This window comes from Cervus elaphus, chromosome 18, assembly GCF_910594005.1.
Source record: "Cervus elaphus chromosome 18, mCerEla1.1, whole genome shotgun sequence".
NCBI lineage: Eukaryota > Metazoa > Chordata > Mammalia > Artiodactyla > Cervidae > Cervus > Cervus elaphus.
In genome coordinates, this window is record NC_057832.1 from 100,022,926 (window position 1) to 100,137,455 (window position 114,530).

Below are 114,530 nucleotides of genomic sequence, written 5' to 3' on the forward strand. Positions count from 1 at the left end.
CCACAGTTCAAAAGCATCAATTCTTTTGCACTCAGCTTTCTTTATAGTCCAACTCTCACATCCATTCATGACTTCTGGAAAAACCATAGCCTTGAGTAGACAGACCTTTGTTGGCAAAGTAATGTCTCTGCTTTTTAATATGCTGTCTAGGTTGGTCATAACTTTCCTTCCAAGGAGTAAGCGTCTTTTAATTTCATGGCTGCAGTTACCATCTACAGTGATTTTGGAGCCCAAGAAAATAAAGTCAGCCACTGTTTCCATTGTTTCTCCATCTGTTTGCCATGAAGTGATGGGACCGGATGCCATGATCTTAGTTTTCTGAATGTTGAGCTTTAAGCCAACTTTTTCACTCTCCTCTTTCACTTTCATCAAGAGTCTCCTTAGTTCTTCTTCACTTTCTGCCATAAGGGTGGTGTCATCTGTATATCTGAGTTTACTGATATTTCTCCTGGCAATCTTGATTCCAGCTTGTGCTTCCTCCAGCCCAGAGTTTCTCATGATGTACTCTGCCTATAAGTTAAGTAAGCAGGGTGACAATATACAGCCTTGACGTACTCCTTTTCCTATTTGGAACCAGTCTGTTGTTCCATGTCCAGTTCTAACTGTTGCTTCCTGACCTGCATACAGGTTTCTCAAGAGGCAGATCAGGTGGTCTGGTATTCCCATCTCTTTCAGAATTTTCTACAGTTTATCGTGATCCACACAGTCAAAGGCTTTGGCATAGTCAATAAGGCAGAAATAGATGTTTTTCTGGAACTCTCTTGCTTTTTCTATGATCTAGCAGATGTTGGCAATTTGATCTCTGGTTCCTCTGCCTTTTCTAAATCCAGTTTGAACATCTGGAAGTTCATGGTTCACATATTGCTGAAGCCTGGCTTTGAGAATTTTAAGCATTATTTTACTAGCATGTGAGATGAGTGCAATTGTGCAGTAGTTTGAGCATTCTTTGGAATTGCCTTTCTTTGGGATTGGAATGAAAACTGACTTTTTCCAGTCCTGTGGCCACTGCTGAGTTTTCCAAATTTGCTGACGTATTGAGTGCAGCACTTTCACAGCATCATCTTTTAAGATTTAAAATAGCTCAACTGGAATTCCACCACCTCCACTAGCTTTATTGGTAGTGATGCTTCCTAAGGCCCACTTGACTTGGCATTCCAGGATGTCTGGCTCTAGGTGAGTGATCACACCATCATGATTATCTGGGTCGTGAAGACCCAAGGTGTGTCTGACTCTTTGTAACCCCATGAACTGTAGCCTGCCAGGCTCCTCTGTCCATGAAATTCTCCAGGTAAGAATACTGGAGTGGGTAGCTGTTTCTTTCTTCATGGGATTCTCCCAACCCAGGGATCAAACCCAGGACTCCCGCATTGCAGGTGGATTCTTTACCATCTGAGCCACCTGGGAAGCCCATTCCTACATAAGACCAACTTTATATACTCAATCTAATACTCCTTTCCAAGGGCAGCCTGCATCCAGAGATTAACCAAGACAGATGTTTAAAAAGCCTAACCTCTTCCTAACTCTGGACAATGCTGAAGGGCCATTAGCTTTAGAGTTGCCCATAGAGGCCCTTGGGGCCTCCGTTAAGACTGCATCCCAGTCCTGCCTCTCCCCCTGCCATCCTGCTTCCTCCCACTCCTTTCCATAATGTTGTTCCCATGTGCCCTCCCCAAAAACTTGCATCATGCTAATCACCCTATCAGGGTCAGCTTATCCATTTTTTTGTCCCTGTGAAGCTAACAACTCTGCTGATAGCTCCAGATGACACACTGTCTTTGCTGTGGGTTTTTTGGGTGGTGAGAATATACAAAAAATGTATGTGGATAAGCCTATTCTGCTATGTAGGACCTCTCCTCTTAAGAATACGTCACACATACTATGTTTGCTCATATCATTCTTTCACGAAGTAGAAAAATGCACCAAACAGCAGAATTTATATTTTTAGTGAAAATTTAGTTTCTATAAAACATGATACATAATAGGCTTTTAAGTGGGCACACATTTATCAAACATTTTGATGTCTTATGTTGTTGTTCAATTACTAAGACCGACTCTTTTTGACGTTTTGTCTGATTCTTTGAGACCCCATGGACTGCAGCATGCCAGGCTTCTCTGTCTTTCTCCTCCTGCCCTCAGTCTTTCCCAATGAGTTGGCTCTTCAAATCAGGTGGCAATTTCTTATGTGCTACTTTTTATTGATATATAACTAAAATAAAAAGATTCCCCCTTTAATAAAGTGTACATGTCAGCAGTTTTTAGTGTATTCACGTGATTGTGCAACCATCATCATTATCTGATTCCAGAACATTTCATCACTCCAAAAAGAAACCCTATCCATCCCTATCCATACCCAACAGCAGTTACTTTCCATTCCTCCCTTCCCCCAGCCCTTGGCAATCACTGATGTTTTAGTCACTATGAGTTTGCCTGTTCCGGACTTTTCATACAAATGAAGTCATACAATATGTGGCTTTTTGTGTGCATGATGTTTTCAAGGTTCGTCTATGTTGTATCATGTATTAGTACTTCATTCTTCTTTATGGCTGAATAATATTGCATTGTAAGGATATGTCATATTTTGTTTTTATCTGTTGATAGACATTTGGGTTTGTTTACACTTTGGAGCTATTGAGAATAATGCTGCTATGAATATGTACAAGTTTTTGTGTAGATGTTTTCAGTTCTCTTAAATAGAAATCAAGGAGTGAAATTTTGGGGTCATATGTTTAACTCTGAAAAATATGAGTCGCAGTACCATTTTATAATCCCATTAGCAATGTATGAGTGTTCTAATTTCTCTGAATCCTCCCTGACATTTATTCTTGTCTGTCTTTCTGATTTTAGCTATCCTTGGGAATGTGGAGTGGTATCTCAGGTGGTTTTGATCTGCATTTCCCTTACAACTAGTGATGTTTAGCATCTTTTCACATTCTTATTGGCCATTTGTGTATCTCCTTTGGAGAAATGTCTATTCAAATCCTTTGCCCATTTTTAAAATTGGGTTTTCTTTTTGTTGTTGAGTTTTAAGAGTTCTTTATGTATTCTTGATATTAAACCGTTATTATGATTTGCAAATATCAACTATTTTCTCCTATTCTGTAGGTTGTCTCTTCACTTTTCTGATAATGTCCTTTGACGCATAAACATTTTTAAGTTTTGATGAAATCCTATTTAACTATTTTTTCTTTTGTTTCTCATGTTTTGCTGTCATATCCGAGAATGAAGATTCACCTCTGTTTTCTTCTAATAGTTTTATGGTTTTAGCACTCATATGTAGGTCATTGATCCACTGAGGATTAATTTTTGTATATGGTGTGAGTTAGGGGTCTAGCTTGATTCCTTTGCCTGTGGAAATCCAGTTATTGCAGCACCATTTGTTGAAGAGATTATTATTTCCCCTTTGAATGCACTTGACACTTGTCAAAAGTTCATTGCCCATAAATGCATGGTTCCCTACCTCTTTCTAACAAGGTATGTTGACTAGTGTTTTTATTTTTTATTTTATTTTATTTTTTTACTAGTGTTTTTAATCTCATTGTTACGTGGCAATTGTAGTTTGTTTTTATCCAAGGATGCCTAAGTCTAGGAGACTTTGGTAATGTTTCTCTTATATTAGAAGAATTAAACATGACTATATTTTTTCTTTGAAAGAAATTTTTCAGGTTAATCTGAAACTTCACAGTCTTAACTCCTCTCGCCTGTCCAAATCCCTTTGTCTTTATGTTGTGGAAATTATCCAAGGTTGAATTCAAGAGAAATTATTATCTAAAACGTTGCCAATGCTTAGAATCAATACCATCATTCTTTATTAACTTTTTATTCTTAAAGTAATATAGTCATATTTTAGAACATTCTGAAAGTAGAGATAAGAAGAAAAAATTCCATAATTTCACTCTCCAACATGATAATCATTAGAATTTTCCATCATTTCTCTCTTGCAAACATAGTATTGATTCCATTTAAGCTAGGGAGTCTGTGAACTTGGATGGTATACTGGGTTGAATAGTGTCCCCCCAAATTTTATGTCCACCTGTAACTTCTGAATGTGACCTTATTTGGAAATGGAATTTTTGCAGACGGACTTAGTAAAGATGATATCATACTAGATTTGGGTGTGCCCTCAATCCTATATGGCTGTCCTTATGGATGTCCTTATAAAAAGAGGGCAATTTGGACACAGAGATGCACAGAAAGAGCATCATGTGGTGATGAAGGCAGAGCCTAGAGTGGTGCAGCTGCAAGCCAAGGAATGCAAGGGATTGCCAGCAACCCCACCAGAATCTAGGAGAGAGGCTCAGAACAGATACTCCTCCAGAGCCTCCAGAAGGAACTGATCCTGTTGATAGCTTGATATCAGATTTCTAGCCTCCACTGCTTCAGTTTTTTGTTACTCTCCACCAGCCTCCCTTCCCGGCACTGCTTGGAAATGCTTGATCTTAGTTCTCCCTCTAGGGGTTGAACCTGTGCCCCATGCAGTGGAAGTGCGGAATCTTTACCACTGGACTGCCAGAGAAGTCCCAGGCTTCTAGCCTCCAGAACTGTGAGAAAAAATAAACTTCTGTGTTTTAAGTCCTCTAGTATGTGTTATTTTGTTATGGAGCCTATCAAATTAATATACCAAAAAAACTAATATAGATAGGGTAAAGATACCATTATTTTAAAACTCTTCTAACTGAAAGTTAGCATTTACATCAATTATGTTGTTGTTGTTGTTTTCCAGTCACTAAGTCAAATCTCACTCTTTGTGACCCCATGGACTGCAGCACACCAGGCTTTCCTATCCTTTACTGTCTCCCGAAGTTTGCTCAAACTCACATCCATTGAGTCGGTGATGCCATCCAACCATCTCATCCTCTGTCGTCCCCTTCTCCCCCTGCCTTCAATCTTCCCAGCATCAGGGTCTTTTCTAATGAGTCGGCTCTTCGCATCACCTGGCCAATGTGTTGGAGCTTCTTCAGCTTCAGCATCAGTCCTTCCAATGAATATTCAGGGTTGATTTCCTTAAGGATAGACTGGTTTGATTTCCTTGCAGACCAAGGGGCTCTCAAGAGTCTTTTCTAGCACTGCAGTTCGAAAGCATCAATTCTTCAGCGCTTAGCCCTCTTTATGGTCCAAGTCTCATATCTATATTTGACTACTGGAAAAATTATAGCTTTGACTATACTGACCTCTGTCAGCAAAGTGATGTCTTTGCTTTTTAATGTGCTGTCTAGGTTTGTCATAGCTTTTCTTCCAAGGAGGAAGCATCTTTTAATTTTGTGGCTGCAGTCACCACCCGCAGTAATTTTGGAGCTCAAAAAAGTAAAATCTGCCACCATTTCCACTTTTCCCCTATCTTTTTGCCATGAAGTGATCTGGTCCCATCTATCAATTATAAATGTAAGCAACAAACTACAGTGGTATTAACTGTACTGTGACTTTGTCACCAGTAGAAATCCAGATATTTTTGTATCCCATTACACTTACTGCAAACATCTTGAAGTATTGTTTATGCTCTATATTAAATTATAGTAGCTATTAGATTCCCATTTGACCTTGTTATTTAATGTGTTGATTGGGAGGTACATGAACTGCTATATCACAAATTTAATTCTTTTAATATTTTGATAGCTACATTTTAGTATAATTGGTTTCTTTGGTCAAAAATTTTGTTTTATGCATTAAAAATATTATTCTGAAAAAGTATCCACAGACATCACCAGATTGAAAGAGGTTCAAAACCCCTGATGTAAGTGAAATTTGCATGGAGAAACCAGAATATTGTCCTGTGAATAAGTCTTTCAGGGAAATGAAAGTCAGTGGGGCTTTTCAACCTACTGTGCAATGCAGTCAACAAGGGTGTTCCCAGATCCTTTGATACCTTGACAAGCTATATTTCTCATTTGGAGAAATTTCCCCTCCCAATCCCTAACTTTTTTTTTTTTTTTAAAGAAAAAGATTTTTCAGGCCCTGAAACTCTAACTTTGCTTGAATTTGTTTGGAATCCTTGGATTTCTTTAACACCTTCTTGTTTGTTTTTGCTGTGTTTGTAAACTTACATTCCAAAAGACAGTGTGCTAATTTGGGGCTTGAAGGCCTTGGCTGTTTTTTCTTCCACCAAAGGGGACAGAAGAATGGCTGCAGGTTTAAAAAAAGTAATGACCTGTTAAAGAATACAAATGTATCCAATGTATCCAAGACTTATTGTATAAAAAGAACAAAAGCCATGCAGAAGACATTCTGTAAGGTCCCATTTATGTAAGGAGCTAAAATAGAATAGATGCCAGGGTCCACATGTGCACATATGTCAATACATAGGAAAAAACCTGGAAGGCTAGACATTGAGCTGTTAACAGTCTTTTGGAGTAGGGAGTAGGATTGAGTGGAGGGTGAAGGGGAGAGTTTCATTTTTTTTTTTTAATGTCTTCAATTTATTGAAGATTATACAATAAGTTTATTTTCATTATTTTAAAAATTTAAGTTTAATTTAAAGACACAGTATAGTTATCCATATAGGTCTTGGGCAATGTAGCTATCTTAGGAGTATTTACAACTTCTTATATTTATTATCTTATTTTGCCTCTCTTCAGTTCAGTCGCTCAGTCATGTCCCACCTTTGCGACCCCATGGACTGCAGCACGCCAGGCCTCCCTGTCTATCAACAATGCCCAGAGCTTGCTCATACTCGTGTCCATCGAGTCGGTGATGCCATCCAACCATCTCATCTCTGTCGTCCACTTCTCCTCCCGCCTTCAATCTTTCCCAGCATCAGGGTCTTTTCCAAGGAGTCAGTACTTCACATCAGGTGGCCAAAGTATTGGAGTTTTCAGCTTAAGCATCAGTCCTTCCAATGAACATTCAGGACTGATTTCCTTTAGGATGGATTGATTGGATCTCCTTGCAGTCCAAGGGACTCTCAAGAGTCTTCTCCAACACCACAGTTCAAAAGCATCAATTCTTCAGTGCTCAGCTTTCTTTATAGTCCAACTCACATCTATACATGACTACTGAGAAAACCATAGCTTTGACTAGACAGACCTTCATTGGCAAAGTAATGTCTCTGCTTTTTAATATGCTGTCTAGATTTGTCATAGCTTTTCTTCCAAGGAGCAAGCGTCTTTTAACTTCATGGCTGCAGTCACCATCTGCAGTGATTTTGGAGGCCCTGAAAATAAAGTCTGTCACTGTTTCTATTGTTTCCCCATCTATTTGCCATGAAGTGATGGGACTGGATGCCATGAAATTCATTTTTTGAATATTGAGTTTTAAGCCAGCTTTTTCATTCTTCTCTTTCACTTTCATCAAGAGGCTCTTTAGTTCTTCACTTTCTGTGTATCTGAGGTTATTGATATTTCTCCTGGCAATCTTGATTCCAGCTTGTGCTTCATCCAACCCAGCGTTTCTCATGATGTACTCAGCATATAAGTTAAATAAGTAGGGTGACAATATACAGCCTTGACGTACTCCTTTCTTGATTTGGAACCAGTCTGTTTTTCCATGTCCAGTTCTAACTGTTGCTTCCTGACATGCATACAGATTTTTCAAGAGGCAGGTCAGATGATCTGGTATTTCCATTTCTTTGAAGAATTTTCCACAGTTTGTTGTGATCACATAGTTAAAGGCTTTGGCATAGTCAATAAAGCAGAAATAAATGTTTTCCTGGAACTCTCTTGCTTTTTCAATGATCCACCGGATGTTGGCAATTTGGTCTCTAGTTCCTCTGCCTTTTCTAAACCAGCTTGAACATCTGGAAGTTCACGGTTCACCTACTGCTTAAGCCTGGCTTGGAGAATTTTAAGCATTACTTTGATAGCATGTGAGATGCATGCAATTGTGCGGTAGTTTGAACATTCTTTGGCATTGCCTTTCTTTGGGATTGGAATGAAAACTGACCTTTTCCAGTCTTGTGGCCACTGCTGAGTTTTCCAAATTTGCTGGCATACTGAGTGCAGCACTTTCACAGCATCATCTTTCAGGATTTGAAATAGCTCAACTGGAATTCCATCACCTCCACTAGCTTTGTTCATAGTGATGCTTCCTAAGGCCCATTTGACTTCACATTCCAGGATGTCTGGCTCTAGGTGGGTGATCACACCATCGTGGTTATCTGGGTCATGAAGACCTTTTTTGTATAGTTCTTCTGTGTATTCTTGCCACCTCTTCTTAATATCTTCTACTTCTGTGAGGTCCATACCATTTCTGTCCTTTATTGTGCCCATCTTTGCATGAAATGTTCCCTTGGAACATTTATATCTCTAATTTTCTTGAAGAGATCTCTAGTCTTTCCCATTCTCTTGTTTTCCTCTATTTCTTTGCATTGATCACTGAGGAAGGCTTTCTTATGTCTCCTTGCTATTCTTTGGAACTCTGCATTCAAATGGGTGTATCTTTCCTTTACTCCTTTGCCTTTCATGTCTCTTCTTTTCACAACTATTTGTAAGGCATCTTCAGACAACCATTTGGCCTTTTTGCATTTCTTTTTCTTGGGGAAGGTCTGATCACTGCCTTCTGTATAATGTCATGAACCTCTGTCCATAGTTCCTCAGGCACTATCAGATGCAATCCCTTCAATCTATTTGTCACTTCCACTGTATAATCGTAAGGGATTTGATTTAGGTAATACCTGAATGGTCTAGTGGTTTTCCCTACTTTCTTCAATTTAAGTCTGAATTTCTCAATAAGGAGTTCATTATCTGAGCCACGTTCAGCTCCCAGTCTTGTTTTTGCTAACTGTATAGAGCTTCTCCATCTTTGGCTACAAAGAATATAATCAATCTGATTTCAGTATTAACCATGGTGATGGTTTCTGGTGATGACCATGTGTAGAGTCTTCTCTTGTGTTGTTGGAAGAGGGTGTTTGCTATGACCAGTACATTCTCTTGGCAAAACTCTGTTAGCCTTTACCCTGCTTAACTTTGTACTCCAAAGCCAATTGCCTATTAATCCCAGTGTCTCTTGATTTCCTACTTTTGCATTCCTCAATGATGAAAAAGACATCTTTTTTAGGTGTTAGTTCTAGGTCTTGTAAGTCTTCATAGAACCGTTCAACCTCAGCTTCTTCAGCATTACTGGTTGGGGCATAGACTTGGATTACTGGCATAGACTTGGATATTGAATAGCTTTCCTTGGAAATGAGCAGCGATCATTCTGTCGTTTTTGAGATTGCATCCAAGTACTGCATTTCGGACTCTATTGTTGGCTATGATGGCTACTCCATTTCTTCTAAGGGATTCTTGCCCACAGTAGTAGATATAATGGTTATCTGAGTTAAATTCATCCATTCCAGTCCATTTTAGTTCACTGATTCCTAAAATGTCAGTATTCACTCTTGCCATCTCCTGTTTGACCACATCCAATTTACCTTGTTTCATGGACCTAACATCCCAGGTTCCTATGCAATGTTGTTCCAGAAACTAAGATGGTGGAGTAAAAGGACGTGTGCTCATCTTCTCCTGTGAGAACTCCAAAATTCCAACTTCCTGCTGAACAACCATCAACAGGAGAATGTAGGATCCCACCAAAAAAAGATACCCCATGTTAAAGGGCAAACCCCAGCAAGATGGTAGGAGGGGCAAAATCATGTTCAGAATCAAAATTCATACTCTCCAGAGACACTCAGAGTGTTCAAACAAAACCTTGTGTGCACCAGGTCCCAGAGACCCCACAGAGACGGAGCCAGAACTGTGTTTGAGTGTCTCCTGTGGAGGTACAGATCAGCAGTAGCCTGCCTCAGGGCAGCAGCTCTGAGTGCAGGTGATCTGGACACTGCCTGTGACATAAGCCATCTTGGAGGAGGTCGTCATTAACCTCACCATAGAGCTGCTGAGCAGAGGACCCACAAACTGCAGAACAATTACACCAAAGAAATTCTCACACTGTTAAGAAGGTTCTAGGACCCACAACAGATTTCCCAAGCTGGGGATCTGGAAAAGGGATTGAGAACCCTTAGGGAATTTGACTTCGGCAGCCAGTGGGATTTGATTACAAAACTTACACAGGACTGCAGAAACAGACTCTTGGAGGGCACAGACAAAACCTTGTATGCACCAGGACCCAGGAGAAAGGAGCAGTGACTCCACAAGAGACTGACCCAGACTTGCCTGCAAGTGTCCAGGAGTCTCCGGTGGAGGCGTGGGTCGGTGGTGGCCTGCTGCAGGGTTGGAGGCACTGAGTGTGGCAGTGCATGCATGGGACCTTTTGAAGGAGGTTGCCGTAATCTTCATCACCTCCACCATAGTTTGGTCTCATGTCAAACAACAGTTTAGGAACACAGCCCTGTCTATCAACAGAAAATTGGATTAAACATTTACTGAGGATGGCCCCACCCATCAGAACAAGACCCAGTTTCGCCCCCAGTCAGTCTCTCCCATCAGAAAGTTTCCATAAGCCTCTTATCCTTATCCATCAGAGGGCAGACAGAATGAAAACCACAATCACAGAAAAAACTAATCGAACTGTTCACATGGACCACAGCCTTGTTTAACTCAATGAAACAATGAGCCATGCTGTGTAGGGCCACCTAAGATGAACGGGTCATGGTGGAGAGTTCTGAGAAAATGTGGTTCGCTGGAAAAGGGAATGGCAAACCATTTCAGTATTCTTGCCTTGAGAACCCCATGAACAGTATGAAAAGGCAAAAAGATATGACACTGAAAGATGAACTCCCCAGGTTGGTAGGTTCCCAATATGCTACTGGGGAAGAGTGGAGAAATAACTCCAGAAAGAATGAAGAGATGGAGCCAAAGCATAAACACCACCCAGTTGTGGATGTGGCTGGTAATGAAAGTAAATTCTGATGCTGTAAAGAACAATATTTGCCTTTCTTAGCTGGCCAACTAAAAAACATTTCTTAATCTACCTTGTGTAGTAAATATCTCACATTTGTTGTTTACTTTATGGTTTGCATCTATTTCTTGCAACTCTAGAAATAGTGTATTAATTAGGATTTTATTGACTTCAGGTAACAAACCTAATTTAACTTGAGAAAGAGAATTTGGTAGAACAGTATTTCTTAAAATTGAGTAATGTTCATTCCATGTTTTTTGTTCTTCTTGTTTCAAACAGAGAAAAAGTCCCCTCCTCAACTTGTTACCAAGTTATTTTTATCAGAATATTACTTAAACACATAAATTATTTAAAGTTCCTTATGCTTATAGTACTTGTAAAACATAAAATCAGAATAAACATGTAAATTAAATAACCATAAACTCAAAACAGTTCACATTAATGACATGACTCTGATGAATGATGTTGCTTTGCTGAACTACAATCACCAACATTGGAGAAAAGTAGAAAAATATGTCCCAGTGTAGGTTCTCTATTTAATTTGCTTGTGTAATTTAGTTTCACTGATATTAACACATGCAGAGTGCTTGTTTATACAAGCCTGTCACATCAAAAATACAAAATGATATTAATAATGTCAATGCTTTGTTTACTTGTTCAGGATCATCTGACTCAATACTTCAGAAATCTGTGCCAGACAGCATTCCTCTAAGGTCAATTTAATGAGATGTCAGTTCACATCTTCATAAAACTGTCTTGTTCCCTTGTAGTTGAGTTAATGTTTTTTAAATCTGCATTAAATGAGAATATAAGGCAATTATTCTGGAACTGGGAATAGGAAATAATATCTGGACTTCAAGTTCAATATTGCAGATGTTAGAAAAAAATGTCTAGTTTTAGCCCAGAACTTTCTATTAGGTTGTTGAAGGAAGTAAACACTCAAATGACTCATTTGCATAATTAACAATGATTGACTCTTATTCAGTTTTTTTTTTTTAATAATCTTATACTTTTTATTGGACTTGACTTGCTTTTGGGCTGTGATGTCCGATGGCCTTCATTTGTTAAGAGTGCACATTTACATGTTATATGTCAGCCCTTGTCCTCATTCAGTTCAGTTCAGTTCAGTCACTCAGTTGTGTCTGACTCTATGCGACCCCATGAACTGCAGCACACCAGGCTACCCTGTCCATCACCAGCTCCCAGAGTCCACCCAAACCCATGTCCATCGAGTCGGTGATGCAATCCAACCATCTCATCCTCTGTCGTCCCCTTCTCCTCCTGCCCTCAATCTTTCCCAGCATCAGGATCTTTTCAAATGAGTCAGCTCTTCACATCAGGGGGCCAAAGTATTGGAGTTTCAGCTTCAGCATCAGTCCTTCCAATGAACACCCAGGACTGATCTCCTTTAGGATGGACTGGTTGGATCTCCTTGCAGTCCAAGGGACTCTCAAGAGTCTTCTCCAACACCACAGTTCAAAAGCATCAATTCTTTGGCGTTCAGCTTTCTTTGTAGTCCAACTCTCACATCCACACATGACTACTGGAAAAACCATAGCCTTGACTAGATGGACCTTTGTTGACAAAGTAATGTCTCTGCTTTTTAATATGCTTTCTAGTTTGGTCATAAATTTCCTCCCAAGGAGTAAGCGTCTTTTAATTTCATGCCTGCAGTCACCATCTGCAATGATTTTGGAGGCCCCGAAAATTAAGTCTGTCACTGTTTTTATTGTTTCCCCATCTATTTGCCATGAAGTGATGGGACTGGATGCCATGAAATCCATTTTCTGAATGTTGAGCTTTAAGCCAGCTTTTTCACTCTCCTCTTTCACTTTCATCAAGAGGCTGTTTAGTTCTTCTTCACTTTCTGCCGTAAGGGTGGTGTCATCTGTGTATCTGAGGTTATTGATATTTCTCCTGGCAATCTTGATTCCAGCTTGTGCTTCATCCAGCCCAGCGTTTCTCATGATGTACTCTGCATATAAGTTAAATAAGCAGGGTGACAATATACAGCCTTGACGTACTCCTTTCCTGATTTGGAACCAGTCTGTTGGTCCATGTCCAGTTCTAACTGTTGCTTCCTGACATGCATACAGGTTTCTCAAGAGGCAGGTCAGCTGATCTGGTATTTCCATCTCTTGAAGAATTTTCCACAGTTTATTGTGATCACATAGTTTAATGCTTTGGCATAGTCAATAAAGCAGAAATAGATGTTTTTCTGGAACTCTCTTGCTTTTTCTATGATCCACCGGATGTTGGCAATTTTATCTCTGGTTCCTCTGCCTTTTCTAAAACCAGCTTGAACATCTGGAAGTTCACAGTTCACCTACTGCTTAAGCCTGGCTTGGAGAATTTTAAGCATTACTTTGATAGCATGTGAGATGCATGCAATTGTGCGGTAGTTTGAACATTCTTTGGCATTGCCTTTCTTTGGGATTGGAATGAAAACTGACCTTTTGCAGTCTTGTGGCCACTGCTGAGTTTTCCAAATTTGCTGGCATACTGAGTGCAGCACTTTCACAGCATCATCTTTCAGGATTTGAAATAGCTCAACTGGAATTCCATCACCTCCACTAGCTTTGTTCATAGTGATGCTTCCTAAGGCCCATTTGACTTCACATTCCAGGATGTCTGGCTCTAGGTGGGTGATCACACCATCGTGATTATCTGGGTCATGAAGACCTTTTTTGTATAGTTCTTCTGTGTATTCTTGCCACCTCTTCTTAATATCTTCTACTTCTGTGAGGTCCATACCATTTCTGTCCTTTATTGTGCCCATCTTTGCATGAAATGTTCCCTTGGTGTCTCTAATTTTCTTGAAGAGATCTCTAGTCTTTCCCATTCTCTTGTTTTCCTCTATTTCTTTGCATTGATCACTGAGGAAGGCTTTCTTATGTCTCCTTGCTATTCTTTGGAACCCTGCATTCAAATGGGTGTATCTTTCCTTTTCTCCTTTGCCTTTAGCTTCTCTTCTTTTCACAGCTATTTGTAAGGCCTCTTCAGACAACCATTTTGCCTTTTTGCATTTCTTTTTCTTGGGGATGGTCTTGATTCCTGTCTCCTGTACAATGTCACAAACCTCCATCCATAGTTCATCAGGCACTCTGTCTATCAGATCTAGTCCTTTGTCCTCATTAGCCTGCAACAATTAAAGTAAGATATTACTGCATTACATTGTGCTTCCCTGTTGGCTCAGATGGTAAAGAATCCATCTGCAATGCAGGAAACCTGGGTTTGATCCCTGGGTTGGAAAGATCCCCTGGAAGAGGGCATGCAACCAACTCCTGTATTCTTGCCTGGAGAATCCCCATGGACAGAGGAGCCTGGTGGGCTACAGTCAATGGGGTTGCACAGAGTTGGACACGACTGAGTGACTAAGCACAGCAGAGCATTACATTATGTCATTTTCCTGATGGCAAGTAAAAAACCTAATGTATTAAATAACGAAGTTTAATTCTGTTCAGCTTTCAGTTACAGAACACCACTACAAGAATACTGTCTTCATAATTCAAGGTTATAAGACCTTGAGGCTCAGCGTTAGAACACTATTGCATTTAAATCATAGCCTAAACAAGAATTCCGATCTTTACTTATGTTGCTCACAAACTTGCATAATGTGAGCTGATAGATCTTGGGGATATTTGGGAGTAGAGGTCTTTTCCCTGAGTCTGCTGCCTATAGGCAGATGCACCTGTGGGGGTGGACAGTCTCCAAGATAAATCCTCAACCCAATTCACTGGAGTGATCTTTGAAAACGTAAATCTGATCATGTCAACTCTCTGCTTAAAGACTTCAGTGGCTTCCCGCTCCATTAGGATTCAATCTAAGCTGCTGGATGAGGCTTACCTTTCCAATGTCATCTCAAGTAGAATTGTTTAACTCCTTCCCCAGTCCAGAAAGAAATCTTGGTTTTACCTTTGCAAAGCCCAGGGTAATTTTTCCAAACCTCAACAGCAAATTCAGGCTTTTACCCACAGAGCTACACAAAGAAACATAAGAGCTTTGAAATTCATTTTGTTTCCTTGTCTTGTTTTAACTGGGTGTAGGAGAGGGACAAAGAGTTGCCTTCACAATTTGCAGATTGATTTCTGAAACAGGGCTTCTGAGAACCTAAAACTTCGCTAAACATATTAGTTGCCACCTATAATGTTGATCAAATACTTGCCTGAGAATCATGAGAGGGGAGGGTAAGAGCTCTAGAGTCTACCTGTTCTTCCCCAACAAGCTCTTCAAACAAGAATACTTATACACAAGGTGTTTTCTTCGACCTCTCCGCACAGCATGTGGGATCTCAGTTCCTGCACCAGAGATCAAACCTGTGGCCTTTGCATTGACTGTGCAGAGTCTTAACCTCTGGACTACCAGGAAAGTCCCTTTGTTGTTCAGTTGCTCAGTCGTGTCTGACTCTTTGTGACCCCATGGACTGCAGCACGCCAGAATTCCCTGTCCTTCAGCATCTCCCAGAGCTTGCTCAAACTCATGTCCATTGAGTCAGGGATGCCATCCAACTATCTCATCCTCTGTCATCCCCTTCTCCTCCTGCCTTCAATCTTTCTCATCATCAGGGTCTTTTCAAATGAGTCAGCTCTTCACATCAGGTGGCCAAAGTATCGGAGCTTCAGCTTCAGCATCAGTCCTTCCAATGAATATTCAGGATTGATTTCCCTTAGGATTGACTGGTTGGATCTCCTTGCAGTCCAAGGGACTCTCAAGAGTTTTCTCCAACACCACAGTTCAAAAGCATCAATTCTTCGGTGCTCAGCCTTCCTTATGGTCCAACTCTCACATCCATACATGACTACTGGGAAAACCATAGCTTTGACTATATGGACCTTTGTTGGCAAAGTAATGTCTCTGCTTTTTAATATGCTGTCTAAGTTTGTCATAGTTTTTCTTCCAAGGAGCAAGGGAAGTCCCTCGACAAGGTGTTTTAAGATCTCCTGGGTCCTTTTCTTCTATTCATATTTTTATTCTTCTTTTTCCACTGTATTTCATGTAAGACATTCTGGTCATGAGTCATGAGTATGAAATGTACAGTGTGGGGAATAGTCAATCACTGTAATATCTTTGAATGGTGACATATCATAACTAGAATTATAGTTGTAGAAAAAAGAAGTTGGAGGAGGAGCCAAGATGGCAGAGGAATAGGACGGGGAGACCACTTTCTCCCCTACAAATTCATTGAAAGAACAATTGAACGCAGAGCAAACTTCACAAAACAACTTCTGATCGCTAGTTGAGGTCATCAGGCGCCCAGAAAAGCAGCCCATTGTCTTCGAAAGGAGGTAGGACAAAATATAAAAGATAAAAAGAGAGACAAAAGAGCTAGGGATGGAGATCCGTCCCGGGAAGGGAGTCTTAATAGAGGAAGTTTCCAAATACCAGGAAACCCTCGCACTGGCGGGTCTGGGGGAAGTTTTTAAATCTCAGAGGGCCACCTAACTGGGAGGGGAAAAAGAAATAAAACCCACAGATTACGTGCCTAAGAGCAACTCCCAGCAGAAAAGTACCCCAGACGCCCGCATCTGCCACCAGCAAATGGGTGCGGAACGGAGAGGAGCGGGCGGCATTGCTTAGGGTAAGGACTGGGCCTGAGTGCCCTGAGGACAATCAGAGGGAGCTTTTGTGAGTTACCAACTTAAACTGTGGGACAGCAAAAGAGAGAGAGAAAATTAACCGGCCCGAACACACTGCCGGCCGTTCACAGAACAAAGGGACTGAGCAAGTCCAGAGGAGCTAGACTGCTGCGGACCGGCCTAGCGCCGCTGGAGGCAGGAGGCAGGGGGGAGGGGAGAGGGGCAGGCTCGGCCCCAAGGACTGCATCCCCTACTGCACTGCAAACAGGCCTCCAGTTTCTAACCAAAGACCTCCTGAGATTCTGGATGGTTGACATCCGCCGGGAGGGTCGCGGCTAGTTACAGGGCGCACGCACCGACCGGCGACGGAGGGGACTGGGGCTGAGGACGCAGAGGGGAGAAGGCGCACCCACCCGACTGGCGCGGGCGGAAACTGAGACTGGGGCGGCGGAAGGGAGAAGGTGTACGGCACCCTGGGAGAGTGCACCCATCAAGCTCCTGGCTGCCTGAGCTGCTCGGGCCGGGGAAGGCACAAAACGCAGGCGCAGCCGAGTCCGCGCTTTTGTGGAACACCCGAGGGCTGGAACTGCGGGCAGCGCATGGCACGCTCCATATAGAGCAGCCAGGAGCCTGAGCAGCATAGACGGGGAAAGCAGCACCAGTCCCTCCCCGCAGCGCGACGAACTAGCGACCTGAACAAGAGATCACCTCTGCCCGCCTGTGTCAGGGCGGAAATTAGGCACTGAAGAGACCGGCAAACAGAAGCCAAATAAACAAAGGGAACTGCTTCAGAAGGGACCGGTGCAACAGATTAAAATCCCTGTAGAAAACACCGACTACACCGGAAGGGGCCTGTAGATATCGAGAAGTGTAAGCTGGAACGAGGAGCTATCTGAAACTGAGCCGAACCCACACTGACCGCAACAGCTCCAGAGAAATTCCTAGATATATTTTTACTTTTTTTTTTCTTTTTTCTCTTTTATTTTCTTTTAAAATTCCCTATTACTCCCCCATTACTCCTTAACTTTCATTTTCATAGATTTTTACGATTTTTTAATTAGGAAAAAAATTTTTTTTCTCTTGTTTTTTTTTTTCTTTTCTTTTTTTTCTTTTTCTCTTATTTCCTTTTAAAGTCCTCTATTACTCCTCTACTACTCCTTAATTTTCATTTTCATTTCACTATAACCTTGCAAAAAAAAAAGAAAAGAGAGAAGCCCTATTTTTAAACCAAACTTCATATATATTTCTAAAATTTTTTGTTTTTGTTTTTTAATATTGTATTTTTAAGAGTCTAACCTCTACTCTAGATTTTTAATCTTTGTTTTTCAGTATGTGATATAAATTTTAGACATTTAAGAATCCAATATTCAGTTCCCATTTTTATTCAGGAGTGTGTTGATTACTCTCTCCCAATTTTGACTCTCCGTTTTCTACCTCAGAACACCTCTATTTCCTCCTTTCCCCTTCTCTTCCCAATCCAATTCTGTGAATCTTTGTGGGTGTCTGGGCTACGGAGAACACTCTGGGAACAGACAACTGTGTAGATTTGTCTCTCTCCTATTGAGTCCCCCCTTTTCTCCTCCTGCTCATCTCTATCTCCCTCCTCCCTCTCCTCTTTTTCATGTAACTCTGTGAACCTCTCTGGGTGTCCCTCACAGGGGAGAATCTTTTCACCATTAACCTAGAAGTTTTATTATCAGTGCTGTATAGTTGGAGAAGTCTTGAGACTACTGGAAGAATAAAACTGAAATCCAGAGGCAGGAGACTTAAGCCCAAAACCTGAGAACACCAGAAAACTCCTGACTACACAGAACATTAAGTAATAAGAGACCATCCAAAAGCCTCCATACCTACACTGAAACCAACCACCACCCAAGAGCCAGTAAGTTTCAGAGCAAGACATACCACGCAAATTCTCTAGCAATGCAGAAACATAGCCCTTAGCATCAACATACAGACTGCCCAAAGTCAAACCTAACACATAGACCCATTTCAAAACATTACTGGGCACTCCATTGAACTCCAGAGAGAAGAAATCTAGTTCCACGCACCAGAACACTGATGCAAGCTTCCCTAACCAGGAAACCTTGACAAGCCAATCGTCCAACCCCACCCACTGGGTAAAACCTCCACAATAAAAAGGAACCACAGACCTCCAGAATACAGAAAACCCACTCCAGACACAGCAATCTAAACAAGATGAAAAGGCAGAGAAATACCCAACAGGTAAAGGAGCATGAAAAATGCCCACCAAGTCAAACAAAAGAGGAGGAGATAGGGAATCTACCTGAAAAAGAATTTAGAATAATGATAATAAAAATGATCCAAAATCTTGAAAACAAAATGTAGTTACAGATAAATAGCCTGGAGACAAAGATTGAGAAGATGCAAGAAATGTTTAATAAAGACCTAGAAGAAATAAAAAAGAGTCAATTAAAAATGAATAATGCAATAAATGAGATCAAAAACACTCTGGAGGGAACCAAGAGTAGAATAATGGAGACAGAAGATAGGATAAGTGAGGTAGAAGATAAAATAATGGAAATAAATGAAGCAGAGAGGAAAAAAGAAAAAAGGATCAAAAGAAATGAGGACAACCTCAGGGACCTCTGGGACGATGTGAAATGCCCCAACATTCGAATCATAGGAGTCCCAGAAGAAGAAGACATAAAGGCCATGACAAAATACTCGAGGAGATAATAGCTGAAAACTTCCCTAAAATGGGGAAGGAAATAGCCACCCAAGTCCAAGAAACCCAGAGAGTCCCAAACAGGATAAACCCAAGGCGAAACACCCCAAGACACATATTGATCAAATTAACAAAGATCAAACACAAAGAACAAATATTAAAAGCAGCAAGGGAGAAACAACAAATAACACACAAAGGGATTCCCATAAGGATAACAGCTGATCTATCAATTGAAACCCTCCAGGCCAGAAGGGAATGGCAGGACATACTTAAAGTAATGAAAGAGAATAACCTACAACCTAGATTACTGTACCCAGCAAGGATCTCATTCAGATATGAAGGAGAATTCAAAAACTTTACAGACAAGCAAAAGTTGAGAGAATTCAGCACCACCAAACCAGCTCTTCAACAAATGCTAAAGGATCTTCTCTAGACAGGAAACACAGAAAGGTTGTATAAACGTGAACCCAAAACAACAAAGTAAATGGCAACGGGACCACACCTATCAATAATTACCTTAAATGTAAATGGGTTGAATGCCCCAACCAAAAGACAAAGACTGGCTGACTGGATACAAAAACAAGACCCCTATATATGCTGTCTACAAGAGACCTACCTCAAAACAAGAGACACATACAGACTTAAAGTGAAGGGCTGGAAAAAAATATTTCACGCAAATGGAGACCAAAAGAAAGCAGGAGTCGCAATACTCATATCAGATAAAATGGACTTTCAAATAAAGGATGTGAAAAGAGACAAAGAAGGACACTACATAATGATCAAAGGATCAATCCAAGAAGAAGATATAACAATTATAAATATATATGCACCCAACATAGGAGCACCACAATATGTAAGGCAAACACTAACGAGTATGAAAGAGGAAATTAATAGTAACACAATAATAGTGGGAGACTTTAATACCCCACTCACAACTATGGATAGATCAACTAAACAGAAAATTAACAAGGAAACACAAACTTTAAATGACACAATGGACCAGCTAGACCTAATTGATATCTATAGGACATTTCACCCCAAAACAATCAACTTCACGTTTTTCTCAAGTGCACATGGAACCTTCTCCAGAATAGATCACATCCTGGGCCATAAATCTAGTCTTGGAAAATTCAAAAAAATTGAAATCATTCCAGTCATCTTTTCTGACCACAGTGCAGTAAGATTAGATCTCAATTACAGGAAAAAAATTGTTAAAAATTCCAACACATGGAGGCTAAATAACACACTTTTGAATAACCAACAAATCATAGAAGAAATCAAAAAAGAAATCAAAATATGCATAGAAATGAATGAAAATGAAAACACAACAACCCAAAACCTATGGGACACTGTAAAACAGTGCTAAGGGGAAGGTTCATAGCATTACAGGCTTACCTCAAGAAACAAGAAAAAAGTCAAATAAATAACCTAACTCTACACCTAAAGCAATTAGAGAAGGAAGAAATGAAGAACCCCAGGGTTAGTAGAAGGAAAGAAATCTTAAAAATTAAGGCAGAAATAAATGCAAAAGAAACTAAAGAGACCATAGTAAAAATCAACAAAGCTAAAAGCTGGTTTTTTGAAAAAATAAACAAAATTGACAAACCATTAGCAAGACTCATTAAGAAACAAAGAGAGAAGAACCAAATTAACAAAATTAGAAATGAAAATGGAGAGATCACAACAGACAACACTGAAATACAAAGGATCATAAGAGACTACTACCAGCAGCTCTATGCCGATAAAATGGACAACTTGGAAGAATTGGACAAATTCTTAGAAAAGTATAACTTTCCAAAACTGAACCAGGAATAAATAAAAGATCTTAACAGACCCATCACAAGCAAGGAAACTGAAACTGTAATCAGAAATCTTCCAGCAAACAAAAGCCCAGGACCAGATGGCTTCACAGCTGAATTCTACCAAAAATTTAGAGAAGAGCTAACACCTATCTTACTCAAACTCTTCCAGAAAATTGCAGAAGAAGCTAAACTTCCAAATTCATTCTATGAGGCCAACATCACCCTAATTCCAAAACCAGACAAAGATGCCACAAAAAAAGAAAACTACAGGCCAATATCACTGATGAACATAGATGCAAAAATCCTTAACAAAATTCTAGCAAACAGAATCCAACAACATATTAAAAAAATCATACACCATGACCAAGTGGGCTTTATCCAAGGAATGCAAGGATTCTTTAATATCCACAAATCAATCAATGTAATACACCACATTAACAAATTGAAAGATAAAAACCATATGATTATCTCAATAGATGAAGAAAAAGCCTCTGACAAAATTCAACACCCATTTATGATTAAAAACTCTCCAGAAAGCAGGAATAGAAGGAACATACCATAACATAATAAAAGCTATATATGACAAACCCACAGCAAGCATTACCCTCAATGGTGAAAAATTGAAAGCCTTTCCTCTGAAATAAGGAACAAGACAAGGGTGCCCACTCTCACCACTGCTATTCAACATAGTGTTGGAAGTTTTGGCCACAGCAATCAGAGCAGAAAAAGAAGTAAAAGGAATCCAGATAGGAAAAGAAGGGAAACTCTTGCTGTTTGCAGATGACATGATCCTCTACATAGAAAACCCTAAAGACTCTACCAGAAAATTACTAGAGCTAATCAACGAATATAGTAAAGTTGCAGGATATAAAATTAACACACAGAAATCCCTTGCATTCCTATACACTAACAATGAGAACACAGAAAGAGAAATTAAGGAAACAATACCATTCACCATTGCAACAAAAAGAATAAAATACTTAGGAGTATATCTACCTAAAGAAACAAAAGACTTATACATAGAAAACTATAAAACACTGATGAAAGAAATCAAAGAGGACACAAACAGATGGAGAAACATACCGTGTTCATGGATTGGAAGAATCAATATTGTCAAAATGGCTATACTACCCAAAGCAATCTATGGATTCAATGCAATCCCTATCAAGCTACCAACGGTATTTTTCACAGAACTAGAACAAATAATTTCACAATTTGTATGGAAATACAAAAAACCTCGAATAGGCAAAGCAATCTTGAGAAAGAAGAATGGAACTGGAGGAATCAACCTGCCTGACTTCAGACTCTACTACAAAGCCACAGTCATCAAGACAGTATGGTACTGGCACAAAGACAGAAATATAAATCAATGGAACAGAATAGCAAGCCCAGAGATAAATCCATGAACCTATGGACACCTTATCTTTGACAAAGGAGGCAAGGATATACAATGGAAAAAAGACAACCTTTTTAACAAGTGGTGCTGGGAAAACTGGTCAACCACTTGTAAAAGAATGAAACTAGAACACTTTCTAACACCATACACAAAAATAAACTCAAAATGGATTAAAGATCTAAATGTAAGACCAGAAACTATAAAACTCTTAGAGGAGAACATAGGCAAAACACTCTCTGACATGAATCACAGCAGGATCCTCTATGACCCACCTCCCAGAATATTGGACATAAAAGCAAAAATAAACAAATGGGACCTAATGAAATTTAAAAGCTTTTGCACAACAAAGGAAACTATAAGCAAGGTGAAAAGACAGCCCTCAGATTGGGAGAAAATAATAGCAAATGAAGCAACAGACAAAGGATTAATCTCAAAAATATACAAGCAACTCCTGAAGCTCATTTCCAGAAAAATAAATGACCCAATCAAAAAATGGGCCAAAGAACTAAACAGACATTTCTCCAAAGAAGACATACAGATGGCTAACAAACACATGAGAAGATGCTCAACATCACTCATTATCAGAGAAATGCAAATCAAAACCACAATGAGGTACCATTACATGCCAGTCAGGATGGCTGCTATCCAAAAATCTATAAGCAATAAATACTGGAGAGGGTGTGGAGAAAAGGGAACCCTCTTACACTGTTGGTGGGAATGCAAACTAGTACAGCCACTATGGAGAACAGTGTGGAGATTTCTTAACAAACTGGAAATAGAACTGCCATATGACCCAGCAATACCACTTCTGGGCATACACACCGAGGAAACCAGATCTGAAAGAGACATGTGCACCCCAATCACAGCACTGTTTACAATAGCCAGGACATGGAAGCAACCTAGATGCCCATCAGCAGACGAATGAATAAGGAAGCTGTGGTACATATACACCATGGAATATTACTCAGCCATCAAAAAGAATTCATTTGAATCAGTTCTAATGAGATGGATGAAACTGGAGCCCATTATACAGAGTGAAGTAAGCCAGAAAGATAAAGAACATTACAGCATACTAACACATATATATGGAATTTAGAAAGAAGGTAATGATAACCCTGTATGCAAAACAGAAAAAGAGACACAGATGTACAGAACAGACTTTTGGATTCTGTGGGAGAGGGCGAGGGTGGGATGTTTTGGGGGAACAGTATCAAAACATGTATATGATCTATGGTGGGGCAGATCACCAGCCCAGGTTGGATGCATGGGACAGGTGCTCGGGCCTGGTGCACTGGGAAGACCCACGGGAATTGGGTGGAGAGGGAGGTGGGAGGGGGGATCGGGATCGGGAATACATGTAACTCCATGGCTGATTCGTGTCAGTGTATGGCAAAACCCACTGGAATGTTGTGGGGTGATTAGCCTCCAACTAGTGAAGATAAATGGAAAAAATAAATAAATTAATTAAAATAAATAAGTTAATTAATTTAAAAAAAAAAGAAGTTACTGGTCATAACCCACTAAACTAATTTCATGACTTAATGTCTCAATACCATAGTGATAATACACAAAAGTACCTAGTTCACAAAAGTGGCCAACAAATGGAAACCCTCTTCTTTCTTTCCCTTGGGCAGTCTTGGCTATAATTTGTACTTTGTGTTTCTATGACATCTGTATATGTATGATGTATGTGTGTGTAATCCTTGTATGTGTGCGTGCATGCTCTGTCACTCAGTTGTGTCTGACCCATCGTGACCCCATGGACTGTAGCCTGCCAGGCTTCTCTGTCCATGGAATTTCCCAGGCAAGAATACTGAAGTGGGTTGCCATTTCCTACTCCAGCTTGTATGTGTTAATGCTTATAATTTTTCATAATTAAGTAAACTAAGACTCATTACTTTGGGCTTCTTAGTATCAATGCCCCATTTGAGCCCAGGTGGCACAGTGGTAAAGAATCCACCTGCCACTGCAGGAGATGCAGGTTTGATCCTTGGGTCTGGAAGGTCCCCTGGAGGAGGAAATGGCAATCCACTCCAGTATTCTTGCCTGGGAAATCCCATGGACAGAGGAGCCTGGCGGGCTACAGTTCGTGGGGCCGCAAAAGAGTCGGACATGACCGAGCACACAGTGCATAGTACAGACAGGTGGTTAGTCACCTGTGACTACTCACCAAAGAATTTATATGATCCTGGGTTATAGTTCATCTATGATGATAACCAACAATCCAAGAAGTAAACATTTTTAAAGGATTGCTGTACCTTGATTGTTAACATGGTAATATGACTTTACATTCAGGTGAAACATTATACTTTTCCATGTACTTTCACATATGCTATTTCATTGATTTCTCACAATAACACTAAGATATTGCTAAAACAGAAGATATTACTCTTATTGGGCATGTAATAAAACTGGGGTTCAAAGGATTGCATTTGTTTCCTCAACTCTGGCTGTAGATTAGTATAGTTCTGGGAACTTTAAAAACACGGCCATTTACAAAGCAAAAATAGAGATACAGCTGTAGAGAACAAATTTATGGATAACAAGGGAGGAGACGGTAGGATGAATTAGGAGGTTGGGACTGACACACATACACAGTTGATACTATGTATAAAATAGATAACTAATAGATAACTAACTATGCAGTCTCCCTACTGCATAGCACAGGGAGACCTACTTGGGAAGAAAATACAAAAAAGAGGAGTTATATGTATATGTATAGCTGATTCACTTTGCTGTACGGTAGAAACTAACACAACATTGTAAGGGAACTATATTCCAATAAAAAATAAAATAAGTAACCAAAATAAAATGAAATTAAAAAAAATATGGCCAATGTTTGTGCTACAGAGATTCTGATCTAATTGGTCTGAATGGAACCTGAATATCAGTATTTTCCAAAATGGTCTAAGGTTAGTCCAAAATGCAGTCAGTGTTGACAGTCACTGGGTTTCCCAGTGCAGTGTTGAGTTTAAAACATCAATATGATACATAAAACTAGATTTCATATATAGTAAGTACTTGATACTACTTACCCAGTCCTTTGCTTCCTCACTATATCAAATGTTGTAGTTACAGAATCTCTGCTGGAAAATAATTCTGGAAATTCGTTTGAATCATTGAATGTATTTAACATTTATAAAACAAAATTTCTTGGAAAGTATTCTCAATGTAGATTTCTTGCTAATTCCAACTGACTTGTTTTCTGATATAGAATCTGTTGCGAGTTCTACCTGCATATTATGATCATGGGCAATCCTCAGGTGAGCAGAGATGGTCCTGCTGCCTGAAGTCATAGTGATGTAATGATGTTGTTGTTTTTTGCCTGAGTCATGTCTGACTCTTTGCGACCCCATGGACTACAGCATGCCAGACTTCCCTGTCCTTCACCATCTCCTGGAGTTTGCTCATACTCATGTTCATTGAGTCCTTGATGTCATCCAACCATTTCATCCTCTGTCCCCACCTTCTCTTCCTGCCCACAGTCTTTGCCAGCATCAGGGTTGTTTTTTTTTTTTAATGAGTTGGCTTTTTGCATCAGGTGGATAAAATGTGGGAGCTTCAGCTTTAGCATCAGTCCTTCTGATAAACATTCATGGTTGATTTCCTTTAGGATTGACTGGTTTGATCTTGCATACTGATAGTCCAACCTTAAATATTTTACTACACATGTCTAAAAAATAAAGGAATTTTCTTACAGCATCTTGATATCATTATCACACCTACCAAATGTAACAATTAATACCCTAATATCCCAATGCAAAAAGGCCAAATGGTTGTCTGAGGAGGCCTTACAAATAGCTATGAAAAGAAGAGAAGCAAAAGGCAAAGGAGAAAAGGAAAGATACACCCATTTGAATGCAGAGTTCCAAAGAATAGCAAGGAGAGATAAGAAAGCCTTCCTCAGTGATCAATGCAAAGAAACAGAGGAAAACAAGAGAATGGGAAAGACTAGAGATCTCTTCAAGAAAATTAGAGACACCAAGGGAACATTTCGTGCAAAGATGGGCACAATAAAGGACAGAAATGGTATGGACCTCACAGAAGCAGAAGATATTAAGAAGAGGTGGCAAGAATACACAGAAGAACTATACAAAAAAGATCTTCATGACCCAGATAACCACGATGGTGTGATCACCCACCTAGAGCCAGACATCCTGGAATGTGAAGTCAGGTGGGCCTTAGGAAGCATCACTACGAACAAAGCTAGTGGAGGTGATGGAATTCCAGTTGAGCTATTTCAAATCCTGAAAGATGATGCTGTGAAAGTGCTGCACTCAATATGCCAGCAAGTTTGGAAAACTCAGCAGTGGCCACAGAACTGGAAAAGGTCAGTTTTCATTCCAATCTCAAAGAAAGGCAAATGCCAAAGAATGTTCAAACTATCGCACAATTGCACTCATCTCACATGCTATCAAAGTAATGCTTAAAATTCTCCAAGCCAGGCTTCAACAGTAGGTGAACCGTGAACTTCCAGATGTTCAAGCTGGTTTTAGAAAAGGCAGAGGAACCAGAGATCAAATTGCCAACATCAGTTGGATCATTGAAAAAGCAAGAGAGTTCCGGAGAAACATCTACTTCGGCTTTACTGACTATGCCAAAGCCTTTAACTGTGTGGATCACAACAAACTGTGAAAAATTCTTCGAGAGATAGAGATACCAGACCACCTGATCTGCCTCTTGAGAAATCTGTACACAGGTCAGGAAGCAACAGTTAGAACTGGACATGGAACAACAGACTGGTTCCAAATCAGGAAAGGAGTACGTCAAGGCTGTATATTGTCACCCTACTTATTTAACTTATATGCAGAGTACATCATGAGAAATGCTGGGCTGGAGGAAGCACAAGCTGGTATCAAGATTGCCAGAAGAAATATCAGTAACCTCAGATATGCAGATGCTGCTGCTGCTAAGTTGCTTCAGTTGTGTCCAACTCTGTGCGACCCCATAGATGGCAGCTCACCAGGCTCCCCCGTCCCTGTGATTCTCCAGGCAAGAGCACTGGAGTGGGTTGCCCTTTCTCCAATGCATGAAAGTGAAAAGTGAAATGAAGTGGCTCAGTCTTGTCGGACTCTTAACAACCCCATGGACTGCAGCCCACCAGGCTCCTCCATCCATGGGATTTTGCAAGCAAGAGTACTGGAGTGGGGTACCATTGCCCTCTCCAGGCTCTAAATGAGGGGTCTGCTAATCTTTTAAGAGTCAGTCTCAAGGACAAAAATACCTTCTGCAGACTGAGTCTAAGTGTAAGCAGTGGGGAGGCAGTTTGCTTCTCTTTCACAGGCTGCTACTCAATTGGGGGGAAAAAACAGCTTTAAGGAGGAACTCAATTACATCCCCAACAGTTGTTCAGGGAAAGCTGGATTGCCTGCCCTTGCTCACTTCTAGTACTGTCTGGCAACCGGAGGTGAAAAATGGCCATGTCATTAGTTCTTTAAGATGTGTCCTAAAGAATACCTACTCTAAAATATACTTCTTAAGTAATGGATTTATCGTTTCCATCAACTTAGAAAAGGCTGCATATGCTATTTGCCTCTGGAAATTCACAACAAACCCTTTCTAGTAAAGCTCTGAAAAGTTCCACAATAAACAGTTCTTCATTTTAAAATCAAGCGAACAAAAAGTATATTACATGTGTATGGTACTAGAAAGGATCAACTAGAATAGAGCTTCTTGGAAACAAGAACTGTGTCTTAATTCACCTTTCCGACCTTGGCCCTTAGCACAGTACCTGATACATGGCAATGTTCACATTTTTTTTTTGGAAAAACTGGAAAAGCCTGGAGCCTGGAAATATGGCAAATGCTTTTAATTAGGTCTTGCCTAGCTAAAGTAAAAAGTATTAAGAAAATGCAAGTGTAAAAGTAAAATGTACAGCCACAAAACAACAGTTTCCATGAGGACAGATAAATAAAATAGAGCCAATAATTTCATGGCACCCTTTCCTTAGGCACTAAGGGGGAAAGCCGGAAACAAAATACACCGCACAGGGCTTATGAGAGCACTGTGCTCCACACAGACTCGATAAACATTAGCTGACGTTTCCCAGCAGTGTCCATAACTTATTTATCTAGCCACTTAGGTTCCCAATGCCTCAATTTCTCTGTCTATAAAATAACCACATATTTACTGTAAAATAAAACAGCAATCCATACTCACTGAGGAGTTAGGATGCATATGACACCACCCTTATGGCAGAAAGCGAAGAAAAACTAAAGAGCCTCTTGATGAAAGTAAAAGAGGAGAGTGAAAAAGTTGGCTTAAAACTCAATATTCAGAAAACTAAAATCATGGCATCTGGTCCCATCACTTCAAGGCAAATAGATAGGGAAACAATGGAAACAGTGAGAGACTTTATTTTTGGGGGCTCCAAAATCACTGCAGATGGTTACTGCAGCCATGAAATTAAAAGACACTTGATCCTTGGAAGAAAAGCTATGACAAACCTAGACAGCATATTAAAAAGCAGAGATATTACTTTGCCAACAAAGGTCTGTCTAGTCAAAGCTATGGTTTTCTCGGTAGTCATGTATATGGATGTGAGAGTTGGACTATAAAGAAAGCTAACCACTGAAGAACTGATGCTTTTGAACTGTAGTGCTGGAGTAGACTCTTGAGAGTCCCTTGGACTGCAAGGAGATCAAACCAGTCCATCCTAAAGGAAATCAGTCCGGAATATTCATTCGAAGAACTGATGCTGAAGCTGAAACTCCAATACTTTGGTCACTTGATGGGAAGAACTGACTCATTTGAAAAGACCCTGATGCTGGGAAAGATTGAAGGTGGGAGGAGAAGGGGATGACAGAGGATGAGATGGTTGGATGGCATCACTGACTCAATGGATGTCAGTTTGAGTAAACTCCAGGAGCTGGTGATGGAGGCCTGGTGTGCTGCAGTCCATGGGGCCGCAAAGGGTCATACACAACTGTATTGAACTGAGCCTCTAATAATCTTTCCAAATTCTAATTTTTCTAGCTGTCTCCCCACCAATTTTTTAAGGTTGATTTGTTCAAGAGGACCACATACATTTTGGTGTAAATTTCCTTTAATCTGGAATTGTTCTTTGAAGAACTATTTTTTTTAAACCATGTCACAAAGAAAAATTCAAATATATCAAAAAACAAGAGAGAATGGTGGGACGAACTCCAAGTACCCATCACCTAGCAACACTAAGCATCAACTCAAGGACATTCTTGTTTAATCTTCATTTGCATCCTCTTTTCCATGCCCCACTTCCTGGGTTATTTTGAAGCAAATCCTAGATATCATAGCACTTTACCTGTACATATTTCAGTCTGCTTCTACAAAAGTTGAGTTCTTAAAAAAAAGAAAAACTACAGTTACTAAAAAAAAAATTAACGATGATTCCTGAGTATAATCAAATGTCCAAGCATATTTTCCTATTAAAAATAGTTGGCTTATTCTAATAAAAATGCAAATGAGGCTCAAACACTGCATTTGGTTGATATGTCTCTTTGTTGTTGTTGTTTAATTGCTAAGCTGTGTCTGACTCTTTTACGACTCCATGGACTGTAGCCTGGCAGTCTCCCCTGTCCATGGGATATTTCCCAGGCAAGAATACTGGAGTGGGTTGGTGTGCCCTCCTCCAGGGGATCTTCGTAACCAGGGTCCAACTGAGGTCTCCTGGATCACAGTCAGATTCTTTACCGTCTGAGTCACCAGGTAGTTAGAGTTAAAACTTTTGATTTTATTCAGTTTTTTTTTTTTTTTTTGGTACAAATACTCACCAATATAATGTCTTGTTTCTTTTTATTATATTAGCAGCCATTAATTATCATTGCGTAGGACTATTATGTCACAAGGGGTTACCATCCTCTCATTTTTTTAATGTTGTTTTTCATGACATTGACTTATGGACAAGATCAGTCTAGATATTATGGAGATTGTCTCCTTGGATTTATTAGATCATTTCACATGTCATTTAACTTGTTACTTTGACCCTTGAAAGTTCCTATAAGCTGGATAGTAGCACTTAAAGTTTGAAAGTTTAGTCACTCAGTCGTGTCCAACTCTTTGCGACCCCATGGACCCCATAGACTACCAGGCTCCTCTGTCCACAGGATTTTCCAGGCAAGAGCACTGGAGTGGGTTGTCATTTCCTTCTCCAGAGGATCTTCCCGACCCAGGGATCGAACCTGGGTCTCCCACATTGTAGGCAGATGCCTTACCATCTGAGCCACCAGGGAAGACCCTTCATTAATTCAAGTTAATGTTTTTGGCATGATTACTTCCTAACTGATATTGTGTACTTCATAGTACATCACTTGAGCAGGTACATGTTATTTTCGTGCACTTATTTTGAAGGCCCCTCTCCAAATCATGTCTATATTCATCAGTGTATCCACATTCTACATTAAAAAATTAACCCGAACCATTTTAAAAGACTTTAAAAATAATTTCATAATTTTAAATTTAGTTCAGAATAAAATTTTCATTTTGTTACTGGAATTTTAAATTGATTATTTATGTAACTATATGAGATGGTTTTCAGTTGATTGGTTAATATCATCTTATTTTTTGAAGATTCTTTTTTTCCTTTTTATTATGAAGAATTTTAATATATATAAAGATGGGCCAGCTCCCCATCCACGTCTCCCTTCTTGGATTATTAAAACTTTTTTTAATGAGATACAATTCATGTACCAGAAAACTCACTCTTTTCAAGTGTACAGTTCAGTGGTTTTTAATATATTCACAAAGTTGTGCAGCCAATACCAGTCAGTGATTTTTAATATATTACAGAGTTATACAACAATCACAAATCTCTTTTTAGTCTATAGATTTTTTTTCTCCAAATCTCTTTTTCTTTCTTTCTTTTAAAAATTTTATGTATTTAATTTTTGGCTGCACTGGGTCTTTGCTGCTATGCGAGAGCTACTCTCTAGTTGTGGTGCAAGGACAGGCTCTAGGGTGCCAGGCTTCAGCAGTTGCAGGGTGTGGGTTTGGTAGGGCAGTTGGGCTTAGTTGCCCAGAGACATGTGGAATTTAACAGAGTAGGGACTGAACCAGGTCGCGTGCATTGGCAGGCAGATTCTTAACCACGGATTACCAGGGAAATCTCCAAGTCTTTTTCCTTCGTAATTTTTGTGGAAGAAATTTGCTTTTTTATCCTGTAGAATATTCATAGTCTAGCTTTTGATTTTTGCATCTCTATAGTATTTTTTAAATGTTTCTCTGGCCTCCATATTTCTTATAAATTGGTAGTTAGACATAGATGTCTGATGGGATTCCGGTTCAATTTTTTTTCTACAAGAGTACAGTCATGTTTCCATTCTAGAGGCATATGTCTCAACTTTTTGTGATAATGTAGTTGATGCTCAATGACTTGATCTCTCAATTCATTAGAGGTTACAAAATGGTGATTATCACTCATCACTTATCACTCATCATTTATTACTTGGAATACTCCTCTATAAAAAGAAATTTTTCTTCGTCTACTATTTGGTTACTCAATGGTACGGATTCTTTATAAATATTAACATTTTATTAATTTTAATATTTTAGAGCCATAGACTACCCCCCGACCCCACCCCCACCCGCCAGATGTCAAACATTTTCCTAAGTAGTGCTTTCTAATGCTTCATGGGAAAAATTATCTGCCCACAGGGCCTGAAAATAACAAAAGGAGGCGGCGACAGTGAAACTCCAAACATGCCCCAAGAGGATACACATCCTCAGCTCCAGCAGATTTTCTTTTTTCTCCGCATCACATAAGGTTTTCCTGTACGAAGCATCATGCAAAAAAAAAAAAAAAAGTCACCTGATCTAAAAATCTTGAAAAGTTTTGTTTCTCTTCAGGAATTAATATGGTTTTCTCTTACCATTCATAAACATCAGTGAACAATCTACTTTCCTACTTTGCACTGTGCCCAGTTAAGTTCAAAGCCAAATTTTCCATTTAATTTTGGAACAGTAGAGTTCCTGATCTCTGCATCTACATTTTTCTTTGATCTTCATCCTCTGTACCTGTTCCTGTCTTCCGGCTGGTTCGAATTTTCTACTAGCAAAAAGGAGTTTGACTGAACAAAAACATTTACAGTGCCGTCAGTCATCTACGAAAGAACCTTTTTCTTGGCACTCTAATTCTCGACTGGATGTTATTTAAGGAATCTAACGTAATAAGCTTGAAATGGTTTCTCATTGGGATCTCAATTTGTATTTCTACAGTTATTGGTGAGCTCGAACATCTTCCCACATTTGATAACCAGGTTTAAAATTGTTCGTTTGCGTGGGACGTGGCTTATATTAAATTAGGGAGGAATTCGCCAGTGGACTGAAAGGACAAATGAAATCTCATTGTTACATTTAAGCTTTGACTCTGTCTCTGTTTTTTTTCCCCCGTCCGAGACAGCTCTTTGCAGAACACTGTATTGCCTCAAAATATGTGTACTGTGTCAGCGTCCTGTTTCTGCTTTCAGTGTTTATGGGGGAAGAGTTCCTGAATCCTGAACACGCCTGGATTCCCGGCTATCGTCGGGACTCTTTCTGCAGGCGTGGCCTCTCTCACTCGGCCTTCGATTGGCCCGCCTGACCCTTCAGGAGTCACCGCGCCGCGGGTTTGCTTAGCGCGGTGGATGCGAGTGATGAGTGACTGCTTCTGCCTTTCTCCACCCCCCCCCAACTTCTTTCTTTTTTTTTTTTTTTCTTAAGCCATAGCTATGGTTACCACGTCTCTCCCCGCCTCCCTCCACTTACCAAGAAGACGACTGGCCATTGGCTATCTGTCACCAAGTTACTCAGTCATTGGCCGCTGGTGAGACTGGGCGCTCCCCCTTCCCCGGTCTCCCGGGTCTCTTGAGGAGCCCAGGAAGGAGGCTCCGCTAGTGCCGCCGGGCCACGGGCTGCCGCGACCAGGCTGCGGCAGTCGTTAGCCGGTCATGTCGGCCGCCCAGGGCTGGGACAGGAACCGCCGGAGGGGAGGAGGCGCAGCCGGCGGTGGCGGCGGAGGTAGCGGGGCCGGCGGGGGCAGTGGGGGCAACGGGGGTCGGGGGACTGGTCAGCTCAACCGCTTCGTGCAACTCTCCGGGCGGCCGCACCTGCCAGGTGAGTGGTGGAGCACGGTCCTGACAGCTCGCAGGCGGGGTGGGAAGGTGACTGCTCCCTTTTCTTTTCTCCCTGCCTTTCTTTTCCTTGGGAGGAGCAAAGGCAGGCCCCACGCACAGCAGAACGATGGGGGGCTTAGAGAAAAGGAAAGGTGTCTTTGAGGTCAGGGAGGGAACAGGAGCCCGGCGGAAAAAAAAAAAGTATTTTTGATCTGTTGAAAGCTCTGTGCTGAAAGTTGTTGTGTTTTCTTTTCAAAGGAGAGGCCGTCGTCTCATTGACATTCCCAAATGTTTCGCTTACTCGGTTCCCAGTCTCGTCCTCTTCCGCAGTTTGATCTTGTAAAAGAAAGACATTGTCGCCTAGCTGTGGGAAATTATTTTTAAAGAGAGAAAGAGGGAAGAGCATTCCAAGGAGTGATTTTTGTAAAAACCACCTCAAGTGTGTAAGAGTTAGGCATTCTGAAACAAGAAAGGAGGAAGAAGGGGGTGGGTGGGAGGTGGGTAGGAAACAGAACCAAGAGAATTAGGGAAAACTAGTTGAATTATTAATATTTTGGAATATACATAGAATGGATAGCGTGTATGGATTTTAACGGGAAAAAATGAAGATCAAGAATATCGTTAGTGACAAAATTATGCTGTCTACCATATGAAATCCCATGGACTGAGGAGCCTGGCAGGCTACAGTCCAGGGGGTCCCGAAAGAGCCGGACCCTACTTAGCGACTAAACACACACACCCCATATGAAAACAGCTTATTGAAAACTGGAAAATGTACCCAGTGTGATTATTTAACGTTTTTGTCTAAATTTACTATCCCTGTGTTCCGATGCCTTGTAAGACAAATCAAATCGATGTGTGTGTGCAAAAAATTTTAAAGAGCTACATTTGTAGGTGAATATTCAGTATAGAGAATGAAAGTGTACTGCCCAGAATGTCAAATATTGTGTTGAGCAAGCTTATTTTTACCATGAAGAGAACTATCAAAAATGTGTGTTAATCATTCACCATGTTTTTTGTGAATAAGATTGACGTTGATTTTATCAGTGATTTTATATTTGTTTAGCTGATGAGTTTTGAGAATGAGGGTGTTTGAAATGTGTTTACTACCATGCCTTGTACTAAGTAGTAAAAAAAATTATTTGATTAATTTGAAGAGAAAGGGAATTTTGCATATTAAGTGCGACACTTTCTTATGTTTGTGATAAGGTTATTGATTTATGCTAGAAATGCACATTAATCCGTTTATATGCACCATTAAAATTAACTGTGAAGCAGTTTTACTCAAATATATAATACACCAGGAATTGGGTTTGAGATGATCGTATCAGTCTGGGTATTCTAAAATTGCTAAATATGTACTCTTTAACGTCAAAAAGGAAAAAGGAGAAATCTTTTTTACCCCAAAGTAATAGCAAAAACTTTCATTTTTGTGTATTGACAGGTTAGCAGATAAAGCTCTTACCAAAGACTGCAACTAGTTTGTCCTCTATGACTGCAATCTTAAATCTTTGAGCTTAGATTAATTATACCATAGTCTTCATATTGGCATTCCCAGGCTCTAAGAAACTGGTTGGTGCACTTCCTGACTGCCACCACTTGATGGCAGTGGAAGCCTTGGTTTCTGAAAAGGGGCTTCGGTGTGGAGCTATTTCTGCATTCTCTGCACACAAGACCAGTAACAGCCATTTGTCCAGAGGTAAAGATAAACGTGTTTAAACTGTGAAAATTCATGCAATGGGGCCATCAGCTCTTTTTTCTGCTTTCTTTCCCCCTTGAGTGGCATTTCATTCTTTCTTCCCCAAGTAGAAAGCCTCAGTCTTCTCTTGACTCTCAGAATTGGAAACATCTGATATTTCAATATATACTTTGAAATTCTTTCACACCAATTCTTTTTTTTTTTTTCCCCAAGCATTTCATTTTAAGCCTTGCCTCTCCCCTTGATTGAAAGGTTTTATTTTGAGACATTCGACAAGATTTTAAGTGAAAGGGGTAGAAATATCTAGGGTTTTTTATGGCTGACCCTGAAGATTCAAAAATAATAATAATAATACATCTTTGTAGGTAACTTTCTCCCACCTTTGATTTCTAATCCCATTTAACATTTTTCCTCCTGCTCTACCAAGATTTTCAGGTACCAAGCAGTGAGCAACCCTTCTTACTTTTTTGCATAGCTACCTTCTACCCAGGGAGCTCCGGTGGCTCAGAGGTAAAGAATCTACCTGCCAATGCAGGAAATGCGGGTTCAATCCCTGGGTCAGGAAGATCCCCCAGGAGGAAATAGCAACCCACTCCAGTGTTCTTGCCTGAAAAATGCCATGGACAAAGGAACTTGGCGGGCTCCAATTCCATAGGGTCAAAGAATCATACTCGACTGAGCATGCACACAATACACCCTCCTCCAGCCACCAGTGAACCAAAAACAAAACTATCTGGTCTTGGGGTGTTCTCTCTTTCACCAATAGCATCTTTATCCCTGCAGTTATGCAAGCCTGAAACTTGGGCGTCCTCCTTAACGGTTTCCTCTTCCTTGCATTTCTGTTGTAATCAGTGACCAAGTCCCATTTATTTTATTTGTGCCAGACGATGCAGCCGTCATCCCTGCCTTAGGTCTCCTACACTAGCTTTCTAAGCAGTCTTCCTGCTTGTACTCTTGCCCTCCAGTTTGTATAGCACACTCATCTTCTGCATGCACAAATTTGTTTTCATCTCAGCTTACAACCCCTTACTTGCTTTTCATTGCTCTTAAAATAAGGCAAAAATCCTCAACATGGCCTAAAAGCCACTGAGTGGTCTGGCCCCTCTCTAGCTCTCCAGATAACCCTACATCATGTTGTCTTGTTCTTTGATCTTTTCCCACCTCTTTAGATCATGCTCCCTTCTGCCACAGGACAGTTGTACTTGCTATTCCGTCATCTAGCAACCCTGTTAATCCTCATTCTGTTCTCTCTCTCTTTTTTTAAGCTTCTCTCCCATTGGATCTCAGCTTGATCACATTGTTTTTTCAGAGAAGTCATCTCTGACCTTTTATTTGTTCTCTTTATACACACTAGTAGCCGCATGTGTTTCCATTTGTATGTAATTCTTTGATATGCATGATTTGCTACTCTTTACATATATTTACACACACAAGACATCAAATATATACATATATTAATATACAGACACACATGTATTTTTAAATTCTAAATTAATACATTGGCATTATGTGTAAACAATTAAATTCTTGTGAAAGTGATTGATCAGTGTGGTTCAGTTGCCTTTTGCCCCATTGACTCTGGACAAATGGATACAATCAGTTTCTTGAACATAAAGATAGTGGACTAGACTTTGCATCCGTGGTGGCAGCACAAATAATGTTTTGTGAAACCTTGTTTGAGCAGTTTCTCACCTTTTTTCTGTCTCCTAAAATACAGTAGTGATTATGCATTTGCCCCATAGGCCAAGAAATTCATAGCTTCTTAGACCTGGGTTTCTCCCCACTCATAATCTGTCCGTGCGCAGCAGAGAACAGGGACAGTGCTCTCGCAGCCGTAGAGCTCGGGCATGGAGCTCATGGGGACAGTGGAGCCCATGTTATCATTGTGCCTTAAGTGTGTAAATTTGAGTGAATGCCATGTGTTATCTAGGGAAACAGCTAAACAATGTTGCTAACATGGGGACTGGAAAACTGACAAAGAAAAAGGAGGAAAAACATAACAATTGGTAAAGCTGTGTAAAAATAATACTGAAAATATTAACTGAGAATTTTTCTTGTGATATATGTTTATGATATAAGGTACAAATGGTAAAAGGCAACTTTTCCTTCTTCCTTTGACCCGTAATTGGCTTCTTTCCCTTGAAGCAACTGATTTCGTGTGTATCTTTTCCAGAAAAGTGTATGTGTGTGTTGGAGGGGAGAAAAATGGTAGCATTTCTTTGTTTGGATGGGCATTTAAAAGGTTTACAGTCTTACTAATACAAAGGATAATACAGTTAATATTTTTGTATGTATATAATTTTGCACATTAGTGACTCTGTCTTTAGAATAAACTCCTAGAAGTACAATTGCTGGGTCAAAGGATATGTGCTATTTAAATTTTGATAGGTATTGTCAGTTGCCTTTCATAGAGGTTGTGCCAGATTGTGTTCATTGATGTTGGAGCTCTGGCTTCCCATAGCTTTGGTAACAGAGTGGGTTATTAAACTTTTTTTACATTGCCAATTTAAAAGGTATATTTTTCTTCATCTTTTCAATAGCTATAAAAAACATACAGCCATATTTGTTTCCTTTATTTATAACATCTGCTTATATTTCCTATTCACCTGGTTATATTTTTTATTTCTCTGTTGGAATGTTTAATATTGTTTGTAGGAGCTGTTTTACAGAAATTAGTTCTTTGTCTCAGTTTTGTGTTGCAGGTACTTGTCACAGTTTCATTTAGCTTTTGACTTTGTTTACAATATATTTTTTCAGCAGAAATTAAAATATTTGTATAGTTTAATTATTAATCTTTTTTTTATTTTAGGTTTTTTTGATCATAAGAAAGGGCTTTCCTATTTCAATCTTATTGATATTGCTAATTAAAATTAAAATTCTTGTGTTTTTTTTCTTGGTAATTTTATAATTTATTTTTAAGTTAAATGCACTTATTGATACAAAATTTAGTTAGGTAAAGTATTTAGGGAGGATTTAACTTCACTTTTCTTCTAGGTGGCTACCCAGTTATCACAGTATTGAAGTATTGCCTATTGGTGTGCTTAGTTTTTATATATAATTTGGTATTTTTACTAGACTTTTATTCTGTTCATTGATCAGATTACCTATTTATACCTAGTAATATCATTCTTTGATTATAATCCTCTTTCATTCTACTTCTTGGAGTTTTCCTGGATACTCTTTGTTTGTTCTGTAAAACTTAGAATTAGTTTATTGAACTCCCTCCCCCCATCTTTTGGTATTTTTATTGATACTGCATTATATTTGAAGATTGATTTAGAGATCATTGACTTCTTTTTAAGGTTCAGTCTCCTGTTCAGGAAGAGGGTGTACATTCATTTCTTGTTTTTCAATTTTTTTTTGTATCCCTCGACAGCAATTTAGTTTTTTTCATGTAGACCTTTTATCATTTCTTTTATATGTATTCCTGGTATTTTACCTTTTTTTGTTGCTATTGTAAATGGGGCTTCTATTGCTGTTATATCTTTTATCTTGCTCTTTGAACATGGTAATGCTATTCATTTCTGAGAATTAATTTTGTACTTGGCCACCTTTGGAATCTCAGTACTATCTGTTATGGTTTCCCAGTTGTTTTTCTAAGGTTTTGCAGTTAAATAATATCATTGGGCTTCCCAGGTGGCTCAGTGGTAAAGAATCCACCTGCCAATGCAGGAGACTAGGAGGCGCGGGTTAGATCGCTAGGTTGGGAAGATCCCCGGGAAGAGGAAATGGCAACCCACTCCAGTATTCTTGCCTGGAAAATTCCATGGGCAGAGAAACTTGGTGGGCTACTGTCCACCGGGTCACACAGAGTCAGACATGACTGAGTGACTGCACACAATATCGTTAGCAAATAAAGATAACTTTATCTTCTCTTTTCCGGTTTTTATACTTATTTCTTTTTTTTTGGCAAATCAGTTTAGTTAGTACTTTCCAAAAATATTAAACAGTATAATAGTAGTGGATTTTTGTCTTATTCCTGACTTAAATGTGAGTTTTTTAGTGCTTTCCTATTAATATTAGGCCTGACTTTAAGTTAAAGTGTACATACTATGTTAGTCAGCTCTTACCATTTTATAAAGATTTTTTAAAATATGGAAGTTAAAATTTAAGCCTCTGTGGGGAATTATGTGATTTTTTTTTCCTTTGTTTACTATTTTGGTGAGTTGTACGAATAGATTTACTCTCACTGGACCATCCTTGCTTTTCTAAATCAATTCACTTTGTTATTGTGTATTATTTTATATGTGCTCTTGGGTTCTATTTGCTAAACTTTATTTAGAAATTTTGCATCATTCCTCTTAAGCTAAATTGCTTTGTAGTTTTCTTTTATGTATTTTATCTTTGTTGGATTATGCCACTTTCATAAAAATAATTTCAAACTTTTATTTTTCTATGCTTTTTTCTCCTCTCTGGTTAAATGGCATTCGAGTTAAATGCTTGGTTGAATTGCCTGTGAGATTATTGGACCTTGAGTATTTTGGGAGGAGACTAGCTGTTTGACAGTTAACCTCTTTACTTCTATGATTAATTTGCTTATCATTTATATCTTTGTGAGGAAGCTTTGCCAATTTGTATTATCCTACAAAATAATCTGATTCACCCACGTTTTCAAAACTATTTGTGTAACATGAGCAAGGTACTCTTTTGTGATTAAAAAAAAATTTCCTGTGTCTGTGACTACACTGTCACTTTACTCATTATCACTTCTTATTTAGTATATGTGAGGCCTTGCCTTTTTGTTGTTGTTGTTTACAACCAGGTCTTGGATTTTTTAAAAAATTAGTTCTGTTATTTTCTTTTTTCTTATTTATATTTTTCTTTCACTGTTTTAAATCCTTCCTTTAGCGTTTGTTAGGTTTATTTTGTGGCTGTTTTCCTGTCTTCTTGTGTGGAATCCTTAATGTTCTTTTCATTCTTGTGTTTGTGTATGTTTGTATTCGTGCTTAGTTATATCTGACTGTTTGTAACCCCAGAGACTGTAGCCCACCAGGATTCTCTGTCCACAGAGAATCCAGGATTTCCCAGGCAAGAATACTGGAGTTGGTTGCCATTTCCTTCTCCAGGGGAATCTCCCCGACCCAGGGATTGAACCTGCATCTCCTGCATTGGCAAGCGGATTCTTTACCACTGCACCACCTGGGTGTTAAATTTTGAGTTTTCTTCTGAACAGTACTTGAGTTGTGTCTTGTAAGTTATAGGTTTCTTGTATTTATTTTCTGAATATTTTTGTAGTTCAATTTTTGACTTATTTTCTTTAGCACAGGAGTAGTTAATCCTTTTCAACTTTAACATATCCATTTATATGGCTTTAGTAGCGTTATTGAGATTTAATTCACATACTGTACAGTTCACTATTTAAAGTGTACAATTCAGTGATTTTTAGTATATTCAGGCTTGTGGAATTATTACCACAGTCAATTTTAGAATATTTTCATCCCCTCAAGAAGAAGCCCTATGTCCGTTAAGTTGTCCCTCCCTTATCTTCCTGCTCCTCTTCTCCCTCACCCTCTACCCTAGCTCTTAAGTAACCATAATCTGCTTGCTTTCTCTCTATATTTTCCTGCTACGGACTTCCTCCTGTGAATGGAATCATAGTCTTTTTGACTGCCATCTTTCACTTCCATACTATTTTTTAAGTTTATTAATTTGCTGCAGATATCAGTACTTCATTCCTTTTTCTGGCTAAATAATATTCCACTATATGGATAGACCACATTTTGTTTACCCATTAATGGATATATAGATTGTTTTTCACTTTTTGGCTGTTGTAAATAAACATTTGTGTATCGATCTCTGTGTGGACATATGTTTTCATTTCTTTTAGGTACGTGCCTAAGTAGGATTTCCCTGGTGGTGCAATGGTAAAGAACCTGCCTGCCAATAGAGGAGACATGAGACGAGGGTTCGATCCCTGTGTCAGGATGATCCCATGGAAAAGGAAATGTATCCTTGCCTGGGAAATCCCATAGAGAGAGGAGCCTGGCAGGCTACATCTATGAGGTCACAAAGAGCTGGACATGACTGAGCAACTTTACACACACATGTAAACACACACGTATCTAGGTATAGAATTGTTGGGTCAGTTAGTAACTATGCTTGACATTTAATCATTTCAGAAACTGTCAAACTGTTTTCCAAAGTGGGTGGAATTTTACATTCCTACCAGCAGCCTAAGAGGGTTCCAGTTTTTCCACATCCTTGCCAACTCTTGTTGTTATCTGATTTTTTGATTTCAGTCATCCTAGTGGGTATGAAGTAGCATCTCATTGTACTTTTTGACTTGCATTTCCCTCATGACTAATGATGTCAAGCATCTTTCCTTGTTTTTCTCTTTTCTTTCCTCCTTCTTTCTAGTTTTTTTTCTTTTAAGGTATGATTGACATTGTTCATCTTTTCATGTACTTGTTGGCTAATTGTATGTCTTCTTTGAAGAAATGGCTATTAGATCCTTTGCTCAATTTTTAATTGGATTATTTGTCTTTATTATTGAATGGTAAGAACTCTTTATACATTTTAGCTCTCTTTACATTTTTTTTTAATGTATTTCAAGTCCTTTGTCAAATATATGATTTGCAAATATTTTTCCCGTTCTGTGGTTGTCTTATCAGTTTCTTAATTGTGCCCTTTGAAGCATAAAAGTTTTAAATTTTGGTGAAGACTGGTTTATCTTACTGTTGTTATTTTATTTTTTTGCTTTTGTTTTGTTGTCTATCTAAGAATCTTTTACCAAATCCAGGATCATGAAGACCTGTGTTTTTTCTAAGAATTTTATAGTTTTGCTCTAATATTTATGCATGTGGTAAAGGTTATCTTAATTGACTGTCCTGTTGAAAAGACTGTGCTTTCCCCCATTGAATAGTCTTGGCATTCTTGTTGAAAACCAGTCAACCTTAAACATGTATAGGCTTATTTATGGGCTTTTAATTCTGTTCCATTAATCTATATGTCTGTCCATGTGCCAGTGCCATAGTGCCTCAGTTACTGTTGCTTTGGACATAGTTTTGAAATCAGAAAATGTGAATTCTCCTATTTTATTCTTTTTCAGGTTTGTTTTGGCTATTTTGTGTCCCTGCAATTCCATATAAATTTGACAAATTTGACAAATTTGTCAATTTGTAGGAAGAACTCAGCTGGGGTTCTTATGGGGATTGCCATCTGTACATCAGTGTGAAGATATCACCATCTTTTAACGTTGTCTTCTAATCCCTGCACATGGGATATTTTTCCATTTATTTGGATTTTCTTTAATTCTTTCAGCAATGCTGTATGGTTTCCAGAGTTTGTTTATGTTAATACCTCACTTGCCTTTCTCAAGCAAGAAATGCTTTACTATATTTTCAGCAGTGTTTGTACTCCTTTGTGTTAGTTACAATGAAGATTTCATTTCTGCATTGGTTTTATTTTTTTCCTTCCATTTCTTTTCTGTTCTCTGCCTGCTGATATTTTGTCTCTATTATCTTGTCTTCTTCAAGTTAGAATTACTTGTCTTTTCTGCCCCTGAGGCAGCTTTAATTTTGGTAAAGCTTATTGTCTTCCACTTCCTACCACCACTGTGAAAGGAATACAAACTCTCATAGTGGCATTATTTATAAAAGCCAGTATATGGAAACAGCTTAAGTGTCCATCAACAGATTAATAAATAAAGATGATGTGGTGTATATATACAGTGGAATACTACTCAGTCATAAAAAAGAATGAGATTTGGCCATTTGCAGTAACATGGGTGGACTTGGTAGGCACTTTGCTAGGTGAAATAAGTCAGAGAAAGACAAATGCTGTATGATATTACTTAAATGTGGAATATAAAAAACATAACAATCTAGTGAATAGAGCAAAAAAAAAGAAGCAAGCTCACAGATATAGAGAACAAGCTAGTAGTTACCTGTAGGGTAAAGGAGGGGGGAGGGGCAATATAGGGATAGGAGATTAAGAGGTACGAAATATTAGGTAGAAAATAAGCTGCAAGGATATATTATACAACCTATGGAATATAACAAATGTTTTATAATAACTAAATGAAATATCTTTAAAATTGTAGATCACTATATTGTACATCTGTAAAATATATAATACTGTATACCAGCTATACTTCAATTTTTAAAAAAGGAATACAGCTCATTAAAATTTGGAAAATATTAAAAACTTGAAACAAGAAGAAAATCATCTATAGTAATTCCATTTGATACTTGTGTCAGCATTTTGATATTTTGCTTTTTTAGTCCTTTATCAGTGAATTGTGTTATATTTAATATTGTATAAATCATTACATACTACTAGTGGCAGCTTGGGATTCTCTTAAACCTGTTCTGTATTTAAATGTTTTCTCTTATTTTACCAAGTAGACTCTGTTTCTCCTCAATTTATCATACGAATAACTGTTTAGATTTTTTTCTAGCTGATGCACTATTTTCTTTTTTCTTCACAGCCAAGGTTTTGGAAGAATAGACTCAATTGTTTAATTTCTTTTTTTCCTCTTCAGTCTATTGCACTTCTGCCTCCATTGTTCTACTCAAGTCTTCTTGGCTAAGGTAATAACTTCTTAACTGCCAAATTCATTAGATATCTCTTAGTCTTCATCCTACCCAGTTTCTCTAGATTTTGATTTCAACTAGCCCCTTTGCTAAAGCCTGGGAATATATAACTAGACACAATCTGTATTCCTAAAGAGCTCTTAGTTACCCTTTTTATTGCTTGAATTTCTCATTAGTTTTTCTTTATCTGGTGCTTAATACTGATATCCAAGAGTATATCTGTTTGTTTCCCACCTCATTCTTATATTTTCCTCTGGGTGATGTCATTAATATCCTGACAACATAGATCAGACCTCTTTTCCTGGCCTGTTTGCCAGTGGCTACTAGACAGTGCCACTCCAATGACTAATGAATGAGTGCCTTAAATTCAGCTTGTCTGAAAACAATTTCATTATCTTTCCTGCCAAACCTGTTCTTGCTCCAGTGTCCCTTATTCTGACTAATTTAATGGCTACCTCATCAATTTAGTGAATGAAGCCAGAAATCTGAGAATCACATTAGATTCCTTTCTTTTGCTCACCCCTTGTACAGTTGGTCACAAAGTCTTGCCAATTTTTCCTCTTTACTCTAATTTTTCTGACCTTTTCCACGACTACAGCCTCACCACTTATGTCTTTCATTTTATATTTCAGCTATAGAACTATTTGCAGTTAGTTGCTTTAAGTTCTTAGAAGAAGCTAGGTTGGGAGGGTAAGATTTTTTTAAGTTGCAGTTTCCTGCAGTACCACACTGTGTCATGATTCTACACATAACCATTTCTTTCTTAGTCTGCCATTTCCTAAATCCTTCCTAAGACCCACCCAAGTGTACGTTACACAGCTTTTTTTCTGTCCTCTCTTTTAATACAAATAGATTAATAATACTGGGTAGTTACTGTGTGTTTGCCTCTGTTCAGGGTGTTTTACAAATATTAATTCATTTAATCCTCATAACTTTGTGAGGTAATTAGCTTTCTCATCCCCTTCTGTGATGAAGAACTGAGGCTTACAGAGAAGCTGCAGAACTTGCACGAAGTGCATATAGCTAATAAATGTCAGAATTAGGATTCAGACCGTCTCTCAGACTTCAGAGTCCATGCTGTTGTGCCTCTTCTTTGTGCCATCACCTTCTTTTGTATATACAAAGGATCACAGTACTTATATTGAATTGCTTTGCAAGGATTTGTTTTCGAACTTACCTATGGGCTTTTTTTTTTTAATTGGAAGACAGTTGCTTTGCAATATTGTGTTAGCTTCTACCTTACAATGTGCATCAGCTGTTAGTAAACATACATATATCTCCTCCCTCCTGAGCCTCCTTGCCACCCCCTCCTCATCCCACCCCTCTACGTTGTCACAAAGCACCGGGGACTGAGCTCCCTATGTAACTATGGGCTTCTTAAACGGAAAAATAATGTCTTATTCTCTGTCACCTTCCACAGGACTAGAACACTGCCCCATTTATAGCTGACTTTTCATAAATATTTATTGAATGAATTAGTAATTGTCAATATCTATAGTTACTCAGGCAGAAGAGTTGAGTTTAGGTTATTTTACATTACATAAGGCTAAATAAACTTTTTAACCTAGGTATTTAGCACATACAGTTTTTGCATGGCTTTTCCAAGTACAGTTTTATGTCTGATCTTATCAGTGGTTGTTGTATCCTTCTGTCTTTTCCTCAATTCCACCCCTTCCTGCCTTTTCAGACTTTTCAGAATATTTACATTTTTATCACTTATCTGTTCAGACCCTTTCTTTTGATCAAGTCATCCCTTTAGCATTTGAGCTTGCTCAAGTTTTATCTTTCTGGTCTTCTAGCCTCTCCGAAATAGCTCAGTTGGGAGAGCGTTAGACTGAAGATCTTTCTGGTCTTCCCCTTTTCTTCAGAGCCAAGTTTGTGAAAATATTGACTAGAGTTGAGGTCTTCATTGCCACATCTCCTCTTTTCTTTGAAGTAGCTCTTGTTAAAGTCACAGGTGACTTATGTGTTGTCCAATCAAGTGATGTTTTTCAGTTTCCACCTTACCTGATCTCTCTTCATTTTGAAACATCCTTTTTCCTCTGCTTCTCTGGCATCAGCTCTGGTTTTCTTTTTGTGTCTGGCTTCTCATACTAAGTCTTGTTTGTTGATCCTTCTTCTACCAGGCCTTTAAGGAATTGGAGTTCTCAAGTCTTGGTCCCATGCCTCTGCCCTTCTTTTTTCAAATTATTTTAGGTATTTTTTTTTCCAAATCCACGGTTTTCATTTTTCAGTTATACATGAAGAAGTCAGGCCACTTTGTAATTCTTCCTAAATTGCTCTTGAGAGCCAAATACTTGCTTTCTTCATGTCTCCACTTACATGGCATTTACCCCTCAAGTTCAGCGTGTCTAAAACGGAATTTGTGACATTTCTTTATTCTAAGCGGGGGAACTATTGGACAGTTTTAAGCAGGGTAGTATGGGATGTGATTTACATTTTTTTGTTTCTGTGTGATTTACATTTTTTAAAGCTTCCTGTAACTGCCAGGTGGAGAATGGATTGTGGGAAATGGTAAAAGTGAAGCATAAAGGCTATTTAGAAAAATACTGCAATAGTCTCCTAAAAAGATGGTGGTGCCTTGGTGCAGGGTATAGTGGTATAAGTTGTGAGAATAATTAAGTATGAGATATATTTTGAAAATAGTATGAACAGGATTTATTGTGAGATATGAAGGAAAGAGAAAAATCAGGATGACTCCAAAGTTTTTGTCTTAAGCAACTGGATGGATGATGGTGTCATTAAATGTGACGGAGCAGACTGAGACAAGAAGGATTGTGGAAGTCAGTCAAGAGTTCTCTTTTGGCTGTGTTAAGCTTGACATGCCTATTTGACATCTAAGTAGAGGATATAAGGTAGACAATCCCCATATATAAATCAAATCAAGGGAGAGGTAGAGGCTCAGGATATAAATTTTGGAATTATTAGCTTGCAGATGGTACTTACAGTCACTGTGGAAAATTCTAAAAGAGATGGAAATACCAGACCACCTTACCTTTCTTCTGAGAAACCTGTACGCAGGTCAAGAAGCAACAGTTAGAACCGGACATGGAACAATGGGCTTGTTCAGAATTGGAACGTCAAGGCTGTATATTGTCACCCTGCTAATTTAACTTATTTGCAGAGTATATCATGCAAAATGCCAGGCTGGATGAAGCACAAGCTGGAATCAAGATTGCCAGGAGAAATATCAATAACCTCAGATATGCAAGTGATACTACTTCAGTGGCAGACAGTGAAGAGAAACTAAAGAGTCTCTTGATGAAGGTGAAACAGGAGAATAAAAAAGCTGGCTTAAAACTCAACATTCAAAAAATTAAGATCATGACATCTGGTCACATCACTTCATGGCAAATAGATGGGAAAACAATGGAAACAGTGACAGATTTTATTTACTTGGGCTCCAAAATCACTGGACAGTGACTGCAGCCTTGAAATTAAAGACGCTTGTTCCTTTGAAGAAAAGCTATGACAAACCTAGACAGTGCTAGAGACATCACTTTGCTAACAAAGATTTGTACACCCAAAGCGGTGGTTTTTCCAGTAGTCATATACAGATGTGAGAGCTGGACCGTAAAGAAGGCTGAGCACTAAAGAATTAGCTTTCAAATTGTGGTGCTGGATAAGACCCTTGAGAGTCCCTTGGACAGCAAGGAGATCAAACCAGTCATTCCTAAAGGAAATCAGTCCTGAATATCATTGGAAGGACTGATGCTGAAGCTCCAACACTTTGGCCTCGTGATGTGAAGAGCCGACTCGTTAGAAAAGACCCTGATGCTGGGAAAGATTGAAGGCAGGAGGAGAAGGGGGCAACAGAGGATGAGATGATTGGATGACATTACCTATTCAGTGGACATGAATTTGAGCAAACTCCGGGAGATAGTGAAGGATAGGGAAGCCTGGCATGCTGCAGTCCATGAGTCGCAGGGAGTCAGACATGAGTTAGCGACCAAACAACAACATGCGTTTTAAGGTTCAGTTTGTATATTGTCCTTGAGCTATTTTTAAGATTTTTTTTTTTTTAACAGTCTTTAGTGTTTTTGAACACCCAGGTCATTAGACTGTTACCAGTATCTATACTGGGCAAACTTGTAGAACACATAAAAAAGTTATGCTCACTTACATATGTAAATATGATTTCTTATTATTGAACTCAACCTTACCCGCCTGTCATTTTTTTTTTAATTATTTTTGTTTAAACTGAAAATCACTCTTTAAGCCTGATAAAATAGTATACAAGGGAGACCAAATCTCTCTTCTCTTTAGATCACTAATTCTCCAGTTTCTCCCCAGAGGTATCACATCTGTTAGTTTTTAGTGTATCTTTCCAGAATTAAAATTTGCATATGTATACATATAGGTATGGGATTTCCCTGATAGCTCAGTTGATAAAGAATCTGCCTGCAATCAGGAGACCCTGGTTCCATTCCTGGGTCGGGAAGATCCGCTGGGCAAGGGGTAGGCTCCCCACTGTAGTATTCTTGGGCTTCCCTTGTAGCTCAGCTGGTAAAGAATCCGCCTGCAATGTGGGAGACCTGGGTTCGATCCCTGGGTTGGGAAGATCCCCTGGAGAAGGGAAAGGCCACCCACTCCAGTATTCTGGCCTGGAGAATTCCGTGCAGTGTATAGTCCATGAGGTTGCAAAGAGTTGGACATAGCTGAGTGACTTTCACTTTCACTACACATATAGATATGTTATCTTTATTTTTGAACAAATTAGAGTAAATACATAAAGAATACATGGAGTATTCTTTCTGCACCTGTCTTTTTATTTTTACTAAAAATATATTGTTGGAATTGTTCTATATTAGCATATTTAGATTGATCTGATTCTTCTTCATGGCTGAAAGTATTGCATTGTATGGCTGTATAGTAATTTACCAGCTACACAGTTTTTAAAAAAAATGTTTATTGGAGTATAGTTGATTTTCGATGTTGTGTTAGTTTCAAAGTATACAGCAAAGTGCCAGCCACACAATTGATAGATATTTATATTTTTTCTGGTCTTTTACTCTTTAAAAAGATTGTGTAATGCATGGTGGTAAATATTGCTGACTTGCCTTCAGTATCTGTGTTTATTAAGTTTTCTTCAAGTTATAGAATTTTAAAACTCACATGATAGTTATCTCTTTACCTTACTCAACTTTCCCATCCAGCTAGTATTTAAGCCCTTTTGTTTTATCTGCATATAGTAACTATTATTAGCTAAGAATTTTTATAAACATTTACTCATAACCTAATGAGGAGTAGGTACTGTTATTGTTCCCTTTTCATAGAGAAAGAAACTAAGGCCCAGAGGGTAACACTGTTTCTAAGGCCATATAATTCACAAGGGACAGAACCCTTATGATTTGGATACAGGCAATGTGGTTCCAGTGTCCATGCTTTTAACTACTGTGCTGTCCTCATCTCTGTTGCCTGTCTTTCCCAGTAGTGCCATAATTCAGGCGTTCATTGCCTCAAATTTGACTTTATTAATACAGGTAAAGGCTTCCCCAGTGGCTCAGTGGTAAAGAATCTATCTGCCAAGCAGGAGACGCAGGTTCAGTCTATGTGTTGAGAAGATCTTCTGGAGAAGAAAATGGCAACCCACTCCAGTATTCTTGCCTGGGAAATATCATGGACAGAGGAGCCTGGTAGGCTACAGTCTCTGGGGTCACTAAAGAGTTGGACATGACTTAGCAACTAAGAAAACAAATAGACAAAACAAATACAGGTATTCCCCACTTTTCCAAGTTTACTTTACACCTCTTTTAAGAAAGTCCCGTGTTAGTGTCTCTTTTCACTAACTGAAAGAAATTGGAAGAGGATTGTCATTTTTATGATAAAGCAAAAAAATGGGTTCAACATTTGTTTTGCAGTGAGCTGGTACAGAGGCAGCACACACCCCAAGCAGCGTGAGTGGCCCTGCCAGGCTCCTTCCCTGGAAACTACACTCATCATCTCAGCATCAAGCCACCATAGCTTTGCACTGTGTCTGTGAGCATGTGGGCTTTATCAGGATTTATTTTGTACATCAGTTAGCACAAAGGTAATTGAGGTAATTGCTTCTTCACATACCACCATTTTGCTTAGGAAAGGTTTCATTGGGAACACGCTACTTTAGGATAACAGGGAAACCTGTAATGTCTTTGTCACTCTCAGTCTTCCTTTCCTATTTCATTCTATATACTGAAACAAGATTAATCTCCCCAAAGCATAACTATGATTATTGCTTCCCAGATAAAAATCCTTAGTAGCTTCCTGCTGCGTTTAGAATTCAGCTCAATTTCATGCTCTTCCTTTTTATATGTGCTATACTGTCAGTCAGTGTGCTCCAAGCTTTATCTAAGGTGTGATCATTGAGTTGTCTAAAGACTAGACAATGAAATTAGAAGTAATTAATCCAAAAAAAAAAAAAAAATGATGAGGTAAACAGTCATTGGAGTTGAATGGTGCTTTTTTAGAAAAGTTGTTTCCCTTTTTACTCAGTATCCCTTGCCATATGGTTTCATCAGCAAACTATCAACCCAGTTAATTTGAATCAGATGTGTAATTGATCAAACCAAAGCTTAGCTGCAAACATCTTGGTGTCACATAAAATAAATTCCTTCAAACACATGGAAGTTCACAGACTTGATGCAGAAATGTGAATTTTCTAATGTGAATTGAAAAGGACAAAGGAGAAGCCCCAGCAAGACGGTAGGAGGGGTGAAACTGTGTTTAGAACCAAACCCCATACCCACCAGAGACTTTCAGAGGGCTCTAACAAAACCTGGTGCACACAGGAGACCCCACAGAGACTGAGCCAGACCTGCCTGTGAGTGTTTGAGTGTCTCCTATGGAGGTGTGGGTCAACAGTGGCCTGCCACAGGGGCAGGGGCTCTGGGTGCAGCAGACCTGGGTGTGGCATAAGCCCTCTTGGATGAGGTTGCCATTAACCCCACCATGGAGCCGCCAGAACTTGCAGAGGACTGGGGAAACAGACTCTTGGAGGGCACAAACAGAACCTTGTGTGCACCAGGACCCAGGAGAAAGGAGTAGTGACCCCACAAGAGACTGACCCAGACTTTCCTGTAAGTGTCCAGGAGTCTCCAGTGGAGACGTGGATCTGTGGTGGCCTGCTGCAGCGTTGGAGGCCTGCTGCAGGGTTGAGTGCGGCAGTGCATGCATGGGACCTTTTGAAGGAGGTCACCATTATCTTCATTATCTCCATCATAGTTTGGTCTCAGGTCAAACAACATTTAGGGAACACAGCCCTGCCCATCAACAGAAAATTGGATTAAACATTTACTGAGAATGGACCCACCCATCAGAACAAGACCCACTTTCCCCCACAATCAGTCTCTTCTAACAGGAAGCTTCCATAAGCTTCTTATCCTTATCTATCAGAGGGCAGACAGAATGAAAACCACAATCACAGAAAACTAATCGAACTGTTCACATGGACCATGGCCTTGTCTAACTCAATGAAACAATGAGCCATGCTGTGTAGGGCCACCCAAGACAGACGGGTCACGGTGGAGAGTTCTGACAAAATGTGGTCCACTGAAGAAGGGAATGGCAAACCACTTCAGTATTCTTGCCTTGAGAACCCCATAAACAGTATGAAAAGGCAAAAAATATGACACTGAAAGATAAACTCCCCAGGTTGGTAGGTGCCCAATATGCTACTGGAGAAAAATGGAGAAATAACTCCAGAAAGAATGAAGAGACGGAGCTAAAGCAAAAACAACACCCAGTTGTGGACATGACTGGTGATGGAAGTAAAGTCTGACGCTGGAAAGAACAATATTGCATACAAACCTGGAATCAGGGTAAATTAGAAGTGGTCAAACAGGAGATGGCAAGAGTAAACATCGACATTTTAGGAATCAGTGAACTAAAATGGACTGGAATGGATGAATTTAACTCAGATGACCTTTATATCTACTATTGTGGGCAAGAATCCCTTAGAAGAAATGGAATAGCCCTCATAGTCAACAAAAGTCCAAAATGCAGTACTTGGGTGCAGTCTCAAAAATGACAGTGTGATCTCTGTTCATTTCCAAGGCAAACCATTCAATATCACAGTAATCCAAGTCTGTGCCCCAACCAGTAATGCTGAAGAAGCTGAAGTTGAACGGTTCTATGAAGACCTACAAGACCTTCTAGAACTAACACCCAAAAAAGATGTCGTTTTCATCATAGGGGACTGGAATGCAAAAGTAGGAAGTCAAGAGATACTGGGAATAACAGGCAAATTTGGCCTTGTAATACAAAATGAAGCAGGGCGAAGGCTAACGGAGTTTTGCCAAGAGAATGCACTGGTCCTAGCAGACACCCTCTTCCAACAACACAAGAAAAGACTCTACACATGGACATCACCAGATGGTCAATACCGAAATCAGATTGATTATGTTCTTTGCAGCCAAAGATGGAGAAGCTCTATACAGTCAGCAAAAACAAGACCGGGACCTGACTGTGGCTCAGATCATGAACTCCTTATTGCCAAATTCAGACTTAAATTGAAGAAAGTAGGGAAAACCATTAGACCATCCAGGTATGACCTAAATCAAATCCCTTATGATTATACAGTGCAAGTGACAGACTCAAGAGATTAGATCTGATAGACAGAGTGCCTGAAGAACTATGGACAGAGGTTAATGACATTGTACAGGAGGCAGTGACCAAGACCATCCCCAAGAAAAAGAAATGCAAAAAGGCAAAATGGTTGTCTGAGGAGGTCTTACAAATAGCTGTGAAAAGAAGAGAAGCTAAAGGCAAAGGAGAAAAGGAAAGATATACCAGAGTTCCAAAGAATAGCAAGGAGAGATAAGAAAGCCTTCCTCAGTGATCAATTCAAAGAAATAGAGGAAAACAATAGAATGGGAAAGACTAGAGATCTCTCCAAGAAAATTAGAGATACCAAGGGAACATTTCATGCAAAGGTGGGCACAATAAAGGACAGGAATGGTATGGACCTCACAGAAGTAGAAGATATTAAGAAGAGGTGGCAAGAATACACAGAAGAACTATACAAAAAAGATCTTCATGACCCAGATAACCATGATGGTGTGATCACCCACCTAGAGCCAGACATCCTGGAATGTGAAGTCAAGTGGGCCTTAGGAAGCATCACTACGAACAAAGCTAGTGGAGGTGATAGAATTCCAGTTGAGCTATTTCAAATCCTAAAAGAGGATGCTGTGAGAGTGCTGCACTCAATATGCCAGCAAATTTGGAAAACTCAGCAGTGGCCATAGGACTGGAAAAGATCAGTTTTCATTCCAATCCCAAAGAAAGGTAAATGCCAAAGAATGTTCAAACTACGTACAGCTGCACTCATCTCCCATGCTAGAAAAGTAATGCCCAAATTCTCCAAGCCAGGCTTCAACAGTATGTAAACCATGAACTTGCAGATGTTCAAGCTGGATTTAGAAAAGGCAGGGACACCAGAGATCAAATTGCTAACATCCATTGGATCATCGAAAAACCAAGAGGATTCCAGAAAAACACTACTTCTGCTTTATTGACTACTTCCAAAGCCTTTGACTGTGTGGATCACAACAAACTGTGGAAAATTCTTCAAGAGATGGGAATAACCAGACCCACCTTACTTGCCTCCTGAGAAATCTGTATGCAGATCAAGAAGCAACAGTTAGAACTGGACATGGAACAACAGACTGGTTCCAAATCGGGAAAGGAGTACGTCAAGGCTGTATATTGTCACCCTGCTTATTTAACTTATATGCAGAATACATCATGCGAAATACCGGGCTGGATGAAGCACAAGCTGGAATCAAGATTGCTGGGAGAATTATCAATAACCTCAGATATGCAGATGACACCACCCTTATGGCAGAAAGGGAAGAAGAACTAAAGAGCCTCTAATTCAAGTGAAAGAGAAGAGTGAAAAAGCTGGCTTAAAACTCAGCATTCAGAAAATGAAGATCATGGCATCCGGTCCCATCACGTCATAGCAAATAGTTGGGGAAACAATGGAAACAGTGACAGACTTACTTTTTTGGGCTCCAGAATCACTGCAGATTGTGAATGCAGCCATGAAATTAAAAGACACTTGCTCCTTGGAAGAACAGCTATGACCAACCTAGACAGCATATTAAAAAGCAGAGACATTACTTTGCTGTCTGTCTAGTCAAAGCTCTGGTTTTTTCCAGTAGTCATGTATGGATGTGAGAGTTGGACTATAAAGAAAGCTAAGCACTGATGAATTGATGCTTTTGAATTGTGTTGGAGAAGACTCTTGAGAGTCCCTTGAACTGCAAGTAGATCAAACCAGTCCATCCTAAAGGATATCAGTCCTGAATATTCATTGGAAGGACTGATGCTGAAGCTGAAACTCCAATACTTTGGCCACCTAATGCGAAGAACTAACTCTTTGGAGAAGACCCTGATGCTGGGGAAGACTGAAGGCAGGAGGAGAAGGGGATGACAGAGAATGAGATGGTTGGATGACATCACCAACTAACTCAGTGGACGTGAGTTTGAGCAAGCTCCAAGAATTGGTGATGGACAGGAAGCCTGGTGTGCTGCAGTCCATGGGGTCGCAAAGAGTTGGATACGACTGAGTGACTGAACTGAATGTGAATTGGGTACCTTAGAAAGAGGTAATGTCTTTAGCTTTAAATACTATGCATATACAAAGGAAAACAGTGAGGAAAGCATTCAGGGAGAAAAATAACTTCTCAAAGCTGTAACAAAATCTTTTCTATTCAGTTTTGATTTTAAGTCCAAAATTTATCTGTGCATTTTTAGAAAGAATACTTCAGCTCAAGTGTTCTTGTGAAGTGTTACTTTTTGTAATTTTTGTTTCTAAGTAAAGAATAGCTATTTCTGAATATAATGCTTCATGCAAATATTTTACTAGAAATCATGTGTACTTTGGCCATATTCATATCTGGCATTTTGTTTAGTTTTGCATTTAAGATATTGGCTCTCTGCTTATTACCTAACAGGATTATTATCAGTTTTTCAGGATAGTTTCTAAATATCAAATTTTAAGAGTTTTTTTAAAAAATCCAATATTAAAAATTAATTATTTAATGAATATTTTGTTGCTTTTGCCCAGATTTAGTCCACCACAAGCTCTCATTGCCATTGGGTGAGTCTAAATTTTTTCTTGGAAGACACTGCATTTACCAATAGAAAATGGTGACTTGAGAGAAAGCAAAGTTAATTCGTATAAAACAGTTGTGTCTTCACTTTCAAAACTCATCACTTTTCTAGTTTTAATCAAGGAACAATGAATAGCAAAAATATAAATGGCATTTCTGGATACAATTGTTTGACTGTTGGAATTTCTGGATTTCCTTCTCCTTAGGAGTGCCTCAGTTTCACTTGCAGAAATAGCATGGACTCTGTGTCTCTAAGGAGCTACCCATCTTCAGTGTTCCTTAAAGGAGGGAGGTTGCAAAATTTTAGATCAGCAGGCTTTGTCAAAATGTATTGATTTAAAAATCAGTTTTTCATATTTAGTCTCCTTACATCTATACTCATAGAGTACATAGTCTTTTTTTTTTTTTCTCTCTCTCTCAGGGATGTTTTTGGGGAAAGAAGTTATTCTCTGGAAATTCAAGTTACAGAGTACAAGAAATCCAGGAGCAAGTGAAGACCAAACAGTGTAGTCTAGCTCTTGGGTGAATTATTACTGTAAATTTTCATTTCAGTATAATTAGGATTCAGATATGTAGTTGTTAGCAAAGAAACTGATCACATTATTTTTTAGGGTTGTAGAAAAATATTCGCTATGCTTAATACGGATTCTTTTGCTATAGTTTACATTTCTAGACAGGCACACATCAACATGACATTGTAAATCAACTATACTTCAATAGAAAAAAAGGTCACATTGACACAGATAACTTATTTTTTTAATAGACTTATAAATTTATTAATTTATTTTTCATTTATTTTTATTAGTTGGAGGCTAATTACTTTACAATATTGTAGTGGTTTTTGCCATACATTGACATGAATCAGCCATGGATTTGCATGTGTTCCCCATCCTGAACCCCCCCTCCCACCTCCCTCCGCATCCCATCCCTCTGGGTCATCCCAGTGCACCAGCCCTGAGCACTTGTCTCATGCATCCAACCTGGACTGGCGATCTGTTTCACACTTGATAATATACACGTTTCAATGCTGTTCTCTCAGATCATCCCACCCTCGCCTTCTCCCATAGAGTCCAAAAGTCTGTTCTATACATCTGTGACACAGATAACTTAGAGCACAAATGCAGACTCTTTTTTAAATCTTAAACATAGAAAACAACCTATAAGGAGTAAAAAAAAAGTTTTAAAATTACTTTTAATTTTTCCCTTTTCCCCTCCTCTAAAACTTCTTAGAATCATAAAATATTAAAATTGAAAAAGACCTTGGAAGTCATCTTGCTTATCTTTTACCCAGTGTGGAAATCCTTTCCACAATAGCTCTAATTTTTTTTTTAATCTCTATTTAAAGAGATCTGCTTATTTTGATCTCTTCATTTATTGGGTTGCCTATTTGCAGAGAGAGCTGTCACATTATTTGTTGTCTCTAATTGTTACAAAGATTTGCCTTAAATTCAGCTGCAACTTTGAGTTTCTCCCAGTTGTGTTTTCTGGTAGAATACTACCCTTTGAAGACAGTTATAATATTCTGGGTCTAAAGTCTTTTCAGTTGTATCTTCTGGTAGAATATGGAGTAAATCCATTCCTTCTTCATTTAACTACCCTTTGAAAACAATTTTAACTTTCTGGGTCTAAATTCTTTTTAATTTTTTAACTTGGGGTCTATAAATTCACGAGTCTGTGGATAGTCTTCAGAGGATTATATCATACGTAAAATTGTGAACATATATGTGCATTTTTCTGGGAAGAGAGCCATAATTTTTATTAGTCTCAGTGGAACCCAATTCCCTACCAGAGTTAATGTACCAGACCTACTGGAATGGACCTGGTAATCTGCTTTTTGTTTTTATATTTTTTAATAAGCTTGCAATGAGCCATCTAGTCCAGCATCTCAGGAACCATTGCACTGGGTAAGTTCTAAGATTAAAGCCCTTCTGATTCTCTTGAAAATGGTAGAATTTTTAGAACTTTGGAGACTGTCTAGTATACATATAGTTTGTGATGTGCTTATATCCTTCCTGTCAAAAGATTAAACTGGTCCAAAAGGGTGGGGTTTTTATTTAAAACTTTATTTCAAAGTCTTGGCAGCCTGTGATGATGTTATTTTAAATTAGAAGTGTTCCTAGAATTTTTGTTTGTTAGATCCAGATACAGTATTTCAATCTAACACAAGTTTATGAATTACAGTACTTTTTGATTAATTTTTAATCTGTAAAAATTTTAGCCTCTTTCATTTTTACTATTTCTAAGGAAGGATAGTATCATTAATGAACATTGGTTTCACGGCTACCTTTTGGAACAGTTTAGTTACAGCTCCTCCTTGCTCCCTCCCTCCTCCGAAGACAAAACTACTCACCCAACAAGCCCACTTTTTTTTTCCAGTAAAGTAGTACTTGAATAACTGATAATATAAACTGAAATGACAAAAGAATAGCTTAAGATTTGAAGATGTCTCTCAGTGTGCTGTGATTACTTTATTTTTATAGAATAAAAGAAATCTATGACAGGCCTACCTTTTGCTACACGTGTTAGAGGAGTAATGTCAGGGGAGCAAAGAGACTAAAGTGAAAGAAAACAGAAATGAAGCATGCAAGGGAAATGAGTATGTTTTAATGACCAATGGAAATGGCGGCAACAAAAAGGCGAGAACCAGTGATTTTCGTTCATTTACCACTTATTTATAGAGTTGGCTTATAAGCAGATACATGTGAAAATGGAATATTTAAAATAAATAAGGAGTGTGGTTAAAAAACAGAAGATATAACATCTGATGTCTGGGGGGGCAAATAGCTGCTTTTGCCTCAATATTGTTAGTTCTGTAAAGATACATTTCCTTTGCATGTATTTGGGAAGTGCAGTAGAAACCAGTAAGTAGTCAACAGCTGCTCACACTCTACTTGAAAGCCCCTAAAAGAATCAGAGTGATCTTCAAGTTGCCAGCACAGTTGTTCCTCACAATTTTTGACTCCTAAAAACCTAAGGGATGGGAAGTATTAAGTTATTCCAGTAGTTAGGAATGACTTACTATGGTTTTATTCTTAATAATTAAGTGGCAGTGTAATGATACAGTTAGCTTTCTCTATCCATGAGTTCCACATCCATGGATTCAGCCAACCTCAGATCAGAAATATTTGGGGAAAATAGAAAGTTCCAAATAGCAAACACTGAATCTGCTGCACTCCAGCAACTATTTACAGATAATTTACACTGTATTTACAACTACTTACATAGCATTTACATTGTATTAGGTATTATCAATCTAGAGAGGATTTGAAGTATACAGGAAGATGTATGAGTAGGTTGTATGCCTACGTAAGCCTTAACCATTTTATAGAATAAGGGAGTTGAACATCCTTGGATTTTGGTATTTGCAGGGGGGTCCTGGAACCAATCCCCAGTTGATATTGAGGGATGACTGTATAATGGAGAATCTTGGGAGAGGAGAGCAACTTCTTTAGGGAGTTGGGAGAGTGTACTTTTGGTTGAGAATTACTCCCTCAATATTCATTCATTCATTTAACAAGTGTTTATTCAAGTGCCTCTATTATACATACTTTTTTCAGGTGCTAAATTGAATTCCGGTTATGAGCATTATTGACTGCATGGGTTTGAATCCTGGAGTTTTTACTTACTTATTTAGCTAAGTGACCTTGGGCAAATTATTTAATCTCTCTGTGTCTTAATTTCCTCATCTGTAAATTTGGGATCATAATTTTTATCTATCTCTGAGTTGTGGTAAGGATTAAATGAGTTCTTGGAAGAGTATTTTTATTAAGGAATACAGTTATTTTCACACACACACATACAAACATATATACATATACATAATGCGTGACTAAACCAGAACACAGTACAGTATAGCACTGTAACTCATATTTTGGTTTGTATTAATTTATACACTCTTTGTTTCAAAAAAGATTTGAGGCAGAACCAAAGTCTCCTAAGGAATACTCTGTACCCAGGCAGCACAGCAGAACCGATACAGGTTCAGATCTTATTTTGAAACGCAAAGGCAGACGTTTAAAAATGAATGTATATACATGCTGGGAATAGAGTGTATGCTCAGTAAATGTCATTTCTCTTATGTTTAAAAGGAAGTAATTTACTTAACAAGTTGGTCACTGTCAGCCCAAAGTGTGCCATGGCACAGGTAGACATAGTTCTGTGGGTGCATTAGGGGTAGAGTGCAGGCTGAATTTTAGCTCCCATTTAGCCACTTGGCATGGAGTTCTCAGGCAGTAAGCAGTCTGCACAAGCGTGCAGTGATTCTGAATACAGTATTAATTTGCTTCTCATTTGAAATTTGTTATAAATATTGAATTATATAAAGTAGTAGGACCATATCATCTAAACTAGAATTCTTAGATTGAGTTCTCTGTCAATAGTTCTGATTGTTAAAATATTCATTCTTGTTTCTGATATGTCATTTTGAATGCAGTCTGCTCCATATCAACATAGTTGGGTTTTTCTTCTTCGTTCTGGTTTTTATTTTATTTTTCATACTTTTTACCTTGAGATATTGTAAATTTACATGCAGTTGTAAGGAATAATTCAGAGAGATCCATATACCCTTCATCCAGTTTCCCAGATGATAATATCTTGTTGCTATCCCATAGTAACACAACCTGGAAATTGACATTGATACCATCAACTTACTTTACTCAGATTTCATTAGTTTTATATGCACTAATTCATGTGTGTGTCTATGCATGTGTTTTGAGTGCTGTGTAATTTTGTCACGTGTAGATTTTCATGGCCACCTAGTCAAGATACGGCACAGATCCATTTACAAGGACCCCTCATGTATAGGCACAGCCACCTCCCGCAGCAAACCTCTGGTACCCACTAGTCTGTCTTCCATCTCTATATAGTTTCATCATTTCAGTTACGTTATATAAGTGGAATCATGTAACCTTTTTTTTCTTTTCCATGTAACCCTTTGACACTGGCTTTTTTATTCAGCATAATTCCCTTGAGAGCCATCCAAGTTGTCGCCCCCATCAGTAGTTAGTTTATTGGTACTGAGTAGTCTGCCATGGTACAGATAGAACCGCAGTTTGTCTCCCCATTCTGATTGATTGGAAAGTTGTTCAGGCTTTGGCTCTTGCGAATGAACTTTCTGTGAACATTTGTGGACAGGTTTTTGTGTAAGCTTAAGGTATTTTTTTCCTCCCAGTTTCTTGGTGTTGAATTTTACCAAATGCTTTTTCTCCATTTATTAAGATGATTGTATAGTTTTTCCTCTTTATTCTGTGTTTGTGGTGAATTATACTGATTTTTGAATTTTTTATCAGTCTCACATTTTGGGGACAAATTTCACTTAGTCATGATGTGTTATCCTTTTTATGTAATTTTGATTTGATAATATTTTGTTTAGAATTTTTGTGCCTGTGTTTCAAAGGATGTTGACCTGTAATGATTTTTAATACCTTTATCAGACTTTGATATGTGGGTTCTACTAGTCTCATAAATGAGATTCTCTATTCTCTGTAAGCATTTGTGTCTGCCTTAAATGTTTGGAGTGAAGCCATATTAAAGTTTTTACATAATACTTAAGTTTATATTTTCCATCAATACCTATATTAGTCATCCTCTGCATCTTTTTTTTTTTTTTTTTACCATTCATGAACTTACCCTTCTCCCAACCCTTCTTTTTACCCTTACAATTATTTCTGTCAGTATCACCTGAGAGTACAGTTTTGAATGTTAGTAAGCTTTTGTTTTACTAAAACACTTATTTAGGAAGTCCGCAATTCTCTGCTTACTCTTTTCTTTTACTTTGATGATGATTATTGAATTTTTTAGAAAATTCTAGATATATATCTTTGAGTAATTCTTTCACCAGAACTCTTGAGAGAAGCAAAAATTTTGTGTCTTTGTGCACTCAAAAAATGTCCTGGGAGGGACTTCCCTGGTGGTCCAGTGGTTAAACCTCCATGTTTCCTCTGCATGTGTCATGGGTTTGATCCCTGGTTGGGGAACTAAGATCCCACGAGCCATGCAGTGCAGCCAAAAAATAATAATAAAAAAAATTTAAGAATGTCTTAATTTCACTCTCACAACTGACTGAGAGTTTGAGTTGATACAGAATTCTAGTTTAAAAGTATATTTAGTTGTCCCAGGACCGTTTGTTGAAAAGATTATGCTTTTCTCATTGAGTAATCTTGTCACCTTTGTTAAAAGTCAATTGACCAGAGGTGTATGGATGTACTTGTAGACTCTTCAGTTCTGTCCCATTAATACACATGTCTATCCTTATGCCAGTACTACAGTTTTGAATACTATGTCTTTGCAGTAAGCTTTGACTCCAGGAAGTATAAGTCTTCCAGTTCAGTTCTTTTTCAAGATTGTTTTGGTTTTCTGAGTTCCTTGTGTTTCATATGAAGTTTCATATTAGCTTGTCTGTTTCTGTAAAAAAAGCAGGTGGAATTTTTATAATAATTGCTCAATTCCCTTTTATATCTTAACTTATTAAAATGCTTCCCACCTCTTTTTCCTTCTGTACTGTATTCAGGTGAATTTCTTTGGCTCCATCTTTTAAACTAGTAATTTAATTTGTTCTTTTTTCCCATCCTTAATTAGTTTTTTTGTTAGTTAAATGATCAAAGTTTAATTTCTAAAGTTCCAGTTTATTTCTTCTTAAATGTATTACTGTCTGGTATATCTCAGGATAGCAATTGTACCTAATCTAAGGTCTTACTCTATTTAATTTGTTAGCTCTCTTTCTTTGGGTGTGAGTTCTTTTTGTCACATTAATAACTTTTTCATGTTTGGGTCTTGGTTTTGTGCTCACTCATCTTTATTTGAGAGTCCTTGTTAGCCTTCGTGTGAATATTACATCTGTTTACTGCAGCAAGTCTTCACTGACTGTGGGTAGAGATGGAAAATACAGTGAGGTAGAATGTACCAATTGCCAGTGTTATCTAGTGTCTGTCCCCTCTTTTTCCTGGGATTTAATATCCACCCAGAGCTCTGTCCTGTCTTTTTGATCTAAGTGTTTATATATCCATTGTTCCTACCTGGGGAGTGACACCTTTCTAGTTTGATGCCATTGTTTTTATCTTGTTACCACTCCTAACCAGTTATGCTGAAATTCTGTAAATTATTTCTGTTCTTTCTGCTTTCACCTCTGGGCTTATTTAGTTATCTCTGAGGGCTGTTCAGGTCACTTGCAATAGCCTTCTACTCTGGGTGTGTAGGACTGTGGTAAACCTCCTTTAAGCTGATTCTATCAGCTTTTCATTTTTCAGTGATTGACTAAGACCATTTCTTGCTCTTTTTTTATTATATATTTTTAAAAATGGCTTTTATGTTATTTGTGAGGTTTTGGGGAGAGGGGAGTTGCTTGCAGTGTGCTCAGCCTACCATCTTGATTATTGAGGACTACATCATATTTATAGTGAAATAAATAAACAGGAAAAACTTAAAAGCTAGCCAAAAGTAAAATCTTGATGAAATGATTGGAAAATTATGGTTTTTGTTTTGAAGAGTAGAAGCAATCACAAATGAAGATTGATACTCAAATATATAAAAATTAAAGTTTCAATGAACAAAACTTCAGGAACATGTTTACTTGAAATTGGAAAGATATATTTGGTATGTTGCTGGTTTCTCTTTTTATCTGCTCTTTGGCTAAAGGAAGAAAACAAGGGTTCTGAAGTTAATGCCTACTTCACCCGAATAACCCTCTGTAGAGTCAATATTAGCCTATGCCTTTGACGGACTTATGTTGGTTGCTGACAGAGAAGCAGGCCAAAGATGTATGACAAAGCTCTGAAAAAACATCAAAAAGAATTTTTGATTACAACTTTGGTTCAGTAATTTTCAGTGTTACTTCCTCACTGTTAGCTAAATTTGTTTTATATTTTTCCATTATAAAATAATGTATGTGTTAGAATTTTGGGATAATATAAAAGGAGTGATAATCCTCAACCTGAATCATAACCACTGTTAACACTTTGATGTTTCTTTATAGTATTTTCTTATCATAGCTTCAAAAAAGTTAGTAATATGGTATTGTTTTTCTTTCAGTCCAAAAGTAATACCTACGCAGTGAGAAAGCTTGGAAATTAGAGACAGCACTAAGAAAACAAAACAAAATTGCTCTTAATAACTGCCCAAAGATAACCACAATTAAAATCTGATGTCTCTCCTGCCTGAAATTTTCATGACTATATATACTTTTTTCTTTGTTGATATGGTATGATACGCTACTGCTATTTTGTACCTGTACCTTTCATTTGCAATATATTGTGAATGTGAATATTAGCAAGTACTCGCTTATGTACTTTTAGTGGTGCGTAGAATGTGAATATATTTAAGTATGTTTACTTAGCATACTTACTTAACCATCTTTGTATGGTTGGACTCTGAAAGTGTTTCAGATTTTTTACCATTATAAATAATACCGTAGTACCTTTGTCCATACATCTTTCCATGCATGCATGATTGTTTCTTTAGGAATAAATTCCTAGAAGTGGAATAGCTGGGTCAAAGGGTATGTACATTTCAATGCTTTTGATACATAAAGATGTCAAATTTTAAGCTAATCACTTGTTATATTTTGTCTTGTATTGCTATCTAATTGTTTTATGTGTTTGTCTTGTCTCCCTAATTAGAATATAAGCTTGAGGGCAAGGGGACTTTCTTATGCATCTTATGTATCCTTTGATAGTGTGGTTTACAGTGTTGGACTTATGAGTGATCGACAAGTATTGTATTGACTTAAAGCTGTGGTTCTCCAATCTTTGGATGCCATAAACCTATAAATTAAAAAATATGTATCTATTTGGGGATACACACAGGCTTGCAGAATTTCTATTTTTCCAAGAAAGAATATTAAAAAACAAAATCAGCTACCATTTTCTATCACCTTCATCTCACAAAAGAATATTTAATAACAAAAGTTTCTAATTTCTGAAAAAGGGATAGACTTTAAATGGAACATTTTAGTATTTAAAAAACTTACTGCCTTGTCCATATTTTTATTATTTTGTGTTGTATTGGTAAATCTGTACCTTAGCCCAGCAGTGGCCTATAGGCCAACATTTGGGAACTACTGATTTAAAAGACTTAGAGGATTAACAGATAAACTCTTTGCAAAATAAATAATTCTTCCCTTTGCCCACACGTCTGTCTCCTCCACAATATTAAGTATACATGTACAGGTAATGCCATTTCATTACACAGAATCTGTGTATCTGTACGTACATGTGCTACATCTAAGATATTTCCATTTGCCAAAATAAAAAGCTATATGCTTTCTAAGGAATTTGAGACAGGTTAAGTGTGATGTAGTAGAAAGAAGGCATGTATTATGAGTCAGACTGCCCAGACTTGACTCCTGGCTTTGGCATTAAGTCACTTAATTTTTTTTTTAGCTTCCTTATAAATTAAGATGATAATATCTTCCTTGAAGTGTTTTTATTGCCCCTGTTATAGCAGTTACCTCACTGAAGTGTAATTATTTGTTTAGGCATCTGCCTTCCTCAGAAGACCATGAGTTCTTGGGGCTAGGAGTCATATCCTCCTCTGGCTACTGTGGAGCCTAGCCTGGGGCTCACAGCAGAGCAGGTGCTTAATGAAATGACTGTTCAATCCATACAGGCTTATTGTGAGGATCAAATGAGATAACATGTATAGAACCTCTTTGTAAACTTTAAATTCAATACCAATGTTAATTGTTTTTATTGCCTATAAGAGCTGTCTTTGGGAGCTATCAAAACTTTGAGAAGAGACAAAATTATCCCATTAACACTTTGCATTTTTCTTCTATATTATAAGAAAACGAGTTTTAATTGGGATTAATGTGCAGTTAATTTGCTTCCTGTGAAGGCAGAAAAATTTCCTTCTTTTTCTCCCCCCACAGTGGAATTGTCAAATGTTAAATGTTTGTTTTATTTGTTTGCTATCATAAAATTTTAATTTAGTGAGATCAGCTTATTTCATATTTAAAGGATGGTGCCCATTGCTTTATCCTGTTAACCATAAAACTGATAAAAGAATTACCAAACCCAGAAGAGAACAGGAGCCTACGTTATATCAAATTAGTTTTAGTAAGAGCTCGCTTTTTAACATTCACTCATTTTTAAAAATGTCATCGTTTCTGATCTGTTTATAAAGCTCCTGGTCAATTTTTGCCACAAGATGGCATTGGTGATTATTGAATGCATGTTCTGTTGAACCAGAATTTTGAAAAATGGTGCACATAATTGTTCATGTTGTTTTGGGGATGAATTGAAAACCTTCATCACTGCTTATATATTAATTTGATTTTGCTTTGACTTCCAAAACAGGGTTAAATGCTACTTTACATCATTTCTTTCTGTATTCAAGTATTGTTTTGTTTCCTGTTTTTCTGTCTATAACTACAGTTGCTATGTATTATTTGCCATGTGTTGTATGTGTCTGACTTATTGCTGATAATTGTGGTAACAGGTAAGAAGAAAATACGATGGGACCCAGTTAGGAGGCGCTTCATTCAGTCCTGTCCCATCATAAGGATCCCTAACAGGTTTTTGAGAGGTGGGTGATAACTAGCAAGAGATCTGTGCTTCGTATGGGTTAAAGGGAGCTTTGAATTTTCTAAACTCAAAACTCTGGTTGTTAAAAATTGTCTGAACAGCTAAAATTGGATTAAGGAAAGTCTATAATTTTAATTTTAAACCTGTATTTCGTATTGAGCACTGTTGGAACTGTAATTATAAGTTTCAGGAAGTTAGAATGACTTCATATGTATTAGATGGTAGAAATAAATCATCTCACTGATATCAGTATTATTCCCCTGTAAATATATTAAAAAGAACTTTGAATAATTTATAAAATAAGGGTATGGGAAATGCTTTTCTAAATATGATTTTAAGGAAGAAATAAAATTTATATGACTATAAATTTATATGTTAGAAACCATTAATAAAAAAATAAAGGGGCAAATATTTGTAACAAATGGTTAGTATCATGAATATATAAAGAGCTCTTACAAATCAAAAGTTTAAAAACAAATACCCATTGGAAAAATAGGCAAAAGAACATGAATAATCAATTAATAAAAAAATAATAAAAAGCTCAATAAATGTGAACAGATGTTTATTTTCACTATTGTTATAAACATAACTGAAATAATAAGATTTTTTGCCTATTAGATCAGCAAAGACTAAAAATAAGAGTATTCAGTGTTGCAATGGTATGGGGAAATCCAAGCTCATATACTGAAGGAAGTATAAATTTAACACCGCCTTTCTGGATTTAATTTGGCAGTATGTATCAAAAGCCTTAAAAATGTTCACATCCTTTGACCTAGTAATCTTAGTTTTAGGTTTCATGATTCTGTTGTTGTTTTTTTTTTTTTTTCAATAAAACATACTCCTACTGAAAAAAAGAAAATCTCAGAAAAGGGTTGAAAATTCTGGTTCACACTCTTGTTCTAGATATAACAAATTGTCAGACAAGCATTCTTAATATTATAATTTAGACCTTATTTAAAAGCCAGTTTATCTAATTTTGACTGAAGAGATTATTAAAAAAAAAAAAGTCTAGAAAAAAGTCCTGCAGCAGCTAAAGACGTTTCTGTATCTAGCGCCTAATCTATTTTTAGCAGCCCCTCCAGATCATGAACAAATAAAAGCTAAATAGGTCAAGATAAGATACAGAGGGTGCTATGCTACCTTTTTTAAGAATCTGCTTTTTCTTTTATTTTTTGGCTGCACTGCATGGCTTGTGGGGTTTTAGTTCCCCAACTAGGGATTGAACCTGGGCCATGGAAGTGGAGGCACCTAGTCATAACCACTGGACCACCAGGGAATTCCTGTATGCTACCTTCTAGCAAAAATAATTTTATTAATAGAAACTAAGAGGTAATTTTAGTGTTATGTGACAAAAAGAAAAAAAAAAAAAAAACCATTGTGAACACGTGGCCAAGCAGTACATCTAATTCTATAACATAATTTTTCTTTTTCCTATTTAAAAGATTAAAATGCTTATTGATTTATAATGAGAAAGCTAACTTGGGCTGACTAAACTTAAGTATAGTTAAGCAATTGTGTAATTAGGATATAAAACTCAATATGATATCAATTTTGTACAATTATAAACATAAAAAAAACAAAGGAAATAGTGAAATAACATTTTGTCTGGTTGGTGGGATTTTATTTTCTTTTGTATATTCTCTGTTTTCCAATGTTTTAATCATGGAAAAAAGAGATTAGTACAGGTAAGTTTCATACCTTTCGTTATTTTTGTAAGCCCTAAATTGCCTCAAAAAATGGCTGAGGAAGAAGGACTTTGACTGTGCTGAGAAGAGTGAGGTGGGACTAAACTCAGCATTAGCAACATCAAGATCCCCAGTGACCACCCCTAACTCAGTGGCCTTGTCTTAGTTCTCACCTTTGACCTGTTTGTAGTGTTTGATCTGTTGACCACCTGCACCTTCTTAAATTTTTCTCTCCTTTTGGGTTATACTTTGACGTACAATCTGAGATGTTTTCTTCCAACCTCTTTGATTGTTCATTCTGTTTCCTGTACTAGCTTCTTTCTTCCTTCTCACTAAAGACGGGTATTACTCCAACTGTTCTGTCCTCTCCATTATCTCCTTCTGTTATCTCATCAGATTTCACAGACTTAACTAACCTTGTTCGTTCATTCATGCTTTCATTCTTTCAGTATTTTTTGACTGCCTCTTGGGTAACAGGCTCTGTGCTAGCTCACTAATTTAGATACTAGAGAATCAGGTAAAGAAATAATTACAGAATAATTTGAATGTGTAATTCTTTGTGGTAAATGTCCTGATGAGGTAGTATGGTGTGGGAGCGCAAGAAGAGGTACCTAACTCAGCATGTGGGAAGGACAGAGGAAGGGAAGTCATCAGAATGGCTTTTCAGAAGAGATACACTGTGTAGTCTGAGTAGGTGTTAACAGGGCAAGGTTGGGGACCAAGCAGCTTGAGTAAAGGCAGTTAGGCAGAACAGAGTGTGGTCTTTCGCGGGACAGTAGGAAGTTCAGCGGAGTGGGAGAGAGTGAGGATAGACACTGGAGAGGGCCCAGATCAAGTTGGGCACCGTCCCCGGGGAGTTTTTAGGATCAGTTTATTTAACTAGCAAAGAGATTTCAGTGGAAGACCAGTTACAAGGTTGTTAGAGTTAGCAAGGTGAGAAATGATGGAGACTACAACTAAGGTAGTTACATATAGTAGGACCAGAGAGTAGGTAATTGATTTAAAATGTAACGAAGTGGAATTAGGTGAGACTTGATTACCACTTGAAGAGGAGGAGGGAAAAGTCAAGAAAGCTTCAGCTTTCTGTGTGGACCATTTTCTCTTTACCAGGTGTTGTATTAGATGGATGGAAGGGCAGATTGAGGGAAAAGATAATAAATTCAGTTTAAACTTACCAAACCAATAATAGCATATCCTTGGACACTCAGTCTAGGAGTTATTTCAGGGAAACCTCTTTGGAAGCCTCTCTTGGTTTTGATGGCACCCTCTGTGTACCTGCCTGTATCACAGTACTTATCACACTGAATTATAGTCACTTGTTTACTTGTTTTGTGCCTGCCGTAGACTGTAAGCTCTGTAAGGGCAGGGACAGTGGAACAGTGCCTTTCATTTCTTTATCTCCAGTTTGTAGCACAGTGCATGTGGTAGGTGTATCGTATGTATTTGAGTTGAATTTGTTACTTTTAAGGCTGCTGTCAAGAGAATAGGATGGGACTAAAATTTTAGTACATTTTTTACTTCCTTCTGGTGATAGTGACAGCAAACTAATGAGTTGCTGAGAATATGAAAATGCAGTTTAGTGTTTCCTTAGTTTTTTTTTTTTTTTAAGTTATCTATACTCTTGAAATTGCCACTTTTAAGCCTCTCATTTTGGAACTTATACACATTACCTCTTTTGATTCTGATTAAACAGTTTCATGGTACTCATTTTCTGTCACTAGATTCCTTCACTAGATCCTGTATCTTTTCTAAAAGATATTTTCTGCCCATGTAAAAAGTAGTGTGAAAACAATACCAGTGTAGTGAAGACAATGTGTTTTCATTGCAAAATGATGGTCCAATTATACCCATTTCCTCTCCCATACTATATTACTGAAAATAATAAAACAGACATACAAAAAAGAATGAATCATAATTGTATTGAAAAACAGTAAAGGGAGGCTTTGAAGCCAGATTACCCATGTCTGAATCCAGGATCTGGCATTTACCAACTATGTGACTTTGGGCAAGTTGCTTATTCTTTTTTTTTTTTTTTAACCTCAATTTCCTCATCTGCAAAATTAGGATGATGATAATGATACCAGCTTCCTAGGGTTGCTGTGAGTATCAAGAGAGGTAACATGTGCAAAGCACTCAAGAGCTTTTACGTTCAGCCAGTATTGACTTAATGTTAGCCGCTGTCATTCTTGCTATTGTTATAATACCAGAAAATTGGTGGAATTTCAGGGTAATAGAAAACAGTTGGAATCATAATGATTGAGAAACCAGAACAGAATAAAATGCAACCCCAAGTAGGTACTCCTGCTGCATGCTGAAAGAGAATTTCTTAATGGAACTTCTTTCCTGAAACTCAGAGCCTGGAATCAGCAAGCGTAGGAGGAAGGAGAAGGTTGGGGGGAAATGGAACATCAGGGCAAATAATTAAGAGACTGCCTTCAAAACTATTATTTCCTCTACTTCTTTCCCTCCCTGGCAATGGCTTTGTTATTGTTGTTGTTTAGCCATATCCAACTCTTTGCCACCCCATGGATTGTAGCCTGCCAGGTTCTTCTGTCCATGGGATTTCCCAAGAAAAAAATACTTGAGTGGGTTGCCATTTCCTTTTCCAGGGGACCTTCCCCACCCTGGGATCAAACCTGCATCTCCTGCATTGGCAGGCAGGTTCTTTACCACTGAGCCAGCAGGGAAGAGCAGTGGCTTTTGCTCTGAGGACAGTTCTTCAAGCAAAGTAGGGGTTTTGTTGGAGGGAGGATTGAGCAGACAGTGGACCTGGGATTGGAGAGAGTGTGAATGCAAAGCAGAGCTTTAGGTAATGGATTTCCACAGCAGATTGGATGAGGTGGATGGAATGTGGGGAGAAGAAGAAAGTGAGCTCCACTGAAGACTGAGGTATGTTAAATGACTGTACCCTCAAAATACAGCCTTCCTTATTTTGGAAAAACTGGGTTTTTTCCTCCACTTCTAAAGAGAAACCTGTCTGTGAGTATACCACATACCTGCAGAGACCCACAGTCAAACATATCTCCCATTTGGAGGTTTGGAGACAGAGTAATACAACTGTGGAGGAAACCTGTTATCTTGAAGAGCAGACTCATTGGAAAAGACCCTGATGCTGAGAAAGATGTAGAAGGCAAAAGGAGAAGGGGGTGGCAGAGGATGAGATGGGTAGATAGCATCACTGACTCAATGGACATGAATTTGAGCAAACTCTGGGAGATAGTAGAGGGCAGAGGAACCTGGAGTGCTGCTGAACCTGGGATGCTCGGTTGGGTCGCAAAGAGTCAGACACTACTGAGCGACTGGACAACAAGAACAAAACTTGAAAAAAGATTAATAAGCTGAATAAATGAAACAGCTGACTATGGAAATAGAGATACTGAGGAAGCAGAATGGAACTTGAGGAAGTTCTGATCACAGCAGGTTCCCTCAGAGTCAAGAGAAAATTGGGTTTACAAATAAAAAGATAACTGCTGTGCAGAAAAAAAGGAGTGGTTAAAGAATTAGTTCCAACTGAAATTTGATTGCTGAAATAAAATGCAGTTAGTTAAACAGTACACAGCTGCTGCTGCTGCTAAGTCGCTTCAGTCGTGTCTGACTCTGTGCAGCCCCATAGACGGCAGCCCACCAGGCTCCCCCGTCCCTGGGATTCTCCAGGCAAGAACACTGGAGTGGGTTGCCATTTCCTTCTCCAAAGCATTAAAGTGAAAAGTGAAAGTGAAGTCGCTCAGTTGTGTCTGACTCAAATAGCACACAGACTTAAGACCAATTTTTACAAAATTAAAGTAGGGGAAATTTACAGACCATAAAGCAACAGGACAAAAAGAGAAAGTACATGAGGAAAATTATGCTATTAGGATAGATCTAAGTGATCCAGTATCTATTTTATAGAGGTACATATGGAAAGACAGTGAAAGAGAAAATATAAAGAAATAAGGAATATTGCCCTATGCTGAAGAAAGACTGAGTTTTCAAGTATAAAGAGCCCACCAGGGAACAAGCTAGAGAAATGTAAAAGCAAAAAGCATCTATCCGTACATTACTGAACTAGTTATGATTCCAAAGATGAAAAACAGGCTACATAGGAAGACTCAAGACTAAGAATCAGACTGGTTTTGGATGCAACATGGTTTTCTAGAAAATAAGTGCCTTCAGTGTTCTGAGGGAAAAGTATTTTGAACACAGAACTGTACGTAGCCTCACTAATATTTGAATGTTTAAATAGGGGTCAAAATAAATAAGGACTCCGAAAGTAGGTGAACCACCTTTTTTGAGAAAAATACTTGAAGAGGTATTCCCAGTAAAATGGAAAACAAATCCAAGAAAGAGGAAGATTTGGACACAAGAAGTGGTGATGTGTGAAAAACACAGTAAAACTTTTAGAGTTACATTGAAATACAGGGACTGTGAAGCCTGGTATAATTGATAACAAAAGATTTCTAAACACACAGAATAATAATAAAAAATACATATGTATATGTATGTATGTGTGTATATATATATATGAAATATTCTCCAACATTTCAGATGATTAAAATAATAAACTAGGGAGAAAGTAAAACTGTGCTGAAGATCTTATAATTTATTGTTTTAGAATTTATAGGTATAATATATACTTATTAAAATTAAAATAATATGGAAATATATAGGGTGAAAAATGAATGTCCTTATCTCAAGCATATATAACAAATTTGTACAAATCAATCAGAAAAAGACATCTCAGTACAAGAATGTATAAAAGACTTGAGCAGGCACTTCTCAAAAGGATTAATCCAGTTGGCCAGTAAACAAGAAAAGGTGCTCCACCTCATTAGTAATGAGATAAATGCATATTAAAACCATGGTGAGCTAGGTCTACAAGAATTGCTAAATTAAAAGGACTGAAGACATTAATAATAAATAATTTGTAAACAGGCCTTATCTAGTAAAGATTTTCATAGCTTGTGATTTCAGAAATTCCATTTCTACTTTTATAGCCAACAAATATAGGTCTCTATACACCTGAAAACACGTACAAAAGTGTTTATAGCAACATTAAGAACTGCTGATTTGAACAAGCCAAATGTCCATTCACGCAACATAGACTGGGTAAATTGTGGTATGTATTCATACAAAGACAGACACTATTTGGCAGTGGAAATGAACAGACCACCTCTAAGCCCAACAACATGGATGAATCTCAGAAACACAATAGTGAATGAAAGATCCCAGGAAGAAAACATACTATATTATTCTATACAAATACACTTTAAAACTAGGCCAAAATAAACAGGACTGTTTAGAGATGCGTACTTAGGTATAATCAAGCTGTTAAAGCAAGTTTTATGATTGCTATAAAATATTAGGAAATAGGTTTTCTCTAAAAGTGAAGCCAATGGGATGGAGAGAGTTGTAATCAAAAGGGGCAGGTAAGGGGGCATCTATGTGCTGGCAATATTCTATTTTTGGACCTAGATGATGGTTCCATGTTACCTTTCTGATAAATTTGTTAAACTATACATTTGTAATTATGTATGTCTTATATTTGACATGTCTTATGACATGTCTATACATGTCTTATATTTCACAATAAAAGAACTTAAAGAAGCAAGATGCCATTTCACATCTTTACTCCTCACCTTATTCCCCTTCCCAGAAGTAACCACTGTTAATAGCCAAGTTTCTTTCCAGGCCTCGTTTATTCTTAGTATTGTTAGACAAATACAAATTTATGGGTTTTAAAAGAATATTAGGGGGTAACAGTATGTAGATCTCCTGAGGAAAAAAAGAAACCTTGATTATTTCAGTAAGATTAGGTAAGTGGGAAAATGAAACAATAAGAAAGCATGACAAATATTTAAGAACTGTGTATATATATATGTATATAAGATGGCAGGGGTAATATAAAGAAAATCAAGATCAAATTGGGTTTATCTGTGGAATGTAGTACTTTAAAAGGTTAAAAGAAACAATTTGATTTTTCTGTTATCAAAAAACATTTAATAAAATTTGATACTCAATGTGTTCATTTTATTAAAATCCATCAAACTATACTCTTATGATATCTGCCCTTTTCTGTATATACATTTTAATAAAGACTATTTTAAATCATACTCATTCCTGGTTAAGAAATGTAGACATCCAGGAATAAAAGTAAGTTTGTTTTACTGATGGACTATCTATAAGAAACCAATTGCAAATTTCATATATAATGGTGAAACATTACCAATATCCTCACTGAAAAAGTGAAAACTGAGACAGAAATGGCCATTGTCATCTCCACCATTCAACCTTGTTCTGAAGGTTTCAGCCAATACAATAAAAGATGGAGGGGGAAAAAAGGTATGTATATTAGAAAGAAAGAGCTGCAAATTGCCATTAATAACAGGATGATTATCTACTATAAAATTCAAGATAATTAACTAATGATAGCTAATACTAGAATTTAGAAAATTAGATAAAATTTAAACTTTAAAGATGAATTACTTTCCTGTATATTAACAATTGCCTGAGTGCTTTCCTGGTGGCTCAGACGGTAAAGAATCTGCCTGCAATGTGGGAGACCTGGGTTCCATCCCTGGGTTGGGAAGATCCCCTGGAGAAGGAAACGGCAACCCACTCCAGTATTCTTGCCTGGGACATCCCATGGACAAGGAGCCTGGTGGGCTACAGACCATATATTAACAACCAATTAAAAAATCAAACCAGTCAATCCTAAAGGCAATCAGTCCTGAATACTCATTGGAAGGACTGATGCTGAAGCTGAAGCTCTAATACTTTGGCCACCTGATGTGAAGAACTCATTGGAAAAGACCCTGATGCTGGGCAAGATTGAAGCAGGAGGAGAAGGGGACGACAGAGGATGAGATGATTGGATGGTATCACCGACTCAATGGACATGAGTTTGAGCAAGCTCCCAGAGTTGGTGATGGACAGAGAAGCCTGGTGTGCTGCAGTTATTGGGGTTGCAAAGAGTCAGACGTGACTGAACAACTGAACTGAATTAAAAAATAAAAGATGTCTATTAACAGTTGTACAGAAAATTTTACTTAGGAATAAAAAATAAGAAAACTGAAAGCATACTGATGATACAAAAAGATGAGGATAAATGGCTAGAGATTATATTCCTTTATGGGTCATCTCAAAATCTTCAAGAGACTTCCTTAAAATTGAGCTTTTATTTTTACGTAATTTCAGACTTACAGAGCAGTTACAAAAATGATAAAATTTTCCTGTATTCTTTACCTGGATCCCGCAGGTGTTAACATTTGATCACATTTGCTTTATCCTGCTCCCTCTTTTCTTTTTCTTCTCCCCTTTCTCCCTTCTCTATCTATAATACATATGCATATACATACTGTTTTTCTGTTTGAATCATTTGAGATTAAGCTGCAGACTCAATGCTCCTTTACCCCTAAATATTTTGGTGTCTGTTCCTGGAACACAGATACTCTCTTGTGTAATTGCAGAACAAGTATTAAAATTGAGAAATTAACACTATAAATAATGGGCTGAATTAACACTATTATCAGATTTACAGACCTCATTTTGGATTTTGCTAGTTCTTCCAAAAATGTCCTTTATAGTAAAATAAAACCCCTGATCACGTGTTGCATTCAGTTCTCATATATCTTTAGCCTTAATATTGATATTCTTGAACAGTACAGACTAGTCATATTGTAGTATGTCCTTCAGTTTGGCTTTCTCTCATGTTTTTTTCATGATTACATTCAGCTTATACATTTTGAGCTGGAATACCAACTGAAGTAATATTGTGTTCATTTCATTGCATGTGGTGTTGATTTATACCATTACTGGTGATGTGAACTTTGATCACCTGGATAAGATGGTATCTGCCCAAGGGGCCTCATAGATTTTAACATACAGATTCTAAAACCCAATGCAAGAGGACATGGAGAAAACTAGCTGAGAAGTTTTGAAAAAGAGTAACAGCGGGGAATTTGTCCCATTAGATGTTAAGATACTTCAGAGCTGTCATAATTAAAACAGTGTAGTAATGGTACAGGTATTAATAAATAGCAAGACTGAACAGAGCTGAGAAACCCAGGCCAATATGTAGTGACAGCTATCACAAGCACGCTTTGCTCAGCACTTGAACTCATGGCAGCACCAGTGTCTGTCAGACCAAGTTTCTTTTATTGCCGCCAAATTACACTGAAGATTACTCTGCTCTTAGAAGTCAGATCTTAATAAAGTCTTACACAGGGTATGGAAGCCCTGCAGTAAGAGACACTTACATAACCAAGAATATTGTGTGTTAATGGATGGCCTTTGCCTGAGCAACTTGGACTCTACGAGTAGTAAAAAGGCCTGCCTGCCAGTCAGAGGTGGGAGCCAGCTGGCACAGTCCAGGCTTCCAAGTGTACAACAGAAGACCTGTCTTCTCAGGTAGAGGTAATGGTAGGCTTTATATTTGGAAAGAAGTAACCAGTTAAATTGGTTGGATGTCATCAGGGACTCAATGGACATGAGTTTGAGCAAGCTCTGGGAGATGGTGAAGGACAGGGAAGCCTGGCGTGCTGCAGTCCATGGGGTTGCAGACAGTTGGACACAACTGAGCGACTGAACAACAGCAGCCAGTTAAATTAAACTGAATTCATCCTTTAAGCTCTATGGTATTTATAACTGGTTAGTGCTTTTAGAAGTAAAGGTCCTAATTTTTTTTTTAATAGTGACCTTACCACAAATGTTTCATAGCACATCAAGAGGTGGCTTCATCTTGTAAGTGATAGGCTTATTCAGCTAAAATGTTATATTCTGTTTGCAAGCTTTTGCATTTAAGAGTGTGTGGTGTCTTTGTGTTGATTGTATGCATTCTTAAAGAGCAAAAGATTTTGTGTCCATGGTGATTAGACCTGGATATTGAGATTTTCCTAATTCTACTCTAGAACTTGTCAGTGTGGTATACAGTAAAGACCAAAAGGGTAATGGTACATATGGACACGACTGAAGTGACTTAGCATGCATACACTACTCTAGCTTCAAAGACAGCTTTTCAGTTCAGTGTTGGAGGGATAGCTTTCCATAAGGGGTTCAGGGACAATAGCCTATCCATTTTGTGAGAAATATTAGTGCCCTACCTCATAAAATATACAAAAATATGTTTTGAATGTATTCAGGTTCTGAATATGAAAAACCAAAACTAAAAAATTATTAGAAATAAATGAAAATAGTAATCTTACAATATAATTATGCTTTCCAGGTGGCACAGTAGTAAAAGAATCCTGCCTGCCAGTGCAAGAGACGCAGGTTTAATCCCTGGCTCAGGAAGATCCCTGGAGTAGGAAATGGCAACCCACTCCAGTACTCTTGCCTGGAAAATTCCACGGACAGAGGAGCCTGGTGGGCTACAGTCCATGGGATCGTAAAGAGTCAGATATGACTGAACAAGAGCACAAGGGCACAAGGAATCTTATAATGTAAGATGTAAAGCAAATGAGCCTTTTGTTGCTGTTGTTGCAAAGGAGCCTTAAAAGATTGAGAGATTCAGTTGTACAAAAACTTCCATATGTTAAAAGATACCGTAAATAAAATTAAAAGACCAGAGTAGGCTGGAAGAAAGAAATAGAACAAATAAATAATTTCTACAAATCTGTGAGAAGACAATACAGTAGATAAAGTGGACAAAGGATATATGATCAGGCAGTTCCCCAAAGAAGTACAAATGGGCTGATAAACATGTGATAATCAGGGAAATGCAAATTGGTTTGATACCCATCACATTGGCACAAACTAAAAAGGTTGAAGAGGGCATGAAGAAATAGGCACTTCTATACACTATTGCTGGGTGTATACATTGTTTCAGTCTTATTGAAAAGCAGTATAGCTCAGTTATAACCCTGTTGCATCTGTGACAACTTTAAGTGTATATTCCTTTGACCCCAGACCCAAAGAAATCTTTAGTTACTGACTAGAGAGAAAGAATAGTTAACTCTTTACTCCCAGCCCTAGGACTTCTTGATGGGATGTTTAATATTTATCAAACATTGATCAGATGCTCTTAACTCAGCAGTTTTATTTGCATAGATAATGGCATTATTTACAGAAGCCAGCAATTGAACTAGACCAGTGCTCTTGATAGAAATATTATGTAAGCCACAAAATTTTAAATTTTCTAGTAGCCTTATGAAAAAAGTAAAAAACAGGTGACATTAATCTTAATTTTTATTTGATCAGGAGATCAAAAATATCACTTCAACCTATATTCAGATATAAAAATTAGTAACTTTACATTCATTTTTGGATACTAAGTCTGTTAAATCCAGGGAGCATTTTACAATTAAAGCTTAACTCAGTTTGGACCAGCCTCATTTCAGATGCTTGGTAGTCATATGTGGCTAGCGGCCACTGTGTTGGACAGCACAGGGATAACTCTCAGCCCCAGAGGACAGAAAGGAATGATCTTATCATTGTATCCTTAGCACCTAGTACAGTACCTGCCATATAGCAGGCGCCCAGTAATATTTTTGGCTACTAATAAATGGATAAATATAAAGTCATCTTTTCATTGACTTCTCAACCTTTAATCATATAAGTTATATTTGTCTCAAAAATAGTTGGCAGTAAACATAAAATGGAATGACTTCTCTGCTGTGCAGTCATTTAGAGAAAATCCTGGAATATACTATATGTCTTTTCATATCTGCTCAAAAGCAGTTTCAAAAATTTCTGTTGGTTCCAGGTAATAAAGCAAATGACACTATGGAGAATCTTAGAGTTCCTGTCTGTTGACCATAGCAACTGTTGAGGTTTTTTTTCATTAAATTTGTCTTGCTAATTCTTAGACGCATTTATGTTTTAAGAAGACCATTGCATAATCCAATTCCTGTCCCCAAAATTGTATCTCATTCTAAGTACAGTATCAAAGTCCAGTGAGAGCTGTATACTGTTTTGATCATTCCCGCTACTGTTAACTTTGACCTGAAGTTAATATCAATGAAACTTCTAGTGTCTGTTATACATCTCTGCTTTAGATGTTGTGGTGATACAGAAATAATTGCTATATGTGATTTTTGCCCTTTATTTGGAGAAGAAAAATATTAATGAAATGAATAGAGAAAAATTAAAATTTGTAAATTTGTTCAGTAGTTCCTGTGTTCCTTAGGCCTGGTAATAGAAAGGTAAATACAAATACATTCTGTTTCCCTCAAATAGTTTATTGCCTCCTAGGAAGATGCATATATTAACCAATAAACATAGTTTAACAAAATAGCAAGTATAATAAATCTGTGAAGTACAGAAATATTATTCCTTCATACAAAGCAAGCTGAGACTCAGTGAGGGTCAGTGACTTGTTCAAGGAAGCAGTTAGAACCTGGATTCAAATCTAGATATTTATAGAAGTTATTGCTCTTCCTTCCACACCACATTTTCTGCTTCAAGATTTTTAGAAATAGAAATTTAGCTCTTCACTTGAGATAAATCATAGCTCATGAGTAAACTCCAAACTGATTATAGTTTGTGTAATATTATATTTATTATGTACTTATCTAGTTATCGTGTAGTCATCTTATTAATTGTCCACGTCTGTCCTAATAATTTGAGTGGTGTGGCAGTAAGGGCCACAAGTTTTCTTTTTTTGGCCGTGCCACACAGCTTGCAGGATCTCAGTTTCCTGACCAGGGATTGAAGCTGGGCCGTGGCAGTGAAAGCCCAGGATCTTAACCACTAGGCCACCAGGGAACTCCCAGGGCCATAGAGTTTTTGTTTTTGCCATAGAGTTTAATTGATGAGACAGCTATATGGACTGAGCTCTGAGGTCTTGCCACACCAGACATTGAAGGCTGCTGCTGCTAAGTCGCTTCAGTCGTGCCCGACTCTGTGCGACCCCACAGATGGCAGCCCACCAGGCTCCTCCATCCCTGGGATTCTCCAGGCAAGAACACTGGAGTGGGTTGCCATTTCCTTCTCCAATGCATGAAAGTGAAAAGTGAAAGTGAAGTCGCTCAGTCGTGTCTGACTCTTAGCGACCCCATGGACTGCAACCTACCAGGCTCCTCCGTCCATGGGAGTTTCCGGGCAAGAGGACTGGAGTGGGGTGCCGTTGCCTTCTCCGCATTGAAGGCTAGGTAGACCAGGTCAAGGGCTAAGGGAAGGACTCGGCTTTCCAAGCAAAGAGACAGACTTAAACAGGCAGGAGTGTGAAGGAGCAGGGAAGGCTCTGAAATGCTGTTTGAGAACTTCTCAGGACCTACAGGTTGGACTTGAGTGATTCGATGGCCCTGGTTTGTTCATTTGGCTTTTAGTTTTTCTAGGTCTGTGCAGTTTCATTTCAGTTCTTGTTTCAAAGCATACCGTAGGAAGTAGGATTTTGATTTTAAAAAAATATATGTGAGGCCTGTATTAGGCTGGTAATGTTTATATAACAGTGTTTATTAGGTGTCCAGCATTGTCATAAATACTAATGTTATACTAGTATCCGTTCGTAATACATGAAAGTAGATAAGTCTTTAGGATAACAGACAACCTAGTACCTTACTCCATCCAGTGTATATTTAATCATCTTTGGTTCTATAGCTTTGTAAGGATTTGTGTAGACTGGTACAAAAATTGTAAGGATAGTAGAAATAATATAAATCTGGGGGTTTTTTACTCTAAAATAATCGAAGTAACTTCTAGTGAACTAGCTGACAATTTAAACTTAAGAGAGCTTGCAAATACAGATTGTAGAAACAGCTTTTTTTTTTTTTTTAATTGTATTGTTTGTGGGATCTTAGTTTCCCAATGAGGGATGAAACCTGGGGCCCCAGCAGTGAAAGTACTGAATCCTAACCACTGGACCACCAGGGAATTCCCTGAAATAGCTTTTCTTAATAAAGTTCTTAATAGGATGAAAGATGCTCTTTAAGATAAGTATAGGGATATTCTTTGTTAACTACCATAATGCCTGGAGTGGTGTTTAAATTCTAAACTTCACTATAACTCTTTGAAAGCCAGTTTTCTTTTTAAGTATATAATTATATATTGTAGAAAAGTCACAGGTTTTATGTATGTGTATTTTTATTTATACATGACTCATTCACATTTGTGATTATATTTATGTAGTTCTCTAATACTTTCAGTTTAATTTAGTTGGCCTGTGTTTTTCCTCCTCTAAGAAAATAGAAAATTCGTCCTTTTAGCTTTTGGATTTTTAAACCCTTCCTCCTCCTTTTCTTGAAAATTCCGTCACCAGCCATTTTCTCAAGTTTATGATGCTGTTTTGCTTCCCTTGGGAAAAATCCTTTTACAGTTATCAAAATTTGAAAATAGTTCTATGAAATAGAAATGGAGACTAGCTCCTTAAAGTCCTAAGTAGTATGTGTGAACATATAAAATAACCTAGTTTAAAAAAAGTGCATCCACATCATAAATTTTCCCTGATTACCTTTTAAAGATAAAATGCTTGTTACCAAATTTTGTGTGTACTTTTAATCTGCTGGGCCACCTGTGGAAAACTGTCCTCTTCTCTCCTAGGCCACAGACCTCCACCAGCACGAAGTGGACATCGTTGTGTGGCAGATAATACCAATCTGTATGTGTTTGGAGGTTATAACCCAGATTATGATGAATCAGGAGGGCCAGATAATGAAGACTATCCTCTCTTCAGGGAGCTTTGGAGGTATCATTTTGCTACAGGAGTATGGCACCAGATGGGCACAGATGGCTACATGCCCCGAGAATTGGCATCTATGTCACGTGAGTGCAAGCAGTTCTGAACTTTGGGCTTTATGAAACATCTCAGAGGTCTGGTTCAATGTTAGGTGTTTTTCTTGTTAATGATTTTTAAGAATACTAAATCATAATAGTAATATGATTAAGCCCTGTTAATGGGTAGACTCTCACTATGATAATACTATATAGCATTGTATTCAGAATCAATTGTGAGTTGGATCATCCTGAGTTTGAATTTAGCTGTATGTCACGTACTTGCCTAATGATTTTTCACTTCTAGTTCCTTACCCATAAAATGGAATTAATATCTCAGAGGGTACAACATAAAGTATCATATATAAGCCTGGCAAAATGTAGTAGAAGATCAACAAATGGCGTTTACAGCTGTTGAGCAAAGTGCTTCACATACGTGGTATCTCACATGCATCTCTATGGCGCCAGCACTGGAATTCTTGCCATGTACAGATGAGGAGACGGAGGCTTCAGAGAGGCCCTGAGGACAGTGGCTGTGAGTGCAGGCTCTGGAGCCAGACTGCCTGGGATTGAACCCTAGCTCGACAAGGTCCTTTTTAGAAAACCTTCAACAAGTTATTTAAACCTTTCACCACTTTCTATTTCATCATCTATAAAAATGAAGAAGAGAATAATAGTTCCTACCTCATAGGGTTGTTGGAAAAATTAATTTAAAGAGATTAAATAACTTTCCTGAGGTCACATAAGACTTAAAACCCAGCTTTCACTGTCTCTAGAGCTCCTGCTGTTGACTCTAACACTATCAATTGAAGAATTGGTTAAAAAAAAATCATTGAAGTGATACAGTAGCTGTATTTTCAGAATATTTGCCATAAGAGAAAGAATATACAAGTGTGTTTGATGACAGGAACAGAAAGTTGCCAGCAGGATATTCATGTTCTTTTTATCAGGTGTAGGATTAAGATGACAGAAACTATAATTTAACATGTAGCGATCATTCCCCTAGAAAAAAACAGAATGATCCTTTTATCCCTTCATCCTGAGTCCCACTGGGTCTTTGCTAAGGCAAAGATGAGCCTTCATTTTCTTCTGCTCTACTGTGTACTTGAACTGTGTTAAGCAGCAGTGGTGGATTGTAGTTCATATCATTCTGTATTGTTATATACCGTGTTTCATGAATTCCAAAAATGTGCATTGAATACATGTCACGTATCAAAGAGTGAGCCATGTGATGTAGTGTGAATTAGATCTTTTTCTGTAGAACTTACAGTAGTTATATGTCAGTGGTTTGAGCTATTTTCTGAAAGCATTAAAGCAGACATTTTTTAGTTTCTCTGATATCCTGGGTTAATGTGGGAGTACCATGCAAGTAGCCAGTACGAAAATGAAATTCATGCTTCTTCTTTCCCAGTTGTGCTGCATGGAAACAACCTGTTAGTGTTTGGAGGTACTGGCATCCCATTTGGTGAGAGCAATGGCAATGATGTCCACGTCTGCAACGTGAAATATAAGAGATGGGCTTTGCTCAGCTGTCGGGGGAAGAAACCCAGTCGTATATATGGACAGGTACCAATCTATGGCCAGTCATGGTGGATGAATTTGTTCAGATTCTTTAGTTCCAGGAACAACGTCAGAATATTTATTTTACCACCAATTTTTTAAATGGAAAATAAATCCATTGTTACTATTCGATTTTTCAGTTCCAGTGTGAAATTGTAAATCTGGTTGCTTGCCTTCTTCTTTCCGTTCTTTTCCTCCCTCTTTTTTTTTTTTCCTACTCCAACTTTTAGGATCAATGATCTAGACCTATATGGAAGTTTCCTTAAATATCAGGACCTCACTTACCTTCAGTGAGAGATTGGGCTATATATATGGTCCAAGTTCTATCGTCTTTAGAATGATATGATGCTTTGAAGAGCTTTCTGACCTAAGTTTAGAGTAGATGATCCCTGCACTTGGTTAAGAGACTTTTATACAGATCTTGGCTAAAACACAGATTACACAGAAATTAGCTTCCAGTTGGTGGCTCAGAGGTTAAAGTGTCTGCGTGCAATGCGGGAGACCCAGGTTCGATCCCTGGGTCGGGAAGATCCCCTGGAGAAGGAAATGGCAACCCACTCCAGTATTCTTGCCTGGAGAATCCCATGGACGGAGGAGCCTGGTGGGCTACAGTCCACGGGGTCGCAAAGAGTTGGGCACAACTGAGCGACTTCACTTTCACTTTCACTTTAGGTTCTAGTACTTCAGACTTTAGGTTTGGAAAGTTTTGTACGAAAAGGTAGGAAGCAACTCATCATACATCAGAGACCCTTTGAGAATAATGGGCTAAGCTTAAAACAGCCAAAGCAATGGCTTCTTTCTCAACTAGCTGGCATTGATACTGATATGTAGCTTCTGGACTGTGTGTAGAAGCACATACTGAAGGACTGTATCCCACCACAGGTTTAAACTCTAAGAAATGACTATAGCAAAAGCCAAACTTACATTGAGAAGAGTCTTGTGGAAAATGTCAAGTTTTGAGAACTTTCTTACTTAAGGGATTCTGGGGTCTTATTTTCATATCTGCTCCTTCTTCGTAAAGACATTTTTCTCTAGACTGCTTAGAAAGTGAAGCAGCTTTCAGTGGAAATGCTTATGTCCATGATCTGTAAATTCTTTGGTTGGCTAAGACCTCTAAGGAGCCCTTTGCCCATCTAGACAGAACTCGCTTTCCAGTTGAGCAAAACTTATTTTTCTAAAAACAATCTCTGTGTTCTCTAAAATCTTTAATCCTTTAAGGGTCTGATTCTTAGAAGGATTAAAAAGTACAAGAAAACTTCATAAAACTTGATTTTGGGGTATCTAATAAGTTTACATTCTTTAATCACGTGTTAACGAGGCAGTCTTGTTCACATCTCCTCATTATCCAGGCTATGGCTATCATCAATGGCTCCCTTTATGTATTTGGAGGGACAACTGGCTATATTTACAGCACAGACCTGCACAAATTAGATCTCAATACCAGAGAGTGGACACAACTGAAACCAAACAACCTATCCTGTGATCTACCAGAAGAGAGGTGAGATTCTAGGATTAAAGCATATTCTTTCTTGCTAAGATTTTACTTTTTTTTTTAGAATATTGGCAGTATGGTTTGAAGAAGCCCTTTGCCCTGGTTGAAATAGCTGACTGGCTATTAGATCCCTGTTCAGCATTAAAGAAGGGTTTTCTGGTGAGGAACTATTATTTCCCTCTGAACTATAGCATTTTTTTCACGTTACTTCCTTTTATGCTTCAGTTTTCCTGCATTAAGAAAGTACACTTGCCTGGAAAATCCCATAGATGGAGGAGCCTGGTGGGCTGCAGTCCATGGGGTCCCTAAGAGTTGGACATGTCTGAGCGACTTCACTTTCACTTTTCACTTTCATGCATTGGAGAAAGAAATGGCAACCCACTCCAGTGTTCTTGCCTAGAGAATCCCAGGGACGGGGGAACCTGGTGGGCTGCTGTCTATGGGGTTGCACAGAGTCGGACACAACTGAAGAGACTCAGCAGCAGCAGCCCTTTAGAAAAAAACAGTGAAAAAAGAAAAAAACAGTGGTAACAATTGTAACTAGATTTCATATTACCGGCACAGCAGTTACTTTCTAGTTACTTCTTGATTTCCCTTCTTAACTTGCCTATTAGGATTCTTTGGCTCCCTTGCTTAACAACCTATCCCCAGGAAGGACACAGTGCCTTGCTCATGTGGTACTCAGTGAATGTTGATTGAATGGGTGGTTGGATGGATGGAAGAAAGGGAGGGAAGATTGTGTATTTTAAGTGCTCTATTAAACACTCAGACATCACATGTTTCTCTATAGTTACCTTTTAGTAGCAGTCCTACATGAACTATCTTTCATTTTTCTTTCCTAACAGCAGTTGCCTCTTCTTAGAATTAAACTCACCAGAAAACTTAAAGAGGTGTTTTCCCCACCCCCCCTAGTTTAAAAGCAAAGACAGTAAACAATTTTTAATTTACTGTTAGACTATTCTTTGTTGGCTTTTTAAAAATGGCATATGGGTGCTAAGGAAGATTTATCTCTATTGTAGTATCTTAGTGCTCTGATTATTGCAGAACTACCATAGGAGGACTTGGGAGATGGCTTGGTACAGGGAATAATTTTGATATATAATATTTTTTCAGCGCCAAGGCCTTCAGGAAGAGGAGAAACTAGATTAAGTTTTCAAAATATTTTCACATAGTTGCCTTCTTTGAGTAATTTTATGGATATATTATAAATTGTTTCAGCTTTTAGCTAAACTACTTGGATAAAAGTTCTGGTAGGTGTTTCATATTATATTCACAGCTTTATGTAGCATGATTTTTCCTGATAATCTTTGTATCTGTTAAATAAGTGTGTTAATTTGAAAACCCATAGTCTAGACTTTCTGATTAAATGTAGGCAGATCACTTTCTAAAACTGTAATATTTTCCCCCCTTATACAGTTACCACAAAAAGATTATAGAAAATCTAGGTGGGAGGGGGGATCGGGATGGGGAATACGTGTAAATCTATGGCTGATTCATATCAATGTATGACAAAACCCACTGAAATGTTGTGAAGTAATTAGCCTCCAACTAATAAAAAATTAAAAAAAAAAAAAGATTATAGAAAATCTAGAAGATACATATAAGCAAAATGAAGAAAATAAAAAATAAAATCTAAACTCAGGGATAACCAAGGTTAACATTTTACATGTATCCTTATAGTCATTTTTCTGTGCATTATTTGTATATCTAAATTTTTAGTAGGATTATAACCTATCTGCTCTTATCTGATTTTTTTCAGTCAGTGACATGAAAAGAAGTTTTCAATATATTAACATTCTCTGTATCTACATTCTCATTGGTTGCATACTAATCCATTTTTTATATTGTATAGCTTATTTAACCAATTTATTATTATTTGACATTTGAGTCATTTCCAATAATTTATTATTATAAATAACGATGCAGTAAAAGTCTTCCAGCCAACTCTTACGTAGGTCATTTCCCCCTTAATTATAAATGTATTTGTTGTATATTTTCAGGTACAGACATGAAATTGCACATGATGGGCAGAGGATTTACATCTTGGGAGGTGGTACTTCTTGGACAGCTTATTCCTTAAACAAGGTACATTAAAAAGGAGAGAGAGAGGAAGAGGGCCAGAGGAAAGGCATTGTTACGCTGAGCATAATGAGTAACAGCTCTGTTATGGTAGACATTTTAATTTTCAAGCAGGTTCTTTATGAAGACCTATTTTGTGTTGGATGCTCTTTATAATATAGGGTTAAACTCTGTGCCCCTAATGCTTTCCCGTTGACAGTTGTGTAACCACACACTGAAGATCCTTTATTAGACTTATCCCTTTGTGCTCGATGAGAAAAGATATTAAAAGAAAGATACAGTAGCTCAAATGGGGCAGCTAATTAGAATTGGAACCAGGATTCTCAGGATGTCACATTGTTCTCATTGTCAGTGCTGTGTATCTAAAAAGAACAGGCATGTTTAGGACGACACATCACTAACCTTAGAAAGCTGAGCTCTGAAGGGCTTCTGTTCATCCATCCCTGTGGCATTTCTAAATCCACGTGTCCCAGAGGAAGTCTATAGGCCTCAGAGCTCCTGGTCTGCTTTGGAATCTTAATGGTCCTTTCCAAGTTTTGTCAAAACTGCATTCTCATATTTACTTAAAAACAGTTGCTTTTTTCTGTTATAAAAATGATACATGTTTATCACAGAAATGTGGAAGCAGCAGAATTCCAACTTTTCCCCTCATTTTTTTCTATGACTTAAAAATAATAAAATTATGTATGTGCTTAATTTTCAACTGCTTTATTTAATGTTTTGCTTTATATTAGAATTAGGAACAATCAGAGAATAGCAAAGGAAAAGGAGCATTTTCAACCAGGAATATGTTTGTACAGGCTGTTGTGAAAATCCAGTTTTCGGGCTAACTAAAGTTATTTGTGTGTCTTCTTATTTTCTGTCTCCAAGATTCATGCATACAACCTTGAAACGAATGCATGGGAGGAAATTGCAACAAAACCCCATGAAAAAATAGGTAAATTTAAAATATTGATTCATTTATCTTTAATAAATGTACTTTTCAGTTGGTTCTGAAAGTGAAAAAGTGATTTTATTGCATTATATGACAAGAAAAATATCTGTTGAACTGGTATTAGAGATTACTTATGGGACTTCCCTGGAGGTTCAGTGGTTAAGACTCCTGTTTTCACTGCAGGGGACAACGAGTTTGATCCCTGGTTGGGGAACTAGGAAAAAGAAAGAGAGAAATTTCTTGTATTCCTTAGCCCAATTATTCTTCCTCAGCAGCTGAGCAAAGACTTTTAATGGGGATTGCTGAATTCTGTGGCAGAGGGAAATCTGGGTAGGATAAGAAGTAGGCACTTAAATCAAGATGTACCTGTCTCTTTGTGGGTAAAAGGGCTTGGGAGATCCACTAATAACCTTTGCCCACTGCCACCTCACTTTATTTTGCTGAGATCTTAACATTATATCATTGTGATGGAACTTCTGATGGCTTTATTTGAGTGTGAAATAAGGGAGGGTTGGAAGGACTAGTCAGTGTTTGCTTAATGCAACAAAGGGATTGTTTTAAATAACTTACTCATAGTTTGTCTTTTGCTGTTATCTTATGAATAATTGAATTTCCATGTTTATGTGTTTGGCAGGTTTTCCTGCAGCCCGGAGATGTCACAGTTGTGTTCAAATAAAAAATGGTAAGGATTTCAAATAGCATGCTGGTTCCATTTTTGTAATTGTATATTCTGAGAATATCTTATTTCTTAATGATAACCCTAAAAGAGTCATAGCATACCTTTGGGGAGAGTCTATTTCTTGTAGTTTATACTTAAAGGGAAATCCATAAAGTTATGCTTCTCTCAGGAATTTTCATAAAGTAAACTAATGTGCTTGGGTTCCTTCTTATCAGAGAACTCAAAAATAAGCGATAAGTAAGCTTTTACTATACCACCTAATCTTTCAGCACTGTACCTTAACAGATGTCTATGGTTATTATGGGTAACACTAATAATCCTGACATACAATAGAGACCTTGGTAGACATTGTATTAACATTGTAATAACTCCTTTAGAGTGTTATTTCATAAAGTTTATTCTGTTCTCCGTCTGATGCCAAATAGAACTCTTAGCTCATTCTTTGGCTGTATTACAACACAGGCATTGTAACAGGCTTCAGAAAGCAGCTGCAGCTACTTTATCTAAGTGTGATAAATGACTCCTCTTTGGACAACCTTCCTGTCTTTTAATTTACAGTTTATTTTATAGTTGGATATACTGCCTTAAAGTTTTGGAGAGGAAGAAGGTGTGTATAAACGAGTTTGATAGCCTATATCCTTTTAGCAGCTTAGTTCAGATTTTACTAGGATTATGCTGCCATCTCTAGTACAGAGGTGCTTTTTATTATGCTTTGCTCTTTGGGCAAGATTTATAGATAGTGGCATTGTTCAGCCTTGCCTCTCTAAAAATGGAACCATACTTTTTTTTGAATCCTAGCCAAAAATGTTTCTAGTGTATTTTATAGTTTAATTAGGTATTGGCTTAAACTTGATCTAGACCTGAGTTAAGACAAGGGTTCATTTGGTTCTTTGAATCCAGGTACCATACAAGCTGAACTCAGCTATAGTTCTGAGCATTTAAAGTTTCACATAGCCTTTGTTACATGTTGTATACTTGGTTATAACTGACTTTACAAAAACAAACAGAACAATAACAGCGATTAAAAAAAAAAAACAACTTTGATTTTGGAAAGGTTTTTTCCTGACATTAATAACTAGCACAGATCAACTTGGGTTTCAGACTGTTCTCTTTGGGCTGAAGAAAGCTTGGAAAAACCTTTGTGCCCCCAAACTGAACATTGCAGGCTAATTGTCTACGTAGAGAATGTTTGTCTCTATGGGCAGATAAATGTCTATCCTTTTAGGGACATTATTTAAAAGAAGGGTTTGCAAACTGGTGGCCTACAGTTGTGTTTTGTTTGGCTCATGTGTGTATTACAGTTATTGAATTAGTGGTCAATACTTAAAAATCAAAAAGTTTCATTTTTCAAAAAAATCTGGATTTCCAACTTCTTTTATAAACTTGGAAGGTCTGGCCATCGCTGACCTTATGTCCTGTGTAGCTCCATCAGCTGGAGCTGCATCACCATCTTCCCCGTTAGAGCACGTGCACTCCTATAGCTGGTTTATCTATTTTCCCTGAACCTTCTTGCTCATTCACTTCCTATGCCTGGCACTTGAAGGTGTTTGAATTTAAGAACCTGGACATGAAGCCTCCTCAGAGGCTTGTATCCTTAGCCCTAGAGAAAATCCAAACACCGCGTTCAGAGTTTGGTGAGGGACAAGGCAGCAGTGTGAGCAGCCCGCCAGCTGAAGTCCCCTATGGTGTGGGAGCTGGACTGGCCCCATGTCAGCTAGCCATGAGAGCTACGACAGGACATGCTGGCACCGTGGCTCTTTCCCTTTGCGTGATTTTGGTTTTCTCTTCCACTGATAGATGTGTTTATTTGCGGGGGCTATAATGGAGAAGTGATCCTGGGAGATATCTGGAAGCTGAATCTGCAGACTTTTCAATGGGTTAAGCTCCCAGCTACCATGCCAGAGCCAGTTTATTTTCACTGTGCAGCTGTTACACCAGTAAGTTTTTGTTTTCTTATCTTCTTTATGTAGTTGCAGATGATAAGGAAATACTTTTAGGGATAGAGCAAGAAAAAAGATGTCTGATATTAGCAAAGCTTGGATTAAGAATGTGTTTTTAAAACCTTTCTTCCAAAACTAGCTCTTCCTCTGAGAAAAAAGGAGAAAATCCATCATGTACAAGCTTAAAAGAGCCGCATAAAATGTAAAAGAAATGCTGCATGTGGTATTCAGGCCTTGACAGTGATATCAAAGATGTTTCCTGGGAGGGCAGAATAATTTTACCCCCAAAATGCTGTGTTATTGAAGATTCTACTAGCTTCTTGAATGCTAAGAGCTTTATTTTAATCTCTGTATTCTTATCTTTGGCACGATGGGTACTTAATATAATCTTAGTTTAACGATGTCAAAGTTGTTGAAGTAAAAGTAATCTCTAGTTTTTCCCTTAGTAACTCATTCATTATATAAATCTTTCTTGATCTCTGCACTATGTTGGGATCAGTGAGAAATTTTTTATTTCACTTCATTCAGTTCAGCCTACTATGAATTTTTTTTGCTGAATCTTCAGCTTAAGTATCTGTTATTTATCCTCTATTGACTGCCATTTGTTCATAGGCTGGTTGCATGTACATTCATGGAGGAGTGGTGAACATCCACGAAAATAAACGGACTGGGTCATTGTTTAAGATCTGGCTGGTGGTTCCTAGCCTGCTGGAACTGGCGTGGGAGAAGCTGCTTGCGGCCTTCCCCAACCTAGCAAACCTCTCCCGAACACAGCTTCTGCACCTTGGACTCACACAGGGACTCATCGAGCGCTTGAAATGAGGATTACTGGACTGTTCATTGATACTGGAAATGTTAATTTAAAGAGACTCCTTTATTTATGGGCAGTGTAGAATGTGCTACAGAGAGAATTGGTTACCCTGATCAAGGCCTTATTCAGAAAATACATCAGATGCCTTTCTGTAAATTGTTTTAAGTTTATGGAATCTCACTTTCCCTTGTGCTTTTTTCTTTGCTTCTCTCCCTTCTGCCCCAGTACACACACATACTCACATACTCCCTCTTCCCTGATGGAAGTTGAGGGAGAGTCTGAAAGTTACCTTCATAACATTATGAATCAAGATAAGATAAAGAAAATGTTAAAGGAACTCTCACCATATGACCATGTTAGGCATTGCTCTGTAAATTAAAGCAACATCATCAGTAAAAACAAAAATAAAAAAAAGTAAATCCAGCAACAGCGAGAAGCAGCACTGGGGATAGAACAAGAAGGCTAACCTTGAGAATCCTGCAGATTATAGGGAAAGCTCAGTGTTTAACTTGCTGTTTTCAAAGGTACATCTAATTGAGTAGTTGGATGTGATGGCAGCAGTGGCTGGTGTCTTGCGGCCTAGATACCCAAACCTGCCCTTGAACTTACTTTAGAGGAAAGTTGAGCAGCTCAGCAACTCTCAGTCAGTGATTTCTGTTCTCATCCTTCTGGTGCCAGCAGTGAGAGTTGACGTGTCTAAAGACTTCACCGTGTGTGGTGGTTGTGCTGTCTGTTGTTGCTCTTAGAAATTATGGCACGAGAACATTTCAAATCAAGAAATTTATGGTGGTCAAAGTTCTTCATTCTGGGCAGTTTTTAAATTCTCCTATGCCTGTTAATGGTTTCAAGTATCTTTTTGACTCCATCATGGGGAACTGCAGACCCTAAACATGTGTGGCGTTCATACCGTGGTACATAAGGTTCACGAGAGGCCAGAGAAGAGCAGGGCAGGAAGGGCTTCTGCTCTTGGGCTATGAGCTTTGACTGTCATACTGGCTGTTTCCTTTTAGAACGTTTCTTTTCTCACTCTAGGCCATGCACCTACCGTATTCTCAGGCAGTGGGTTTTATCTCTAGAAAGCAAATTGGCCCTTGATTTTTTTCTTAGTTTTCTGCCTCGTTTTCTGTCTGCTTTAATGTGCATGGTGCTGTAATTGCCTAGTAATTGGATAAAAGGTCTTGGGGGAAAGCCACGGGTCATTCTTCCTGAAGAACTAAGTATCATTTTGAAAACTAGCATGCAGAAGAAAAGAAACTGAGAATCATTCACTTCTTTGGTGTGAAGTTTTAGTTCTGGTTTGTTTTATATTGTATTTTAATTTTAAAACAGAAATGACTTAAATTTTCACTTGCTTTGCCATCAGTGACCTACTGAGACACGAGCAGTTGGAGGTCCTTATGTGTATGAAAGGTGCTAAAGGTGTGCAGGAGGGCACAGTGCTGATCATCCCGTTGGTTACATCACAACAGGAGACTCAGACAGGAGACTGGGGACATATTTTTCCTTTAAGTGCCTCTTTTTCACTTAGCTTTTAAGATTATTCTTGTTTTTCCTTCATCTCAGAAGGGAATCTCTTAGGCTCATGTGTGGATTTAAAATTACCTTTGAGTTGTAGCTGAAAAGTTACTATCTAGTGTTCGGTTCTGAGAAAGAGAAAAGTGTGGCCTCTGGACTTGGACTCCTAACATCCTGGCCTTATTATAATCTCCCAACCATGTGGGATTGAGTTCATGGAGCCTGTGTTCTGAAGGGTCTTATCATCTTTCATGTGAGTTTGGGTCCTTTGCGGGGGTGAGGGGGTAGGGGAGACGAGGAAAGGAGCAATTCCTCTGGAAGCCTCACCCCCACATTGCCATGATCAGTCTGGCCTTTTAACCTCTTACCACCCACTGCTAGGCTTGTTCCTGTGAGGAGCTCTCTCCAGACCAAGTCAGTCTGAGCAACTCTGTTAGTTCAAAACAAAGCTTCACTGAAAGACTCCAGTCTAGTCTCTGGATGTTTTGGGGGGTGGGGGGGGACTATCCATAATTAAGTCACACTACTCATGGTGGCAGAAGGATCTTTGTCATGGATTCATAGGGACCAAAGACTGAATGCTCAGCCTCTGTGCTTATCCTTCCATAGTCTTGGGATATAAGCAGGTCTCTACTTCTGCGACACCTGAGAGCTAAAAGAGAGACTGGTTCAATCCACACTTGCTAGCCTCCTTTTTAAAGCCTTCGGAAGGCAGTCTTCTTTGATGTGGACTTTGGAGGCCTGACATCCAAGACCTTGTGTGTGACATTTTCATAAAAGTACATACCCTTGGTCTAAAGTGTCTTCTTTTAATATAACACTAGTGAAAATGATGTAGTACGATCAGCTTTGAGTGCTATAGAACCACACAGGTGCACATGTTCTGGATGCCAAATGAGACTGTGTGTATGATGACTTAAATGTAGATGACTAGAGTTTTATATAGGGGGTCACCAGGCATTTAGTATATCCATAACCAGCACTCTGAATGCCTGACACTGTTACTTGATTTAGGAAAGTTTATGCCTGCTGCTTCTCTGCCTCTTTGAGGTACTCCCAGACATCTTACTGCAGTCCTATAAGTTTAAGTGCAATATATAGAAACACATATGGATATATACAGATTATATATAAGGTGTGACTGTAAAGCAGGTAGACTACTTTTTTGTATCTGTCTTGGGGAAGCCAGTTCACTACTTTAGAGTTAAAATTATACCAGAAATTTGAGATGTGATTGGCTGACTTAGGGCAACTCTTGGTAAACCTGGATTTCAAGTCCAGTGTCTCCTTACTGCAACTGTTAGAGATTTATTGTTTCTTGGGCTTATTACCACTAAGACTTTTCCCCAGTCATCTTTGTACTCAATCTCATGTTTGCATATCTTTTTACATTTCTTTGCCCAGCAACAAGGAAGTCTACCTATAAGAAGTTTTTTAAATGGAGAATTAAAACCTAATATTTAATACTATCAGTTCTCCCATGTATATACTAATTTATCTGTGAATGTAATACTTTATTACATGAAGAAAATGATGACTTTCTTCATGTAATAAAGTATTTTCCATATTCTGGAAAATCTATAAACCAATATAGAATAGATTGAAATTTTAACTGTTCTTCAGGGGTCAAACTGAAACCCTTTCTACTGGTAGAATCTTCTTTTTTCAGGGCCCTGGAACATGATATAAAAATTTGCCCTAAACTATTCATGTCCAATACATAGCTAATTTTAAAATATAATAATAAACATTAACATTTCTAAACAAAAGGTATATTAACAGTGACCTTTGGTTACTCAGAGTAACCAGATTAAAGCACAGATAATTGAAATCCATAGATAATCAGTGTTTCAACTTTCCTATCAAAAAATTGATTCATTTATAGTTCTTCCTTCTCCCTACCCTTTTCCCACAAGTACCTCATTTTCAGTGGAGTGGGGCTAATGCGTAGCTAGAAATGGAAAAGCAGGAATCCGGGAGGGGCTAGAAACCAGCGAACATAAAAGCAGCTCAATTAGCTGTAATTGGTCAACAAGATGACAGCTGTTAACGCTGAGTTTAGATATCACTCTTTGCTCTCCTGCTTTGGCATAGTCTCCTGCCCTGAGTTCTAGGCTGTCTCTCCTGTAACCACCAAAGAACTCTTAGCACATATAAGAAGAAAGAGCTGTGTATGATGCACAAGAAATCCCATCATTTGAATACATTTCTTTGGCTCTCTTTGCAAACATTTGCTTTTCCACTGTTCTTGAAGGAACCTTCGTTTTCCTTAGGAGATACCTTTACCAGCCATACTGCTTGGCTTGTAGGAAAGGTTAAATTATCCTTTAAGACTATGTTGGTCTTAATTCTCTAAAACCAGTTTGTTTTTATGTGTCTTACAGATGTTTAGAAGGTGGTATAGGTTACTGAATTGTCTACCTGCCAGCCCTCTGATGTAGCACAATAAACCATTTTCCTTCTTCTTCATTGTTCTAGCATTGAGCTCCAGGATGGATGAGGGTTTATGGTCCTAAGATCATAAGCTTCCAAAACCAGTCACCATTGGTTTCAATTGCTTAAGTTCCCCAAATGCCGTGGGGCTCCAGGGCCTTGGCAGGGCCTGAGGTAGGTTTCGTAGAGTTCCATGTCCTCTGTGTGTCGCCACCAGGTCATGCCCAGCAGTGGTGTTTCCCTTCTAAGGTCATTAGATTCGGTGGAAAATGACTTCTTCCCTCATCTGGTGTTAAGAAAAAAAGTTTTGCGTTGTGCTTCAAAAAGTGGTACTATCTTTTTAGTATAATTTTAATGTTTTTATCTTTTTTTCTTCTTCACTTTTTAAAAGTTTTGAGAAGGACCTGCTTAGTCACTGTACAGGGTGAGTCAGAGCGCAGTCACCAAGCTGTAGTAATTGCTGTTTTACTAGTTGCACATTTAGAATACAAAGGAGGCATCAGAAACACACTGACTTTCTCTAAAGCCACTTCCTTGTACACAGAGTCTGAGCAGGGACAGCGCCAGGCATCTCCCTCTAACTGCACCTGCCAGTGAGGCTTTCAGTGGAAGGACGTGGGCACGAAAGGGAACCCTCACTCAGTCTCTGAGGACGAGCCTGGGCTTGGCTCTTGGTACAGGGTATGCTTAGGCCACACACGATGCTTGCCTTACTTTAAAGCTATTTGCCACAGTCCTGTTAACTAGTGTGGAAGTCCTTTTGCAGTCTGGTGTGCATGCCATATGATCAGGACAGCTTTTCCACCTTACCTGGTTTCCTACAAGCAGGTAGGAAATATAGTGAATTTACCCTAAAATGTCCAATCTGTATTTATGTATCTTGTCAGTGTTTTGCTGTTGGTTTTCTAAAACAATCTGATCAATAAATCTTATCCAGATCTATTTGGTTCAAGGCCACCTTGATTGTCTGATGGTAATGTGATTGTCTGATGGTAATGTGAGCTCACCTGTATGACCTAAGCATCAGTCCCACCTGCCACCACCACATCCTTTACCACCCACTGCTACTGCTAAGTCGCTTCAGTTGTGTTCGACTCTGTGCGACCCCATAGACAGCAGCCCACCAGGCTCCCCAGTCCCTGGGATTCTCCAGGCAAGAACACTGGAGTGGGTTGCCATTTCCTTCTCCAATGCATGAAAGTGAAAAATGAAAGTGAAGTCGCTCAGTCGTGTCCAACTCTTAGCGACCCCATGGACTGCAGCCTACCAGGCTCCTCCGTCCATGGGATTTTCCAGGCAAGAGTACTGGAGTGGGGTAGCCATTGCCTTCTCTGTTACCACCCACAGGGACAGCTTTTCTCTGTATTATCTGTGTGTCTTCCACCTTTCATGCCCACAGGCACTGTGTGTGCCTTCTCTCTGCTCCCGTTCTGGAACTCCTGGACACATGTAGTCCCCTCAACACAACTTGGCTCCCTCCAGGACATCAGCAAGGGAGTGACTGCGGCGCAAGTCATACCCCCTTTTACTGTCTCGTCCCATATATTCCCCAGACCATTGCTAGACAAGTTTATATGGATGTACCAAGACTTCTGAAGGGTTGGAGAAGCTACAGAGAATTCAGAGGGAAAATGTGAATCTTTACGTACAGAGTCACGACTATCTGTATGATTCAAGGGAAAAATCACTGGTTTCTACGCATGAGGCATGACTGTTAAAAACAAAGATTCTTAGGTCCAAATCCCAAAGATTGTTTTTGTAGGTGAGTTACTTTAACAAACTCCTTAGTTGATTGCATTTTAGCTTATCAATGACATTTGGGAATCCCTGTCCCACAGCTGAGCTAACTGCCTGGTGCTGGCTGAGATGGCCAGGAGACCTCTGTACCTTACTTGTCACCGTCACACTTATTTGCCCAACAAGGAACTAGAGCAAAGGCCAAAATGAATGCTTCCAAAAACTTGCCCTGTTAGAAATGAGTGCACGGATGACAGATTGGCCACCCATGTTTATCTCCTCTCCCTCTTGGTAAACCACTAGTGATAATAGTAAAATAGTCCTAGTTTTCTTTTCCCTAAGATGGGGCTAATAACTATAACCCATCTCTTGATATTATTGTGTGGCTTAAACATATGTGTAAAGTGCTCAGAACGATGTTCGGCACATAATAAGCATTATTAGGTTGCTCTCTAGAGATGATGGAATAAGAAATAAAGGTGAAGTACCTTTACTTATTAAAATTGTAAAGATAACCCAGTAAAGAAACTAAATAGAGGAAGATGAGATAGTAGAGAGAGTATTGGAAGAGAGAAATCCTCATTTTCCATGTCAGGAAGGAAATACATAGAATACCTAAAATAACCAGGAAAGCGTATTGATTAGAAATGTAAAGAAGAAACAGGGGCTTCCCTAGTGGCTCAGTGGTAAAGACTATGCCTGCCAATGCAGGAGACACAGGTTTGATCCCACGGGAAGATCCTACATGCCGCGAAGCCCATGTACCACAACTCCTAAGCCTGTGCTCTAGAGCTGGGGAGACAACTGCTGAAGCCCTTGAACTCTAGAGTTCATGCTCCACAGAAGAAAGCCACTGTAGTGAGAAGCCCTGTGCCCCACACCTAGAGAAAAGCCTGCGCAGCAACCAAGACCCAGCACAACCTAAATAAATAAAATTTTAAAAAGAAGAAATGGAGGAAAAAAACAAAGGAGCTAACAACTGTTAGAGTTTGGGAGATAAGATGGGCTGCAGAGGGAGCTGCTGTTTCCTTAAGCGTGTGTTCTTGGTGGGTTTTTTGTTTTTTTTTTTCCTTTATAATGCAGAACCCTGTGCAGCTCTATTTAGTTCTTCAAGATACTGTAACTCTGGGTCCCTTCTGGCCAAGTCTGCTTGTAAATGACTGGATGATTAAAAGGATGGAGAAGTCTTACCCCCTTTCATAGGCTGTGAAACCAAGACAAGCCAACTTATGTGATTTGCCACGAGAATTACCCAGATCTGCAAAGCCCAGAAAAAAGGGCGCCCTGCCTACATTTCCGAGAGGTTTTCTGTAAGAACTGTCATTCACCAGGCAGGGCCTGGCTGCAGACAGCAGGTCATGACCAAGAAAATCCTAGTGGTAGGGCATCTGGAGAACCACACCCCTCCACCCCCACCTCCTGGGGGTGGGCCGTTTGGGGCGGTGAAGCTCTGGCTCTGAGTTACACCTCAGGACGCAGGATACCCCACATGCCCCTCCACTCCAGGACTGAGATTCCAGCCGCCCTGCCACCCTGGCTTTTTCCCCATTGGGCAGGGTTGGGGATGCCCGCTGCACACACACTGCGCAGTGTTTCTCTGTCAGCAGCAAGATGGCCTGGTGGGGACTTCCCTGGTGGTCCAACGGTTAAGACTCCGAGCTTCCAATACAGGGGGTACGGATTCAGTCCCAAATTGGGGAATTAAGATGCTGCAACCCAATGCTGCGGCCAAAGAAATAAATAAAGGGGGCCTGGTGCTGAACTCAGGCATCCTGAAGAACTGTCTGGGTGGCTCCCCGCCAATTCCCCCCTCCTCCCCGCCAGCAGAAATGAAGCCAACGGAGCTCCCCTAGAGGAGGCAATCGCCTCCTGGTGCGCCATGCAGCAGGGAATATGGCCCTGTCTTCAGGGAGCTTCCATCTGGGTGGGTGGGATGGGGCTGATGTAAATACGAACTATTTTACGTTTCACATAGAAAAGTTAGATAAAACCTAGGAACCCATTGAATGTGGAGGAAGCTAGAAAGCGCCAGTGAGGACGAATGTTACTATAACGGACCAGAGCATTTCAGATGTTATAACGAACATGGACAAAACCCAACTCCTGGAGTCTTCTAGAAGGAAGGAGCAAGGGGAACCCGGAAGCAGAGGTGCGGAATGCGAGAAAGGAGAGGCAGGTGAGGCAGATCAAGAAGAGCTGGGCAAATAGTCTGGCTTTTATTTAAGAGCAAGTGAGACGCTTTTCAGCCAGGGAGAACACAGAAGGATGCTTCTGGCTGCCCCAGGGAGGGTGCGAGGGGAAGCAGGACTCTGTTGGGAGGACCTGGCAGTGGTCCAGGCAGGGTGAGGATGCTTCCGGCCGGCCAGGGCACACCGGTCAGGGCTGGATTTCAGCTCTCCTCCCTCCCCACCCTCAGCAGGGCGCCCCTGTGTCGTGAACACCTGTCTAGCTCTGATCAGAGGCCGGCGAGAGGACCCTCGGACCCTCTCCACTAACGCTACCGGAAGGCCCAGAGTTTCCCACTGCAGCCCACCAGGCCTAGCCGAGCGGCTCCCAGGATTGGAAAGGGGCGGGAGGAGCGGGGGTGGGGACCACTCTGAACCGGAATGATCTGGTTTAGAGCAGGCTGGCTTTCTCTCCTCCCTCTCCCCGTCCCTCCGCCCTCCCTCCCTTTCCGCCGCAGGCTGGTTTTTGCCGCAGTCCCTTACCAAGGTAAACAGAGAGAAGAGGAGGAGAGAGGAATGCTCTGTTTCCATGGCAACCCTGAGGGCCGTCGATAATGGCGCTCTCGGGTTTGTGAGCGTGACTTCTCGGGGAAGAAAAGGCTCGCTAGAAAAGCCACGGGGAGGAAGGCCGGCACCACCACGCACCCGGTTGGGGTGGGGGAGATTGTTCTGGAACGTGGCGTGGGCCTGGAGGAGAGGAGGAGAAGAGGCAGGAGTTGGGCCCGTGGTGGGGGTGGGGGGGGTGGGGGGAACAGGCAGATAAGCCAGAGGGCAGGGGACACACACAGCTATGGCGCTGTCACGCATCCTCACACCCAGGGGAGCAGAAAACAGCTGCCAGAGCTCTCGCAGCCTCCCTGGACTCACACTTCTCTATCCCTTTCCGGAAAGATCCTTTCGTGGGGCAGCTTAGCGGAGGGGCGGTCACATGCGATCCAGAGCCGCAGGGCCAAAGACAGGGTTTGTCTGAAAAGAACAGCCTGCGCGGGAGAGCTAGGGGGGACACTGCGTCCCCTGCCGTGCTCCCCTCAGAAGCTTTCCTGGGCTCTTCCTGTCCCTCCCCGGGAAGGCTTGACACCTCAATGTGGCGTCATGACTGGAAAAGTCGTCCTTTTGTTGAAGGGGTGAGGGTAATGAAATGACAGGCTAACTTCCACACAGGACTTCGGGTGTGGGGGTGTCACAGAGGAGTGCCCCCTCACCCCTCAGACCTCCAGAGGACAGGAACTGCCTTTCACCGTGCCTCGCTCCAGCTGCTGACGGGAGCCCTCCTTCACACTGTGTTCCGCCCTTAGGATCAACATGAGGGCATCATTAACCGCGTCTGGTTTCAAGGTTTCGCCTTCCATCGGAGGAGTCGGCCCAGCAGCTGAAAGCCTTTCTTTCTTATCTCTCACCTGTGTGCATAGGCATGGGAGAAAAATCCCGACAGAGGGAGCTTGTAAGTGGTAAACTTCCTGCCCCAGTGAAGCAGAAGGAACCTGCTCAGAGACGAAGCTTGCCGTAGTGACACTACAGGGGGAGCCGCTGGGAGAGGCCCTCAAACCTCAGTTTCCTCAGGCACGTGGAGAATCCTGACAGTGGGGCTTCAGAGCCCAGGAAACGCTTCCCCCTCTCCGCATGCTCTCCAGCCCACACCCTTCTGTTAGCCAGGGCTCTGGGCTCTGGTCTGCCTGCGGGTAGACACCTTCAGGGCAGGCCAGAACCCCAGGGGAGCACCGGAACAAGACAAAAAGATGCTTTCTTCCTTTAAAGACCCGAGTGTCAAGTTTACTCAGATGTTTCCATGGCCCGTGGATTCCAAACTTCTCTGACTTCTAACTCCTGCCACCCTCTTCTAGCCACCACACCTCGTCTCTTTTCCTCGACCAGTCAAGCGTGCTTCTGTGTCAGGGCCTTGGCACTGGAAGGTTCCCTCTGCCTGGAAGGTTCTCTCTGCCTGGAAGGTTCTTCCTTCCAGTTTTCACTTGGCTCAGCCTCTCACCTCCTTCAGTTCTTTATTCAAATGTCATCTTCTCCATGAGGCAGAGCCAGGGCTAGGGTGACGTTAGTGAGGCAACTCAGCCTTCCCTGACTCTTCTATTTAAAATTGTAGACTGCCACCCACACTAGTAGTCCCTATCCTCTTCCGAAAGCATGGAACACCATCTCACTTAGTATTTATCTTATTTATTGTCCAACTTCTCTATTAAAGGTGTCATGAGGGTAGGAATCATCTCTGCCATGTTCTTGTTCTGTTTTCCCCAAGAGCCTAGAACAGAGCCTTACATGCAGTAGGTTGCTCAATATACACGGATGGATGGATGGACGGATGGGTGGGCTGATGCATGGGTAAATGAGGCCACAGGTTCAATGTGCTCAGTCGTTTCCAACTCTTTGAGACCCCATGGACTGTAGCCCACCAAGCTTCTCTGTCCATAGGATTCTCCAGGCAAGAATATGGGAGTGGGTTGCCATTCCCTTCTCCAGGGGATTCTTCTCAACTCAGGGATCAAACCTGCATCTCTTGTGTCTCTTGCATTGGCAGGCAGATTCTTTGCCACTAGCAAAGAAGTGGGAAGCCTGATACAGGTTCAGTGTGTTTTGTCTTTCAGCTGTTCTCAAAACAAGTAAAAGGTGTTTTGCATGCAGCCTGAAAAGGGACTGGCAAAGTGACCTCTAACACTCTCCTGGTAAGGCACACATGGGATGCTCAGGATTTACTACTAAAAAGAAGGAAAACTAGCTAGAAAAAAAAAAAAAATGAAGATTGACACTGCTATTTCTACCAGGCTTGAGAGCCTCTGCAGGCTTTAAAATTCCTTCTGTGGGGCAGCGTTGATGGAGCCTGGAGTCCAGAAGCCTGCCCACTGGGTGGAGTAAAGTGGAGGGCAGTAGCTAAGCTGTGCTCCCTGCTCCCTCCCCAGGCCTAGGAGTTTGGGGCACTGCTCCGCGTGGAAAGCCATGAGGCAGTTCTCTGTGGGCTTTGAGCCCAAATGGGACACCAAGAGACTCAGGATGCACTGAGAAAATGCAAGAAAGGCGATAGAGGGGGTGGAGAGTTGGGGGAGGGCCACTCTTAGAACACTAGTTCTTCACTCCAGCTGGAGCCCTGACACCTGCACCTGTGGGTTCCACATGTCCCTCTGGTTCATGAGGCTGCCTGTGTACTGCTCACTGACTCACTGACGCCAAGTCCCCTGACGGTAACCAGCAACAGAAGGTTCTAACAATCTATCAGTCAAACTCCCACTTGCGGCGTGAGTCACCTTCAATTTCCTGCTGCCCGCCTCTTTCCTGATTGACCTGATAAATTCGGGACAGCTTTTATTGCTTTCGGCAAAAAACAAAAAACTGCTATTAAGATTTACAGAGCTAGGGGGCCGGGGGAAAAAAAAAAAAAAGATTTACAGAGCTGAAAGCCAGAACAATGTAATCTTCAGAGTAATTTACACAGTGAGTTTCAGAAGATGAGAAGTTAGCATTTCAGAGGTAATTTCATAAAAAGGATGATCCGATTAATCACTGTGTCAACTTAATAGTGGTGTCTAAAATAATTAATTAGTTTTCTTGGAGTCAGCAGTGCGAAAAGGGACTCTAAAAGATATAAAAATGACTGTGTCAGACAGTAAGTGTGTTTTGGGCAACAGATCTTGAGAAAATTCTCACTAGTGGAATGTCTGGCATGGCTTCTTTGCAACAGAGACAGATGGGAAAGAGAAAAGCTCTGAGAGTGCCTAGGTTCCCTGAGACCCTCTGGTGGAGACTTGTCTGTGCTTGTTGAATGCAGGCTGACCTGCCACGTGTAGACCTGTCCAGGGACACCTGAAAAATACGTGTAACCACGCTGCCAGTTGACAGGCTGCTCTGATGGGAGAGCAGGTATGAGTGGCAGTCTGCTTGTGAAATTACCTGTGAGACTCCAAGATGGAATAAAATCTGCTTGGCCAGGGCTGGTTATAAACACTGTCTGAATGGCTCCATAGCAACAGAGCACTCAACCAGCTGCCACATGTTGGAGCAAGGCTGTGTCCTCAGCAGGCATTATGGGTTGCACTGTGTCCCCCCCAAAAAAGATATGTTGAGTCCTAACTTGTAGTACCTCAGAAAGTGACCTTATTCAGTGATAGGGTCTTTACGAGATAAATTAAAATAAAATCATTAAGATGGGTCCTACCTAATCCAACATGACTGGCGTGTTTAGAAAAAGGGGAAATTTGCACACACACACACACAGAGACACACAGGACAGCATGTGAATGGGAAGGCAGAAACAGGTGATACATCTGCAATCTAAGGAACACCACAGCTAGGAGAGAGGTATGAATCCCGTCAAATCTTGATCCAGAACGGGTAGCCTCCAGAGCTATGTGACAATTTCTGTTGAAGTCAGCAGGTTTGAGGTATCTTGTTATGACTGACCTACAGAACTACTTCCATGGGGGCACTGTAGAGGCTTTGTGTAGAGACTTAGGTGTTATTGTTCTTAATGTTTCTGTACTTTTTGTTTTTTACAAGATTATCTTTTTTTTTTGGAGCAGTTTAAGGTTTACAGCAAAACAGAGAAAGGTACAGAGATTTTCCATGTACTCCCTGCCGCTACACAGCCACAGCTTCTTCCACTATTAACGTCAACCACCAGAGGGGTATGTTTGTTGCAAAGGATGACACATCATAAGCAGGCATAATCCAGTTTTCCTTAGGGTTTACTCTTGCACATTCTACGTATTTTATTAATACTTTTTAAAATTAAAGATACATATTACAGTGCTTGCTTCAGCAGCACATATACTAAAATTGGAATGATGCTGAGAATATTAGCATGGCCCCTGCTCAAGGATGACATGCAAATTTGTGAAGCATTTCATATTTAAAAAAAAGAGAGTGATACATGTTACATGTATCTACCATCACAGTATCATACTGAATAATGTCACTGCCCTAAAAATCTTTTGTGTATTACCAATTCACCTCCCCTCCCCTCATCCCCTGGCAACCACTGATATTTTCACTGTCTACATGGTTTTGCTTTTTCCAGAATGTCATAGTTGGGGTAATGTAGCCTTTTCAGTATGTAGCCTTTTCAGATTGGCTTCTTTCACTAGGTTTCCTCCATGTCTTTTCATAGTTTGATGGCTCATTTAAGTGCTGAATAATACTCCTCTATCTGGATATACTACAGTTTATCATTATGTTTTTTTCTTAAAAAAATTTTTTTTCAACACCAACTCAGGGCTGAGTAGTAGGTATAAGACAAATTCAAGTAGTAAGCATAAGAGTATTCTCTATACTTTATCTTAAAGGATTAAAAAAGAAGACTCAGTGTCTTTTTACTGGCATGGGTGGCGCTGAGCCTTGGGTCATGTGATTTCCGCCTGTGGAGGGACAAGCCAGCAGCTGAGTGGGTTCTGACGCCCTGGGTGCACCTGGACCCAGCTGGCCAGGCCCTGGGGGATTAGTTACATGAGCTTTAAACCAAACGTGACTTTGAGTCTCACGATTCTATTTGGAATGTGATCTTCTGGACCTTGCTTTCCTCCTCTCTGAAATGAGAAAAACTGCCCTCCAAAGGTTGTGAGACCCTAGCCCAAGAAGAAAAAAAAAAAAGTGACCTGTAAAGTGCCAGTGTCAGCAGGCATCTGATTAGATTCTTCCTGGGTGGTCGATGCCATACTTTACAGCCTGGGAGGAGCTCTGGTCCCAGCCTCGGGAGCTGCACCATCCACCCAGCTGCCGTCCCCCTAGCCCCATTCCCACCTCAAGCCCTGGCTGACCTCATGAGGCTCTCTCTCCGGGGTTTGCTTCTCGTGTTTCAGGAGGCAAGCTCTTCCTCACCACCACTTCTTCCCACCGCGGTCAGGCCACCCCAACCTCTGTAGCTCAAGCTGCTCCCTGGGAGGATGACTGACAGTCAGTTCCTTCAGAAAGGGCACGAGTGGCCGAGACGCTGACAACCTCCAGTTTGTGGTGTCCTACCAGTCAAAGGGGGCAAAGCTTCCAGGGCTGAAGAAAGGAGTCTGAGGGGCAGCGAGGTGAGAGGGCGAAGCTGGCCAAGCAGCGCAAGGCTGCAGTATGTCCTTCAGTGGGGAGATGTCCCCCAAACTGCCGCATCATATACATCCCTTTGGGGAGAGAAGAGCCCAGCCCCTTCCTCACAGTAGCACTTCCAAGAGCAGCCTAAGCCTCAGCCTGAGTTTCAATCCTGCCTTCTTCCTGCTCCCTTAGTCTCTTATTCCCAGGGAATAAGCCATTGCTGGGGCCAGGGGTGGGGGCATGGGAGTTTTTGGGCGGCCTTCCAGTCTCAAAATTCAGGCTTCCTGTCAGTGGTTCCTCAAAAAAAGGGAAAGTCAGCATGAACCACCAACACTCCTTCCCGATCCTGCCTCGATGGTCACCGCTGGGAAGACTGCTCTATCTTTCCTTCACAGATTTAGCTGTAAGTTCCCCCAATGACAGCAGGATGGCCTCCAGAAGAGGCCTGGGAAATCCTGGACTTGGACTTGAGGGAAGAATTCACCCCTTTTCTTGTCTTTTCAACCAGTGTTATCGACTCCCTGCTTTTTAAGACTTTTCCACATTTCTTCCCTGGGAGCCCTCTTGTGGTGCTGTCAGCCCTTCCCAAAGACACCATGTTGGAATTGTGGACCTGGAACAGGGCATAGAGGAGGGCTGGGGTGGGGTGGGGGCAGTGGGATGCAGGAAGCAGATGATACTTTAGATATAAGCTGTTTGGGACCACAGCTTATCTTTGGGTAAACTTTGATCCTAAAGTGTTGCAGTCACTCACTTTTCCCCAGGAGGGAAGTCAAACCCAGATGGTGCCATCCATTTCCCTCACACTCTGGCAAGGTCATTGGAAGGGCCAGCTGGCAGCTTTCTTGTTACTGTAACTATTTAACTCCTTAAAGTTCTACTGATTAAAGTCCTTAAATTTCAAGATGTCAGATAGAAGCCAAGTAATAGAGCCTTTCTGGTTTCCTTTTCATGAGATCAGGATTGGGAGAGGACTCGGACAGAACAGAGGATGGAGACGCTGTTGGCTAGGTGCCCTGGAGTTCGTTGTCCATAGGGCTTGGTGAGCCGTGAATGACTTTCACAGCTCCTCCCTGCAGGGAGTGTTGTCAGTCTCTATTTTCCACAAAGCGCTCATAGTAGTTCTGTATGACTTTGGGCTTCACAGGCTTCAGTTAAAATCTGACTCGGTTAAGAAACCTGCCCAAGGCCACTTAGCTGGTAAGCAGGGGAGTTGGAGCTCTGAATGCAAAACCTAAATGCTTTTGCTATAACATGAGTTAATCTCCAGCTGAAACTGAAGTTCCAATACTTTGACCACCTGGTGCAAAGAGCTGACTCATTGGAAAAGACCCTGATGCTGGGAAGGATTGAAGGCAGGAGGAGAGGGGACAACAGAGGATGAGATGGTTGGATGGCATCAATCACTGACTCAATGGACAAGAGTTTGAGCAAGCTTGGGGAGATGGTGAAGGACAGGGAAACCTGACGTGCTGTAGTCCATGGGGTCACAGAATCAGACACAACTAAGTGACTGAACAACAACAGACTGGGGAGAGGGAGGCTAAGAGCCTGTTAAGACATTTTACCCTGAAAACCTCGAATTCCTCCTGCTCCCCCGGAGGGTTGCCTGGCATATAATCCTGGAGAGAGGCACTGAGGCTGTGCTGCACGCTCCCCCAAATCCTGCTGCCTGGGGTCTAATGGTGGGGTGCAGCTTCAGGTCCTACTCCCTGCAGAAGAGCTCCAGGCAGCCCACCAGCAGTGGGTGCACTGAACCCGGCTCTCAACCCAGGACATGCTGGCTAAGGACAGCCACCTGCTGCCCTGCCCCAGCTGCACCCACATCTGCTCTAGGTCTGTCAGGAGTTGCCTCCTCTCCAACATTCATCTAATGAAGAGGGTGTGGGGGTGCAGACCAAGGGGCTGAGGGGACAGCCTCAGGGAAGAGGACCCCCACGGCCTCTTAAGAGTCTCTCTGCCCTCTTTTTATTTCATAAACAGTTTAGTACCAGCTGTGTACACAGTCCCACATTAGACACACATGCCACACCACAGAAAAGCTATATACCACACCACACACACCTCTCCACATACACCACATGAAATACATACCCCCCTGCAAATCCCAGATATACTAGGGCCCTAGATATACTAGGACCATTCACCCCTGTCCCAGCCTCTAATCCAAGCCACATACCACACCACACACACCTCTCCACATATACCACACAAAATACACAGCACACACACACCACATATACTAGGGCACGCACATGCACACACACACCCCAAATATACCAGGGACACACCACCCCAAATATACCAGGGACACACACCCCAAATACACCGGGGGCGCACACACACACCTCAAATATAGCAAGGACCGACACACATGCACACACACACACCAAATATACCAGGGAGACAGACAGCCCGCCCCCCCCCCCCCCCCCCCCCCAGCCATTCACCCCTGTCCTGGCCTCTAGGCGACGTTGGGGAGTTGGCCGCCCACGCGGTGACGCAGGAGGCAGCAGCACGAGGCCGCTCGCTCTGTCTTTGGAAAGAAAGCGCGTCACTGCCTGTAGCGGCGGGCCTGTTGTTCCCTCCCAAGCAATGCCTTGGGAGGGCCTCTTACCTCAGAGCCGAGATGTATTGATCTCATTTTGCAGACAGAGAAAATGGAGGCGGGGAACGTGAGCGGAAGGTGAAAGCAGTTTCAGAAGCCCCAGCCTCAGAACGGTCCATGCCTCCGCGAGGGACGCAGGAGGAGGGAGGGGACACGCAGGGCCGCGTGCGGGGCCAAGCCCCAGACAGAGGCCGGCAGGCCTGGCCGGCCCTCACCTGCGGGGGCCAGAGACGTGTGGCCTCCTCCTCCTGGCGCCCGCCCCACCCCCAACTCTCCTCAGCAAGGGCAGAGAAGCTTCTGGCAGCAGAGGGGCGAGCATCAGTGACCAGGCCAGGGTGTGAAGAACTCCCTGGTCCTCGAGGAGACATTGGCACGGCTGTGGGCAGGCTAACATCTGGCGCGTGGCAGCCGGGTGACCTCCTGGATCAGGGTGGAGCTGATGCTAGAATAACTCCAGGGCCCAGGAGTGGGGAGAGGCCCTTGCAGACCTTCCTCCCTCCCCCTGGAGGGCAGAGTTCGGGGACAGAAGCGCTCCAGGGCCCCCGGGCAGAGCTGGGCGTCCTGCGGCTTCAGAGGTACGCTCGGCCCTGTGTTTCTGAACAGCCCCTCCCCGTGGGCTCCCTGTCACCCCCGGCCTCGGCCCTTTGCTCTCCCCAACTTTGATGAACCCCAGAGAAGCAGAGCCCAGCGGGGAGGGGCCATCGGCTCTGAAAAGAGAATTCTAGAAACAGGGCCACAGGACGTTCATCTTCCGGGGCTGTGGGGACCAGGGAACCCATGCGATGAGGGACCTGGTGGCATGGGGAGCCACTCACAGCTCTCCAGCCTCCGGGGAAGAGCAATTGTAGGGTTTCTTTACCACAACTCCCCAGGGTGCCAGAAACCTAGTGGACACAGGCCTAGGAGTCATGGGGAGGCAGGGACTGCCTGTGGTGGTGTGACCGTGACTGCCAGCACCTCAGGGTTCGTTAGACCTGGACACTCTCTCCTTCACCCACGGGGTGCAGGTTCTGTCCTTCGGGCCAGAGTGGCGCTGGGAGGGAGCCTGGGGGGACTTCTGCCTCCCTTGAGCTCTTCAGAAACCCTAAGTCCTCAGAGTGTGGGGGGGAAGGGGGCGCGGGGGAGGGACATCAGGCCTGCTCACTAGGAGGGTGTCTGAGGCCAGTGAGGAGGCCCAGAGGCAGAGATGCCTGTGGACTCTGGATCCCAGCCCGGAGCCAGCTCAGACCCCAGGCTCCAGGCCCCACCTCGCTAGGCCCGCAGGAAGCCTGGCACCTCTGCCGGAGCCTGCTGGGCTGCCTGCCACCACGTCTGCACCCGGGAGAGCCCCCAGCCTGCACACGCTGCTCTGGAGACTGGATGCGTGACTCAGTCCCTGCTTTGCTAATCACTCCGCTCTCCTCTCTCGCGTCTCGCACAGCCTTCCTTCCCCTGGAGAAAAGCGTGCCCATCTGACAACTCGCGTGCCTGCTCTCCGTGACGCATTCATCTGTCCTTGCCCCTGCTTCTGCTCTGCGCAGCCCCCACGCTGCCCTCCCCAGCTTGCTGTCTCCTGCTCCAGCCTCCACCAGGATGACTGTCTGTGTGCCCATACCTCACCCCGGCCAGTGTCTGTCAGGGTGAACCCTCTGCTGTGTCAGGCAGCCCTCCTGTAACCTCTCTGCCCACTTAGAGGGGCACAGAACCACCACCAGGAGGTATCTGAGGAGGGAGCGTGGGAACGCAGTCGCCAAGCTCTTCCTTCTCAGGCCAGCCACTCAGCCTTTCCATGACCAGCAGTACCTCCCCTAAAGGGAATCAAGAACAAGGTGACTTTCTGGTTGTTTTTTCTCTGCTTTGACCAGAGCCTGGAAGAGGAGTCTAGCCCAAGAAAGCAGTGGGAAGTCCCAAGACTGTCCAGGGTGCCTCTGACCTGACACCGCAGAGCCTGCCTGATGGGAAAAATGACCCTTCCTGCAGTGCAGTCAGGGCGCCCACGGGGCACAGTGTAGGGGTCAGACTGCTAGAGTGGCTCTGGTACCAGCACCCAACCACATCCCAGACACTCACAGATCCTCTCTGAAAGTGAAAGTAGTGAAAAGTCAGACTCTTTGCAACTCTATGGACAGTCTATTGAATTCTCCAGGCCAGATCACTGGAGTGGGTAGCCTTTCCCTTCTCCAGGGGATCTTCCCAACCCAGGGATTGAACCCAGGTCTCCTGCGTGGCAGGCAGATTCTTTACCAACTGAGCTATAAGGGAAGCCCCAAGATCCTCTCTGGGCTTCTGTAAAATCAAACAGTCCAACTGTTTGATTCCCAAGGCCATTTCTATGTTTTCAGAGCCATGACAAAGAAAAAAAAAAAAGCTCCCCTAAAAGTTGAAGCAGGCTGAAAAGCCAACATTACTTGCCTGTGGGTTTCATGATATATAACAACTCCTTTCTTTTTTTAAAGACTAAATGACTTCACAGGCCTGTGACCTGGGTAGTCATACAGAACCCCACACTTTGAACGGCCCTGTGTTGGGTTTAATGCTCTGTTGTGGCTGTCTTAAAAGTCTTGATAAGTTTTGTACAAGGGCCCCACATTTTTATTTTACAATGGATCCTGCAATTGTGATGCTAATGCTGGCTACAAATACTTAGAATAACTATGGACAAGTCTGAAGTGTTTTTTGTTTTATAGTATTGTGGCATCTGGAATACAGAAATGTTGGACATTTCCTCATTTTCAGTTCCCTGGGGAAGGCAGAGAGGGTGAGGCAATTAAGGAAGCACTTGATGAGAGTTAAATTGTTCAAGGGGACCAGGAGTTCTGTATCCACAGTTACTGTTCTTGGAGTTAGGTGCAGCCAGGGCTCTGGAGATTGATTCAGACATCTCCTGCAGGGAAAGACTACTGCTGTTGCCTGATACCCATTATCTGCTTCTTCTGAAGTGCTAGGATTATTAGCTGGTCATGGCCAGAACAAAAAAAAAAAAACCAAAAACTTTCCCCAGTTTCTTTTGCAGTTAGTTATGTTTGTGTGACTTTTTTTTTTTTTGGCCATGCCATGCAGCATATGGGATCTTAGTTTCCCAACGAGAGATTAAACCTGTGCCCCTTGTATTGGAAACACAGAGTCCCAACCACTGGGCCACCAAGGAAGTCCTGTCCATTTCAGTGGGATGTGTGTGCCACCACCCCATTGGTATGTGTTCTTCTGTAACATCACAGATAAGTTTGAAACTTTTAGACTAGGATCTGAAGAAAAAACACATGCTATTAGTTGTTATCATTTCACAGTAGAAATTTATTTAGGAGCGAATTGATAAATGTGTGTGCTCAGTTGCTCAGTCATGTCTAAATCTTTTCAACTCCATGGACTGTAGCCCGCCAGACTCCTCTGTCCATGGGGTTTCCCAGACAAGACGGAGTGGGTTGCCATTTCCTACTCCAGGGGATCTTCCTGACCCAGGGATCCAACTTGCATCTCCTTCATTGGCAGGCAGATTCTTTACTGTTACCACTGTGCCACCTGGGAAGCCTAATTGATACATAGATGCCCTTTAGTGTATAGTTCCTCAAACAGGAAGATGAGACTGGCATTCCATCTCTAAGGGGGTGCGAATGGAGGGAGCAGATAATAAGTAAAATCTCAGGTATATGCAATGAAGAACTGAGCAGGTGGGGTATGAGGATGGTAAGTGCCAGGGATGTCATTTCAAAGGTAACATGAAAGGGTCTGAGGAGGTGATTTTTGAGGAGAGGGCTAAGTGAAGACAGGGAGGAGCTGTTACAGATAGCTGGGGTAAGAACATTTGGGGGAAAGGGATATAGTCAAATTGTTCTGGCAAAAGTGGAAGTCTCTTGAGATTCAGACTTGTATTTCCAACTATCGGTTGTCATCTCCTTCTCGATGTCCCAATAGCATCTCAAACTCAACATGTTTAAAATTTCTCTTCTGCTCCAAACCAGTTCCTCTTCCTCTGTTTCTGTTAGTGCTACTATCTTCATATCATAACAACCTAAACTGAAATGTTGGCATTGTGTGCACCAGGTTACCAAGTTGTGACCATTTTTCTTCTACAAATGCTCTCCAGTCTTTTCTGCCACCCCTGGCATCCAGGCCCTGGATTACTGCAGCAGCCTCCTCACAGGTCTCCATGCCTGTAACTGCTCCAGCTTCAGAGGAGCCTGGTGGGCTACAGTCCATGCGGTTACAAAAGTTGGACACAATTTAGTGACTAAACTACCACCTCCAAGTGTCTTACGGAGTCGACGTACTATAATTTATAAGACCATCTATCACTGACATTTGATGGGTTTTGTTATAGTCGAGCTATTAATAGACTAGAAAGCTATTTCAAAGTAAAAAGAAATCTTAAGGCTTCTATTCCTAGCACCTAGCTAACTGCTTCAATCAGCATTTGTTGGATGGATGGATAAACAAATGCACACAGTGAACATCCTTAGACATAACTTTTTTTCTGTTGAATATTTTCCCAGCCAAAGAGTGCTAAAAGAGCATTAACATCTTATATAAAATATTTTAATATAAAATTAACATTTTGGGGGGCTTCGCACATTGTGAAGTGAAAGTATTAGTTGCTCAGTCATGTCCAACTCTTTGCGACCCCATGGACTATAGCCCGCCAGCCTCCTCTATCCTTGGGATTTTCCAGGCAAGAATACTAGAGTGGGTTGCCATTCCCTTCTCCAGGGGATCTTCCTGACCCAGGTCTCCTGCATTGCAGGCAGATTCTTTACCGTTTGAGCTATCTGGGAAGCCCTTGCACATTGTGGCAGACTGTATTTTTCAAAAATGGTCACACCGATATATGTCCCATCCCACATGCTATGATGTGGGATATTGCTCCATTGAGAGGTGGAATCTATGTTCTCACCCTTTGAACTGTTCATTTTTTTATACCTGTGTTGATTAACAGAATCAATTCAGTTCAGTTGTTCAGTCGTGTCAGACTCTTTGCGACCCCATGGACTGCAGCATGCCAGGCTTCCCTGTCCATCACCAGCTCCTGGAGCCTACTCAAACTCATGTTTATCACATTGGTGATGCCATCCAACCATCTCATCAACAGAATACAGTGGAAGAAACATGGAACTTTCAAGCCCAGGTTATAAAAGGTAATAGGCTTTGTCTCTATCTCCCCCTCTTTCTTAAGACACTTGCTCTTGGAATTCAGCCACTATGTTATAAGGAAGCCCAAGCCACATGTAGAGTCCACATGTGGGCCTTGTGCCCGCACTCCCAATGATGTCCCCAGTCAATACCCAGAATCAACCACTGAACGTGGGAGTGAACAGCCTTCAGATGATTCAGTCATCCAGCCCCACACACTGTGGAGAAGAGAGAAGCCATCCCCATTGTACCCTATCTGAATTCCTGATCCACAGAGAGAGATACCAATGATTATTGTTTGGGGACAATTTGTTATGCAGCAGAAGTGGCTGAAACACACAGTTAGTCCCATGTTGTGTTCTGAAAGATTTGTAGTAATTTGCAGGTTCACCACAACCTCATGAGCCCTGGTATGTGGCCTCTTTGTGGGCATTGACCTCAAAGTCTGCAAATCTCATCTCTGTTTCTCATCTGTAAGCTCCTTGAGGGGATACATCACTGCATTTTTATTCTTAGTTCTTAGCAGGCACTTGGTAAATGTTTATCCATTTGTACATTTGTTAGAAGTATACATAACTAGGGTATGCATTGTCCTGTCCACAGAGTCTGACTGTGTAGTAGACTGAAGCTATCTTTGTTTCCTCATTAGAGAAAGCAGATTCTAGAGAAGTGGCTCAGAGAACACATGCTCTAGTCCAATTACACACAAGCTTAGAGGAAACTATGCGGTGTGTCAGGGAATGGGCTAATGGTATCCACTCTGATAATGGATCGGAGTGTTCCCAGCCCTTACAGCTGCTCCTAATACGGCTCCAGCTGTAAGGGCCTGCACGATGCCACCAATTTTGCTTTCTAGTGAGAAACTACCAGCAGATACATATCTAGATGGTATTTCTCCCACCGCCATGCCTCCTCTTTACTACTGAATCAATTTTCATAGAGCCCAGCACAAAGGAATGCATGAAAATGTAGAGCAGGCCCTCTGCCTTTCCTTCTACAAGTTTAGATCCACTGCCAGTTGCCAGCTTCTTGCTTCCTCTCTTCTCTGCCACATTTCCACTCTCCAGCCAGAGAGCTCTCTGTATGTCCTCTCCCTTTGAAACTGTTCAGTTGTACCTATGTTGATCAACAGAACGCAGTGGAAGAAACACAGAACTTTCAAGCCCAGGTTGTAAAAAGTAATATGCTCTGCCTCTACCTGCTCCCTTTTTTCTCAGGATACTTGCCCTTGGAATTCAGCCACTATGTTATGAGGAAGCCCAGGTCACATGTAGAGGCCACGTGTGGGCCTTCTGCCTGCTTTCCCAATGATGGTCTTTAGCATAGAAAGCACACTTATAAAAAATTCCAGTCAAAAAAATAAATGATTGCTTTTCAAGTGAATTCTGTCTACTTAACCCAATTATTAATTCAACAAATATTTACTGAACACCTGACATGCACCTGCCCTCAAGAACGATAAGGAAGTCACAGTCTAACAGAAGCTTATCATTCATAGGAGTTCTGTCCAATCAAGAGACTTGCAGTTTTCCTTGGGTACTTGTTCTAGCATAGCCCCACTATTACAGGTGCCAGGTCAGGGTCAAGAGGGCAAGTCAGCCTGGGGTTGGTTGAGTGGAGAGGTAGGATGTGTGGGAAAATAAGAGTTGTGAGGTGGGAAATAGAGGAGAGTGAAAAAAACTGGATTAAAACTCAACATTCAAAAAACTAAGATCATGTCATCCGGTCCCATCACTTCATGGCAAATAGATGGGGAAACAATGGAAACTGACAGACTATTTTCTTGGGCTCCAAAATCACTGTGGACGGTGATTGCAGTCATGAAATTAAAAGATGTTTGCTCCTTGGAAGAAAAGCAGTGACAGACCTAGACAGTGTATGAAAAAGCAGAGACATTACTTTGCCTACAAATGTCTGTATAGTCAAAGTTATGATTTTTCCAGTAGTCATGTATGGATATGAGAGCTGGAAATGAGCTCTTTGGCGGATATAAGCACCAAAGAATTGATGCTTTTGAACTGTGGTGCTGGAGAAAACTCTTGAGAGTCCCTTGGACAGCACAGAGATCAAACCAATCAATCCTAAAGGAAATCAACCCTGAATATTCACTGGAAGGACTGATGATGAAGCCAAAGCTCCAGTACTTTGGCCACCTGATGCTCATTAGAAAAGACCCTGATGCTGGGAAAGATTGAAGGCAGGAGAAGGGAATGAGATGGTTGGATGGCATCACTGACTCAGTGGACGTGAGTTTGAGCGAACTCCGGGAGATGGTGATAGACTGGGAAGCCAGGTGTGCTGGAGTCCCTGGGGTCGCAGAGAGTCAGACACGACTGAGTGACTGAACAACAATGAGTTAGGAAAAAGTAGCAACTTAGATACAGTAGTTTAAATGAAAAATCATTTCTCTGGCTACACAGAAAAACACCTAGTGTTTTATTGAAGAGACACTGTATGTTAGGATGTGGACTTTGCCTCCAGGTTCTAGCCAAGGCACTTGGTCTAAGTGGAGTCTAACCACCACTTTAAGGCAGTGAACTCCAGGAATTCTCAAGATGGCATAAAAAAACTTTAAAGAATTCATGCAGAGCACTTAACTGGAAGCAGAGCATTGTACTGAATTTATTTTTAATGTTGGTTAACTAACTTGAGATGGAAGCTGTAAAACACCTTTTCAAACCACCAGGTTTGGGGACTGATGGCTTTAGTACAGACTCCCTTCTGCCAAGTCTCACTTTGACAAGTTAACGGGACTACTCCTCTGCCCCTCAGGGTGTCCAGTGGATGATACCCTCCCCATTAGGAACAAAAGGGGTCTTTCTTTGGAGTTGCAGCTCAGCCAGTTAATGCCTGTATTCCTGGCCAAAACTATCACAGAGCTCCTGGTTCCAGTCTACACACCATGTATTTGAGGAAGAATCATGCCTGGCTTTGGCTTCTGAAAAAACAAATTTTGCC

The 114,530-nt window shown here is 40.1% G+C and overlaps 1 protein-coding gene and 1 non-coding gene across 3 annotated transcripts; both read left to right on the forward strand.

Moving 5' to 3' along the window:
• The first annotated feature begins 32,867 nt into the window (after positions 1–32,867).
• On the forward strand, positions 32,868–94,829 carry KLHDC10 (kelch domain containing 10). Of its 2 annotated transcripts, XM_043872048.1 has the most exons (10): positions 32,868–33,291; positions 65,051–65,137; positions 80,274–80,495; positions 81,856–82,010; positions 83,354–83,502; positions 85,497–85,581; positions 86,446–86,512; positions 87,144–87,191; positions 88,986–89,125; positions 89,741–94,829. In XM_043872048.1, the coding sequence occupies exons 1-10, from the start codon at positions 33,126–33,128 to the stop codon at positions 89,948–89,950; spliced, it is 1,329 nt and encodes a 442-aa protein (XP_043727983.1). In that variant the 5' UTR covers positions 32,868–33,125; the 3' UTR covers positions 89,951–94,829. The 2 variants fall into 2 exon arrangements, with proteins under 2 accessions (XP_043727983.1, XP_043727984.1); XM_043872049.1 differs by lacking the exon at positions 65,051–65,137 and having other exon boundaries at positions 33,007–33,291.
• Positions 94,830–102,595: 7,766 nt separating this feature from the next.
• LOC122674961 lies at positions 102,596–102,702 on the forward strand. Its single transcript, XR_006335122.1, has one exon. It is a non-coding gene; the product is annotated as a U6 spliceosomal RNA (small nuclear RNA).
• The last annotated feature ends 11,828 nt before the right edge of the window (positions 102,703–114,530 follow it).

Excerpts from the sequence above, each read along its gene's own strand:
- KLHDC10 (XM_043872048.1), top strand. The coding sequence starts at position 33,126 with ATGTCGGCCGCCCAGGGCTGGGACAGGAACCGCCGGAGGGGAGGAGGC. Across the intron at positions 33,292-65,050 it reads CGGGCGGCCGCACCTGCCAG|GTAAGAAGAAAATACGATGG; the intron begins GTGAGTGGTGGA and ends TTGTGGTAACAG. Across the intron at positions 65,138-80,273 it reads CCCTAACAGGTTTTTGAGAG|GCCACAGACCTCCACCAGCA; the intron begins GTGGGTGATAAC and ends CTTCTCTCCTAG.